A 144,179-nucleotide genomic window follows, 5' to 3' on the forward strand; every position below is an offset into this window, starting at 1 on the left:
CACCCTCTACCCTCTTTACCGCTGCTGCCTCCAGTGAGGTTCTGATCCACCGCCGGAGGTCATCATTATGAACCCGGTTCAAACGCTGCCAGGAAGCCAGCGAGCAACCACCCTGCATGTCTATTTATCATGGTCATCTATCTCTCTCTGTACTGCTCTCTCTCTATCTCACTCTCTCTTAGTCTCTCTCCCTCACTGTAAACAGATTCCCTAGTTGCTGACGAGACTATGAGTGAGCATCACATCTGTGCACTGAACATCAAAGCGCACTTGTGATATGTAAATAGTGCAGAACTAAACGTCAGAAGTATTGTTGAATTATTTATTTCATCCATAGGTCTCCCTGAAGATGAGTGTGTATGGATCAAATGGGAACATAAATTACAGCCGATAAACATACTGTCATGTAAATTACTATTATAATAATGCACAGCCTGCTCCTTTATGCAACTTACCACCAACACCTTTAATAACTCTTTGAAGGAACAAAGTGGGGTATTAGTGCGCTGGACACACACACAGTATGTCCAAGGTTTACATGCGAGCTGGTGTCTGTTGTGGCTGATGAAGCGTGCTGAATTAGTGTACTCGCATCATCTTTGAGACTGACACACACTGACTCACTCGGGAAATGAGCACTGGAATGGCTTCTCAAGGGTGTGCCTTCAGCCCCTCAGCTCTGTGATCAAGTATAGTCCCGCTCACAGTCCCCATGGCTCCCTTTTAAAAAGATTGTGTACACACACACACACACACACACACACACACACACACACACACACACACACAGAGTATCTAAAACACACAATAATATGAAACGCAGTATCATGAGGGGCAGCAGTGGCTCGTGGGTTTACGTACCCACATCCATACATGCAGTCAGAGCTGACCCTAGCCTTCTAGGAGCCCTAAGTTAAACATTTTATTGGTCCCCCTCTTGACAGCAGAGAGAAAACACTTACATTTTAGAGTTCATTTCCTGCAATTCTACACATTTTGCCATGGGGCATAGAGAATATGTTGCAGTTTAAAAACAACTTTTCTGCAATTCTATACATTTGGCCATGGGACAGAGAGAAGATTTAGCTATTTAATTGGGGCTAGGGGGCAGTATTTTCACGGCCGGATGAAAAACGTACCCAATTTAAACAGGTTACTACTCCGGCCCAGAAAATAGAATATGCATATTATTAGTAGATTTGGATAGAAAACACACTGAAGTTTCTAAAGCGGTTTGAATGGTGTCTCTAAGTATAACAGAACACATATAGCAGGCAAAAACCTGAGAAAAAATACAAGCAGGAAATGAAAATTTTGTGGCTGTACTATTTTCAAGTCTTTGCCAAGAAAACACACAGTGACAAAGGATTAATTTTCCACTAGATCTCAACAATCTTTATAAAGTTGTTTGAAGCGTCTTTGATGAACAGAGACCGGATGAGAAGGAAGGGAAGTTGATGTCGTCACTTCATTATTGTGCGCACATGCGCGTTCATGTGAGGTGAGACCTTTTTCAAAACGTCTTTCAAGACACAGGAGAGGTCCGGTTGAAATATTACTGATGTTTCACGTTAAAAATGGCCCAAAAGATTGACGCTAAACAACGTTTGACATGTTTGAACGAACGTAAATAGATTTTTTTTTTTACTTTTCGTCGTGACTTTTCCCTCCCGCGCCCTACATTTTGAGTAGCCTACCGAACGCGCTAACAACACGGAACAACATGGAGTTATTTGGACATAAATTAGGAACTTCATAAAAAAAAAAAACATTTGTTGTGGACCTGAGATTCCTGGAAGTGCCTTCTGATGAAGATTATTAAAGGTAAGGGAATATTTCTAATGTTGTTTATGATTTTAGATGATTCCAACATAGCAGCTATCTGTATTGCGTAGTGTATTTTTCTGACCAGAGTACTCAGATTATTGCAAAGTATACTTTCCCAGTAAAGTTATTTTGAAATCTGTCAATGCGGTTGCATTCAGGAGATGTTAATCTATAATTCTTTGAATAACAGTTTAATACTTTAACCACGTTTTATAATGAGTGTTTTTTGTAAATTCACTGGCAGTTTTGGGGGAGACACATTTTCTCAACGACACACGCCGATGTTAAATGCTGTTTTTGGATATAAATATGAACTTGATAGAACGAAAATGCATGTATTGTCTAACATAATGTCCTAGGAGTGTCATCTGATGAAGATTGTCAAAGGTTAGTGCATAATTTTAGCTGGTTTTCTGCTTTTGGTGACGCCTGTCCTTGAATTGAAAATGGATGTGTGTACTTTTTTGGCTATGTACTCTCCTAACATAATCTAACTTTATGCTTTCGCCGTAAAGCCTCTTTGAAATTGGACAATGTGGTTCGATTAACCTGTTGGGTGTAGGGGGCAGTATTGACACGGCCGGATAAAAAACGTACCCGATTTAATCTGGTTACTACTCCTGCCCAGTAACTAGAATATGCATATAATTATTGGCTTTGGATAGAAAACACCCTAAAGTTTCTAAAACTGTTTGAATGGTGTCTGTGAGTATAACAGAACTCATATGGCAGGCAAAAACCTGAGAGGATTCTATATGGGAAGTGGCCTGTCTGACAAGTTGTTGTTTATCTTGGCTCTTTTTATTGAAGACTGAGGATCTTTGCTCTAACGTGACACTTCCTATGGCTCCCATAGGCTCTCAGAGCCCGGGAAAAAGCTGAACGATATCGAGGCAGCCTCTGGCTGAAACACATTATCGCTTTTGGCAAGTGGCCGATCAGAGTACTATGGGCTTAGGCGCGTGCCCGAGTCGACCCCATGCTTTATTTTCTTTCGTCTGTTTACCTAAATGCAGATTCCCGGTCGGAATATTATCGCTTTTTTACGAGAAAAATGGCATAAAAATGGATTTTAAACAGCGGTTGACATGCTTCGAAGTACGGTAATGGAATATTTAGAAATCTTTTGTCACGAAATGGGCCATGCTCGTAACCCTTATTTACCCTTTCGGATAGTGTCTTGAACGCACAAACAAAACGCCGCTATTTGGATATAACTATGGATTATTTGGGACCAAACCAACATTTGTTATTGAAGTAGAAGTCCTGGGAGTGCATTCTGACGAAGAACACCAAAGGTAATAACATTTTTCTTATAGTAAATCTGACTTTGGTGAGTGCTAAACTTGCTGGGTGTCTAAATAGCTAGCCCTGTGATGCCGGGCTATCTACTTAGAATATTGCAAAATGTGCTTTCACCGGACATATCGAGTGCATAGAGGAGTTCTGTATCTATAATTCTTAAAATAATTGTTATGCTTTTTGTGAACGTTTATCGTGAGTAATTTAGTAAATTCACCGGAAGTTCGCTAGTTCTGAACGTCACATGCTAATGTAAAAAGCAGTTTTTTGATATAAATATGAACTTGATTGAACAAAACATGCATGTATTGTATAACATAATGTCCTAGGTGTGTCATCTGATGAAGATCATCAAGGTTAGTGCTGCATTTAGCTGTCTTCTGGGTTTTTGTGACATTATATGCTAGCTTGAAAAATGGGTGTCTGATTATTTCTGGCTGGGTACTCTGCTGACATAATCTAATGTTTTGCTTTCATTGTAAAGCCTTTTTTAAATCGGACAGTGTGGTTAGATTAACGAGAGTCTTGTCTTTAAAATGGTGTAAAATAGTCAAGTAATAGCATTTCTAAGGTATTTGAATAACGCGCCACAGGATTCCACTGGCTGTTACGTAGGTGGGACGATTTCGTCCCGCCGGCCCTAGAGAAGTTAAGGAGATGTTTATCTTTTAAATGGTGTAAAATAGTTGATTGTTTGAGAAATTGAAATTATTAGATTTTTGATGTTTTGAATTTCCCGCCATGCTAGCAATCCCGTCAGTGGGATTAGGTTAACCTCTATCCCCAAGAGGTTTTAACAAATGTCATCCAATTCTAATCATTTTTCCATAAAGTGGAGAGAAATCTTAGTAGTTTTTGATCTGATATCTGAGTGAGAGTGACTAACAAAATCAAAGGGGCCACCCGGTCGGTAATTCGACCATGAAGGCTAAATTTAGATAGCTGGCTAGATTAATTTACCAATCTAAAAAATGTTAGCTGACATGGGCTAATTGTGTGTCTGTCAGTGACTGACACACCAGCGAAAAACTGCTGATGCACAACCAAATGTATTAATTGCACCTTGTGTATTCTACTGTTCTAACTCTCAACAGTAAATTGAGACCGCAACAGGGGGGCAGGATTGTATACACACCACACACACAACACACCATAACACAAACAACACAGCCTGCAGGCACACACACACACACAGAGGTGCCTGAGAGCACACACAGACAGCCACCCCCACTGTTCACAGTGCTACACTGACTAGCTGACTGCTCCTTTGTGTGACTCAATGTAAAATCAGAGAGATTAGACTGTTTAAAAAATGTCCAAGCACTGAGGCATGCAGGAGCCAAACCCCAGAGCTTCACAAAAGCTCTCACACAAATATAAATACACACACAAGCATAACATTTTCATTCTTCGACATCTGTGTCGAATCTCCTGCCGCCAGGAGTGATGAAAGCGCTGCCTATAATAACGCAACAATCAAACAGTCTCAGATTGAATGAGGCTACAGAATGAGGTGTTGAATTCCATTTCATCTCACCTGACAGAAAACATACCCCCATCCCTCCCTCCCCATCGCTACCATCCTCCCTATATCCTTCCTCCTCCCCCATTCCATACACCTGTCCTTACTCACTACACTTCCACATTTTGTACCGTCTCTTCTTGCATCTTTCAACCCACCCCATGCTTAGTCGTACCTTTCATTTCAGTAGTCTCTCCTTGGTCTTCCTTCCCAGTCTTTCTCCTTGGATTCCCATGTCCCTCTAGTGTACAGGCTCTGGGAATTGAGCTGCTCTTCCTGCTATTGAAAATCAAATAGCCTGAGATCACTTTTGTCAGATCATATAGAAAGGAAAGAGGAGAATTCCCCCACCAGGGATTCCAGGGACCTACAACTGTTTCCATTGATCATCCTTGATCCTTGATCATCCATTGATCATCCTATTTTTGCTTTGTCATTATGGGGTATTGTGTGTAGATTGATGAAGAAAAAATTAACTGAATACATTTTAGAATAAGGCTGTAACGTAACAAAATGTGGAAAAAGTAAAGTGGCCTGAACACTTTCCGAATGCGCAGTATACCCTTTTCATACATAGGACGCTGCTACAGTACAACAAAAATGAATAACCTTTCTATAAGGACAAAAGGTGAGACCCAAATGCAGACACAGGAAGCAGATGGTTGAGCGCCGATATTTATTAATCCAAGGGGTAGGCAAAAGGTAGGTTGGGGACAGGCAAGATTTTATAAACCCAGGACAGAGTCCAAAACAGTACCAGACGAAGGGCAGTCTCGAGGTCAGGCCAGGCAGGGGTTCAGTAACCAGATCCAAGTCCAAACAGTACAAGGGATAGGCAGACTTGAAGACAGAACAGGCAGAGTGGTCAGGCAGGCGGGTTCGGAGTCAGGACAGGCAAGGGTCGAAACCAGGAGGACTAGAACTAAAAGAGACTGTGAAAAAAATAGGAGCAAGGAAAACCACTGGTTGACTTGGCAAACAAGGCGAACTGGCACAGAGAGACAGGAAACACAGGGATATATACACCGGGGATAATAAGCGACACCTGGAGGGGGTGGAGACAATCACAAGGACAGGTGAAACTGATCAGAGTGTGACACTTTCAGACAATTTAAAAAAGTGCCGCATCAGAAGCGTCTGTACCCTTTTCAGACAGTAGAATTGTGCTCCGGCATAGATTTTTTGGTATTGTTTCCCTGACAACAATAAACGTTGCTGATTGATGTGCTGTTGTGGTTTTTTTACGCTGTTTTTTATGGTAGGGTAGGTAGATGTTTCTACTAAATGTATTGGTAAGTCATTGTATTTAACAAACTTCAAAGTATTTTAGTTTGGAGTGAGTGGTCTGTGCGCAGACAGCAGGTAGGCAGGCTGCGTGCAGGCAGCTTGAGATCATTTGATTGACAGTTCTGGTTGCCTAGTGATGGACGCTAGTCCCGCTTCAGAAGCGGCATTCCTTTACAGACAAGTTAAATGCCCGTTCAGTGGCGCTTCGAAACTATCTCCAGAGGTTTACGTGGCGGCATTTAAAATAAACATAGTGTACCCTTTCAGACAAACAAATATGCCGTTGTCCAAGCGCTTTCAAGGTGTCATATGTTTGAAAGGGGTAATAGACTGACCAGGTGAATCCAGGTGAAAGCTATGATCCCTTATTGATGTCTCTTGTTAAATCCACTTCAATCAGTTTAGATGAAGAGGAGGAGACAGATTAAAGAAGGATTTTTAAGCCTTGAGACAATTGAGACATGGATTGTGTATGTGTACCATTCAGAGGGTGAATGGGCAAGACAAAAATATTGAAATGCCTTTGAATGGTACTAGGTGCCAGGCGCACTGATTTATGTGTCAAGTATTGCCACACCGCTGGGTTTTTCACACTTAACAGTTTCCTGTGTGTATCAAGAATGTCCCACCACCCAAAGGACATCCAGCCAACTTTACACAACTGTGGGAAGCATAGGAGTCAACATGGGCCAGAATCCCCGTGGAATGATTTGGACACCTTGTAGAGTCCATGCCCCAACGAATTGAGACTGTTCTGAGGGCAAAAGGCGGTGTAACTCAATATTAGGAAGGTGTTCCTAATGCTTTGTACACTCAGTGTAGACCCTAAAGTTAACTTACAAGACAAAGCATCAGTAGCGTTGTGTGGGTAAAATTACCGGGGAAGCCAATCCAGAAACAAAAAACTATATTACGCCCTATGTGTTGTGATAACTGCGTTGTTTGCTCAATAACCTGTTAGTTCATATGCCTTGACACCGTGGTACATAGGCCTAAGGCCGAGACATTAAGAGGACACAGTGGCAGAATAAATGCAACCACACATTTGTTTCATTACAAAACCGGAGAGCAACCTCTGTCCGGTGAAGTCCACAAAACATAGAGTGTAACCTACTGCATGGTCAATCAAAGTAAGGTTTCCAACTTATTCGAACTATTAAACAACTATTGATTTAGAAACACGGAGAGGTACCGCAAGTCGCAAAGAAAACATGAGCCTCACTCCACTACCTTTTTTTACGCAAACAAAGCTGCACATTTTTGCATATTCAAACTGACCCCATTTCATAAGAAAGAAACAAGCAGTCATTAAGATTAAGTTTGGCCAATTAGTGTGCACGGCCAACACACCTGAACACACTTAATTAACAAGATAGAGGATAGAGAGTTTTTTGATACTGGAACGTATGCGTTTCAAAAATACATTCTTAGAATGTTTTCTGAATGTTACGAAAGTGTTCTTGTGATTTTTATGGATGATTTTCTTATAGTTCTGACAACGGAATAAGATTCTTAGAATGTTCTCTGAACATTACTAAAGTTTTGTGGGTTTTTTATGGAATGTTTTCTTAACATTCTCTGAATAATTTGAGAACATGACTTCAAATAAAAACTTGAGCAAACCTGTCGGACACATTATGCTGAAGTAAAGAAATTCTAACAGAAGAATGTTGTTTCTTAAACGTTCTCTGAACTATTTGAGAACATTCCCAATGTCAAACCAGTGGGAGAGCTTTCCTAGAACATTGGCAAAATTAAAATTAAACGTAACCATGTTTGAATTTTTAGGAAACTTTCTGTTAAAGTAATGAAATACCAAGAAAATTGAGTTTTTTTTGTCAAGTTCCTTAAATATGCTGAGAATGTTCCAAAGCCAAGCAATGCAAAATATGCAAAATAAGCATGGGAGAACCACGCTCTCACCAAGCTCTAATAAGAATATGGTTCTCAGAACATTATGTGCTACTGTAGCTGGGTACTGTAGCATTTACTAAAGTTTTTGGTGGGGGGGATAATACAGCAGTATTTAATGTAGTATTCTACAGTATACTACATCATATAGTATGTACTACACATGATCGAAGGACACCACACTGTGTGATATAGTATTCTACAGTTTACTACAGTTTACTATAGAATTCTATAGTAAGTACTGTACTATTCTATAGTAAACTGTACTATTTGTTCATGTGGGGCACTAGGCCTTTACTGTATGATGTGGTCCATTCTGGTCTTATTGAACAAAAATACATTTTTACTTTATAAAATGAATCACACAGCTTCCTTTACTTAGATGAAAGCTACTGTATCTCTGCCATTTAAACTGTAACCTACTTCTCAATCTCTGGTCAAAGACACATCTACCTTGCTTTGGTGAAGATTACTTGCCTTACAAGAAGATGAGTAACCAATCACACAAATAAATGAAACTGAGGAGAATTACTAGCTCATCAGAACGACAATCCCTTGATCATTCACCCAATAAAGTGAGCCCACGGTGGGAGGGAATGGACTTTATAGGAGAGTGGTGTATCAGGCTAGAAGGTACTGCAGTATTGCTGTGATCTTGGCTATATGAAGGAAGGGTGAGGGGGTGTTGCTGCTATAGATTGGGGTCTCTGACTCAGTGTGAGAGGGTAATGATTGCCTAATAATTCAGCATCGACTTCAAAAGCCTGTATCAGATGAAGTGTTTCAATCTATGGATACCAGGCGTCACTATGCCATAAAAGTTCCACCCGTGAAGAGTAAGTAATCCAGGATTCAAAGTAATGGATGAATTACCCCAGTATTAAGCACAACATTGTGTCAAAGGAAACATGTCTGATATCGGTTTCCGAAGGCCACGCTTTCTACTTCATAGATATTATTCTCTCTCCTCTGTCAGATTCCTTCCCATTTTACTAACGTTCTCATCTCAAATAGGTAACAGCCCTTTGTTTGATTAATCACCTTTATGATTAATATTATCAAATGAGAGAACATGATTGTACAGACCCTCATTAATTGTGAATGTGACCCCATTAGAAGTAGAGAGGCAGCATCCAACAAGGGCTGAAGAGATTAACTTTGGGTCTGAGATGGGGCTGCACTCTTTTGAACAGAATGATTAATAAAGAGTTGAAAAGTGGGACTCCAGATGTTTCTCTTGTTCCAATGCCTTCTGGCTCCATCTTCCAAGGGCTGGAATCTATTCAATTATATTCATAAATATAATATAATCTCACAGTTGACAAATATAGAATGGATTTGTATTATTTAAATGCAACCTGGGAGAAATGTGTTGAATAAAATTACAGCGAGAATAGGCAAATTGGCTAAGAAGATTAAAAAGATCAGCAGAGGCTGCTGTAAAGTGGCATAGAGGGCTTTACACCAAAGAGAGTAGGAGGAGAGGAAGAGGAAACGAGAGGGATGAGGTGGGTGGAGCAAAATAAGGCAATCAGGTGAGAGCAGGGAGAAAACGAGGAGAAAAAGAATGAGAGGAGAAAAAAGGATGAAGGGGAGGAAAGAGAATAGGAGCGGGATTATTGTTTCAGGCTGGGGAAAGAAAGAGTATAAGAATGATAAGACTGTAAAGGGGTTATGATGCTGATTTCATCTCTGGCTCCATTGTCCACACTTCAACTAAACTTAATGAGGTCTTACCAAGTTGAACTTTCTCCCAATTAATTGTAATTAATCACAAGCTCGAGAAACAATGATACATAAAACATAGCAAACTGTCAGTGAAAACATGCCTAATTCTCTAATCAACTTCTCAATATCACTTCACTATTTCAAAAAAAAATGTGTGGCCATTTGAGGCTAATAAATATACATTTTTCATGGCAACTGTTAATAAAGTTCCCTATCTTGTCTGAGCATGGCTTCTCATTACCGTAGTAACAATTATCCTAGCAGTCTGCTCCCTATCAGAGTGACAGATCGGATGGGATGAGATCTGTTCAAAGCTTTCCCCAAAACAGAAAAATAACAGACGATGAGGCAAAGGGTGAAAATGAAAAAAATATTTATAAAAAAGACCAGCTATGATATTTAAAACGAGTTTTCAAAGCTTAACAGTTGCTATCACAACTATCACAAATATGGGATATTTTACTGAGATTTCCATAAAATGGTTGATTATAGAGTTGTTTGGGTGCCCTTAAACTTTGTCTAAGTTAAGTGTTCAGAGACTTGAGGTGCAGTTTAAATGCAGAGACATATCCTCCATTAACTTTAGGTTAAGGAAATTATACTTTGAAGGCGTTTCGGTAACGCTTAATGGTAAGGAGCCCTTGTGACAGTACAATTACATGTGTAATTACACTGTAACAAGCATTGTAGTTAATTCTAATAATTCAGTTACATTGTAATAACATGTAACTGGTGGTAATTGCAATCTGTAATTACAGATGTGTAACAATAACCATGTTTGTTACAAATGGGCAAGTTTCCACTAAATTCACCAATTTAGTGTTTTGTTTCTTCTCAGCTGCATCCGATTCAGTAATAACTATCACAAGGTTGTAATAATGGCGCCGGAGGAGATGGCTTCCGTTTTACGGTCCGCTAACCAATTGTGCTATTGTATGTGTTTTTTTCGTGCTATTTGTAACTTATTTTGTACATAATGTTTCTGCCACCATCTCTTATGACCATGACCAAAAAGAGCTTGTAGATATCAGAACAGCGATTACTCACCCCGCACTGGAAGATTTTTTTCTTTAACGGGTCGAACGTGAAGTATTTACTCCATTCACCCGACAAGGCCCTCATCCCCATCATTCGCAGGAGAAAGAGACTGAGATATCGGGGACGTAGGTCTGGGTGCCTTGTAAGGATTTGACTGTGAGTGGGTAATCTGCCTTTACCATCGGGTCCTATTAGCCAATGTACAATCATTGGATAATAAAATAGACGAACTATGAGCACGTATATCCTACCAACGGGACATTAAAAACTGTAATATCTTGTGTTTCACCAAGTCGTGGCTGAACGACGACATGAATAACATACAAATGGCGGGTTTTACGCTTTTTTGGCAGGATAGAAGAGCAGCCTCGGGTAAGACAAGGGGTGGCGGTCTATGTATATTTGTAAACAACAGCTGGTGCACGAAATCTAAGGAAGTCTCGAGATTTTGCTCACCTGAGATAGAATATCTCATTATAAGCTGTAGACCACACTATTTATCAAGAGAGTTTTCATCTATATTCTTCATAGCTGTTTATTTACTACTACAAACCGATACTGGCGCTAAGACCGTACTCAATGAGCTGTATACGGCCATAAGCAAACTGGAAAACGTTCATCCAGAGGCTGCGCTCCTAGTGGCCGGAGACTAACGCAGGGAAATTTTGTTCCGTTTTAACTAATTTCTACCAGCATGTTAAATGTGCAACCAGAGGGGGGGGAAAACAACTTCTAGACCACCTTTACTCCACACACAGAGACAAAGCTCCACATACAAAGCTCTCCATCGCCCTCCATTTGGCAAATCTGACCAAATGATACCCCAACCAGAAGCCATGGATTACAGGCAACATCCGCACTGAGCTAAAGGGTAGAGCTGCCGCTTTCAAGGAGCAGGACTCTAACCCGGAAGTTTCTATGAAATCCCGCTATGCCCTCCGACAAACCATCAAATAGGCAAAGCTTCAATACAGGACTAAGATTGAATCGTACTACAATGGCTCCAACGCTCGTTGGATATGACTGGGCTTGCAAACTATTACAGACTACAAAGGGAAGCACAGCCGAGAGCTGCCCAGTGACACGAGCCTACCAGACGAGCTAAATTATTCTATGCTCGCTTTGAGGCAAATAACACTGAAACAGCATCAGCTGTTCCGGATAACTGTGATCACGCTCTCTGTAGCCAATATGAGTAGGACCTTTAAACAGGTCAACATTCACAAGGCCAGATGGATTACCAGGACGTGTACTCCGAGCATGTGCTGACCAATTGTCCCTGACTGAGTCTGTAATACCAACATGTTTCAAGCAGACCACCATAGTCCCTGTACCCAAGAAAACTCAGGTAACCTGCCTAAATGTCTACCAACCCGTAGCACTCACCTGTAGCCAAGAAGTGCTTTGAAAGTCTGGTCATGGCTCACATCAACACCATTATTCCAGAAACCCTAGACCCACTCCAATTTGCATACCGCCACAACAGATCCATAAGGGATGCAATCTCTATTGCACTCCACGCCACCCTTTCCCACCTGGACAAAAGGAACACCTATGTGAGAATATTATTCATTGACTACAGCCCAGCGTTCAACAGCATAGTGCCTTTAAAGCTCATCACTAAGCTAAGGACCCTGGGACTAAACACCTCCCTCTGCAACTGGATCCTGGACTTCCTGACGGGCTGCCCCCAGGTGGTAAGGGTAGGTAACAACACATCCGCTAGGCTAATCCTCAACATGGGGACCCCTCAGGGGTGTGTGCTCAGTCCCCTCCTGTACTCCCTGTTCACTCATGACTGCTTGGCCAGGCACGACTCAAACACCATCATTGAGTTTGCTGATGACACAACAGTGGTAGACCTGATCACCGACAAGAATGAGACAGCCTGTAGGGAGGAGTTCAAAGACCAGGACAACAACCTCTCCCTCAACGTGATCAAGACAAAGGAGATGATTGTGGACTGCAGGAAAAATAGATGTGGTAAAAAAAAATGTTGCATGTGGCAAATAAAATTGTATCTGTTGTGGACAGATGCGCTGGGTGTCCCAAGATTACATTGGCTCTAATTACCTACCCGTGAAGGCACACTTCAACATTTCCATATCAATGTTGTTGCTAGCACTTTCCCCACAAAAAGATACCATCTGGGATAAGTTGATTGAGATAAGATGTAGGTCAACCTCACTGACTGGGGTCTACCGTACGGGTGTCGCCCGCAAGTGGGTGTCATCCTCAAGTGGGAGGTACACCCTAGAGTTACATGTAAAATCTGCATAAGTATAATGTAATTACCAGGTATTACACAGGATTTAGCTAGGTCAAATTATGTGTCTCTTGAGGGGTACATACGTGTAATTAAAGTGTACTCATGTAGTACATTGCCCATCCTGACAACCTGGCCCTAATTGTAAAGCTTCTAGAAGCACCATCCAAGTCAGACAATAAACACGCTAGTACACCAGAGTACATGTAATATCTGCATACGCACGTTGTAATTACTAGGTGTTACACAGGATTTAGCTAGTTAAAATGAAGCGTATCTTGAGGGGTAGTTACTTGTTATTGTTGTGTACCTACAAAGTATGTTACCCATCCTGACAATCTAATAGTCAGCTTCTGAAAGCGCCATTCAAGTGAGAAAATAAACACACTAATACACCACAGAGTACTTATATGTAATATCTGCATAAGTACAAGGTAGTCGCTAGTTGTAACACAGGATTTAGCTATTTAAAGTCAGGTGTAACTATAAGGTAACCTGATTAATTTCTATATAAGTACTTGCTACTCATTACCAAGTGAAAATACCTACAAACAAAAGATGAGATTCTCCCGTCCCAATATTTCCAAACGTTTGATTTTATCGGTACAAAATCTGCACTGCTCGTAGTGTGAGATGTGCAACGATAAGTTTTGAGAACGGTGATCAGCAATAGCCAATGAGAGCTTGCCAGAGAAGAAGCTAGTGAGATAATGGAGTTGTTTCGCATCACCCAGAAAGTGTAGACTCTCCAGCAGGAGCCATGACTCCTACTAGTATTATAGTGATTTTTTTTGTGCAAACTTTGTTATGCACATGAGCTGTATGAGCCTTAAAACATGTACATTTCCACTGTCTGTTTCGCCCATGTAAGAAGAAGACAGTGTTTTTCCTCTTGTTTCTGAGAAACTTGGTCACGCGGCCAAAGACAAACAGCCTCAGTGTGACCACAGTTTTTGGTCCATCCTGTTCTTTTCGTATCATTCAATGGCACAGCTGTGGGAAGATATGAAGAGAACAGAGGCTAGCTTGAGAAGCAGCTTCAATTCTATCAGCAGAAAGGAATAACAAAACTGGCGTTATTCGTTGTTTGTGCGCTATGTTCCCACCATGATCTCACACACCTACTAAACTGCCATGCAGACAGAGGTTGTATTTTCCTATAAAGGCTGAGATCCATATTGTTTGTTGGGCTCATAACTCTTCACTGTTGTTGAGTGGATTGTTAACCAGCTCCAGATATGCAAATCAAATAATAAAAAGTTGTTGTTTTTAAGAATCTGCAGTCTCTCTTCCTTTTGATTTGAATTTCCACAACAGTATGCATTTGTACTTGCTTTTAACCAAAGCGTCAAATCGTTGCAGCTCTGAAGTTTACAAGCTTTGAATGTTACTGAATGTTTTCCAATCCAAAATGTTGGCTAGATATTTTAACTCTCTATAGCAAGTGTGAACATCTGTCTGAAAACATTTACGAGGCTGCTTTGAACCACTGCTCGTTCTTGCTACGTTAACAATCTAGACATCATCACATCATTGTTTTCACGAGACAGCGTGGTATCAACAATCCTCATGACCAAGTTAAGACTCTTGTAGTGTGTGACCCCGTCTGTGCCAGATGGTTTAGCGTGCTCACCACTACGTTGGTAAGACAGGAAAAAGCTACAGGAAAGACGGTCGTTTAAGGCTCAGCAAGGTTAGGATTTTGAAAGTCGTGTAGTGTACACCCGGCCTTAGTCAACTTTATTGCAACATGTAAAAATACCTAATATTTTTTACAAAATTACAAGGATTTTTAGTATTAGAATAATAATTGGATTAATTTGATTCAACAAATATACAGGCCAACTCAATAACAGAAAATAACTATTCTAGTGGTGGTGGGTAGTCATCAACAGTTGAAGTCGGAAGTTTACATACACCTTAGCCAAATCCCAATCCTGACATTTAATCCAGTTAGGATCACCACTTTATTTTAAGAATGTGAAATGTAGAGAGATGTCACGTCCTGACCATAGAAAGATGTTATTTTCTATGTTAGAGTAGGTCAGGGCGTGACAGGTTATTTTTTTTCCTTCTGTTTAGGTTCTAGTTTTCTATTTCTATGTTGGGGTTTTGTTTGGGATGATCTCCAATTAGAGGCAGCTGGTCCTCGTTGTCTCAAATTGGAGATCATACTTAAGTAGGGGTTTTTCCCACCTGGGTTTTGTGGGTGATTAATTTTGAGTTGTGTATGTGTTCATCGCTGTGTCATGGTTTGTTGTTTTTTTATTTCAGTGTATTTATATATTGCATAGTTTCACAGTATAAATAAAAATGTGGAACGACACACACGCTGCACTTTGGTCCGCTCCTCTCTACGACAGCCGTGACAAGAGAAAGATTTATTTCAGCTTTTATTTCTTTCATCACATTCTCAGTGGGTCAGAAGTTTACATACACTCAATTAGTATTTGGTAGCATTGCCTTTAAATTGTTTAACTTGGGTCAAATGTCTCGGTTAGCCTTCCACAAGCTTCCCACAATAAGTTGGGTGAATTTTGGCCCATTCCTCCTGACAGAGCTGATGGAACTGAGTCAGGTTTGTAGGCCTCCTTGCTCGCACACACTTTTTCAGTTCTGCCCACACATTTTCTATAGGATTGAGGTCAGGGCTTTGTGATGGCCACTCCAATACCTTGACTTTGTTGTCCTTAAGCCATTTTCCACAACTTTGAAAGTATGCTTGGGGTCATTGTCCATTTGGAAGACCCATTTGCGATCAAGCTTTAACTTCCTGACTAATGTCTTCAGATGTTCCTTCCTCATGATAGCAGCACCCACCTGTAGCTTGCGCTCCAGCAGGTATATCTCTCTGGTCACCCCCAAAGCCAATTCCTCCTTTGGCCATCTCTCCTTCCAGTTCTCTGCTGCCAATGACTGGAACAAACTACAAAAATCTCTGAAACTCGAAACACTTATCTCCCTCACTAGCTTTAAGCACCAGCTGTCAGAGCAGCTCACAGATCACTGCACCTGTACATAGCCCATATATAATTTAACCCATACAACTACCTCTCCTCCTACTGTATTTATTTATTTAGCTCCTATGCACCCCATTATTTCTATTTCTACTTTGCACTTTCTTCCACTACAAATCTACCATTCCAGTGTTTTACTTGCTATATTGTATTTACTTTGCCACCATGGCCTTTTTTTGCCTTTCCCCCCCTTATCTCACCTCATTTGCTCACATTGTATATAGACTTATTTTTCTACTGTATTATTGACTAAGTTTGTTTTACTCTGTGTGTAACTCTGTGTTGTTGTATGTGTCTAACTGCTTTGCTTTATCTTGGCCAGGTCGCAATTGTAAATGAGAACTTGTTCTCAACTTGCCTACCTGGTTAAATAAATGTGAAATAAATAAATAAATAGATGCCATCTATTTTGTGAAGTGCACCAGTCCCTCCTGCAGCAAATCACCCCCACAACATGATGCTGCCCCCCCGTGCTTCACGGTTGGGATGGTGTTCTTCGGCTTGCAAGCCTCCCCTTCTCCCCCAAACATAACGATGGTCATTATGGCCAAACAGTTCTATTCTCGTTTCATCAGACCAGAGGACATTTCTCCAAAAAAGTATGATCTTTGTCCTCATGTGCAGTTGCAAACCGTAATCTGGCTTTTTTATGGCGGTTTTGGAGCAGTGGCTTCTACCTTGCTGAGCGGCCTTTATGGTTATTTCGATATAGGACTCGTTTTACTGTGGATATAGATACTTTTGTACCCGTTTCCTCCAGCATCTTCACAAGGTCCTTTGCTGTTGTTCTGGGATTGATTTGCACTTTTCGCTACAAAGTACATTCATCTCTAGGAGACAAAATGCGTCTCCTTCCTGAGCGGTATGAAGGCTCTGTGGTCCCATGGTGTTTATACTTGCGTACTATTGTTTGTACAGATGAACGTGGTACCTTCAGGCATTTGGAAATTGCTCCCAAGGATGAACCAGACTTGTGGAGATCTACAATTTATTTTCTGAGGTCTTGGCTGATTTCTTTTGATTTTCCCATGATGCCAAGCAAAGAGGCACTGCGTTTGAAGGTAGGTCTTGAAATACATCCACAGGTACCTCCAATTTACGTCAATTAGCCTATCAGAAGCTTCTAAAGCCATGACATAATTTTCTGGAATTTTCCAATCTGTTTAAAAGGCACAGTCAACATAGTGTATGTAAACTTCTGACCCACTGGAATTGTGATAGTGAAATAATCTGTAAACAATTGCTGGAAAAATGACTTGTGTCATGTACAAAGTAGATGCACAAAATATATGTCCAAACAAACTATAGTTTGTTAACAAGAAATTTGTGGAGTGGTTGAAAAATTTAAGTTTTAATGACTCCAACCTAAGTGTATGTAAACTTCCGACTTCAAATTGTACAGTAGATTGATAGCTCCCTTTTTAACATTACAATTAAAAAGGAAATCGAAAACTGTCTCTGCCTTCATCTGTTTCTTAGCATTTTCCCATCCTGGAGTCTGAAACCTTGTGGGAATCTGTGGTAGGGTAGAATGTAGCTATGACAATTGACATTACTGTAACGGTCGTCGTACATAGTGGACCAAGGCGCAGCGGGTTGAGTGCTCATTTTAACTTTTATTTGAACACTTAAACAACAAAACAAGAAAACGAACGCACAGTAATGCAGGCTAAACACAGCAGTGCAAAAACAACTTCCCACAAGGGACAGGTGAAAACAGGGCTACCTAAGTATGACTCTCAATCAGCAACAACGATGTACAGCTGTTCCTGATTGAGAGCCATACCAGGCCAACAAAGAAATACACAACATAGAGCATAGAAATACACAACATAGAACATAACCAAAACCCCGGAATACTCTAAACAAACACCCCTCTACATGAACACATATATCAACAAACCCCGAACCACATAAAACAAACACCCCCCTGACGTGACAATTACCCTATACTAGTTATCATCAGGGTTTTTGTTAGTCAGCAATTTCCGGCTTTTGGCCGATAATTTTTTTTATGAAAAGCCCGGAAAATAAAACTGTTGCTGGCCAAAATGCCTGGGAGAAAAAACATATTCAAAGAAATTATGCTTTTTAATCATTGATAGAAATACCAGTTGATGGAAATACATTTGACTGTCATGCTTATTGGGCTATATATTAATTTGCATAAATTAATGGGATTAAATTGGCCTGTGTGTATTTTCGTTAGTCATCATGTACCTTATTTATCCAACTGTCACACGCGCACAGCATACAGAGCCTATTTTGAGCGGGATTACTCCTGCAGCTCCTCAGCTGGTTGCTGCTGGAGTAAAACGTGCGTTTATAAGCCCGTTTATAAGCCCCTTCATTGCGCAACAATTTTAAATGTCTTCCCAATTCTAAAATGTCTTTCAATGGTCGTTTTAGTGTTATTAGTGCTTTTACAAAACCATGAAATACTTCGTCATTTTATCTCAAGTCTGTAATTGGAGTCGCCAACTTTCACACTTCTGAGACTGAAAAACGACACATAATTGCAGTGCACACAACTTAAATATAAATCCAATTAGGCACGTTACCTACTTGAAAAGTAAACCGTGTCCAAATAAAACACTTCTTACTTACACTGACAGAAAACAAGTCTTGGATAAGATAAGAGGCTAATTAATTCAGTTTTTCATTATGTTCTCCCAGAAAACCAGAACTAAAAGAATGATAGGTCCCATCCTTCTGCCAGACAAAAGGTCAGCCTCTGTAGTCAAGTGGCTTGGCAGTCCTTTCTCCAGTTTGGATAGATAGTGGAAAAAGTAACGTCACTCCAGCAACATCCTACATTCCTCAAGAGGGCAATGAGAGCCCAATGGCCTCAGTCTCCCAGCATTCACTGGTGCCTTGTGAAAACTTTGCTCATCCAATAAGAGGTCTCCCACTGCTCCGTCAGCTTTAGAGAGGCTGAGGCCTCAGATCCGCTCATCTCATAATCGGACTGTAACAGCGGCTGTGGCTACACTCAACCACTAACCCCAAGGCTAGGTTATAGAGCAGAACAACACGCACAGACTGAGAGATCACTGCTGGTTGATCAGCTGCTCCCTTTCAGCATTGGCTCGGTGCTATTGACAGTGGGCTCTCCATGAGGGAGACGGCATAACATAGCCAACGTAGCATACTCTATGTGAAATCAATGTTTCAAGAAATATTAAAAGCCCATGTGTAGTCACTGCCAATATCCCTCCATTACCGTCTTCAATGCTGAACCAACCAAACAAAGAAACTAAGCACAGGAATGGAATATAAACAGGGAGAAAGTGGAAAAAGAAGAGTTAAAGAGGAATTTAATCTCATTAGTTGTATAATCTAATTAAAGGCGCTTGGGTGTCACATAACTGGGGTTTCTCTTCCTCATTGAGAGCTGAGAGGTGAGCTGCGCTAGCTGCATAGTGACCAGGGACACACGGTATGGTGTGGACAGGACAGGGAGGGAGTATTGATATGCAAATGATGCTCCTCATTAGCTGCAATTAATTAGAGGCAAGCTGCTGTGGGCCGCTGTGCTAGCAGTCAGACCAGCCAAGCTGTTTATCTGGAAACAAGAGATGCACATGAAACCATGTATACTGGAACTGATGAAGGGAGGGGAAGGAGAAAAAACACTGGAAACGAGACGGAATGAAAGGAAGCGAGACGGCAAAGAAAGAGAGCGAGATAGATACAGAGACAGAGAGCGCGAGAGAGAGACAGAGATGTGGATATGGATGGAAGGAATTGTGTAGCAAGGCGAGAAAGGGAGGATAAGGTTGAACACGAGTGTATTGCCTGTGGACAATAGGGAGAGGTGAGAAGAGAGATGTTTTGACTGCTCAGTCCTGAGGTGGTGGCAAGTCACACCTGAGAGATCTGACTAGCTGACAATGACTTCCTTCCAAGGCAATACTCTCGACAAGACGATGTGACAAGAGGTCAGAGTCACACGCACAGAGAGCAACTTGAAAAAGAATGTCCACCAGACACAGAGAAAGGGTATTATTGTGGACCACATAATTACAGTGACAAGCAGACGTTATGGTATATTCCTCTTATAGATTTCCAAAAGACACAAAACCGTTTTTTCCATTCCGAGCCTCACGACAGCTGCAGCCAGCAAAGCAGAGAGAGGAAGGTGATAAGCGCACTCATTTCTCTGTCTTCAGACTGGCAGCCGTAGCTTAGCACTGGGGGCTTCCTCCTCTGTCTGACTGAACACAACCTTTCTCTTCCTCTTTTCTCTCAACTTCCATCCGTATCTAAACCGGTCTACCTTTCACATACTAGCCTACATTCTATCCCTATATAATTCAGTCACTCTCCCTGTGATGCACAACCTATGTGCACAGTGTACACCATTTCTTCTTCCTATCCCCGTCTTCTCTTTTAGACTTTGAGTAAGATAAGGCGTATTGCTAGTTTCACGGTGAGCCAATATATTCCATTGTTTTGTATTAATATTTTAAAGACTTGCAGGGCAAACAGCCACCGATCTCTGCTAGCATGACAACTGTGTTGTGACAAACAGAAAAGGCAGAAAAGTGCCTGACATTTTTCTGTCATCTTTTTCGATTTCCACACTCAAGGTTTCCTTTCATGTCTCAACCTTGCTTTCTCTATCTTTTCTTCTTCAATAATGTATACATTTAAACATGAATTTATCCTGAACCATTCTAATAAGTCCCAATGCACCATGGCATTCTGTGGCCTTGTGGCTGGGCCAGTTGTTATACATATTATCAGGATGATAAAAGTGTGTCTGTGTGTGTGTCTCAAATGGGCTGAAATAAAGTGTTAATGGACAATGTGAGAGACATACCGTACAGACAAAACTGCCTTCTACATCAGAGAGACAGGCAGGCACTGAAAGAACTGACAATTTAGACAGCTTTGAGAGCCAAATGCTATTTAAGAGAAACTGGGAGTTTAATTATGCCTCATCATTCCATAGCCCTGTAGGGCAGGGTGTTATTATGAAGAGATGCTATATTGTTATGAAGAGATTCGATATCTGGTTTATGATCTTTTTAATGTCTGTCTGGAGCTCAGAGACATTATATGTAGCAACTGTGTGGAGAGGTTAGGTATGCCTATGCCTACAAGAGATCTGAACTATTATCTCAAGTAAGAAACTGTTGTTACTGCTCTGCACTTATGAGACATTGATCCAAAGTAGGAACACTATCCGTTGAAGTAAAAAAAAAAGCATTTCTCAACGTAGATGCCCTCCCAGTTGGCAATGTAGAATATGAATTAAGTTAATCAGAAGAACACCAGGGGCCTCATTTATAAAAAGGACTTATGAGCTATTTTGATCTTAAGTATGACTTATGCAGAAAACCACGTATAAGTAGTTATTTATTAAACCTTACTTTGACGTGGAAATGATCTTATCTCTACACAAAGTGTAGACTTGACGTAAGTGATTTTCCTGCTGGCTATGTAGGGGTATTGCAGTTTGGGACGCATCTGTGTCCAAGCCTGTGGTGAACTATGCATTAGCTTTATGAACAATTTGTTAGGAATTAATTGGCAGAAGCAAAGTGTTTTGAATTAAAAACAGAATGCAATGTTCTATAGTGTGTCAAATTAGAAAGGAACGTAACCACGGCTGTTCTTAGACATGGAAAACCGTGCTTTGAGAAGGGAGAGTTTTCAGAGACCGGAATTACTTTTTTTGCGCATGATGATCCAGGGCTTATAAATCGCTATCGTCTCCCAAGAAATGTTTTGTTAGATTTGTGCGCAGATTTAGCCCCTAATCTGGAAAGGAAGACACGCTGTAATCAGGTATATCATTCAGCCGCATCCCGCCACAAGTGATCGAGCCGATTCTACAAGTATTGTCCACGAGATACATTAGTTTCCCAATTTACAGCGTGCACGTAGCACGAGATACATTCGTTTCCCCATTTACAGCTGACGAACAGGCGCGTCAAAGCCGAGTTTGTCCACTCATTTAATTTCCCAGGGGTCATAGGTGAAGTTGACTACACGCACCGTCTGTAGATGAACATGTACAGTACAGTTCAAAAGTTTGGGGTCACTTAGAAATGTCCTTGTTTTTGAAAGAAAAAATATTTTTTGGTCCATTAAAATAACATCAAATTGATCAGAAATACAGTGTAGACATTGTTAATGTTCTAAATGACTGCTGTAGCTGGAAACGGCAGATTTTTTATGGAATATCTACATAGGCCCATGATCAGCAACCATCACTCCTGTGTTCCAACACCCTTTTGCAATTATGTTAGGACAGCTGAAAACTTGTGCTTATTAAAGAAGCAATAAAACTGGCCTTCTTTAGACTAATTGAGTATCTGGAGCGTCAACATTTGTGGGTTTGATTACAGGCTCAAAATGGCCAGAAACAAAGACTTTCTGAAACTCGTCAGTCTATTCTTGTTCTGAGAAATGAAGGCTATTCCATGCAAGAAATTGCCAAGAAACTGAAGATCTCGTACAACGCTGTGTACTACTCCCTTCACAGAACAGTGCAAACTGGCTCTAACCAGAATAGAAAGAGTGGGAGGCCTCGCTGCGCAACTGCGCAAGAGGAAAAGTACATTAGTGTCTAGTTTGAGAAACAGACCTCACAAGTCCTCAACTGGCAGCTTCATTAAATAGTACCCGCAAAACACCAGTCTCAACATCAACAGTGAAGAGCTGACTCTGGGATGCTGGCCTTTTCTAATAATCAATTAGCCTTTTAAAATTATAAACTTGGATTAGCTAACACATGCCATTGGAACACAGGAGAGATGGTTGCTGATAAAAGGGCCTATGTAGATATTCCATTAAAAAAAATCTGTTTCCAACAAGTCATTTCCAACATTAAATGTCTACACTATCTGATCAATTTGATAAAAATATGCTTCTCTTTCAAAAACATTTAATTGACCCCAAACTTTTGAACAGTATGTTAAGTGTTCAGATCTGTGATGCCCGTGTGCAACTACTCAATGCATGCTCCAAGTGGCCAGGGTCTACGCACGACTTGTTCATTCTGCGCCGCAGCAGAGTAAACCTCACAATTTGGCACACAGCAGAACAAGGTTGGTTGTGGTGCGCACCATCGGACTGCTGAATGGCAGGTGGCGTTGCCTTGATGCATCAGGTGGAAAACTCCTCTACAAGCCAGAAGGTAACTTTATTTAATAAAAATTGAAAACTTAAAATTAGTCAACTTGCAACATAACATTATTGAAATTGCACACCAAGGTTCTGGCCAAATAGTTTTTAATCTGGCCCTACAGTTACTGAGATGTCCCCTTGAAGCTTGTTCATTTTTGTAGCAATGCTAGTGTAATCGAATGGAATCAGCTGATTCCTATCATTTCCACTAACATTGCAATGAAATGTTAACAGATTAGGGGGACAGCTCAGTAACTGTAGTGTAAGTTTGTTCGACAAGAACATTGGGGTGTGCAATTTCAAACCTAAATATAAAATGTTGGCCTGTTTTATTAACGGTTTTACTCCCCAGTCAAAGGTGACACGCATAATACTGGCATGTGGTGTGAGCCACAACATAGCCCTAAGGCATGGAGATTAGAAGGGACACCTAAGAGCCTCATAACCCACCACCCAATGGAGCACCTGTCCCAGCTGATGCAGTGAGGTGATGGCAGCTCATACAGAGATTTGTGGTAAGAAACAATGCCAGACAATATACAAAGCATAGGTTTTTTTTATTCACGTAGTGGAAAACATAAAACAATGTAAATGTAGCAAAACCCTGTGTATTCTTCCGAGTTCAGTCACAATCTGCCCAACCAATGCGTTGAACACTTTCTGGGTTTGCAGGACTGAGGTGGTCAACACACGAACTGTAGATGTGGACAGACCCTCAACCCCTGTGGCCAAACATTCCCTCACTCATGGCATCTTTGGGTCTGCGATGATTGGGAACCGGCACACGGACGCAGACGGACCCTCGACACCTGTGGCCAAACATTCCCTCTCACTCCTGGCACCTGCTGATTTGGGAGCCTCATGCACTTTAACCCTGGGTGGAGGGCGGCCGGGCTGCAACGAAGCTTCACATGGTGGAGCGGCCACCCTCAACCGGCGCACGGGCTGCAACGCAGCTTCCTCCGTTTATGTGAATTAAAATAAAAATCAGTGTGTCTTGTATATAAAAGTTACTGACAACCACAGTTACAGTCTCTTAATTATTTACCATGATCCAGTGATGCTGTAATGAACAGGATGGGAGAGAGCTGGTTTCAAGCGCAGGGCGCAGCAGGTGTTTTTGTAAAGGACCACAGGAGGCGGCAGATAGCTGGGTCCAGGGGCAGGCAGAAGGTCATACACAGGGGGTCCAAAAAGGCAACAGTTCAGGCAGGGAAAAGGCTAGTAACATCGTCTGGGAGATCAGGCAACAGGTTGCTAACAGGAAATCCGAAAGTACAGGCAGGGACTAGGCAAAAGGCGTCGTTAGTTTTAGCCTGCTTCACTATCGTACTCGGGAGGCTTTAGATTACGGGAAAACCAGAGCTCCGAATAGACGTGTCACACAACAAACAATACCTCACAATGATGGGGTGCAAAGAACTGAACTAAATAGTGTGTGATAATGACATACAGGTGTGTGAACAGGTGATCAGAATTCAGGTGATCTGGAAAGTGAGCTGCGTTCAGGGGATCTACACGTTTGAGAGTTGGAAGCAGACAATGACATACAGGTAGGTGTGTGAACAGGTGATCGGAATTCAGGTGATCTGGAAAGTGAGCTGCGTTCAGGGGATCTACATGTTTGAGAGTTGGAAGCAGACAATGACATACAGGTGTGTGAACAGGTGATCGGAATTCAGGTGATCTGGAAAGTGAGCTGCGTTCAGGGGATCTACACGTTTGAGAGTTGGAAGCAGACATTACAAATGCAGTCGTGGGGGTTTCGCGTGCCGACTTCACCGTTTCCGATGTAAAAGTTGGGATTAAACCATATGAAAAAGCAGAAAAGCTAAAATAGAAGAAAAACCTCACTTTAAAAAACATTTACTGTCGCCGTCGGGGCATGTGCCAGTGTATGCGCTTTAACCAATGATTGCCCCGACGCACTGGTCCATTTGGGAGAGCTCCGGCGTGCCAGGCCCCCCTCCCGTTGCCTTAATGCTGCGGTTATGTATGGATATTTTCCCCCCCTTGCAGTTTAAGGTCAGACCATTTCTCTTTCACATCAGCCACAGTTCTGTCTTGCTGCCCCACCTAGTTCACTGCAGCGGCGACACACTCCCTAGATACCCGTTTGGCTTCGTCAACCCACTATTTAGTCCACCGAATAAGACGGGTTCACCGTCTTCATTCTCTACCACAGCCGTGATGTCGTCTTCCAAAAAGTTAGCTTTTCTCTTTTGGTCCATGGCGATTCCTTACTAAACCCTCATTGTGCTGGCATTCTATGAGGGGAAATCGCTGATTGTAAAGCACGTTCAGGTGCCATCCATTTTAAATTAATTTGAGATGTATAGATCACAGGTGCGTAAATTCCAAATGGCTTCTTAGAACCTGCGTAAGCAAGGTATTTTATGTTCACTATATTTTATGAATCGAATGTAAGCACACCGTCAAATGATCTTACGACAAAGTTCAAGTAGAAATCGAAGATTTTCTTTTATGAATGAGACCACAGAAGATTAAACAAAGTGTCTCGCCTGATCAGGTTTGGTTATGAAAGACAACTTGCAGGACGTGGGCTGTATTACTGACAGGCATGACATAATGCAACATTGATTTCATAACTCTGAATTGTTCTGCTAAATTGCTCAAATTGTGAACTTGTAGTAGGCTAGACGTAAGTTTGAAGTCTGGTAAAAAGCCTGTTATCGCGAACTTACTTTGAATGTAGTAGTAAAATATATATTTTTGACAACGCATCCCACCCTATACCCCACAATTACTACCCCTCTCATGGTCTTCAACTACAACACCGTAATACCTCATTCAATATCTCCACCGCCAGCTTGCTATTAGTGGAGCTCAACTTGTACCTTTAAACATTTAATTAGTTTCAACAAAACGGGAAGCAAAGAACAGCAGGAATGAAACCCCCTGCCTTACCCATACAGTCTCACTCAGGCGGAGGCCCCCCCCCAAGTCCCCATGAGTTTCAAAGTCAGGCGTTCTCAGCTTAATTGTGCCCCACTTATTTTTAATTAAAGTTTCCTTTGTGTGGTTTAAATGGTGGCTAGGGAGATGACATTAAGTAAAGGGGATTCGTCCTTGTTCTGTCAGTAGCTTAATGAAGACGGACTGGTTTTTCCATGTACTGACGTCACTAACTCATTGTGTGGAGTCTAGGGTGGGCTTCTGCATGATCTCCTAGCTGTAGCACTAGGGTGACATATAGGCCAAATAAACCAGACAGACCAACACTTCAGTATTCTGTCCCTCCGGTCATTCTGTTATTTCAAGCTACACTGAGCATCGTGTTGGCACAGGAGGCTAGACTTACTGCTGAAACTTAATTGAAGTTTTGGGTGCGATACACGCATCAATTGGCGCTACCGACAGACGTTCCCCCTCCTGGAATCAGAATCTGTCTTGCTGAGTTCCAAAGCATCCTCAGTGTTAAGTCCTAGCAGATCTCTAGCGCCCCCTGTCAACCAAACACGGAACAAACGCTTGGCTCTACCTATCGACGCTCAACCTCTAGTCTAACAAGTGAGAGCTGTTTATTCCGCTGAAACACATTTTTAAATGCCAAATGAAGGACTCGTCTCTCAAACCCGTGCACAGTTTAAGTACATTTTTATTAATACTGGAATCATCACAGTGCGTTTTGTTACATTAGCAGTGACTAAAGTTAACAAAATTAAAAGGATTAATATTACAAAAAGAAAAACTTGTCATCAGCAAAAGAGGCAAAACAGCCTTGGAGAAAAGGGCACCATAAATGAAAGACGAGAAGAAGAGAAATTAGAAGACAGAAAACAGCACCTGTAGCGTTACGTGACTCCGTTGGAGGGGGTTTTGTACAAAAAAACATATGCACACATCATATCTCTTCACAATACCGTAATGAAAATAATGACTTCATAAAAACTGTGGCAAGGGTCAAGTTCATAAATGCATTGGTTTAGCTTTAATATTGGATTGGGCTTTGGGAAGGGGAGGAGAGAAGCAATCACAGAGAATCCACAAGTGATAAGACATTCAGTTCTGTTACCATGGCACCTGGAAACGCGAGTCACCTCCCTGCCTGACTACATCTCAGGAGCTGACAGCGTTGAGTTAACGGATGGTGACATCGTTGTGGGGCGACTTTGTTGGGTCTTTTTAAATAGACGGGGACAGGCTGTGTGTGGGTGGGCGAGTGGGCGTGTAGCCACCTTGTGTCGAGGCAGTGTCTATGTTTCTCCATCAGTGTCAGAGATCCTCTACATACGTCAGGGGCAGACTTCATGAGCACGAAGACACACCAACGCAACACCTGTAGACAATGTAAACAAACTACTCCTAGACCACATACAGTATAACCTCCATACAGGACCTGCTACCCAGCTTGATTCAATCTTTGCCCTGACATATGCTTGAACGTATGAATTATAAGCTAGTTAAAGGAAGAAGGGCTTGGGCTATCTGGCTAGGTCACAGTACGGCTGTGTGTACTGGTCGGACACTAACACCAGCCTAGACTATAAAAGGCATACAGTGTTACGGTCTGTGTTGGCCAGAATGACTATAGTCCAGAGGTTTTCCTGACAGTCATCCACTTTCTAATGTTCTTACAGTCATAAGGCTGATTAACCAAGCTCTTATCCAGGATTAAGATTGGGAGGACAGGTTGACCTGTGTTACGCAATGCATCGTGGAGACCCAATGAGACCTATAGACCCCTGTCACGTATCCAGTATCCCACATTATGAATGAGTTCCATTGTTATTTCTATATAGTTTAGCGGGGGGGAGTATTACATCACACACAGTGAAACTCACAAGGCAATGAAAGCACATTTTCTCTATTATTGAAATTGTGAAAGAGATCTGCATAAGTGTATTCAAAAAGCTATTTAAATAAGTGGAATTTGCGACCGAGGCTGTATTGCAGAGAGACACGGAAGTGAAAAAGACGTCTCTACACAGCACTGTGCAAACCTCACTCAACATGAAGAGAAAAGTGTATTATGCTAAAACACTCCCATCAACCCATTTGCTCCATTCCCCTTGCAACAGCGCTAACACTATGGACACGCCATCCATGGCAAGCGCAGCAGGATACACAGACAAACAACTCACCCGATTTGAGAGAGAGAAGTCACATGGGCACTTATCGCAAATTAACACTCACTTAGAGTGAAGTTAAGGTTTAATTTAAATGATTTCATTAGCTATAATCCAGCCAGCATGAGACATGATATTATATTCTCATGGAAGTGTTGTTCCTCTAATGTGAGACTAGCATTTTATTGTGATGACACAGTTATTCCCTGTCCTTGCATTAGCCCCAGCGGGAAAGTGTTTCAGTCAAAGTCCTGTTGGGAGTTTGGGCTTGGCTCTGGTTTAAGAGCTGATGCAAGCTATGGAGTGAGCTGCTAGTAGGAGTTGGGGTTGTGGTGGATGGGTGGATAAGAGGTTGAAAAGAAACAAGTACATTTATTGAGAGTATAAGTGGGGGTAGCCCACCGGGCAAAATCTGGTTAAATCAACGTTGTTTCCACGTCATTTCAACCCCCCAAAAAACTATGTGATGACGTTGAATCAATTTGGAATATAATTGGATGTGCAAAAAGTCATCAACGCAAGGGCATTCCATCTTTTTCTCACCCAACTTTGAACATACATTTTTTGTTGTTGATTTAATGTTGAATTATTGTTACATGACAACTCAACCAAATGTAAATCAAAACTAGGCGTTAAACTGACATCTCTGCCCAGTGGGAGGATGGCGAGGAGCAAGTGACAGTGAGGAAAGAGGGAAAGAGAGTCTGGGACCCAGAGACAGCCCAGCTGTGGGCATGTGAGGGAGTGAGGTGACTGCTAGTCATCCACCATGGGGTCTTGGAGAGTGTCACCTCATCCCAGGCAGAGAGACAACCAGACTGACATCCCTGTAGTTCCCCTGTAGGGGTCCTCTCAGTCTCAGCCTAACACACACTAGCAAACAGCCCAGTCTCACTCGCTCTGTCTGTCTCTGTGCCACATCCTGTCGTTCTCTCGCTCTAATGCTCTGATAGAAGTGACGGTTACAGAGTTGGGGTCTCGGGAACGGTAAGGAGCATCACACACAATCAGAATGAAGCAGAGTAATTCAAGCATGACAAGACATTGGAACAGAATAATTGCCAAAGTTAAGTCTGCACAGTTAAAAAGACAGTAAACATGTTCACCTTTTTGTTAGACAAGAAGTTGTATTGTTAAATTGGCTAATAAACACACTCCCATATTGCTGTCACACACTGTAGAGTTGACATTTGCCTCTTTTTCTTCAGTAATGTGAAGTAACGTGAGTTAAACTCATTTTAAAACAATTCTAGCAATTTGACCTGTACAATTAGTGTTCAACTTCTTAAACAGTACATGTATGTATATATGTATATATAAATATACATCATTCTGACCTGTGCTTTGCAGACATTCTCTGGATGAGCATCCTCTGGTCCAGAATGCACTGTGCCAGGGGGAGGTCACATCCACCCTGGGCCACTCCCACCACACTGCTGGTCTCTCCCCTTCCTCCGCCGCCCGGCCCCACACCCTAACCACACATACCCTCTTACAGAGCCCCTTGCGGAAGTACTATTTCAGTACTCCAGCAGATGATCGACATTGTACAATACCAGGTGTTTCTCTCATCTTCTCAAAGCAGATCCTCGCTTTAAAACAGCCACAGGCATTTCTAAAACAGTGCTCGATTTAGGCAAAATAAATAAAAAACTTTTTTTTTTTTAAAACAAAATAAGCATTGAGATACATTTTGTAATGGTCATTGTAGTTAAGGTGAGGACATCAGCAGTCACAGCTAGGGAGCATTGGGCAGACATCCATGAAGTTCATCACTACCCTACAGTACAACGGTCAGAATAATGCTCTCTCTGCCTGCTCAGATCCTATGTCACTGTGATTCATTGTTCTCTGGAAATTATTTTTATTATTTTTTTCATTGACAAAAGTAAGACTACAGCATAACATTATTGCAAAAATATGGCAACATAATTTTATGAAAGGTTACTATATATTCATACAGTTTCTAGTCTTGACTTCCACCTGTGCGTCTGACTCTCGACTCGGGCTTACAGTATGAACAGGCAGTGAAATGCTCATTCCATCTCTCTCCGCTGCAGCAACTCTCTTCCAGCTAACTCTGTAAACATAAATACCCCGCTTCTTCTTCTGGCAACCCCTTACATTATCCTCACTGTTTCTACCTGGCTCTAGTCACTTTCATTCTAATGTCTTTAGCAAAGCCAGCTCCCGAGTAAGGCTGCACATGAGCTATGGATCTCATGTTTGAGACTCACAACAGGTGATGACTAGTACAGCAGCTTACCATCCCCCTCTTTACATAAATGTTATGATCTACATTATAAATCAGTTTTTTGGAATTCAACCTCTGCAGCACGGACCCATTGTACATAACCATGCCCCCAATCCCGTATCCTTCCGTTCCCATTTCCCACCTTTCTTTATCACTTCCTTTTTCGATCTTCCTATTCTCTCACCAATTGAACTGCTTCGCTCACTGGTCCGTGGCACGCACTCAGCACACCGCATGACAACCAACTGTCTCAATCCCCCCCTAGCACCCTCGTCTCATCACATAGCGTGACCACACTGACTCCTAGTGGTGACACTAGAAATTAACCTTCAAAGTGCTTCAGTTTTCTCTGATTTCTCTGTTTTTTTAACACACCAGGCAAGGACTTGAGAAAAGCCAATGGCCAAAGTTAGACAGCTACTGTCATATGTACTTGAGCATGCCTGATGATTGCCTGCAAGTTAAAAAAAGAGAACCTAAACCTAAGATAACAGCTTCTTTTTCCTCCTCCACTCCGCAAGCAGAAAACAAAACACATTTATTGTTCCATTTCTTATTAACATGTTCTCTCTGGATTTAGAAAATATATACGCCTGGCTCCATTTTGTCGTTTCTCATACAGTGGTAACAGGAAATGAAATGTCACAATAAAAACAGTCCACTGGGCACAGACGTCAATTCCACGTCGGTCCAACGTCATTTCCTTCAAATGATGTGGAAACAGCGTTGATTTAGCCGGTGTGTGCCCAGTGTGAGGGTAACAACAAACGACACAGAGGAGAGAAGCCCCACCCTCAAATACAACCAGCTGACCTGCAGCAGAACTCTGCCCACCTCTTACACACACACACACACACACACACACACACACACACACACACACACACACACACACGGTTAGCCATGGTTTAAAGCTAACAGTGCATTGTCAGAGCCATGTGGCCTGAGCTAAAGGGAGAGGGAGAGATGGAACCCCCTATTGACCCCACTTTTACTCTGTCTCTCCGCCACCTGCTTCCCTCTGTTTTACTCTAGAATGGGGGGGGTAAGAGGTTGGGTGAGGAGTGGGGGGTTGTGGGAGGAGGTGGAGAGGGTGGCTGGAAGTCCAGGTCCCTATAAACAGTCTCTCTCTCGGCAGTCAGTCCAGACAGAGTCTCTATATACAGTCTGGGGATCCCCTGGTGATGGTGGTGCTAATTAAACAAACATTCGCCCAGACACGATAGAGTTATAGTGGCCAGAGCCTGTCATTATTATTAATGATTTACTTTTTCATTATCAGCATTATTATTGTTATTTATCATTTACTTCTAATTAAAACCTATTTTTTTTGTAATCTTCTGTTGTCATATTCACGTATTTACTACAGATTAAGTACTGTATGTAGTGGTTGGGGCACCTTGGTAGGTGCAGGCTGTGCTCCCTCTGCTCCGCACCATCACAAAATCCTGGGCGCTGACCTGTCGTTGGAGACGGTCTTGCGGAGCCGCACACCCCTGCGGATGGACACCAGCACGTCGGTGCCTGACCCGTGGGCCTGGGGGTCGTGCTGGGGGGCCGGGCCAGGTGGGGGGTCATCAGGAAGGTTGGGGAAGGGGAACTGTCCCTCCCCAAGGGCATGGGCACTGGCTACCAGCTCTCCTATCTTCTCCACCAGGCTGTGGCGGTTAGCGGCTATCATCTGGTCCTCCTCAGAGCCGTGCTGGGCAGCCTGCTGGACATACACACTCATCTCCATCGCTCCCCCAGACCCCCACGCTGTGTTGGGCAGGCTCAGACGCTTGGGAGAGGCCTTCACATACTCCAACGTGTTGGGGGAGGAGTCATCCGCCACGTAGAACACGCACTCCTCACTGCCCACACGTACCGGAGGCCCGGGGTACCCCCCAGGAGCATCAGGCACCGTGGGTGTCTTCACTGGCACTATGGGGGGGCGGATGGGGATGGGGCCCGCGTTGGACAGGGTGCGCCTCACACCCGGCTTGGTGGATGGGGTTCGGCGGATGGTGGCAGTCCCAGGGGTCCCAATGCCCCCTCCCCCTCCAGGCACTCCACCCTGGGCCCCACTGGGCAGACCAGCGGTGCTGGCCGGCCTCTTGGTCTGGATCATACGGCGGTAGTTCTGGGCGATGTTGCTGTGGCGGGGGATGGTGGAGGACTTGTCAAAGTCAGTTGACGCCTCACCTTCGGCATCTCCATTCACAGAATAGCAGTCATAATCCGACCCTGGGGGAGAGAGAAAGAGAGGGATGTGGTGTGCTATTCAGAGTGTTGCATCTAGGTGGAGAGCTACCAAGTAAGGGGATGTGTATACTCTTAAGTTGTGAGTGGGTATAGTACATGTATGTTACCTTGAGAGAGGACAGTGAGTGCATTCTCTGTTGGTTAATGTAAGTGAGGTTGACTTCTGTATGTACTGGTGTTTACTCTACGAGAGAAGGAGTGTACTTGAGTGGTACCCTGAGAGGGAATAGTGTCCTCGGAGCAGGAGGGAGTGGTGGTCTGGGTACTGTAACCACTAGAGTACTGAAGGGAGTCCCTGTTGCTCTTCTGCTGCTCCATGCTGAGACCACGGGTCAGGACCATGGCCAGGTCACTGGCTGCTGGAGACACCTCTTCGCCGTGCTGGGAGGAAGCAACAACGCATTGTCATTTAGCAGACGCTCTTATCCAGAGCAACTTACCGAGAGTGAGTACTGCAGAGTACTTTTCTTCATACAGGTCCCCCGTGGGAATCGAACGCACAACCCTTCCGCTGAAAGCTTCGTGCTTTACAAACTGAGCTACACGAGACTAGTGGACTAACACATGATTAGGATGATAACTAAGTTCAAGGTTTCCAGAACCGTATCGCAATCAATCGCCTTAGAAAACACTTATCATACGGTAGGAGCACGGGACCACTACCAAGCACAACGGACAGACTATAACCACCAAGTCCAATTCGGGGTTAAAATACAACAGCTGTGTTATAGCAGAATGTGTCTTGTATTCACACCATTGTGAGGTAAATCTCTGTTACCTTGGCAGCGATGGTGGCGGCGGTCATTCGGGACCTCTGGACATCGTCTGGGTGAGCACCAGCATATCCCTGGGAGCCCGGGGATGCCTCGCTCTCCCTCAGCCTATCCAGTGGCTCCTTCCTCCGCTGAAGTGTGGCAGCCAATGGCTGCTCATAAGAACCTGCCTTAGACCAATCCTGAAGAGGTGGGGGTGGTTAATAAGAAGCAGTGAAAAGCAACAGAGTGAACTCTCTAATGAGAGAGACCCGTCCACTATCCAGCAGTTTGATGCCCTTCTTCTGGGTACAGTGTGGGGGTAGTGTGGGGGGGATTCCTTCTTCTGGGTACAGTGTGGGGGTAGTGTGGGGGGGATTCCTTATCGTGTGTGTGTTTGGTATTGGGCCAAGTTGATGAGTGGGTTTATTGGTTTGAAGCCTTTTGAGTTTGTGCGACTTTGAAAGGTGAAATGGGTGCCACCCATGGCCTGCTCAGTTTAGCAAATCACCACACAGGAGATTTGAAACCAGGGGGTGAGACTGTTGGCCAACGACAACACAAAAGGCACAGAGGTTAGGGAGCAAAGTAATGAAGTCATGAATGAGTTAAGCAAATGGTGAAATGAAAAGAAAAACCTGGTGAATAAGCGTTAACTCAAGAAGCACAAATTAAAATACAAACCAAAAAAAATTAAAAATAACCAAAAATTGCAAAGTAAAGTGTGCAGATGAAAACAAACCTTCCAGCAAGGAACCTTTGATGTGGGAGAGGTAGTGTTGGATCCAGGGGAGCAGTTATAGGGTGGGGACGCAGGAAGTATGACAGAGAGAGGCCTGATGGAGCCAGTGTGAGAGAGAGCAGGACGGAAGGTAGCGAAGGACGAGCCAAACTGCGGAACGGAGAGACAAGATCGTGATCGTCAGAGCGTCCATCAACGCCAAAGGCTTATGGGAGGAGCCTTTGTGATGTGACCTCTGGGTCATACCGTACATACATACACACACACACACGCACACAGGTGCATGCACGCAAGTACATGCATCTGCACTCCCAAACACAAAGTGTATGAGTAGCAGAAGAAAAGAGGGCAAAGACAAGAGATCAACGGTGGCAGAGCAGATGACCACAAGTTCACCTGGGCTGATGAACACATACTTAGGGAGAGAATCCTGCTGGTCAGTTTTACCAGCTTCTCTCATACACCGTATACAGCACAACATTACGGTACGCAAAACACAGGCAACTAAAATGAGCACGGCTATAGTGTATTCACATTCTTTTTCAAAGTCAGTTAATCGTGTGACTGACTGAAAGAAACGGGAGATCCACACATTAGGACAGGTGTGTGAGGGAGCTGTTGTACTCACCGTTGTGGGAGAGCTGCACTCACTGACTGACTGGCAGGTCTCGGATGCCTCTGAGGATGCGGAACTTGATGACTTCTGCAGAAAGGAAGAGAGGTCAAGAAGGAGAATGAACGCAAAACCAAGAGACGTCAGGCAGAAGAGTAGAGGAAATAAAACCAAGGAGGGGGCGGAGCTACGTTTCAGCACTGCAGCGACATCTGTGACGGCAATCATACCTGGCTGGTGATGTCAGAGGGCATGGGCGAGGGAGGCTTGGAGTAGACGTTGGCGTCCTGTGATATGAAGCCTGAGTCGTGGGAGGAGACGCTGCTGAGGCGGTGAGCGTTCCCTGGTGGCGGCTGGGCCAGGCTGCGGTAGCGATAGGACGAACTGGGTGAGTGAGTCTGAGAGCCTCCGGAGGAGCGGGAGGCACTACTGTGGGCGCTGTTCACACTGCTGCAGTGGGGTGGGGCCAGGGTGAGAGGGTGGTGAGGGGGCAGGGAAGAGGGTCAGGCAGGGTGAAGGGAAGTGTTTAAGGTAGGGGGTTATCATATAAACCACATTTATGAAGCAAGAGGTGGAGAAGGTAGGACATTTCATGATGATGTGTAGAGACGGATTTGGGGAGAGAGTGATGAAGTGAGATGGAAAGGGGAAAAGGAGGGAGATTGATGGTAGCGAGGTACGGTGAAGTATCGGCCAGAGGAACAGAGCAAGCAATGGGTAGAGTGCATATGAGAGAGACGGGTAGTTTATATGATGGGTAGTTTATATGATGGGTAGAGTTCATATGAGAGAGATGGGTAGTTTATATGATGGGTAGTTTATATGATGGGTAGAGTTCATATGAGAGAGACGGGTAGTTTATATGATGGGTAGAGTTCATATGAGAGAGACGGGTAGTTTATATGATGGGTAGTTCATATAAGAGAGACGGGTAGTTTGTATGATGGGTAGTTTATATGATGGGTAGTTCATATAAGAGAGACGGGTAGTTTATATGATGGGTAGTTTATATGATGGGTAGAGTTCATATGAGAGAAACGGGTAGTTTATATGATGGGAAGAGTTCATATGAGAGAGACGGGTAGTTTATATGATGGGTAGTTCATATAAGAGAGACGGGTAGTTTGTATGATGGGTAGTTTATATGATGGGTAGAGTTTATATGAGAGAGACGGGTAGTTTGTATGATGGGTAGTTTATATGATGGGTAGAGTTCATATGAGAGAAACGGGTAGTTTATATGATGGGTAGTTTATATGATGGGTAGTTCATATGAGAGAGACGGGTAGTTTATATGATGGGTAGAGTTCATATGAGAGAAACGGGTAGTTTATATGATGGGTAGTTTATATGATGGGTAGAGTTCATATGAGAGAAACGGGTAGTTTATATGATGGGTAGTTTATATGATGGGTAGAGTTCATATGAGAGAGATGGGTAGTTTATATGACGGGTAGAGTTCATATGAGAGAGACGGGTAGTTTATATGATGGGTAGAGTTCATATGAGAGAAACGAGTAGTTTATATGATGGGTAGTTCATATAAGAGAGATGGGTAGTTTGTATGATGGGTAGTTTATATGATGGGTAGAGTTCATATAAGAGAGACGGGTAGTTTGTATGATGGGTAGTTTATATGATGGGTAGAGTTCATATAAGAGAGACGGGTAGTTTGTATGATGGGTAGTTTATATGATGGGTAGAGTTCATATGAGAGAGACGGGTAGTTTATATGATGGGTAGTTTATATGATGGGTAGAGTTCATATAAGAGAGACGGGTAGTTTGTATGATGGGTAGTTTATATGATGGGTAGAGTTCATATGAGAGAGATGGGTAGTTTGTATGATGGATAGAGTTCATATAATAGAGACGGGTAGTTTATATGATGGGTAGTTTATATGATGGGTAGAGTTCATATGAGAGAGACGGGTAGTTTGTATGATGGGTAGTTTATATGATGGGTAGAGTTCATATGAGAGAGACGGGTAGTTTATATGATGGGTAGAGTTCATATGAGAGAAACGGGTAGTTTATATGATGGGTAGAGTTCATATGAGAGAAACGGGTAGTTTATATGATGGGTAGTTCATATAAGAGAGACGGGTAGTTTATATGATGGGTAGTTTATATGATGGGTAGAGTTCATATGAGAGAAACGGGTAGTTTATATGATGGGTAGTTTATATGATGGGTAGAGTTCATATAAGAGAGACGGGTAGTTTATATGATGGGTAGTTTATATGATGGGTAGTTCATATAAGAGCGACGGGTAGTTTATATGATGGGTAGTTTATATGATGGGTAAAGTTCATATGAGAGAGACAGGTAGTGTATATGATGGGTAAAGTTCATATAAGAGAGACAGGTAGTGTATATGATGGGTAAAGTTCATATAAGAGAGACAGGTAGTGTATATGATGGGTAGTTCATATAAGAGAGACGGGTAGTTTATATGATGGGTAGTTTATATGATGGGTAGAGTTCATATGAGAGAAACGGGTAGTTTATATGATGGGTAGTTTATATGATGGGTAGAGTTCATATAAGAGAGACGGGTAGTTTATATGATGGGTAGTTTATATGATGGGTAGTTCATATAAGAGCGACGGGTAGTTTATATGATGGGTAGTTTATATGATGGGTAGTTCATGTAAGAGAGACGGGTAGTTTATATGATGGGTAGTTCATGTAAGAGAGACGGGTAGTGTATATGATGGGTAAAGTTCATATAAGAGAGACAGGTAGTGTATATGATGGGTAGAGGTTAAGATGAGGACATTTCCAAGTTGGAGTTGAAAGTAGAGAGCAGCAGCAGTGAAATAGGGGAATCCAACCAGAATAGGGGGGAAGGAAGCACAGAGTGGAGATGCCAAACACATAGGAAGAGAAAGAGGCCGTGCAAATACAGAGGAATAGGAAGTGATCAAACCACAGGAAATAGAGAAGAGGCCAAACACACAGAACACCAAGGGTAAGTGTGAGTGCGGGGTGGAGAGATTGGGAGACACACACACATGCAGGGATGGGGATAGACATGTTGAGGGTGGAGGGGGGGGGGGGAGGGTCAGAAGTAGAGGGTTGGGAAGGGAGAGGAAGAGGAAACACGGAAAAGACAAGTTAAGACAGTGTGAGAACATGTGAGAACCAAGCATGGGTAGATTAGACACACAGGGTACAGGGCAGGGTTGCTGGCATGCCCAAAGACATGGCCTCCCAGACAGTGACACAAGCAACACCTCAGAGCACTACCGTGACAAGCCTGAGAGATACTTCTTCAGAATAGAGGACACCACTTCAGACCTAACAAGTGTCCTACCTCATCACACATGGAAACAGGGATTATTTTAGAAAAACACTCAATAACATTCTAATATAAATGTTATGTGCTATTTGTTATCATCAAACAAGTCTGTTTTAAGTTCAAATAAAGTTGTAATTTTCACCACTAAGAGAAAAAAAGACTTAGTGCTTTTTTTTTGTGCTCTGAGTGTTGCAGCCATAGGACACAGGAGGACACAACAGACACATGGACCAGCAGACAGACGCTCAGCAGACTCTCATACAGACAGACATGCGCAGACATATTTTTACTAAGACACGACATATCTGAACGCCACCTCTCCCTGACACACTGTCGCTGTCACCTTTTATTGTCAGACATACTGCATGTTCACGCTCACATAACCTACAACATATCATCCACACACCTTGGATCAAAACAAAACAAAGAACCCCCCCCCCCTTGTTGATCAAATCAAATGAATCCAGGTCAATACAAATGTCTGTATTTGTAGTCCATGTGTCCTGTCTCCCTCCGGTTCGTACCTGCACATGCTGCTCTTCCTGGATCCAGAACTGCTAGGGGAGGAGGGAGGGGTCTGGTAGGACCAGCTGTAGTCTGAACCCTTCAGGTCTTTAATCACCTGGGAGAGAGCGAGGACAAACCAGTTGGCACCATATAAGTGTTATACCCCTGAAAGGGGGGAAATATGAGAACGATTCACACGGACACGTAGCATTAGCGTAAGTTGTAATGCATGAGCTGGTAAACTGCATGGTTCCCCTATAGTAATTCCTAGGCATTACTACTCAAACTGTACAAACAGACATCAATAGAGCACACTGATCATATTATCACATTCAGATAAATGAATAGCATATTGCTTGCTGGTACACATTATGATGCTATTATTGTTATGGCACATTTCACTCTAAGCACTGTTCCACCTAGCATCTAATGACCTATGTGTAGACAGTGGGACTGAGAGATGGTGCATTATACTAAAATATTAGACTAAAAATAAATCTTAGAAGAGTCGGCACCTGCTCGCTGGCGGGGGGCAGCTTGTGGGGATCTGTGGTCAGCACAGTGAGGTCATCAATAATGGCCTGGAGGTGAGTGATCTCTCCCAGCATGGCAATCTCTCCATTCTGATCAAAACAACGAGACTCATTTCAGTCAGTTAGTGTTATTATATACTGCTCAAAAAAATAAAGGGAACACTTAAACAACACATCTTAGATCTGAATGAAAGAAATAATCTTATTAAATACTTTTTTCTTTACATAGTTGAATGTGCTGACAACAAAATCACACAAAAATAATCAATGGAAATCCAATTTATCAACCCATGGAGGTCTGGATTTGGAGTCACACTCAAAATTAAAGTGGAAAACCACACTACAGGCTGATCCAACTTTGATGTAATGTCATTAAAACAAGTCAAAATGAGGCTCAGTAGTGTGTGTGTGGCCTCCACGTGCCTGTATGACCTCCCTACAACGCCTGGGCATGCTCCTGATGAGGTGGCGGATGGTCTCCTGAGGGATCTCCTCCCAGACCTGGACTAAAGCATCCGCCAACTCCTGGACAGTCTGTGGTGCAACGTGGCGTTGGTGGATGGAGCGAGACATGATGTCCCAGATGTGCTCAATTGGATTCAGGTCTGGGGAACGGGCGGGCCAGTCCTTAGCATCAATGCCTTCCTCTTGCAGGAACTGCTGACACACTCCAGCCACATGAGGTCTAGCATTAGGAGGAACCCAGGGCCAACCGCACCAGCATATGGTCTCACAAGGGGTCTGAGGATCTCATCTCGGTACCTAATGGCAGTCAGGCTACCTCTGGCGAGCACATGGAGGGCTGTGCGGCCCCCCAAATAAATGCCACCCCACACCATTACATTTACATTTAAGTCATTTAGCAGACGCTCTTATCCAGAGCGACTTACAAATTGGTGCATTCACCTTATGATATCCAGTGGAACAACCACTTTACAATAGTGCATCTAAATCTTTTAAGGGGGGGGGGGGGGTTAGAAGGATTACTTTATCCTATCCTAGGTATTCCTTAAAGAGGTGGGGTTTCAGGTGTCTCCGGAAGGTGGTGATTGACTCCGCTGTCCTGGCATCGTGAGGGAGCTTGTTCCACCATTGGGGTGCCAGAGCAGCGAACAGTTTTGACTGGGCTGAGCGGGAACTGTGCTTCCTCAGAGGTAGGGGGGCCAGCAGGCCAGAGGTGGATGAACGCAGTGCCCTTGTTTGGGTGTAGGGCCTGATCAGAGCCTGAAGGTATGGAGGTGCCGTTCCCTTCACAGCTCCGTAGGCAATCACCATGGTCTTGTAGCGGATGCGAGCTTCAACTGGAAGCCAGTGGAGAGAGCGGAGGAGCGGGGTGACGTGAGAGAACTTGGGAAGGTTGAACACCAGACGGGCTGCGGCGTTCTGGATGAGTTGTAGGGGTTTAATGGCACAGGCAGGGAGCCCAGCCAACAGCGAGTTGCAGTATTCCAACCGGGAGATGACAAGTGCCTGGATTAGGACCTGCGCCGCTTCCTGTGTGAGGCAGGGTCGTACTCTGCGAATGTTGTAGAGCATGAACCTACAGGATCGGGTCACCGCCTTGATGTTAGTGGAGAACGACAGGGTGTTGTCCAGGATCACGCCAAGGTTCTTAGCACTTTGGGAGGAGGACACAAGGGAGTTGTCAACCGTGATGGCGAGATCATGGAACGGGCAGTCCTTCCCCGGGAGGAAGAGCAGCTCCGTCTTGCCGAGGTTCAGCTTGAGGTGGTGATCCGTCATCCACACTGATATGTCTGACAGACATGCAGAGATGCGATTCGCCGCCTGGTTATCAGAAGGGGGAAAGGAGAAGATTAATTGTGTGTCGTCTCCACCATGACTGACCCACCGCCAAACCGGTCATGCTGGAGGATGTTGCAGGCAGCAGAACGTTCTCCACGGCGTCTCCAGACTCTGTCACGTCTGTCACGTGCTCAGTGTGAACCTGCTTTCATCTGTGAAGAGCACAGGGCGCCAGTGGCGAATTTGCCAATCTTGGTGTTCTCTGGCAAATGCCAAACAGCCTGCACGGTGTTGGGCTGTAAGCACAACCCCCACCTGTGGACGTCGGGCCCTCATACCACCCTCATGGAGTCTGTTTCAGACCGTTTGAGCAGACACATGCACATTTGTGGCCTGCTGGAGGTCATTTTGCAGGGCTCTGGCAGGCCTTCTCCTGCTCCTCCTTGCACAAAGGCAGAGGTAGCGGTCCTGCTGCTGGGTTGTTGCCCTCCTACGGCCTCCTCCACGTCTCCTGATGTACTGGCCTGTCTCCTGGTAGCGCCTCCATGCTCTGGACACTACGCTGACAGACACAGCAAACCTTCTTGCCACAGCTCGCATTGATGTGCCATCCTGGATGAGCTGCACTACCTGAGCCACTTGTGTGGGTTGTAGACTCCGTCTCATGCTACCACTAGAGTGAAAGCACCGCCAGCATTCAAAAGTGACCAAAACATCAGCCAGGAAGCATAGGAACTGAGAAGTGGTCTGTGGTCCCCACCTCCCTAACCAATGCTTTATTGGGGGTGTCTTGCTAATTGCCTATAATTTCCACCTGTTGTCTATTCCATTTGCACAACAGCATGTGAAATGTATTGTCAATCAGTGTTGCTTTCTAAGTGGACAGTTTGATTTCACAGAAGTGTGATTGACTTGGAGTTACATTGTGTTGTTTAAGTGTTCCCTTTATTTTTTTGAGCAGTGTATATGGCAATAGCGCTGGCCTTATGTGAATGACTGCAACTGTTCGGCTTTGACTCAACACTAGAGGACAACGTCAAAGTATCTTAGCTGGTGGCTTATTGACTTTTCTCCCCCCAAGTTAGGTTTCAGCCCCTGATAAGTCTCCCCTGTTTCATCTTCACTCTGGCCCAATCCCAAATCGTCCCCTAAACACTTGATAGGATTTGATTGGTATGAGCAACCTGGTAAAAGCTCCACCTCACCCTCTGATAGGCTAGATGGAAGTTTTACCATATTGCTTACACCAATCAAAACCTCTCAGATCTCCACAAGTGCATAAAGCGTAGGGATGACGGGACGATTAGGGATTGGCCCTATGTCTCACCCCAGCTCCCTGGTGTTTCCCCTCCCCATACAGCCCCTGCCTCCCCTCCTCCAGTCTTACCACTACAGGCTGCAGGAAGCCAATGAAGGTGCAGAAGCGTCCCCTCTCCTCCACCAGAGCTCGGCGCACCGCCTGCTTCTCTGTCTCCTCCATCAGCAGGTACATGTCATTCACATCATGCATGGCACTATCCAGCTGGGGCTGCAGGTCCCCTCGGCCTGGGAAGCCAGGAGGAAGAGCACCGGGGACAGGGACAAGGAGCAGGAAAAGGGAAACAGAGGGCAGGGGCATAGTATACAGGGAGTGGGGGGGGGATTGGGAATGGAGAGAGAATACAGGGAGCGGGACAAGGAAGAGGACAGGGGATGGTAGAAGGACAAAAGGAGGAGAAGAGGGTAACGGAGAGGTCACAAGGAAAAACCAAAGTGTGACACACAAGAGAGAGGAGAAGGAGAGAAAGAAAAGATTACAAATGTGTGGTGTGTCTGGGCTTGAAGGGACAAATGTCACCCCTCCTCTTATCCCTCCCTTCTCGGTCCCCCAAGCCAATAACAGACACCATGGACACAGGACAGAATGATCTACAAATACTACACTGGTACGGTATCTACATGAGGTAAACAGAAATGCATACAGACACTAAACAGACTGACATCTACAGAAGTTAAACCAAATAATGAAAAAATGAACAAATTAAAGTATGTCTTCAAAATGTCTTGTAATGTTAAGTCATGCAGCAGGGAGTAGTGTCAGAGATGGCCATGGTAGAGAAGCGAGGGGGGGGGGGGTCTTAGTCAACAGCAACCAGTGCTGTGAGCAGAAAGAGCTTTAGAACAACAAGTCATGCAGGAGTCACAGAGGTCACAGGCCAGCTTTCCAGAGGGCTCAGAAAGAAGACGTTTAATGGTTACAGCTAGTAGGCCTAACTAGCTGAAGATGAGTGTATCAGGCCAAATGCATTCTAGTGATGTAAATCACGTAGCTATTTACCGTTTCCCAATAGTCATTTTTTGGTCATGGGAAAACCCCTCTACACAGAATAGATGAAAGAAGAAGCTGTAGCATAGCATAGCAGTGTTGTGGGACAAGAACAACATACTTACCCTGGATTTCTACAGAACGGAAATCAACCACAGACAGAGAGAGAGAGAGAGAGCGAGAGGGAGAGGAGGGGAGAGAAAAAGAGGAAGGGACAACAAAGATGGTTGAGAGGAGGATTTGGGGGACATATAGGGGGTCAGAGGGGTGACAGGGGTAAAGGAGAGAGAGCAGAGATCGTTGAGCTCATCGTTAGGGTTAGTACAAGGAAGCCATCACAGCTCAGTTCACGGCCAAAATGTGCACGGTTAGAGCAAAAACACTGTTGCAGCCAAATCAAAACCAATTCAACCCAAACATCAATGTCCACCGGTTTTCAGACTAAATACACCTCAGTTCATCATTTTAGATTCTTGCATCTGCCTGGCAACTGTCTAGAAACAGCCTTAAATAGACAACCGTATTTATTGGCTGCTGGATCAGAGTGAACTGCTTTATCGAATGAGGAAAGGCCTGTCATTATTATCCTCACCACCAGGGGAGAGTGTTGCTCTATAACCACATGGAGTGGAGCTATGTTCTCCCTCCCTCACTGCGGCTTCCCTCATTTCACCCCGTCTCTGTAGTGATTTGAGGCGATGTCCCTTTTAAAGACCAAACTGTAATCGTCAACAATCTACAAACACACGTCAGCTATGTCAAACGCTTAAAAATAGACATTGATATAGTCAGAATGCCTTGGCAAAGGATCTCACCTTGAGGATTTGACCTTGACATTTTCAGCACTACTACTAGTACTACTGTAATATCATGCTGAAGGGAAGACACAGCTGAGACCGTTACATAACAGAGAATGTCCGGGTTAACCTATAGTTATAGAGCCCAAACAAAATGCACTACCTGACCTGCTGGGATTTTAGAGCGCTGGATAGCCAGAGAGGGCAGTTTGGAGTGTTCAGCCATGCTAGCTGTCAGTCAGAGAGAGAGAAGAGGAGCAGCCTACCTTTCCGGGCCTTCTTCTGCAGTTTCATGGTGTCTGAGGACTTCTTCTTGATCTCATGACGAGATCTCTTGTACTCTGGAGGAGAGAGAGGGGACAGAATGTCATCCACTTTGGACACAGGAGACAGAGGGGAATATGATTGGCCAGAGGTACCCTGCCTGTGTCCCACCTCCATCATGAGGTTTTCATCATGGCCACCTAGTCATCCCTCTCATTCCTACTTGGCAGATATCACTCCTCACCTCTCCACCATGCTTGCTGATGTGTAGTGAGCGTTCTGGCACAACAATGGTTGCCGTGCATCACCCAGGTGGGTGCCACACATTGGTGGTGGATGAGGTGAGTTGCCCACTTACTATGTAAAGCGCTTTGGTAGAAAGGCACTATATAAATCCAATAATATTATTATTCACCTTTGGCATGGTCCTTGTCCAACTGGTTGGCTGTCTTCTTCCAATCCTCAATCCTGTCCTGGAGAGGAGTAATCAAGCTCTCCATCAGGGCACTGGGAGGACAGAGGGAAAGCGAAAGAGCGAGGTACAGGCTTTACTTGTATTATTATTTTTGGGTATTTTTACCCGCTTTTTCTCCCCAATTTCGTGATATCCAATTGTGATCCAATTACGATCTTGTCTCATCGCTGCAACTCCCTAACGGGCTCGGGATGCGGCGAAGGTCGAGTCACTGCCTTAGACCGCTGCGCCACTCGGGAGGCTATAATGATTTTCTGATCCATTCAAATCTAACAATTTGGCTTCATCTGGTACACATCATATGGAACACGTGGAGAATATGAGTCTTTGCCATGATGAACTCTTAAAATGATATGTTTTCTTATGAAACCATGGAAAATATGCGCTCTAAGGTATAAGATCTTTAGAAAGAGAAAGGGGTTATATAAATTCTCCTTTGTGGCTCGTCCCACTTCACTATTTCTGGTATGTGACACATCTGCACACCCCCGTCACTACAGGATGAGCTGGGAGTCCCATGGTGGAGTGTGGAAACTGCAGCCTCCCAGGTCGACCAATCACAGACTGACAGCACAGTGCTGATGTGGACTTCAGCCCTGATTATAGTGTGGCGCAATGTGAACGGGTTAGGAGACCGGTTTTGACGTGCCACCACAGGGTGAGGAAACTTTAGCTCCCAGAAATGCTTTGTTAGGAATGTAAACACACCCAACAAGACACCACCATCATCATCACCTTGGTCATCATCTTCCTCATCACCACAGACACCACCACCATCATGGTAATAGCTTCTGATTTGGAAAACTCATTAGAGACTGCAGACTAAATAGAGTGGATTCCTTTCTTTGAGATGTACTGTGGTCTAGAACAGAGTAGGCTGCTGCTGGTGGTTCCATTCATTTAGCCTACGTGTCTGAGAGAAGAGTCTACAGACGTCCTATAATGAGGTGCTTGGGATTTGGGGAGAGGGGAGGGAGGGAGAGAAGATGGAGGATGGGGAGATGGATGGTTTTAGTCCTCACATTCTGTTTTCTCTTCCCTCCGTCTCCTGTCTTTATCATACATTTTAGGGAGAGAGTGTTCCAGTCTAGATAGTGTGTGTGCTATTTCCACATTACCATAGACCCGACCCAAACACTGGGACAGACGTACATGGAAAACCCATGACCGGTAGCTCACTCAGTGGAGAATGACACGTGTGAATTCACTTTCCTACCGTGAAGAGAGTCTGGGCGGCAGGTAGCCTAGCAGTTAAGGGTGTTGCACCAGTCACCAAAAGGTCGCTGATTCGAATCACAGAGCCGACAAGGTGAAAAATCTGCCGATGTGCCCATGAGCAAGGCACAACCCTAATTGCTCCTGTAAGTCTCTCTGGATAAGAGTGTCTGCTAAATAACCTAAATGTACATTTAGACCTGCCACCTATTCTCATTTCCACACTGATGTAGCTTCTGAACGAAAAACAAGGGTCACAGTTTGTCCAAAGCTTACCACAGACTTTCAGAAGGTCAGCCAAGGAACATGGATGGGATGACGGCTACTACTCATTACTGTTGGCTACCATCGTCAAAGATACGGTTTACACAGAGCAGTGACTGACACTTCATGGGACCAATCCCCACTAACGGAGTGATAGCAGGGACAGAGCTAGGCCTATAGGAGGATGCCTGTGTAAGAGGGCGGGACTTACTTGGTGAAATGGCGCAGTTTGGCCTCGATGCTGCGATGCCGCATGCACATCCTGGTAAGAGCTGATCCAATGTCTCTGGTGGCGCCTGAAAGAGATCACAACACAGAGGTGGTTAGGGAAACGCTCGGAAAACGTTCCGTCAACGTCATGTATTCTGCAGACAGACCACCAAACAGACTGCTCACTGAGGTCTGTTTAATATTCACTCGTACGCAGTGTGTGTGTAGTGTACAGTATGTGTATAGTGAGCGTGAGACTGTGAGTGAGTAACCTGGAACTCTGATAAACATCAGGCTATTTTTAGCCGAGGAAGAACATTTGGAAAAAGCTGATCCCTGACTCTGAGCGGGCCACTTCACTTGCTTCCAAAGAAGCTGAGCCAAGCAACCCTGGAGTTTAAAAACCACCGGTGTTACTGGCTTAGAAAGAGCCTCAGAGTATACACTCCAGTGAAGAAACAAGATGCACTCCAATTCAAATCGCATTTTACTTGTCACGTGCTTCGTAAACAACAAGGTGTAGACCAACAGTGAAATGCTGACTTACGTTTTTTTCCCCCCAACAACACAGAATTAAAGACAGAAAAAATAGAAATAGTGACATGAAGAATAAATACAAAGTGAATAACGAATAAGGAGTAAAAATAACTTGGCTATATACAGGAGTACCCGTACTGAGTCGATGTGCAGGGGTACAAGGTAATTGAGGTAGCTATGTACATATAGTAGGGGTAAAGTGACTAGGCAACATGATAGATGATATGTTAATATGTGAGTAGGAAGAGTCACATCTGGAGTTCTAGTATCTAATACATGCAATCTCTTAGTCTCATAGCCTCTAACATCAGGGTTAAATCTCACCAGTGCTAACAGAGGTACGGCTCTAGAGAGCTGAACGGGATTTAACCCTCTTCTCCCTAACCCTGGTGCTACGGGGTTATCTGGGCAAACCCCACCCTAGCCACAACCCTCTCTCTCTCTACCTGGGGTTGGCTCGGACTACACCCCTGTCCCCACACGTGCCCCAGTGGGAGGGGTGGGATTGCCCCAACTCTGTCTGATTACTCGTGTTGGACAAGCAGACCCTTCCACCTCAGATAAGTGCAGAGACCTAAGTCATATCATCATATTACTCCTCCCTGTCTCCCAGTCGCTCATTGACACTGTGTGTGTGTGTGTGTGTGTGTGTGTGTGTGCGCACGCCATGAGAGTGACCTGGACTGAGAGACAGCAGGATCCAATCTGAGTCAATCCGAGCATCCTGCTCCCTGCCCCCGGGTCCACCCCATCCCTATCGGTACAGCCATCACCCTGACACATTTCATAATGAGAGATCTGGGGCTCCTGTGACCTTGGCCTCATCTGAGGTCATACCTATAAGACTGGTGAGAGAGATGGGCTCATAGTATTCACCTTGATTGGGTACTTGTTCATTTGTGACAGTCATTTTTGCCAAATGATGTTTAGAGATGAACCAAACTACTCATTGCTGGCACGGTAAGGACAGGACTTATTATTGACAATGCCGATAAAGCAATCAGCCTTCTGTATTGCTGGCCCCTCCTTCACTTGGATGCCTAAAGTCAAATCAGTGATTACTGCACAGTGAGTGAGTGAGTGAGTGAGTGAGTGAGTGAGTGAGTGAGTGAGTGAGTGAGAGTTAGAGAGTGAGAGTTAGAGAGTGAGAGAGTGAGAGAGTGAGAGAGTGAGAGAGAGACTAAAAAGGCCAGTCTCCGTGAACACACACTGTTAACAGAGAAGGTCTATTCATAATTATAAACTGGGCGGTTTGAGTCCTGAATTCTGATTGGCTGACAGCTGTTGTATACCACGGGTATGACAAAACAATTATTTTTACTGCTCTAATTACCTTGGTAACCAGTTTATAATAGCAATAAGGCACCTTGGGGGTTCGTGGTATATGGTCAATATACCACACCCCCTCGAGCCTTATTGCTTAGTTACCCAGCAACCATTTATTAATCCAGCCCAGGGCAACGCCCCCTACCCCTACACCACAGATACCCTCTACCCTCCTCCCACACACACCACAACACACAAACACATACGGAAGGGGTGGGGGAATTTTCTAACCTCACTTTCAAATATTGTCTAATGTCATGCCAATAAAGCACCTTGAAATTGAAAGTTAAAGTTGAGAGAGCGCAGGAGAGAGAAACAGAGTCTGGGGGAGAGAGGTTGATACCTAGTGACAAAAAGAGAGAGGAGAGAAAGCGAGAGAAAGAGGGAAACAGAGAAAGCGAGAGAGAGAGAGAGAGAGAGAGAGAGAGAGAGAGAGAGAGAGAGAGAGAGAGAGAGAGAGAGAGAGAGAGAGAGAGGCAGTGCTGAGAGGGATCTCCTCACACATTCTAAAGAGGTAACTGCTGGGGAGAGAATGTAACAGCCTGTGTGTGTGTGTGTGTGTGTGTGTGTGTGTGTGTGTGTGTGTGTGTGTGTGTGTGTTTTCGCTCCTTTTAATATATTCTCTTCCTGTTTTATATTCTTATTAACTCCTCTCTCATTCTCTCTCATAACAACATCCGCAAGAGATCAACAACAAGATGAGGGAGAAAAAACTCCAGGCTCACATCTGGGAAACAAAGGCCAGCGTGTGTCTAGCTATGTGTGTCTAGCTGTGTGTGTCTAGCTGTGTGTGTCTAGCTGTGCGTGTCTAGCTGTGCGTGTCTAGCTGTGTGTCTGTGTGTGTAGCTGTGTCTGTGTGTCTAGCTGTGTGTCTATCTATGTGTGTCTAGCTGTGTGTGTCTAGCTGTGTGTGTCTAGCTGTGTGTGTCTAGCTGTGTGTGTCTAGCTGTGTGTGTCTAGCTGTGTGTGTCTAGCTGTGTGTGTCTAGCTGTGTGTGTCTAGCTGTGCGTGTCTAGCTGTGCGTGTCTAGCTGTGTGTGTCTAGCTGTGTGTGTCTAGCTGTGTGTGTCTAGCTGTGTGTGTCTAGCTATGTGTGTCTAGCTGTGTGTGTCTAGCTGTGTGTGTCTAGCTGTGTGTGTCTAGCTGTGTGTGTCTAGCTGTGCGTGTCTAGCTGTGCGTGTCTAGCTGTGTGTCTGTGTGTGTAGCTGTGTCTGTGTGTCTAGCTATGTCTGTGTGTGTAGCTGTGTGTCTATCTATGTGTGTCTATCTATGTGTGTCTAGCTGTGTCTGTCTAGCTGTGTCTGTCTAGCTGTGTGTGTCTAGCTGTGTGTGTCTAGCTGTGTGTGTCTAGCTCTGTGTGTCTAGCTCTGTGTGTCTAGCTCTGTGTCTAGCTCTGTGTGTCTAGCTCTGTGTGTCTAGCTCTGTGTCTATCTATGTGTCTGTGTGTCTATCTATGTGTCTATGTGTGTCTAGCTATGTGTAGCTGTGTCTATCTATGTGTGTGTAGCTATGTGTTCTAGCTGTGTGTGTGTCTATCTATGTGTCTAGCTATGTGTGTCTAGCTGTGTGTTTCTAGCTGTGTGTGTGTAGCTGTGTGTGTAGATCTATGTGTGTCTAGCTGTGTGTGTCTATCTATGTGTGTCTAGCTATGTGTGTCTAGCTATGTGTCTATGTGTGTCTAGCTATGTGTGTCTATCTATGTGTCTATGTGTGTCTATCTATGTGTGTCTATCTATGTGTGTCTATCTATGTGTGTCTATCTATGTGTGTCTAACTATGTGTGTCTAGCTATGTGTGTCTAGCTATGTGTGTCTAGCTATGTGTGTCTATCTATGTGTCTATGTGTGTCTAGCTATGTGTGTCTAGCTATGTGTGTCTATCTATGTGTGTCTAGCTATGTGTGTCTAGCTATGTGTGTCTAGCTATGTGTGTCTAGCTATGTGTGTCTAGCTATGTGTGTCTAGCTATGTGTCTATGTGTGTCTAGCTATGTGTGTCTAGCTATGTGTCTATGTGTCTATGTGTGTCTAGCTATGTGTCTATGTGTCTATGTGTGTCTAGCTATGTGTGTCTATCTATGTGTCTATGTGTGTCTATCTATGTGTGTCTATCTATGTGTGTCTAGCTATGTGTCTATGTGTGTCTATCTATGTGTGTCTATCTATGTGTGTCTATCTATGTGTGTCTATCTATGTGTGTCTAGCTATGTGTGTCTAGCTATGTGTCTATGTGTGTCTAGCTATGTGTGTCTATCTATGTGTCTATGTGTGTCTAGCTATGTGTGTCTATCTATGTGTGTCTAGCTATGTGTGTCTATCTATGTGTGTCTATCTATGTGTGTCTATCTATGTGTGTCTATCTATGTGTGTCTAGCTATGTGTCTATGTGTGTCTATCTATGTGTGTCTATCTATGTGTGTCTAGCTATGTGTCTATGTGTGTCTATCTATGTGTGTCTATCTATGTGTGTCTATCTATGTGTGTCTATCTATGTGTCTATGTGTGTCTATCTATGTGTGTCTATCTATGTGTGTCTAGCTATGTGTCTATGTGTGTCTATCTATGTGTGTCTATCTATGTGTGTCTATCTATGTGTGTCTATCTATGTGTGTCTATCTATGTGTGTCTAGCTATGTGTGTCTATCTATGTGTGTCTATCTATGTGTGTCTAGCTATGTGCCTATGTGTGTCTAGCTATGTGTGTCTATCTATGTGTGTCTATCTACGTGTGTCTATCTACGTGTGTCTATCTACGTGTGTCTATCTACGTGTGTCTATCTACGTGTGTCTAGCTACGTGTGTCTAGCTACGTGTGTCTAGCTACGTGTGTCTAGCTACGTGTGTCTATCTACGTGTGTCTATCTACGTGTGTCTAGCTATGTGTGTCTAGCTATGTGTGTATCTATGTGTGTCTATCTATGTGTGTCTATCTATGTGTGTCTATCTATGTGTGTCTAGCTATGTGTGTCTAGCTATGTGTGTCTAGCTATGTGTCTAGCTGTGTGTGTCTAGCTGTGTGTGTCTAGCTGTGTGTGTCTAGCTGTGTGTGTCTAGCTGTGTGTGTCTAGCTGTGTGTGTGTAGCTGTGTGTGTGTAGCTGTGTGTGTGTATGTAGCTGTGTGTGTGTGTGTAGCTGTGTGTGTGTGTAGCTGTGTGTGTGTGTGTAGCTGTGTGTGTAGTTATGTGTCTATCTATGTGTGTGTAGCTGTGTGTGTATTTATGTGTCTATCTATGTGGGTATAGCTGTGAGTGTGTGTGTGTGTGTGTGTGTGTGTGTGTGTGTGTGTGTGTGTGTGTGTGTGTGTGTGTGTGATGTGTGTGTGTGTAGTTATGCGTCTATCTATGTGTGTAGCTGTGTGTGTGTGCATGTCTTAGAAAGGTGAGGAATGTGAGTAAAAGTAAGCATGTTTAAACTGCCAGTCTGTTTAAACCCCCCCCCCCCCCACACACAGTATTTATACAGTATGGGCAGCCAATAGCTCAGTCACTATACCTTGTTTAGCTATAGGTCAACCCCTGATAGAGACAGCTAGTGAACTAATCCTGAAAGGAGCTCCTCTCCTCTGTGTTGTTTTCTGTCATCCCCATCTGCTCCTACCCTCGCCCCAGCACAGCCAGCCTGTGTTTACTGTTAGCCTCCCTGCCTGTAACCCTCCTCCCTGCAACGCTCCCCTCCTGCAGTGAACCCACAGGGAGCCAGCACATATTGATTTTTCCCATGACATTTAGTCACAAACACCATGGTGAGGGAACAGGCTGATATGACAGAGAGAAAGGGGGAGGGAGAGAACGAGACAGCAAGGAGCGGGTGCATTTGGTGGATGTGAGAGGGAGTGGGAGACGAAGGCACAAGGAAAGAGCGATAGAGCGGGGCGACAGAGAAGGTAACGTGGAGAACGACAGGCAGGAACGGAGTGATCAGGCATCTTCCGCTGGCATTGCTGTTCCCTCCATCTCTTGCCCCCCCCCCTTACCTGATTTCCTCAACCACACATCCTGTCAGGCTGCAGACACCTTTAGGTTGCTAAATACAATTCAGCATGTCAGTCTACTACACGTCTCTCTCTCTCCTCTCCCCCAGTGAGGCTATCTAACGGTAGAAGTAGAGGATGTGACCTCTTTTCGTCTTTCCTGGTCTAAAGAGGGAAAGTCGGGGTCATTACAGCCTTGAGTATTTCCTTGCAGATAAGAGAGAATAAATATAAATGTAGAGAATAAGCCAAGTCTCCACTGGATGGGAGTGTGGAGTGGCAGCTGTTCAAACACACACAGTGGTGCTAACAGCTAACATCCACACGACCCTGCAGACACTGACCTATGGAATCAACACTCAGGCCTAAACAAACAGCAATAGGACTCAACGGATTCAGTACTACACAGACATCAGACGCCCAGCCACGTGTTCTCCGTAGCAGTAGCAAAGTGTGTGAATTTGAAATCCCAGTTGCTAATAGTACATCCTGATTCCTGATCCTGTCTTTTCATCTGTTCTGTGGGACAGCTGCTAGGGGTTCCCGAGATCTCCTCAAGTGTATTTCCTGGAGATAAGGCACGTGTGCCGACCGCAGAAGCAGAAAACCAACCCAGACACTGTTGCTAGTCTCTGCCCAACCCACTGCCCCAACAAACACAGACAGACCCCATATTCACAGCTCCATATTAATGTCCTGATGAATGGGTGGAGAGCAGTAGATCAAAACACACACACACACACACACACACACTACTTTTAATCTTTGGATGCATGTTAGGGTTTGCATATGAAATAGATGCAGTAGGAACTTAGTAGGCTGCATGCTTTATGGCAGTGGGATATGGACATGCTCAATTCGTGAATCATTCTCCACACTGCCACTCTGCCCTCTCTCTCCGTGTGTGTGTGTGTGCGCGCGCGGACAGTAAAGGTGTAATTAGTACAGCCCCTGCTGTGGGCACCCCACCCTCCTCCACCCTCCTCTTCTCTCTCCTGAAGGGAAAAGGAGCGTGGACTCCCTGTGGGATATCCCTCTATTCACTCTCATCCCTCGCTCTGCCTTTCCTGACATTGCTCTGCTTCCTTTCTGCCATTCTTCCACCCTGGGACACGGGAGGGTCACTGACCTGCCAGGGAGGCTGCATTATAGGTGGTGCCAGTTTTGTGTGAGTGTGCCCACTAGTAAAAACACCCTGACATGTTAGCTATAAACACTATCCTGTCCTCTGTGTGAAATGTTCCTATTCATCAGTCTTTGAGAGACGGTGAGTGAACAAGTGAAAAAGTGTAGAGAGAAGCTCATTTTCATTCCGTCTGCACTGTTGACGAACTTTAGGAAATAAGTGGATAAACTCGGGCAGTTGCCTGGCAAGACTCCAATACTGCTCACTAGCTTAAACCCAATTAGACCTCCGTGGAGGCACAGCAAGCCTTTCAAGCAGGTGGGTTCAGTTTGAGGACAGCAATGCAGGTAGGAGCGTGTGGTTAATGCACAAGAACACTGGTTTTTCCATTCCGCTCGTTGGAGAGACACAGTCAGAAGAAAACACACAGACACAGCCCCCTCGTTCCCTGCCTTTGTTCCCTATCCAAATCAAATCAGCACCCCTCAGACTGACAGTCCCGCTGGTTGCCGTGACAATGCAGAACTAGCACTCCTCGTGACTGTCGGTGGGGCTGTCTGTTGCTAAGGTCACTCTGGCAGAACATTCTTTAACTTCCACTCCTCTCTACCTAATATAATAGTACCTATCTAACACCAGTCACTCTAAAGAGTTACTGTATGAGGATAAGCCTACATTCACATCCGTATCATAGTATCAGTTTGGCAATGGATTATTAGACTGTTGCTTATCGGCTCTCTCTCTCTCCCTCCCCCTCTCTCTCTCCCCCCCCCCTCCTCCCTCTCGTTGCTCAGTCACAACCACTTCCAGCCATTTTCTGCTCTGTCACAAGGTGGGCGACTGTGGTTTCACATGCTATCCCATGACTCTTTATGGGGCTCCTGGAAATGTTCCACATTTTAGAAATGTTTGCTTTCAGTGCAGCAGTAGGCCCACAGCCCTTCACATGCAAGTCACAACACTCAGAGCATTTGATCAGAAAATAGCTTCAAGCTTTCCATTGGGAAAAGACATTGGGACTGTGGTGAGAAAAAAATAAAAACTTACTGAACATTCTAGTGCCTTAGCAGAGACTTAAATTGGAACTGGGAGTGGTCCCGTGTGGCTCAGTTGGTAGAGCAGGGTTGTGGGTTCGAATCCCACGGGGGAGCAGTACGGGATTTTTTTTAAAAAATTAAATGTATGCATGTAAGTCGCTCTGGATAAGAGCGTCTGCTAAATGACTAAAATGTAAACTGACAGCATTTTAACAACATGAATTATTATTAAAATCTGTTCATATACAGTGCATTCAAAAAGTATTCAGACCCCTTCACATTTTCCACACTTTAGAAATGTTAGCAAATTTATTACAAACAGAAGAAGAAAAAAATATCACAATTACATGTGTATTCAGTATTCAGACCGTTTATTCAGTACTGTGTTGAAGCACATTTGGCAGCGATTACAGCCTCAAGACTTCTTGGGGAGGATGCTACAAGCTTGGCACACCTGTATTTGGAGAGTTTCTCCCATTCTTCTCTGCAGATTCTCTCAAGCTCTGTCAGGTTGGATGGGGACCGTCACTGCACAGCTATTTTCAGGTCTCTCCAGAGATGTTCGATCGGTGTTCAAGTCCAGGCTCTGGCTGGGCCACTCAAGGACATTCAGAGACTTGTCCCGAAGCCACTTTTGCGTTGTCTTGGCTGTGTGTTTAGAGTCGTTGTCCTATTGGAAGGTGAACCTTCGCCCCAGTCCGAGGTCCTAAGCAGGTTTTCATCAAGGATCTCTCTGTACTTTGCTCCATTCATCTTTTCCTCGATCCTGACTAGTCTCCCAGTCCCTGCTGTTGAAACACCTCCCCACAGCATAATGCTGCCACCACCATGCTTCACCGTAGGGATGGTGCCAGGTTTCCTAAAGACGTGACGCTTGGCATTCAGACCAAACAGCTCAATCTTGGTTTCATCAGAACGGAGAATCTTGTTTCTCTGAGAGTCCTTTAGGTGCCTTTTGGGAAAACTCCAAGCGGGCTGCCATGTGCCTTTTACTGAGGAGTGGCTTCCGTCTGGCCACTCTACCCTAAAGGCCTGATTGGCGGAGTGCTGCAGAGATGGTTGTCCTTCTGGAAGGTCCTCCCATCTCCACAGAGGAACTCTGGAGCTCTGTCAGTGACCATCGGGTTCTTGGTCACCTCCGTGACCAGGGCTCAGTTTGGCCGGGTCGGCCAGCTCTAGGAAGAGTCTTGATGGTTCCAAACGTCTTCCATTTAAGAATGATGAGGCCACTGTGTTCTCAGGGTCCTTCAATGCTGCAGACATTTTTTGGTACCCTTCCCCAGATCTTTGCCTCGACACAATCCTGTCTCGGAGCTCTACGAACAATTCCTTTGACCTAATGGCTTGTTTTTTTCTGACATGCCCTGTCAACTGTGGGACCTTATATAGACAGGTGTGTGCCTTTCCAAATCATGTCCAATCAATTGAATTTATCACAGGTGGACTCCAATCAAGTTGTAGAAACATCTCCAGGATGATCAATGGAAACAGGATGAACCTGAGCTCAATTTCGAGTCTCATAGCAAAGGGTCTGAATACTTATTTAAATAAGGTATTTCTGTTTTCACTTTGTCATTATGGTGTATTGTGTGTCGGAAGAAATTACACTTTTAAAAAATTTTATGACAAGCGTGCACTTAGATACAGTCATTATCACGTTTTCATCAATTCTTAGAATGTTTGAAAATTACGTATACTAAGGCATTTGTGAAAATTCGATGGCAATATAGAGTGGGAAAGAGGCCGTGCATTTGGACAGTTAATAGACACTGCAGTAAATAAAACATCTGTCTCGCCCAGGACCGGAGTCTACGCAGACCGGTGCTCTATTGCCATTCAGAGCTAGAGTAGGCCCATACGCAAACAAGCCATTTGCCACAAGGGCCTGCCATCATTCACTTTGAACTGGACTGTGTGTTTACAGGCAGTTGCAACAGCGTAACGTTAGATAACTTGAACGCATTCGGCAAAAGCCACCAAATACACTTGATTGGATTGCTGCACATATGTAGACAAATACCACAGGAGTCCTCTTACATTTGGGAACTTTACAGTCCTATTGATCAAACAACCATAAAAAGGTAGGCCATCTTTCCCTATATGCACATCAACAACAAGATCAACAACTAATGATAGGCAGAGCAAACCTTTTTCAGGAAGGTGGCAGTCAAAATTGCAGTGGTAAATGATGGGGGAATAGCCTGCTCGTTCTTCTGCAGGTTGCATGCCAATGTATGCTTGTCCCTACCAAGCCCCGAAGCTAACTGGCTAAAGATGGCTAGCTTGCTAGCTACATCCAGCTGCATTTTCTCGCCCAGGCAGAACTGGTTAGGTCGTTGTCATGTTATATAGTGAGTTCATGACTAACCAACGTTTTGAGCCTACGTATACCGACACTGGTCATATTCAATGGGTGTTGTGCATTCGTAAATTCATCAGTTATTGTGCGCTCTGGCACAGTTAGACAAGAGTGGTCTAAAATCGGAGTAGATAGCTAGCCAGAGTGAATTTACGAACACAAGAAATGTACTAACTGCATAACAGTAGTTTAGCATAGCTAGCTAGCTAACAAGGCGATTCACATCTCTTGCTAGCTAACCAAATGACACCTGCATCTCTAGCTGAAAAAGTCAAGTCACCCACTAGCTAGCTATCTAGCTAACGGTAGGCTCTGTGTTTTTATCTTGCTACATAAATATGCTAGCATATTAGCCACGTTATGACTGACTTGTGACCATTGCCCTTGCTAGTTTGATTGTATTGACATTCCCAGCCAGTCCATTTTTGTCCAAAATCTGGAGTCATTGACACTGAAACAGTGCATCCCGAAAGGTGGCAGCAAACAAAGTACCAGGCCAGTGATTTACGACAGCAATATTTTTTGGACTTCTAAGAAATGTATTGGTGAATGATATTAATCATGCAATTAACTGCATCCATCTATTCAGCTAACAATGCGTCCGTGTACATCATGGAATGTTGAATCAAACATAACCTATTTTTAAAACCTCTTATAAAGTTGTTTTTGTAGCATAAACTGGGAATTCAATATTTTTGACTAATATTATGATTGTCTGTTTGCGTCATATCGGCAAAGTAGTTAAAATTCTGTCAGTTCCACTTTAAATCCATGGATCTGATACAGAGTCTTACTTGAGGCTCTATATTTATCCCATCAACGAGAAGTGTGTGTGACATATCCGATCAGGGAGGATGGCCCAGCCTGCCATTGTGACTGACCCTTCCCTTGCGTCAGCCCTCCTCTCCTCATTTGCACACTAACCCAATCAATGTCTGCACAGCTCTATAGAGACACACACACACACTGCTGCTGACAATACACCCCAATCAGCATTCTGTTATGAGAGATGGAGAAAATAGGTCACACACACAAATACATGCCATGCACATACACCAACATATAAACGTGCCTAACACACACAGACTGCATGAGCGCTCACTCACAGCACACTCTACTTGAGTGCTAATCACACATACAGCTTACACCCCCCCCCCACACACACACACACTCATGCCGTGACTGCGGCATACTGTATCATAAACTCAACATTCATAATTTAGTGATTACCGCATGGGCAGAAAATAGCTCTTTAGCACACACATTGGGCCAAACTCACTGACCCTAAGCATTTTTACTCAGCCCATCTCTCCCTCCACTGGGCTAAGACATCAGAGTAGGAAGGCTTCACACATACAGTCATGGGAGAGTTATACACAGCCTATTTCCCCTCCCATATAGTCCCATCAATTTACACTAGAGCTGTCCAGACGTGAAGGAGGGAGTGATGTGGTTTTAGGTGTTCATTTCGAGATTTACAGGGTTTGTTCTCTGATCGTTATGGTGAGCAGGTAAATAGGGTGAAAGGGGAGAGAAGGAATGGCTGATTTCCCCAGAATGAGGGGCTAATGCAGCGGGGGTGGAAAGCGGTGTGGACGTCCCATCACCCCCGAACAAACCCCTTCACTCAGAGAGAAGGAGAGAGAAAAAACAAGTGTTTGAGTGAGAGAGAGAGGGGCAGGCAGACAGACAGACTGACTGACTGACAGGGGATAGACAGAGCTCCTCTAGCAGGCCTGTTTACCACGAACACACCCAGCAAGGGCTGCTTTCCTTTCCCAGAGAATATCAATGAGCCTCTTTAGACTTTCTGCTCGGTAATAATAGTCCACCATCACCACTTCCTCTCTCTCTCTCTTTTCCTCTCTCTCTTTTTTCCCCCTCTCTCTCTCTCTCTCTCTCTCTCTCTCTCTCTTCCTCTCTCTCTGACTCACACAAGCATTCTCCTTTTCTCTGCGCCTCAGGCTTTGTGGCCTTCCCACCAGAGCATCTCCATGGCAACGGGGGGAGATGAAATCTGCAGAGGGATTCGTCAGCCCCTTTCCCTCTCTCGATTGCACCATTCACACACGTGCACACATAATTACAAAAAACATACACATGCTCAATACACACACACACACACACCTGTGATCTCCCCAGACGAATCAGCTGACAGACTCATCCACTGTACATCCTGTTACTTCCTGTATCTAAGGAGTGAGTGAGTGAGTGAGTGAGTGAGTGAGTGAGTGAGTGAGTGAGTGAGTGAGTGAGTGAGTGAGTGAGTGAGTGAGTGAGTGAGTGAGTGAGTGAGTGGCACGTACAAGTCGTTTGGTAAATACCATTTGGAGGGCATTAATGAATGAGAGAGTTGGGGCGCTCTGCTCTGGTACTAACTATACCCAGCCTGCCTCTGGAGGATTAGGAGACTTTTAATAGTCCTGTTTTATGATTTACAATCCTGCTGCGAGACACAGGATTACACTGGTACTGAGAGACCCTACACACACACACACACACACACACATACACACACACACACACACACACACACACACACACACACACACACACACACACAACACATTAGGCACTCTTGCTTATACACACTGACAGATATAGAACTTCAGAAGGACAGACAGCTGCCTCATGATGTAACCGTTCATTACTACATGCATTATGAATCTCCCAACCCTCAAAGTGGGAATAAGGGAAATCACAGGAATTATGACCCAGCAGTCAAGGTAATCTCAACCATCTCTGCACCTGCACCTTCACCTAGTTTGTGTGTAATCTCAGTCAGACAAAGTGTATCTCTGTCCCTTATGGTTGGATAGGCATGTCCCAGTGGAATCCTGGCTGCTCAGTCTGTCTGTCTGTCTGTCTAACAGTCTGGCCTAGTTCTCAGGCAGGCAGGCCCAGAATATCCCACAATACCCCTCTGAGGCCCACATGGCTTCACCAGGGCTTCACCAAGTCTCACGTCAGCCTTAACGCAAGTGACTGAGCATCCCGGGTGCCCTGCCAGCATAGCCTCAACACACACACCAAAACACACATTCAGAAGCACACAAGGACCAATACAGACACAGACACACACACACACACACACACACCATTACACCCACATGCATTGATGTGCATAGCCGCGCACTTACGCACTTTGACTTACGCACCAAACATTAGCACCAGGGCAGAGCAGAGAAAACTGGCCACTCTCTGTGTGAACAATCACAACGCCGACATGACTGGCCTTACGTACTAGAGCCAACTCACCGGCAAGGGGATAGTGAGCGCACATAAACACACACACACACACACACGTGCAGACGCACACTCATGTCTTGCAATATATAGACAGATACACTTTTCCATAAAACTGCTTACACATCCAATAGACTAAGCACTTTCCTCCCTACATCCACCGTACTGTACTGTACAGCCTTTAAATCCCTGGTCAATCTGAGCTAAGATGTACACACACATACACACAAACACACGCAGATCATGATATGTAATACCCACGATGGCACCAAGTATAAAAAGTCTGAGGCATTGGCCCAGATCTTTGAGATGGACAGATGAGATGTGTCAACATAGGATTAGAACCAAAAGTATATGCTCATTGAACATCTCATTCCAAAATCATGGGCATTAATATGGATCTCGACAAACCATTTCTGTATGGACCTCACTTTGTGCACTGGGGCATTGTCTTGCTGAAACAGGAAAGGGTCTTCCCCAAACTGTTGCCACAAAATCAGAAGCACAGAATCATGTAGGATGTCATTGTATGCTGTAGCGTCAAGATTTCCCTTCACTGGAACTAAGGGGTGTAGGCCGAACCCTGAAAAACAGCCCCAGACAGTTATTCCTCCTCCACCAAACTTTACAGTTGGCATTATGCATTCGGGCAGGTAGCATCCTCCTAGCATCCACCGAACCCAGATTTGTCCGTTGGACTGCCAGATGGTGAAGCGTGATTCATCACTCCAGAGAACACATTTCCACTGCTCCAGAGTCCAATTGCGGTGAGCTTTACACCACTCCAGCCGACACTTGTCAAAGCACATGGTGTGCGGCTGCTGGACCGTGGAAACCTATTTCATGAAGCTCCGAACGAACAGTTACTGTGCTGACGTTGCTTCCAGAGGTAGTTTGGAACTCGGTAGTGAGTGTTGCAACCGAGGACAGGAGATTTTTGCCGCACCACGCGCTTCAGCACTCGGCCGTCCCATAATGTGAGCTTGTGTTTCCTACCACTTCACAGCTGAGCCATTCTAGACATTTCCACTTCACAATAACAGCACTTAAAGTCGACCGGGGCAGCTCTAGCAGGGCAGAAATTTGACAAACCAACTTGTTAGAAAGGTGGCATCCTATGACGGTGCCACGTTGGAAGTCACTGAGCTCTTCAGTAAGGCCATTCTACTGCCAATGTTTGTCTATGGTGATTGCATGGCTGTGTGCTCGATTTTACACACCCGTCAGCAACTGGTGTGGCTGAAATAGGCGAATCCACTAATTTGAAGGGTTATCCACATACTTTTGTAGACATCGTGTATCTGTGCCATAGACCACACACTGCCTGCTCCTGGAGAAAATGCACTGCCTGTCCCTGGAGAGACAGGTCTCCTCACTTCCATACTACTCTAGCACAGCATTCCATGGGTCATGTTTCAAACGGGTACAGTGTTATTTAGTTTAGTCACTCCCATGGTAGAGATGACGGAGACACGGGCATGGCAAGTCTCGCTAGTGGCCGACCCTTGTGTGTAGTACATATGGACACGCCTCTCTCTCCCAGAACCCCATCCAGAGGCAGAGTGGGGCACAAAGGGCAATGAAGAAGATAGGAAAGGGGTGAGGGGAAGTGGAGGAGGAGGGGGAGACAGAGAGTAGGGACGACAGAGCTTTTGGGCTTGAGTGGGATAATGAGGAGAGGAGGGTGTCACCACGGCAGGTGTGACTTTGGTTGCCAGGGTTACAGCCGTCTGCGGCAGAGAAAGATCAGCCCACGACATCGCAACAATGTGAGAGGGATGAGAGAGAGGTGGAGGGGGGGGGGGGTAGACAGAGAAATAAATAGAGATAAAGTGCAAGAGACAGAGAGAACGAGAGAGAGTGAGATGGAGAGAGCAATACCGAAAAAGCGAGCAAGACAGCGAGGGAGAGAGAGACTGCTGCAGCAGCACATAAAACAGAATAATTCATCGAGGCCTGGATTCCTATCCCAGCATGTGTCCATGCCTGTGAGCCTCGGCCCCAAAACACAGCACCACCGTCATTACACACCAGACTGGATTCATGCTTATTGTGGCGCAAGATATTGAAACATGGATAACATGTTACTGTACTGCAGTAGATAGAATATAGCCTGAACCACACACAATGCAGAGGAAAATGGAGGATGGACAAAATGCAGAAATCACTCATAGCCCTGCAGCGTGGAAATAAAATGAATGACTGACACTGCAGCAGACCTTACACAACTTGCACAGGGAACACAGGCTCACTGCATACATGTAGTGGCCTTGAAGCCCAAAGAATAGAGTACGAATGCCATCAGTACAATGATGAGAGAGTTTCACAGTACCCAGCTAGCTCAAAACGTTCTGAGAACCATATGTTTCCACATGGTGAGAGCGTATTTGTCCCATCTCCACTACTTTTTGGGAATGATGCAGGATAGTTGCTTGGCTTTGGAACATTCTCAGCACATTAACCTGTTAGGGCTAGGGGGCAGTATTGACACGGCTGGATAAAAAAACATACCCGATTTAATCTGGTTACCACTCCTACCCAGTAACTATAATATGCATATACTTATTACATATGGATAGAAAACACCCTAAATTTTCTAAAACTGTTTGAATGGTGTCTGTGAGTATAACAGAACTCATTTGGCAGGAAAAACCCTGAGACATTTTCTGACAGGAAGTGGATACCTGATGTGTTGTATTGCCTTTAAACCTATCCCATTGAAAAACACAGGGGCTGAGGAATATTTTGGCACTTCCTATTGCTTCCACTAGATGTCACCAGCCTTTACAAAGTGTTTTGAGTCTTCTGGAGGGAGATCTGACCGAACAAGAGCCATGGAACGATGATGTCCCATTAGACACCTGGCGCGCGAGTTCATGTTGGGTACCCTCGTTCCAATACGTTATAAAAGAGTATGCATTCGTCCACCTTGAATATTATTCATGTTCTGGTTAAAAAAGGCCCTAATGATTTATGCTATACAACGTTTGACATGTTTGAACGAACGTAAATATATTTTTTCCCCTCGTTCATGACGAGAAGTCCGGCTGGCTTAGATCATGTGCTAACAAGACGGAGATTTTTGGACATAAATGATGAGCTTTTTTGAACAAAACTACATTCGTTATGGACCTGTGATACCTGGAAGTGACATCTGATGAAGAGAATCAAAGGTAATGGATTATTTACATAGTATTTTCGATTTTAGATCTCCCCAACATGACGTCTAGTCTGTATCGCAACGCGTATTTTTCTGGGCGCAGTGCTCAGATTATTGCAAAGTGTGATTTCCCAGTAAGGTTCTTTTTAAATCTGGCAAGTTGATTGCGTTCAAGAGATGTACATCTATAATTCTTTAAATGACAATATAATATTTTACCAATGTTTTCTAATTTTAATTATTTAATTTGTGACGCTGACTTGACTGCCGGTTATTGGAGGGAAACGATTTCCTCAACATCAATGCCATAGTAAAACGCTGTTTTTGGATATAAATATGAACTTGATAGAACTAAAAATGCATGCATTGTCTAACATAATGTCCTAGGAGTGTCATCTGATGGAGATTGTAAAAGGTTAGTGCATCATTTTAGCTGGTTTTATGGTTTTGGTGACCCTGTCTTTGAATTGACAAAACATTACACACAACTCTTGTAAATGTACTGTCCTAACATACTCTAAATGTATGCTTTCGCCGTAAAACCTTTTTGAAATCGTAAAACGTGGTTAGATTAAGGAGATGTTTATCTTTCAAAGGGTGTAAAATAGTTGTATGTTTGAAAAATTTGAATTTTGACATTTATTTGGATTCAAATTTGCCGCTCTTGAAATGCACCTGCTGTTGATGGAGTGCACCACGGGTGGCACGCTAGCGTCCCACCTAGCCCATAGAGGTTAAGGAACCTGACAATAAAAACATTATTTGTTGGCATTTCATTCCTTTTAACAGAATGTTTCCTAAAAGTTTTAACATGGCTACATTCAATTAAAATGTGCTCTAGGAATGTTCTCCAACTGGTTTGATATTGGGAATGTTCTCAAATTGTTCAGAGAACATTAAGAAACAACGTTCTTCTGTACTTTCAGTGCTTCAGCATAACGTCTAACTACACTGATAGAATGCGAGACCAAGAACGTCAAGTTAGATTGAATACACAGCACCAGTAGTGGACTACCAAGGCCAGGTCTGTCTGTGCTGAATAGCTGGCCAGCCAGTCCTACCCACTGATCTGGACTATTCAATTACTAAAAGCCAGGGGAGAGCTGGGAATGTGCACTCTATTTAAATGGAGATGGTATGGCATGGGCTGTATTCTAGGAATGGAGAGCAGGCTGAGAACGTAGTCAGGGCGACATGGGACACCCAGAACATTAAACCTCTGCTACTGAACCTAGGTCAATCAGTAGCTGAGGAATGAGCAGAGAACAGGAGGAGCCTCTGTCTTAGCATCTGGTCCTAGGTCAGTTCACACAGCCGTGACTGGTTACTCATGTAAATTTGAGTATATATAGACTGGCGTCTCCAAGGCTTCCTCCTGTATGTCAGGGTTCATTTTCCATTCTGGATGTACCGCGACAGTAGCTTGGCGGACTTCAAGTTAGGTGTCAGCCAGACTACCGTGACAGGACATCTCTGAGCCATGTAGAGGTCAACCAGTCACCCTATAACATTCTGACATGCGTTTTAAACTGTACACTAAAACCATATTCTTAGGTGTTATTCTATTCACCACTTTCATGAACTATGACCTTCCTTGTCATTCATAGCAGAAGCCGGTTTCCATTTTCCAGTTAAGCTTTGTTTACATTGGAGCCAGGAGATAGCTAGCTGTAGTAGCTAGCAGGTAAAAGTTCAGGTTAATTCGTACAAAAAAAATATTATTTAACAAGCAATGCCAACCATTTTGTGACAGAGCCGCATCCGTCTAAGCTAACAGAATGGGTAGATGACATGACAGCAATGGCCTGACGTTAGCCACATAACAATGTCTAACTACTTCGTTCTCTCCGAGGGTGTTGACGGCGAAGAACTAAGAAATTATAAAAGCACAGAAGCCTATGTAATAAAACCAGCAAAGCTTTGTGCAAGAGACATGAGACTTTCCTGAGAGCAGAGGTTGGTTGAGCCCAGTCAGAGCGTCAACAAACCAAAACAAACGGCTTGGGTAACAGAGAGAGGCAGAGGCATCATCGAAACAGTCGGTTGCTCGTGTATTGCAGGGTTAGGGAAGTTCTGTAGCCATGCAGCAGCTATCTTGTGAATGGTATTAGAGTGGCTAGCAATTTTATTTACAACCATAAAATCCATTTTGGAGACATTTTGCATGTGATGTTTTCTTGAACTTGTGTAATGTTATTTGTCCAGGCTTTTTATAATGTAAAGCTACCTTGAGTTTGAGATAAGGTGCTAGAATAAACATTATTAGTATGAGCAGGGACATCCAAGAACCTTGAGCCTAAATGTCTAAGTCAGATAAACGTCAGGCACTACAAGGCAGAGGATGAGTATGAGAGCAGTTCAAGGGCTGTTGGTAGTCCATCGCTTCCAAAAATACCACATCACCTGTCTCCCAAAGCCTTTAGAGTGTGGTCAAGGCTCCCACTAAACCCCTCTTTCTCCTCAAAAACACTTTACCGGAGAAGTGTTACAATGCCTCTCCATCAGAAGAACAACAGTTGATGGTAAGAACTCTCAGCCACATCAAAACCGTGATGATCTGAGTTATGAAAAATACAAGGCATTCTACCAGGATTACATTGAGGTTCATGGTGAACAAGCTGGCAAACTAGAATTGGAGACAAGGGAGGAAAATGCATCTGATTTCTGGCACAGTTCAAGGAAGATTAGAATTACAGTCAGCTCAGCAAAAAAAGGTGCCTGTACGTGCAGACACAAATAGAGGCAAATTCTTGTGTGAGCACCAACTATGCAAAATAAAAAGAGCTGACAGCCTGCAATCAACTCAAAGAGCAGGGAATAAACATTACACACAAGGGTACAGTCGTAAGTGTCCAAGAACCTTGGCTATCAGCCAGTCCAGATCGAATCATTGACTCTAGCGAGTTCCTAGATATACAGTTGAAGTTTACATACACTTAGGTTGGAGTCATTAAAACTCGTTTTTCAACTACTCCACAAATTTCTTGTTAACAAACTATAGTTTGTTAGGACATCTATTTTGTGCATCTACTTTGTGCATGACACAAGTCATTTTTCCAACAATTGTTTACAGAGAGATTATTTCACTTATAATTCAGTGTGGGTCAGAAGTTTACATACACTAAATTGACTGTGCCTTTAAACAGATTGGAAAATTCCAGAATATGATGTCATGGCTTTAGAAGCTTCCGATAGGCTAATTTACATCATTTGAGTCAATTGGAGGTATGTATTTCAAGGCCTACCTTCAAACCCAGTGCCTCTTTCTTGACATCATGGGAAAATCTAAATATATCAGCCAAGACCTTAGAAAGAAAATTGTAGACCTCCACAAGTCTGGTTCATCCTTGGGAGCAAATTCCAAACACCTGAAGTTACCACGTTCCTCTGTACAAACAATAGTATGCAAGTATAAACACCATGGGACTGTCATACCGCTCAGGAAGGAGACGCGTTCTGTCTCCTAGAGATGAACGTACTTTGGTGCGAAAAGTGCAAATCAATCCCAGAACAACAGCAAAGGACCTTCTGAAGATGCTGGAGGAAACAGGTACAAAAGTATCTATATCTACAGTAAAACGAGTCCTATATCGAAATAACCTAAAAGGCTGCTACAAAACGCCATAGAAAAGCCAGACTACAGTTTGCAACTGCACATGGGGACAAAGATCGTACTTTCTGGAGAAATGTCCTCTGGTCTGATGAAACAAAAATAGAACTGTTTGGCCATAATGACCATCGTTATGTTTGGAGGAAACGGGGGAGGCTTGCAAGCTGAAGAACATCCCAACCGTGAAGCATGGGGGTGGCAGCATCATGTTGTGGGGGTGCTTTGCTGCAGTAGGGATTGGTGCACTTCATAACATAGATGGCATCATGAGGCAGGAAAAGTATGTGGATATATTGAAGCAACATCTCAAGACATCAGTCAGGAAGTTAAAGCTTGGTCTCAAATGGGTCTTCCAAATGGACAAGTATGCTTGGGGTCCAAGCATACTTCCAAAGTTGTGGCATAATGGCTTAAGGACAACAAAGTCAAGGTATTGGAGTGGCCATCACAAAGCCCTGACCTCAATCCCATAGAAGATTTGTGGGCCGAACTGAAAAAGCGTGTGCCAGCAAGGATGCCAACAAACATGACTCAGTTACACCAGCTCTGTCAGAAGGAATGGGCCAAAATTCACCCAACTTACTGTGGGAAGCTTGTGGAAGGCTACCCGAAACATTTAACCTAGGTTAAACAATTTAAAGGCAATGCTACCAAATACTAATTGAGTGTATGTAAACTTCTGACCCACTGGGAATGTGATGAAAGAAATTAAAGCTGAAATAAAATCACTCTAACTATTATTCTGACATTTCACATTCTTAAAATAAAGTGGTGATCCTAACTGACCTAAAACAGGGAACTTTTACTTGGATTAAATGTCAGGAATTGTGAAAAACTGAGTTTAAATGTATTTGGCTAAGGTGTGTGTAATATTGTTCAAAGCTGTCGCCTGAATGGTTTCCCTAGGAAGCCATGGGATAAAGTCTCTTGTGACCTCCTCCAACTTGTCAATCCAGTATGAGATGATCTTACTGGCTATCTGATACACAGAATCAACTAAGATCATCTATTGTGAGGTTCAATTTGAACTTCATCAGTATCAAGACTATATGTGACTCGTTTCAGGAAACTAGGCGTATGCCACACGTCACTACTTCACAGGAGAAGCATTTGAATTTTTTTTAATTTTTTTTTTATCAATATACGTTTTTTTCACCAAAATGCCTTCAGGAAGATGTGAACTTTCATGTGCCTTAATAACAAACGTGTATGCCATCTGTAAAAATATTAAATTACGAGCCTAGTTGGTTTATCCACGGGCAAAGGCAGGAACCTTCCCACTAGCCATGATTTGCTAAGATAATGGATGGGCTGGACATGCCGAGAGATGAGTTCAGATTGGTCTGCCATGTAGCACGCTTCTGTTTATAACATGAGCTGGTAAGTATGTGTAGGTAATCCTTTCTAACATGGCTTTTTTGAAAGATACCACATAGTAGAACTGCAAAAGTATTGATCTCCACTTTCTGGAGGACCGAGTTTTGAAATCAGTGGAATTAGAGTATGATAGCTAAGGAAATGGAGATAATTCTGGCATTTGACTGCAAATATGCTGAGAGAGTCGAAAAGAAAAACACAGAAGATTGTTGTATAAAACACCTGTCTCATGATTACGTCTTCAAACTAAGGGCAACCATGGCATCAATGACGGCGAGGGAAAAGCTTTCATCCATTTATATGGGTTAGAGAGTCTAGCTAGCTACATTTTCAGATATGTGTCAGAAAGTTGTTTTCAATGCAAGTTAAAGCGTACTGTTACCTAGCGAGCTAATGTTAGCTGCCTGGCTCGCTAGCTAACATTACATGTATGATCTGTGTAGTAATATTATTCGTATCTCAGAGCCATTTGCATTGCTAGTTATAGCCTAATATTAGCTAGTTAGCTAACATTGAACCTGGTTGGTTAACCTGTTAGGGCTAGGGGGCAGTATTGACACGGCTGGATAAAAAACGTACCCGATTTAATCTGGTTACTACTCCTGCCTAGTAACTAGAATATGCATATAATTATTGGCTTTGGATAGAAAACACCCTAAAGTTTCTAAAACTGTTTGAATGGTGTCTGTGAGTATAACAGAACTCATATGGCAGGCCAAAACCTGAGAAGATTCCATGCAGGAAGTGGCCTGTCTGACAAGTTGTGTTTCATCTGGGCTCTTTTTATTGAAGATTTAGGATCTTTGCAATAACGTGACACTTCCTACGGCTCCCATAGGCTCTCAGAGCCCGGGAAAAAGCTGAAGGATATCGAGGCAGGCTCTGGCTGAAACACATTATCGCGTTTGGCAAGTGGCCGCTCAGAGTACTGTGGGCTTAGGCGCATGCCCGAGTCGACCGAATGCTTTATTTTCTTTCCTCTGTTTACCTAAATGCAGAAACAGCGGTTGACATGCTTCGAAGTACGGTAATGGAATATTTATTTTTTTTGTCACGAATTGCGCCATGCTCGTAACCCTTATTTACCCTTTCGGATAGTGTCTTGAACGCAAGAACAAAACGCCGCTGTTTGGATATAACGATGGATTATTTTGAACCAAACCAACATTTGTTATTGAAGTAGAAGTCCTGGGAGTGCATTCTGACGAAGACAGCAAAGGTAATAACATTTTTCTTATAGTAAATGTGACTTTTCTGAGTGCTAAACTTGCTGGGTGTCTAAATAGCTAGCCCTGTGATGCCGGGCTATCTACTGAGAATATTGCAAAATGTGCTTTCACCGAAAAGCTATTTTAAAATCGGACATATCGAGTGCATAGAGGAGTTCTGTATCTATAATTCTTAAAATAATTGTTATGCTTTTTGTGAACGTTTATCGTGAGTAATTTAGTAAATTCACCGGCAGTGTTCGGTGGGAATGCTAGTCACATGCTAGTCACATGCTAATGTAAAAAGCTGTTTTTTGATATAAATATGAACTTGATTGAACAAAACATGCATGTATTGTATAACATAATGTCCTAGGGTTGTCATCTGATGAAGATCATCAAAGGTTAGTGCTGCATTTAGCTGTGGTTTGGGTTTATGTGACATTATATGCTAGCTTGAAAAATGGGTGTCTGATTATTTCTGGCTGGGTACTCTGCTGACATAATCTAATGTTCTGCTTTCGTTGTAAAGCCTTTTTGAAATCGGACAGTGTGGTTAGATTAACGAGAGTCTTGTCTTTAAAATGGTGTAAAATAGTCATATGTTTGAAAAATTGAAGTTTTTGCATTTCTAAGGTTTTTGAATAACGCGCCACGGGATTACACTGGCTGTTACGTAGGTGGGACGATTTGGTGCCACCTATCCTAGAGAGGTTACATTAAGTTGCCTGGAGATTCATAGTAACATTATGAGTTGGGATTATGGTTCATTGTTGAGCTAGCTAGCGACATGTCTATACAAAAGACACTATGCAAGTAACCATTTCACTGTACTTTTTACACCTTCTGTATCCTGTGCATGTGACAAATAAACAGTGATTTTATTTGATATAGTATGTGTTTACCATTGATGGTAATGTGAAGAACAATATGACCTGCACCAAAGTCAAATTAGGATATAACGTTAGGCCTACGAAACAGTGTCCAAGTTCTAAAATTCTCCAGTAGAATGTCCTGCTTTTATTTCGTCACAACCAAAACCCTAAGGTATTTTCTGTAATTGGTTCGACATTAACTTGTAAATAGTGATTTTGTTGTGAATTTATTTTCCTGTAATAATGAATACAGATGAGCTAGTGAAGACGTTGTCAGCTATATCATACATTGTTTATAAAGTTGATTTTAGTAGCCTGGTTTTCTAAATTGAGATATACTAAATTAATTTTTAAATGGGTGGGTTTATTGGTGTTAACCTGTTTGGGCTAGGGGGCAGTATTGAGAATTTTGGAAAAAATCTGTGCCCATATTTAACTGCCTCCTACACCAACTCAGAAGCTAGAATATGCATATTATTGTTCAGGTTTGGATAGAAAACACCGTAAAGTTTCTAAAACTGTTTGAATGGTGTCTGTGAGTATAACAGAACTCCTATGGCAGGCAAAAACCTGACAAGGTTTCATGCAGGAAGTGGCCTGTCTGACAAGGAGTCGTGCGTCTTGCATCTGTTTATTGAAGAGTAAGGATCTTAGCTGTAACGTGACAATTCCCAGGGCTCCAATAGGCTCTCAGAACCCGGGAAAAACCTGAACGATGACGAGGCAGCCTCTGGCTGAAACAGATTATCGCCTTATCCAAGTGGCCGATCAGAGGACCATTGAATGAGGCGCGTGCACGATTCGCCCCCGTGGAGAAATTTCATTCGGCTGTTTAGCTTATTGCAGATTCCCGGTCGGAATATTATCGCTTTTCTACGAGATAAATGGCATAAAAATTGGTTTTAAACAGCGGTTGACATGCTTCGAAGTACGGTAATGGAATATTTAGACATTTTTTGTCACGCCATGCGCCATGCGTGCGACCGTTATTTACCATTCGTATAGTGTCTAGAACGCACGAACAAAACAGAGGATATTTGGATATAACGATGGATTATTTGGGACCAAACCTACATTTGTTATTTAAGTAGAAGTCCTGGGAGTGCATTCTGACGAAGAACAGGAAAGGTAAGAACATTTTTCTTATAGGAAATAGGATTTTGGTGAAGGCTAATCTTGCCGGGTGTCTAAATAGCTAGCCGTGATGGCTGGGCTATGTACTTAGAATATTGCAAAATGTGCTTCATCCGAAAAGCTATTTTAAAATCGGACATATCGAGTGCATAGAGGAGTAATGTATCTATAATTCTTAAAATAATTGTTATGCTTTTTGTGAACGTTTATCGTGAGTAATTTAGCAAACTGTTAGTAAATTCCCCGGAAGTTTGCGGGGGGGTATGCTTTTTCTGAACGTCACATGCTAATGTAAAAAGCTGTTTTTTGATATAAATATGAACTTGATTGACCAGACATGCATGTATTGTATAACATAATGTCCTAGGTGTGTCATCTGATGAAGATCATAAAAGGTTAGTGCTGCATTTAGCTGTGGTTTGGGTTTTTGTGACATTATATGCTAGCTTGAAAAATGGGTGTCTGATTATTTCTGGCTGGGTACTCTCCTGACATAATCTAATGTTTTGCTTTCGTTGTAAAGCCTTTTTGAAATCGGACAGTGTGGTTAGATTAAGGAGAGTCTTGTCTTTAAATAGCTGTAAAATAGTCATATGTTTGAGAAATTGAAGTAATAGTATTTCAAACGATTCATAAATCGCGCCACTGAATTCAGGTGTCTGTTACGTAGGTGGGACGAATTCGTCCCGCCTTGCCCATAGAGGTTAAAATACACCAATTATGCTATTTTGGACCACCAGGCTGAAGTTATCATGTAGGCTGTTGTTTTTGTGTTCATACTTTTCATAACGACAAGTTTGATGTCGGACGACAATAGAATGTTCATGATGTCACTGCGACAACTGTCTATAGATGTAGTATAAACCAGCCTTTAGTCTTGAAATCTTTGGCTGTTTAGTACATGGCCTCACATGTGAATCCTTAAAGAGTTGGGTAGGGCTATATCTTAAGAGGGTGTGAACGATGCTGAATGAGTGTAGACAAAGAAGAGCTCTCCAGTAGGTGTACCAAAACATTCAAGGGCCATTTTCTCAAAAGTTTATCAACTTTCAAAGCAGAATTCCTTTCCCATTATTCCTCAACTGTAGTGTATGATATACCATTTTCTAGCTCTGAGTCTTTACTTTTATTCAATGTAAAAAACACAATTTCAAATGTTGCTACATGAGACCGAATCAAGCCGGTCGGTCACATATCTGACAGAACCTGTATTGCTTGCAATGAGTGGAGGATCCAAGTGAGTCTGAAGGCTCGTGTCAGAGGAGGAAGGCGCCACACAGTAATCTATGTAAACAATGGAACAAACTGGGTAAATCCAGGATTATTATAGCAGGTAAGTAGGCCTATAGTAAGGTAACATTAGGCAAGTACAGGTACGTTTAGATAAAGTTACTTTGTACTACTACTATGGCTAAGTATAAGATCATACAAACAAAAGCAGCTGACCCCCCTAGCTAGCTAACATTAGCTAGAGACAACAAAAGTACACTTAGTACTAGTGGCTTGATAGACTATGCAAGGACAACAGCACTAAATACAGTATAGTTTTAAAAGCCTGTGCATAAACCTACAAGGCTTGTCGTCTTTGTTGTTGGGTTGCACGTTGTCGCTGTCGCTGTCAATAGCTGAGGTCATCTGAGTAACCCGGGCTAGCCTTCACCTTTTCTTTGGACGGGGTTGCTCATAACCGAGGGATAATTATGGATTATGGGTTGGGGTGCAACTTAGCAGTTTTTTAATCAATGAAATTTAAAGAAAAAACATAAACCCTCTTTGGTGGATATTTTAACAACAGTGCTGCGAGCCATGCTCTATTTGTCTCATCGTTCCTAAGCCTTGAATGTAAGGCGTAGGGTGCTGGACACGGACATGCATTTTGCGTCTGTTTGTGCTCCAATCAGGCTTCTTCTAAAAAACTCCTTCAGTTTTCTTGAGATGTTGCAACATCCCTGAACGGCACACGTTGAACCCGAAGGCATTATTATATAAAGAAATCACTCCACGACGGCTGTGTTGATTCGTTTGGAATTGGTCGTTTTTTCAGGAAAATTGTGAATTGAAAGCAGAAGCAGTGATACAGAGAAGTAGAGTCCCATATCTGAGTGCTGACTGGTTAGGTGCTATGTTCCTGCTGGGCTGTGAGGCTGTGAGGTCAGCCTTGGAGTCAGACGTGACTCATGAGTCACAACACCATCCACACTGCGTGGTGGCCGACTATGCCACGGACCCCACGCTAAGTCTGCTAAATGACTAAAATGTAAATGTAAACACAGAAGCCAAGGCTAGGGCAATGTCACTTCCAGCCACCAGTCAACACTGGTGACAGAACTCATCACAGCGTTCCCATGGAGACAGGGGCAGAGGGTGGACATTGGCTACCTGGGATCACATACTGTGTGTGAATGGTGGACGTAGGCAGTGGGTGAGAGTGTGTTTAGCTGAGCAGCAGCACATCGTTTTTTTCCTTCTTCTCATCCACTTGATTTATCATATGGAGATGACACGCTGACGTCACATATGCACACATACATGCATACTCACATGAATGCACAAGTATTAGGGATGTAACGGTTCACCAAACCCACGGTTCGGTACATATTGCGGTTTTGTGGTCACGGTTCGGTTACGGTACAGTGGGAAAATGAAATGCCAACAGTTACTTTAGTACATGTTTGTTTATCTGGCAAAAGACGCAACACTAAAAAGCACCCTATTTGTGACCCAAGTCCAGCTTCTGTGACAGCATTCACAATGTTCCTAGAATTGTCTGTTGTAACAAGGATTGTTATGTTGGGCCTCTCAAGTAGAGGTCTTCACGGTTCCTTCTGAAATGGACCTGGGGCTTTACCCAACCGAACACAATATGCATAAAATTATTTCTAAATATAGAGACCAGTTCCCGAACAGACCCAAGGACATCTACTCGTAATTTCCGGACTATTAAGCGCACCTGAATATAAGCCGCACCCACTGAATTAAAAAATATAGATTATTTTGAACATAAATAAGCCGCACATGTCTATAAGCCGCAGGTGCCTACCGGTACATTGAAACAAATGAACTTTACACAGGCTTTAACGAAACACGGCTTGTAACAAAAATAAATAGGCTTTAACGAAACACGGCTTGTAACAAAAATAAATAGGCTTTAACGAAACACGGCTTGTAACAAAAAATAAAACATTTGCAGTAAGCTTTAGTTGTCTTTTTGCACTGAGTCAATTCCTCACGCTGCTGTTTCCAACGTCTTATCATCGACTCATTAAGACCAAGCTCCCGTGCAGCAGCTCTATTTCCTTTTCCAACAGCCAGATCAATCGCCTTCAACTTGAAAGCTGCATCATATGCATTTCTCCGTGTCTTTGCCATGATGAGGGTGACAAAATGACTACCGTAATCAGAATGATGGGAAGTTTGAGAGCGCTCAATTTAATCTAAACAGTAAACAAAAAAGTTGTTTGACCTTAACCCGTTCGGCAATTTCATTGGTCTAATGAAAGCTTCATGCCGCCCCAAAAAAACTGAGCACGTCACAGAATGTGTTTTTTTGGAGAAAAAAAACTGAAAGCGGGAAAAATCCATATATTAGCCGCGTCATTGTTTAAGCCGCGAGGTTCAAAGCGTGGGAAAAAAGTTGCGGCTTATAGTCCGGAATTTACGGTAGACTAGTTCTGTATAGACCTGGTCGGATCCAGACCCGGCCCAATCCGAGTGAGGGAAGCAACAGAAAAGTCCATTTGTAAGCTACTTTATTAACCTTAGGTGATAAAGGGAGAGACATGCTGTGTGTGTGTACTGTGAGCGAGTGACACGGGGAGCAAGGAGGAGGGAGAGACAGACAGATAGCAACCAATCATCCAAGCCTACTCGCGCTAGTAGAGTAGCTTCTAGCTTGTCATACCTAGTAGCTAGGTTATTTATCATACAATATGATTACGTAGTACCTGTCTTGACTGCATCAAACAGAGAGAAGCTTGTTTTAGCTAAGCTAGCTATATTAACTAGCTCGCTAGGCTAATTGAGGCTGCATGCGGTTTCTCCCTGTCCTACAGTTACAAATAACGCCTCCATTCAGATTATTAAGTAGCAGCCTACCTGTTTGCTCTTGGTCGTTGTAACATATCTTTCTATTTGAACTATTAATTCCATCATTTTAATTTCATCTTCTATTGATTAGATAATCTCCTAACTTGCTTTGTCACACACGGAGGCTCTATGACTGTAGTACCGCGTTGATGACTTGTGATTGGCCGACAACAAGCTGCATTGGCTATTCTCGTTGAGCAGTGGCGACATACTGTTAATGTTTTCTCTGTCCGTCGCCATTGTAATCTACTGTGAAGACAAAATCTCCAGCCAAACTGGAGATGTAAACGATGATGGAGGATCCACCAATTCTGGTTTATCAACCCCACCACTCGCCATCGTACAGAACTAGTTCCCGGCTGCTCCTCACAAAAGGATCATATGAAAATGTGGCAGTTAAGATTCCAATTTTGATTACAACGTGGGCATAAGCTCTAGTTGTTTTAACGGAATAGCCTTAAATGTTTTACCAGCTCAGATTTACTCAAGAGGTAATGGCATACAACTCAGAGTGTACCATCACACCCCTATCTAATAGTCCCACGTCCCACACTGTGACCCTGCGTGATGAGGACAGTGGCCTAGATGCCTGTCCTGAGATCACTATCAATTGAAATGCTGGGCTCCAGCTATACCCACACAGCCCAATTACCAGGACACGGACCATCAGTTCCTCACAAAACAGACATCATTAACAGGACACGAATCTACAGTGGGGCTACAACACGTGTTGTTAACCCCCCACCCAGCTAGAGGACTCAGTAAGGGGGAAGAGGTAGAGTTACATCCCCTGTTGACCACCCACCCAAAGGGCCCCAAACCTTGGGATGAAATGGCTGCCAGGCCTGGCTGGAGAGAGCAGAGTCTATACCAGGGACCAGGCTGTAAGTGGGTCAGAGCCCTACTCTCTCTGAAGCACTGAGACAAAACCATCTCACACATGAAATATTGATGGTGCTTTTGATAGGTGACGGGGAAGAGAACAAGGCCCAGACATGGCCGACCCATACTACATCACTTCTTTTTATAAGAAACATTAACGTGTTGGAAATTCCAAATTGTTTGCATAGTCAACTTAAACACAGCTCGGACACACACACTTACCTCACCAAATATGGCCTCAGGGGTCTTTTCACAATCTCCAAATCCAGAAGAAATTCAAGAAAGCGTACAGTATTATATAGAGCCATTATTGCATGAAACGCCGTTCTATCTCATATTGATCAAATAAACAGTAAATCCGGTTTAAAACAAACAGATAAAGCAACACCTCACGACACAACGCCTCTCCCCTATTTTACCTAGATAGTTTGTGTGTATGCATTTACATTACATTTAAGTCATTTAGCAGACGCTCTTATCCAGAGCGACTTATGCATTGACATGTAGGCTACGTATGCCTTTAAAACATTTTTTTAATGTAGCTCTATCCTTGAGCCTGTCTTGTCTAGTAATGTTCTGTATTATGTAATGTTTCATGTTTTGTGTGGACCGCAGCAAGAGTAGCTGCTGCTAATAGCAACAGCTAATGGGGATCCTAATCAAATACCCAAATACATACAAGTCCAAGATGGGTTGACAGACATAGCCTGCTCACTAACAAAGTGATAAAGCCTACGCTCCACTATCAGTCTGCAAGTACTTGTGTATTCAGAGGTCCTAATTAGGACTCCTTATGGGAGGAAGTGTATTTCACTGTATTAATGTTCCAACATGAGATCGTTTCATTAGAGGGTCAGCTCAGAGTGAGGCCATTTCATTGGCAGGCCATTTCAGCGTGAGGCTATTTCATTGGCAGGCCATCTAAATGGAGGCCAGTTCATTGGAAGGCCATTTCAGTGGAGGCAAAACAAATGCTCCCCAAAAGCTAATCTCACCCAAAACAAACCGTGGGAGCTGAATGCTGATTAAAGCATGGTTCATCTAAGGAGAAAGCCTGTCTATGGCAAACAGGTTATAGTCACTGCAGAATCAGACCTGTGTTTCCTAACCAAGGTCTACCCTCTCCCTAAAGAGATTATTGCCTCAGTGTTTTTTATTTCTCTAGCTGACAGAGAGGAAGACACAGCATGATTGGCGCAGTGGGGTCTGGGGTTAAGGGTCAGACGGTGATCTGGTTACACAGCGTTTTAAGAAAGGCTGACTAATGGAGACACATCATTGGCTCCCTGACCAAACACGCTGTGTGAGTGGATGGCCATGTTCACACGTCCAGAGCAGCACAGTGTGTAAGAGAGGATACCTGCCGGGCAGCTGAACACACTAGGCATACGGAGGGCAGTGGAGGCCGCTTGGCTGGTGGCCATCACTTCAAAGAGCTAGCTTAAAACATAAAAAAAACAAGAGCAGAGGAAGTCCATTGGTGCATTCCCAACTTCCTTCGACCCGTGGACCAATCGGCAGGCGGATACTGAATAGTGCCGGGGCCATGGAGAAGAGTGGAATCAGCTGTGCCTGAGAAAGTATGACATTCTCTGGACTTGATTAAAGAGTATTTCAAGCGTCTCCTGGGTCTGCGGGAGGGTTGGGAGATGACTGGGCTAAAGTCCTCCCTCCATATTTACTCCAAAAAGGAAGTTCCTGGCAGGGGACAGTATTACTGCTAAAAATACCCCACCACTGCCAGACGGGTTACTCATTACAACCATTACAAGACAAAGGAAAAAGAAAAGAAAGCGAGAGGAAGGCTATCCCCTTACGGCCACTACAGAACGAGAAACAGGACTCTGCCTCACTAGCTCACTCCCTCTCTCACCGTCTCTCTCACGGATGGTTGCCAAGGTATTTATGGAAAGCCGCTGACTTCATGGCTAGAGTGGCGGAGGCTCTTTGCGTGTACAGTAGACTACGTAAACAAGGCCCACAGGATGTGATCTCACTATCTCCATCCCAAAGAAAGCGCCAAACTTACAGGCTCTGATCGTATCGCCTCCACAAATGCTGCTGAAATGTTTCCCAAACAATACTTCCCCTGGAACGCACCCACTCCCATGACAGGAGGGGGACTTTTATGTCAAAGAAATGATCAGATAAATACAGATTCATTTCAATCTCTCTTACCACAGCATACTTCTTTCTCCCCCTTTTATTCCCACTTTCCATCATTCCAAACTAGAAGATATTTCATTCCACATCAGTAAAGCACTCTTAAAAACGTTAAAAACCGTGTTTTCCCTGTAGCTAGCCCCTTTTAAACATCTCTGATGTCTGACATTAGTGAACACAGTTCAATGTGAGTGTTGGCCCCAGGACACTGTGTAATGATTTAACTGTACGCTCCGCTCTGGCTTCAAACACATGATCTCTAAGTAGCACTGAGACACTCACTGCCGTGACAAGTACGCCAAGTGATTCCCCAGTGTCTAATAGTGGTAAGATTATATAGCTTGTGTGTGGGCTAGATATGTGAGCAACTGCGTTTATACACTCCACTCTGAGTGTGTATATAGTTTGTGAATGTGTGTCACTGCCCTCCCTCGTACTCCTCTCTTCTCCTTTCCTCTCCCCTCTCCTCCTTTCCTCTCCCCTCTCCTCCATTTCCACTCCCCTCTCCTCCATTTCCACTCCCCTCTCCTCCATTTCCACTCCCCTCTCCTCCTTTTCTTCTCCTCTCCCCTCTCCTCCTTTCCTCTCCTCTCCCCTCTCCTCCATTTCCACTCCCCTCTCCTCCATTTCCACTCCCCTCTCCCTCCATTTCCAGCTCCCCTCTCCTCCTTTTCTTCTCCTCTCCCCTCTCCTCCTTTCCTCTCCTCTCCCCTCTCCTCTCCTCCTTTTTCCTCTCCCCTCTCCTCCTTTTCCTCTCCCCTCTCCTCCTTTTCCTCTCCCCTCTCCTCCTTTCCTCTCCCCTCTCCTCCTTTCCTCCTTTTCCTCTCCTATTTTCTCCTCTCCTGTCAAGGTCCCTGAGGTTGGGTGGGTGGGGAGAAAACCCTCCAACAGGAAAAGGGGGGCTGCTTTCCTGTCCTGTCGTCTCTCCAGATATCCAGGCCTTGAACTTGACTTCCACTAGGATTCCCAGGTTGCTGCTCAGGGGGACTGCTGGGGGGGGGGGGGGGGGGGGGGGGGGGGGGGGAGTGTGGAAACATCTGTTTGCAACCAGACCCACCTGGACAAGAGAAGTGCTGACCATGTGGAAAACCCACTGGCTCCATGAGAATGACTCTGTCCTAATCCCACTGGGAACAAACGTCAGTTCAACATCTAGTTTTGAATTACATTTGGTTGAGTTATCAACTGACCTGAAATTAACAAGGCATTTCACCCTGTCATTGGATTGAGGTTAAAAGTTGGGTGAAGAAAAATATTAAATGCCCTCATGCTGATAACTTTTTACAAATCCAATCAGTTTTCCACGTTGATTCAACATCATCACACAGCTTTGGGGGGTTTAAATGATGTGGAAACAATGCAGATTTAACCCGTTTTTGTCCAGTGGGTTGGTTCTGTGTGAGCTGAGCAGGGCAGAGCCAATCTGTGCCAATCCACCCTTATGAAGGACCTCAAATTGGCTAACTCACACTTAATAAAACATAAAGAACAAAGAGTGGTCCTTCACCCCCACCCAATAGGGAGATAACAGCTACATCACATAAACAGCCTGTATTGCTCCCGGTCCCTCCCCTGAGTGCTAACATGTGCTTCCAGGGTGATAATCTGCAGGCAAGTATGAAATATGTAAACCGTTTGTGGACAGGACTCAGGAGGCTGTGGGTCTCAAGAACGTTGATCAGCTGAGGACCAATAGAACCAGCTCGCAGTAGAGTGTCAAAACTGTTCTCTATGGCCCTTCACAGAGAGAGACACCAGCCTCTGGTAGTGCAAGAGGGAGAGAACACTTGTATTACATGGCTAATGCCACTCAATCAATACCTAACCTAGTCTGTGGTGTGAAGCCAGGGCAAGCTCTCTGTGTGCCACTCAATCAATACCTAACCTAGTCTGTGGTGTGAAGCCAGGGCTAGCTCTCTGTATGCCACTCAATCAATACCTAACCTAGTCTGTGGTGTGAAGCCAGGGCAAGCTCTCTGTATGCCACTCAATCAATACCTAACCTAGTCTGTGGTGTGAAGCCAGGGCTAGCTCTCTGTATGCCACTCAATCAATACCTAAGCTAGTCTGTGGTGTGAAGCCAGGGCTAGCTCTCTGTATGCCACTCAATCAATACCTAAGCTAGTCTGTGGTGTGAAGCCAGGGCTAGCTCTCTGTATGCCACTCAATCAATACCTAACCTAGTCTGTGGTGTGAAGCCAGGGCTAGCTCTCTGTATGCCACTCAATCAATACCTAAGCTAGTCTGTGGTGTGAAGCCAGGGCTAGCTCTCTGTATGCCACTCAATCAATACCTAACCTAGTCTGTGGTGTGAAGCCAGGGCTAGCTCTCTGTATGCCACTCAATCAATACCTAAGCTAGTCTGTGGTGTGAAGCCAGGGCTAGCTCTCTGTATGCCACTCAATCAATACCTAAGCTAGTCTGTGGTGTGAAGCCAGGGCTAGCTCTCTGTATGCCACTCAATCAATACCTAACCTAGTCTGTGGTGTGAAGCCAGGGCTAGCTCTCTGTATGCCACTCAATCAATACCTAAGCTAGTCTGTGGTGTGAAGCCAGGGCTAGCTCTCTGTATGCCACTCAATCAATACCTAAGCTAGTCTGTGGTGTGAAGCCAGGGCTAGCTCTCTGTATGCCACTCAATCAATACCTAAGCTAGTCTGTGGTGTGAAGCCAGGGCTAGCTCTCTGTATGCCACTCAATCAATACCTAAGCTAGTCTGTGGTGTGAAGCCAGGGCTAGCTCTCTGTCGGAGCAGAAAAAGGGCTGGGGACAAACTGCATATCACATGAGACCTCAGATCAGATCATGGACCGAAGTGCAAAACGTTTTAGCAATGTAACGTTGGGTGGGGAACCAAAAACAGACAGGCAGAAAGCTGTAGCCTAAAGCACGTTCCATAAGGGGAATAGCTCGCAAATGTTCACTAACGTTAGCTTGCGCTGGCGAACATAATTAAACGTTCGCACACATATGCCAACAGCCCCAAGAGGTAGTCCGCGGCGAACGGAAAATGGACTTCGCCGAGACGTTCAAGTAAGTCTATATCATTTAAATATGTATTGAATAACTAAACGTTATAGACATTATATGTGATGCCCCTAAGGGTGGAGCACTGTTCCCTAGCCTTAGCACTGCAACAGAACATGAAAACACAACATGAATGTACAGCAAGTCTCCCTAAAGCAGAAACCACACCACTACCACAACAACAGCAGCAGATCCAATGTATCTAGCTCTCTTTCGGTCTACCTCTCTGGTGTCATCATTCTGTGTTTCTCTCTCCTCCTTCCTCGTTCCCTCTCTCTCTCTCACACACACACAACACACACACACACACACACACACACACACACCACACACACACACACACACACACACACACACACACACACACACACACACACACACACACACACACACACACACACACACACACACACACACACACACACACCACACACACACCTCAGCTGATTGTTCATGACGGCACAATGGCCTCACGCTCTGCATGTTAAATACAGGTAGCGTGTTGTATTCATGGACGGTAGCACATACGTGTTCATCCACATCACATCCACATGCTTGCACACACACACACACACACACACACACACACACACACACACACACACACACACACACACACACACACACACATTACTACGCCCTGTACAGATGGTTCCTACGGTAACATGCCATCTGCCCAGCAGGAGGACTAGAGCAGCTTACAGGCATGATGCCCCGCCCTCTACACACACACACGTTTGTTTTACTATCCTTGTGGGGACCGAAAAACCCTACACCTTAACCTAACCCTAACCTTAACCCCAAACCCTAAAATTAAACCTAACCTTAACTCTTAACCATAACCTTAAATCTAACCCTAATTGTAACCCTAAACCCTAAGCCTAAAATAACCTTTTTCCTTGTGGGGACCATCCACATTTTCCTTGTTTTACTATCCCTGTGAGGACTTTTGGCCCCCACAAGGATAGTAAAACCAGACCACACACACACACACACACACACACACAGATCCGCGGCCACACAAGGAAACTCGGAAAGAGGATTACACACAAACAATACACACACACACACACACTCTTAACTACAACTACCACCCTAGCGCTATGGAAATCCCACCATTAACTCTCATAATCTGCCATAAACCTTGTGTAATCTTTCCATGACCCAAACAATACCTGAATGCCTCATGGACTCACACACACATGTTCATGACTGGTACACACAAACACACGTGCGCACGCACAATTTGACGCAGGGAGAGGCTGTACTGTAGGTGAGTGGGCTGACCCGGCCCAGGACCCAGACACTCTGCTGACTGCGATAACCCAGTAGTATAATACAGGATGTGAGCCAGGGACAGACTCAGCCGGAGCCTAAGGAAGCTCTTACACGGGGCACTGCGCCAAGGACCAATACTAACATTGTCGGTCCAACGTTCAATTCGTTTCCACACTCACTGGCACATCTTTGACACATCACTTCCACTGTAGACACACACAAGCCGCATCTCGTTTCACCATCACAGCATAAGGCTGGATAACAGAGCTTGAGACATCGTTGCACTTTTTCCTCCGTATCATAGAAACATGCAATGTCCTCTAATCCCATTTGGTCTGTTTTGCAGAGAGAGTGGGTAGGGAGGGGCTCACAGTGAATTATCAAAACAATCAAAAACTGGACTATCGTACACATAAGCAAAACACATAAACAAAGCTATGCTGTATCATCAACAGCAGAGCGAATAATTGCTAGCATCCTGGATAGTTTCTTCATCCTGTGTCCTCTGTGTATGTCTCTGTGGGCCCATGACCTCGCGACCCTTGGTGTCACCCCAGGCATCCAGCATGCGTTATACCAAACTTTGGCCAGGGCAATGGGGAATTTTGTGAAGATGAGAGACAGACAGAACGGACGTTTGGGTTAGGGACTCCATCACTCTTCCTGTCAGACATGGACAAGGAGCAGAGATAAGCTGTTCTTGGCAGAGCAGAGAAAGAGAGAACGGAATGATAAAATTAATTAGAAAATTGTAGACGAAGGAACTGTAAGTCAAGCAGGACCAGATCTCAGCTGACTCCCCTCAGAGAAAGAGAGAGAGAGAGAGAGGGGGCGCTTTAGTAACAGTTCTCACCAGAATATCCAGTAGTCAGAGACACAGGCCGAACAAGCAGAACAGAACCCTTAGCTCCGCCCCCTCACAGCTCCCCTGTGATAGGTCAGGGGGCCAGGGAGCGTCCCTGAGAACAGACCTGCTTAAAGCAGCCCCTGGCTGGCTGCCCTCCAGAGTCTTTCTACAGGCTGTGGGAAACAGCTTAGCACTCCAGACCAGTCTAATCATTTCATCAGGCCTAAAGAACAGCAGCTCCCTCTGACCTTTCGTGTTCTGCGTTTAAAGCACTGCGGGACAATGGCAACACACCAGGAGGGCCTTTCCAGGCCTCCTCACCCCCTGGAGGAGGAATCTGTATTGCCTCCCAACTCCTCTTCATCTCCACTTCAGGAGCTCCCTGACTCCGCTGAAGCCCTGAGGGTGTGAGAGGGGTGACCAACACTCTCCCTGACTCACTCCCCTCCACAGCTAAGTTCAAATCTCCCTCCCAAACAACCAGCACATATCAAAACAGTCCCCTGTAAGAGCAGAGCCCCCACACTGCGAGTCTGCTTCGCTCTCTTTCCACACAGACCAAAGAGGACAGACTGGACTAGAGCATGAAGGGCAGGAAGACTGTAATTAGCCCTCTGCAATGATGACTAAGGACTGGTATGCAGAGCTTAGAAAGGACAAGAGCGACAAGAGAACAAGACAGGCCTACTGCTGTATTTGGTTCATCCGTAAGAACAAAAAAAAAAAACGGTGACAAAAATCTGTCACAAAAAAGGAGCAAATTCATATTATGACAAATGCTGTGTCACAACTGGAAACAAAGGTTCCCAGAAAGACGTCAGAAAGACGTGAGAGGCAGAGTGTACCCAGCCACTACATCTGCATCATAAAATAAAGCCACGGTTGCTATGTCAACACACCCAGAGGAATAGCTACATAGATGTGAGCCCACACTAAGGGCTTTAAAAGGAGCAGGAGGGAGGAAGGAGGGGAGGTGAACGGAGAGAAGGGTGGATAAGAAAGGGAAACAGAGGGGAAGAACGATAGGGTGAAAATAGCAGGAATGGAGACCAAGATGATGGAGTGTTGGTTGACATAAAAAAAAGAAGGGGGAGCAGAGAAAAACAGACAGCCATTTAGGAGATCAAGCAGCTATAAATACTGTCCTTAGGGACAGAGAAGAGAGAGGGACGGAGACAGCGCTATAGAAGGACATATGGGTACCGCCTTTTACACACTGTCTAAACACTTTCATACTGTACCTACCAACTAATCCCTTCACTCCCCAAAATACAGCCCCCTTACAGAAACCATTTCCTCTCCCTGTGGCCACCTAAGAGAAACACCTGATGCCATCGCTCAGACTGTTTATAGTGTATTCAGACGTTTATGGACAGTGCTCTGTGCTGGTGTGGTCTGGTCCCCCTTCCCTTTCCCAGGGGCCTCAGGGACTGGCTGGGCTGAAGGATGATAGGCACAACTGGCCTTCGTCTCTAAATCTCCCTTTATGGGCAGAGAGGAGCGCCTCCGAACCAACACCCAGCCTCTGTGTGTAAAACATGGAGTAGAGAAATATGAGAGGGTGTAAACAGTGTATCTGTGTTACAGGCGTGGTTTATTGTCGAAGGAACAGGAAGTAAGGAGTGGGGAAGAAAGACAGAGGGAGAAAGGAGCGGAGTGAGTGTGACAGGCAGGCAGACAGACAGACAGACAGACAGACAGACAGACAGACAGACAGACAGACAGACAGACAGACAGACAGACAGACAGACAGACAGACAGACAGACAGACAGACAGACAGACAGACAGACAGACAGACAGACAGACAGACAGACAGACAGACAGACAGACAGACAGACAGACAGACAGACAGAATGCAGGCAACCAGAGAGAGCAGGGTTAATGAAATGAGTGATGATAGCACCAGCTGAGCCAGCAGTAGCAGCAGCAGTAGGGAGATCACGCCTGATTACTAACACTTAATACCCTGGATTACCCTGGTCCTGGCCTGGCCTGTCTGATCCTTCACACACACACACACACACTCTCTACCCCTTACTTCCACCCCCTGTCCAGCCAGCCACCACCATAACCTACTATCCATACACTGTCCTCACCCCCACCCCCTACCTCCACCCCCTGTCCAGCCAGCCACCATAGCCCACATAGGCTGGGAAGCTGCCGCTTGGCTGGCCTAGTCTGGTCTGGACTAGGCAGGGCTGGGCTGGAGATGGGACACTGGCCCACAGCACAGGCATAACTGAACACTTTATATTCCACTGATCAAGCTGATCTGGATTTAGGACAGATCGATAATGTCCATGCCTCACAAACACAATAGACAGTCTCTCTCTGCAATGACCACGTGACATCATTGGCTTGATCCGAAATACAATCCAAGTTTATTTTTCTTAGGATTGTGTTTATTGGCATTATTCAGCATTTGTTGACAGAAAACAACAATTAAATGATCTGGAACCTAAAAACAAGTGGTTGTCAATGAGGTTTAAAGAGGTCAAGATTGATAATAAACATGGCCTTAGTATCTTTGTGGCCTTTGACCCTTTCAGCCCTGTATTAACTGTGGATCTGAGAGGAGCTAACAACACCAACCATACAAAACCTGACGGGGTAACAACCTGCATCAACCAGGCCCAGCGGTGATCACAACTAATCATCCCTGGCCTAAAGGCGGCTCAACCTGGGTCACTTAGTCAGGGACAAGGGGCTGTGCTTTATAACACACACTGTCACACGGGGAGACAGCTGAAAACACACAGACCAGAACACAAAGCCTACTAGCTCACAGCAAGCAAAACAACCTCGCTCTATCCCTCTCTAACTCACCTCACACACACCTACTCTTCCTTTCTCTCTCGGTCTTCTCTTACTCCTCCTTCTAAGTAGGCCATCTCCACCTTCCTGAGATTGCCTTTTGTTTTGGAGAGAGTGGTACAAAAACAACATTATTGGCTTTAATTAAGCCACAGTCACAATGGTCATCTCTCCCTCCCTACCTCCCTCCCTCCCTCCCTCCCTCCCTCCGGCCACTCTGTGAGGACACTTCCTGGTGTCACAGTCCTCCTTTGTCCTTCAGGCGGCCAGCACAAGGCCAGCTATATGTAAGTGGGAAGCAGAGAACACTGAGCCTCCACGCCAAGTCTCCTCTTAATGAGAGAAGAGACGGCTGCTGGGAGAGAGAGAGAGGGAGAGGGAGGGAGAGAGGCAGAGAGCTGTTTGGGACATGCCACACATCCTCCTCCCACATCTCCCCTCACCAGCCCCCAGGCTTAGCCCCAGTCTGCCTTTCTCTTTCTTAGGCAATGGACAATCAGTAAAGGCACTAAACCAAAGCCAATGACTACAAGAGGGTGCTATAAGCAGGTTGTACACACTGAGGTTGGAGCCTTGCAGGTTACTATCCATAAACACCCAGTAATCAAGAACCCTGTATTCAGACCGACCATCCACAATCCCTATCTCATATTGCTTTAGAATTCTACATTTCACCACGGCCGACCCATAGATTCTAAAATACTGGATGTCATCTTTCAAATTACTCCTCTCACTTGGCAACACAGCTATTTTTCTGCCATCACTCTCTCGCTCTGTTGCTTGGCAACTGGGCCTGCGATCCACCTCTTCTCTGGTTGGTTGATTGAAAGCAGAGAGAGAGAGAGAGAGAGAGAGAGAGAGCGAGAGAGAGAGAGAAACTCCCATATCTATTAGGTGAAATAACAGTGTGCCATCACAGCAGCAAGATTTGTGACCTGTTACCACAAGAAAAGGGCAACCTGTGAAGAACAAACACCATTGTAAATACAACCAATATTTATGTTTATTTATTTTCCCTTTTGTACTTTAACCATTTGCACATCGTTACAACACTGAATATATACATAATGTGACATTTGAAATGTCTTTATTATTTTTTATTGTTTATTTCACTTTTGTATATTATCTACTTCACTTGCTTTGGCATATGTTTCCCATGCCAATAAAGCCCCTTGAATTGAATTGAATCGAGCGAGAAGAGACAGTAATCCACCAGATCTGTCACTTGGTAAAGGATTGGCATGTTTCAGTTGCCATTGACAAGTCCTTGCCCCGCCGCCCCCCATCCGACAGGGATTAATGTATTACAACAAGCATGCTGACCATATTGTGCTATCAAAATCGTTAGATAGAGAGGGAGGGAAACAGACAGTGAAGTAGATGAAGAGAGAGAAAGATGGGGAAAGAGACAGACAGAGAGATGGAGGGGTTGGTCAGAGAGAGAGAGAGAGAGAGAGAGAGAGAGAGAGAGAGAGAGAGAGAGAGAGAGAGAGAGAGATCCCACTGCTGCAACCACAATGCATGCTTGGCTTCCTTCCTGTCTCTATTATGTTTCTATGAGGAGCGTTGTCGGTTGAAATCCCACCAACCTCTGCAGACTGTTCCTCCATGGAGAAAGACCACTAAAACACACACAGTAAAGCCGGGTGTAGACTACACAACTTTTTTTACCTTGCTAAGCCTTAAACGACCGTCTTTCCTGTAGCTTTTTCCTGTCTTACCAACGTAGTGGTGAGCACGCTAAACCATCTGGCACAGACGGGGTCACACACTACAAGAGTCTTCACCATGCTGTCTCACGAAAACAACGATGTGATGTGATTAGATTGTTAAAAGTAGCTAGATCGATCTGTGGCTCAAACGCAGCCTCATAGCAGACATTCACGGTTGCCATACGGAGTTGAAATATCTAGCAAATACATTTTGAATTGAAACATAATATCAGGATCGGTGACCCTAAGACTGCGTCTCTGACCCGCTCACATTAAACGAGTGTCTTGCTCCCCGAGTAGGCAACGACATTGGGGATTTTGTCTCCAATATGAAAAAAACTTGTCTCGGACAGCTAAATCAGGGCCAAAAATTGTGTAGTGTACACCCATCTTAAAACACACGCACACGTTGTTCTCCCCCCACATTTAACACCCATCAGCACCCTTCACGGAAGCTACACCCTAACAAAAGCCAGGGACCACAGAGTCAATCAACCTATGGGGACAGGACAGTGGTCTTTCCTTAGAATCCTGTGATTCTTGCTAATTCCTTTACTGCCCTCTGCCATTTCCAGAGACTGGGGGGGGGGGGGGGGGGGGGTGCTGACGGTATGGAGGGGCAGCTAGCCCCCCAGGCAAGGCAACACCCACCCATGGCAGACAGACACAAGGCATTATGGGATTATGTGTTAGATCAAGGGCATGTCTGGTCTGACCCACGTGGAGTCAAAGGTCATCATGAGGTCATCATGACCTCTAAAGAATATCCACATCCTCTCCTCAACATGGCACTCACTATCCTCTGATAAGTTGCTAACCAGTGGCGGCTGCTGAGGGGAGGACGGCTCATAATAATAATGGCTGGAATGGAGTAAAAAGGCATTATGGAAACCATGTATTTGATACCGTTCCACCGATTAGAGTGCAAAGTATAGCTACAATGTGTCCAAAAAGAGTCAAATAACGAGCTGAAAGAAATGTGTTTTTGCATTGACAGCCATACTATACAGGGCACTAATACACTACCAATCTACGACAAAGGCTTATTTCGTCTGTATGAGAGAGCGGTCTCACCCACAGTGTACAATGTTGTTTCTTCTTTACCCGGGCGCTGTGACAATAAACCCTGGTGGGTCCGTGACAAGGTTGTGTTTAGTCTCCGTCTTAATTGTGCTGTGATAATAGGGTGAGCTGTCCAGGGCGATGCGTCAGACTGCTGATCCCAGCATCGACTCCCTCTCACAAGGGAGCAGGTGTTCCCTAGAGGGGGGTGCCACGGAGGAGCTGAGTCAGGACAACTGTGATCATGCCAGCGGTATTAACTGGTCTTAGTGTAGCCCACATGAAGAACAAACATCCACCCAGCACTCCACTGGCTAATGAGGGAGTGTTGAAGGAACAGGCCACCAGGGCTCTAACATGGCCTGATGACACACACACACACACACACACACACACACTCCATGCCATGTCCTGGTCAACACACACACAGGCTAACAACCTCCAGGGTCCCCTCTTGAACTTGACTCCAGCCAACAGAATGTTCTGTTCTTGTTCTCTCTCTCTCGCTCTTTCGCTCCAGAAACAATTTCACAACATCCTTCTCTGTCTTGATCTGAGCCAGCAACAGCAGCAGACAAATGCCTTCTCCCTTCAAAATCAAATTACACAGACCCAGTCTGTGCCTTTTGTAATCATCCCTTTCTTTGCCAATGAATGTGTTCTTCATTTTCACGTCAGTCTAAGTGTACTCCAGTCATAAAGTCGCTACTGAAAGATATAATGGTGTCTATCTACACCGGGTATCAGCTTTGGGCATTGAAATGTTAAGGGGGTAGAGATGTCTAACTGCTAAAGCAGACAGAAACACACCCCGTTCCGGTTTTATTTTTATGTGATGTCTTTGACTAGATGCTCACGAGTTGAGAGACTGTCCAATGTCAGCCTGTATTTAGCGCTGAAGACAATATTAATATGGAAAGAGACAAATAAAAACAAATTCAATTCTTTAGAGGTCACACACACACACACACCGTTTTGCTCCTCATTCCCTCCATTAGGCTCCACGCTACCATTTGCAGCCATGTATTTTCTGCATTCTAGAGGGAGTCATTTTGCCCCCTAGCGTATGAATCAGATTTATGATGTTCATTACAGGCCTTCCTATTCAACTCATGCAAGCAGGCCGTAAAACACCCAGATGAAGTCGTGTACGAGCTCATCTTGTGCAGAGCACATCTGAGTGGACTCTTTATGACCAGGCTACTTTGTGGGTAGCGAGGCTTTTGGGATAGCCCCAGGTTTTAATGCTTCTACTCTGGGGGCCAAGAATGGAGAGAGAAAGAGAGCCAGACAGACAGAGAGAGCGAGAGAGAGAGAGACAGACAAATACACTGACCCAAAATTAAGGAACGCTTTGACTATCTACAGACTCAGTGAGCATAGCCTTGCTATTGAGAGAGGCCGCAGTAGGCAGACCTGGCTCTCAAGAGAAGAGAGGCTATGTGCACACTGCCCACAAAATGAGGTGGAAACTGACATGCACTTCCTAACCTCCTGCCAAATGTATGACCATATTAGAGACACATATTTCCCTCAGATTACACAGACCCACAAAGAGTTAGAAAACAAATCACATTTTGATAAACTCCCATATCTGTGAAATACCACAGTGCGCAATCACAGCAGCAAGATTTGTGACCTGTTGCCACAAGAAAAGGGTAGCCAGTGAGGAACGAACACCATTGTAAATACAACCCATATTTATTTATTTTCCCTTCTGTACTTTAACTATTTGCATGTTGTTACAACACTGTATATAGCCGTAATATGACATTTGAAATGTCTCTATTCATTTGGAACTTTTGTGAGTGTTATGTTTACTGTTACATTTTTATTATCTATTTCAATTGCTTTGGCAATGTACGTTTCCCATGCCAATATAGCCCTTTGAATTGTGAGTGTGAGAGAGTGAGAGAGTGAGAGAGTGAGAGAGAGAGAGAGAGAGAACAGAATATGAGCCAAAAAAGCTTTTGTCATTTGTATTCTCTGAAATGAATTAGCTTTTTATCCGACAGAAAAAGGCTATCAGCTTCGAAAAGGGCCATACACACTGGTTCCAATGGCAGTGGTGGCCATCGATAATTCAGCCATTCAGTGGTCATGTCTCTCACCCTGCTACTTATTATAGCTCTCAATAAGTATCATTCCACGAGAGGGTTTGGCAAATGATATTTGTTCAGGAAAAGAAAGAGACTGTGCAGTCAAAATAATGAGTAACCCGTGTGTGTGTGAGGGAAAGAGAAAAGAACAGTGAATGTGTAACGGGAAAGCAGCTGGGTGGAGGAAGATGAGGAGTAAAAGGCTGCTCAATGAGAGGCAGAGGACAGATTATTAGAGACAGGAAGCATGCCCCCCCTTTACCCTACCCCAAACCACCAACCCCGGACCACAGCGGCCCCCCACCAGCAAGATGAAAGCCTGGTTTGTGTTGGTGTGTGTTTGTTTTGCTCCAGGGAAAGTGTGAGGTAGTGAGGGCAGAGGGGCACATCTCAAAAACACACACAAACTCCTCTCCTCAACTTTGCCCCTTGTCAGGGAGTTGACACACGGTTTCATTCACTCACAGTTCCCTCTCTCGCCTCATATCTCCGCTCTCTACTCTCAACATGCAGACATGCACCCCTCTGTCTCATTCCCTCTTTCACTCCTCCCCGCTCCATATCTCCCTCCCTCTCGGTCCTGTCATCGGTTCAGTCTAGCCTGTTTGATCCTGCAGTCTGTTAGCTGACAGTCAGTCTCCTCAGAGAAGAAGCCTACATAGGGCCTGTTAGCCCCTGCTCGCTCCAGCGCCAATTGGAGCGAGCAGGGGCTAACACAACTCTACAGAACACCTGTATGCATTCCAGCTGGATCTGAGCAGTTCCACACACACACACACACACACACACACACACACGATTCTACAGAACATCTAGATGTGTTACAGCTGGACCTGTGGGGATCCTAATCAGGTTTAGCAAAGCATCTGCCTCTACGCCACCAGCATGGCTATGGAGCAGGGAACTGGCCTCAGCAGCTCCACATGGACCCGAGGCTTGTTCTTTCCTTTGTTCTAGAACATAAAACCGCAGAACATCACCACTCCTTCAGAGAAGAGGCTGGTGTTCTGTAGCACGGAACTCAAACCAACTATTTCTATGTTCTGTACTGTATGTCTGAGAACAGAGCACGGGAGAGAGAGAGCGTCTTCGCCCTGTGGGGCTGAGACAGACAGAGCCTGTTACTGTAATGGCTCTCACACACACAGACACACACACACACACATACATACACACACACACATTCTAAATGGCCAGAAGTGACAATTACTTAAGAGAGACACCATTGATGAAGAAGGCCTATTAGAACACACGAAGCAGTCAGAGGGATAATTGTGCATTCGTATAGAGTCACTGCATTGAGAACGGTTAGTCTACTGTATGTTGTGGTAACCACACATCTCCTCCATCACCGGGAGAACGCGCAGTTCTCACGCAGCGTGTTGGACCGCGCGGCAGATAAACATACTGTACAGATGTGCCTGTCTGCTGATGCTGCGCACGTGTGTGTGTGTGTGTGGTCATGGATGAGCCATGTGGAGCCCACAGGTCTGTGACCTGCATTCGATGGGGCAGCAGTGCCCCCACGGTCCCCGCCACAAATCTCCAATAACCACAGCTAGCATCTGCCACAGTCACGGCCACAACTGACCAGCCATGCAGACATGACCACAAAGGAATAACGGACACACACACTCACTGGAGAGTTCTAAACTCTATACATTAGTGCTGAATCCTCACACTCTTCTACTACAACAAAAAAAGGACATTATCTTCCATCTCCTTCCTCTCCCGTCTCTCACATAATACCTTGTTCCATCTTGTTGTGTCCTTGAAGAACCTCCCATCTCTCTCTCTCTCCTTTCCTACAGCTCCTCTCCTACACTATAGTGTACTTCCTCCCTCTGTCCCCGGCTGTGTGTGTCTGTGTGTGTGTCCTGCCCCTGTGGGCCCCTGTGGTCTCTGGAGGATGTAGGATCATTAGGATGTGCCCCTCACTGCTTTTACAGGCCAGACAGGAAGCACCCAACCCTGTCAGCTCATTAAAAATGCCAAAGCCTGGTGGGGTCACACACACACACACAAATGCACACGCAGGGGGCCAAAACACACATGCACACACTGTACACACATACAGTACAAGAGCCACACCCAATAAGGCCCAGTATTCCGTATTCCAAGGCTGAGTGTTTCCCCTAGTAAGTCTTCTGAAAGGAGCTCAGCACAGTCTCCAAACACTGCCCCGAGCCCCCAGCCAAAAAGAACCCTGCTGCCCAGACTCTTGCCACATCTTCTCTCTCTTGTATCATAAACCAAGCCTTTGTTCTCCGCTCCTCACATTATCCGGTGGGATGATGCTCCATTCATCTCCGTCTCTGCTCCCTAAACACAGCTAATTCGGGGATGAAAACTCTTCAAAGTTCATAGAGAATGTAACGTTAGGCACGGTATCAAACTCAACTTTTTTTTTATCAGTAAATAAATGGATTAAAGCTGATAACATCTTATCAAGTGACTGTTAATAAAATGGCATCCCTACTGGCACGGAATATCACTTAAGAGGATCTGTTCCCTTAACTCATATCCAAGTATACCGGATGTTATTCTCTCACATAAAGGAACGAACACACACACACACACACACACACACACACACTTCTGTGGATTCTTTAACTAGATGCACGACAATCTGTCCACACAACAACAGAAGGAGTGATCCCCTAATCACAAATCTGTATCTCTATCCTCTGGAAAGGCTGCCCTCCAAAGATGAACCCAAATCATCTGGGATACCCTCATCCCCACACTCACAGACACATGCAAAACGTACATTACTCTACACACACACATACCAGCTCCCGTATCCTCAGAGCGAGCTCGCTCACACACACACACACATCTGGAAGCTCACGTACCTCTGGTGTTGGTGGCCATGTCCGCCACCTTCTGAAAGGCATCCAGGAAGGCCACTGCTGCCAGCACTGTGGTCCTGAGAGCAGAGCAGAGCGGGACAGAGCAGACAGGACAGACACATGATTGGCACCAGTTCACAACCACAGCCATTTTCAACATAAACAGACATAGTCAGCAGATCTGGCGCCTCAGAACAGACAGCGGGGGATTACATTGTTGTCAATGGCACTGGCTGGGATACTCATTGATGGGCACTGCTCTAGTACACACAGGACGATGGCTGGGGCTTACCGGAGCTGGGAGTGCAGTTTGGTGGCCTTGGCACTGAAGTCCTCCCACACGGGGTATGAACACTGGGAATAAATAAATAAATAAATAAATAAATAAATAAATAAAATAGGACACGTTAGAATCTATATTTTAGGACATTATGCAATACAACTAGTGCATTGTCTGTACAAATATCTGACAGGTCTGACCTTTGTGTTTTCACTCACAACACCAGTCAACATTACATGCTATCTAGAACCTAAAAGGGTTCTTCAGCTGTCCCCATAGGAGAACCCTTTGAAGAACCCGTTTTGGTTAAAAAGGTCTACCTCGAACCAAAATGGGTTCTAGCTAGAACCAAAAAGAGTTCTTCTATGAGGACAGCCGAAAAACCCCTTTGGTACCCTTTTTTCAAAGAGCGTAATATAAAATGAGCACTTCACGTGTAGCATTGCACCTCCCACGAGGAGCAGAATATTCTGGGTAAAATAATGTTACGGTGAACAGGCAGGAAGACAAAAATGTCTGCCATGTTCCCTGGTCTGAGTCATCACTGTCTGTGATTGGGTAACGCATCCTCTGTTTCCATCAGCCCCCGGCACCGGCAGATATCAAAGGAAGCAATGAATGGCAACACAAATCAAACACTATATTTGTACCCCAAAATGACCTTGTGAAGTTCTCTTCTTTCCCCCCCCCCCTATATAGGTGTCCTTTCTCTTTGTTCACACCCATTATCACAAGCAAATGATCCACAAGGTAAATAGTAGTAAATGTAGTGGAGGCCGCTGAGGGGAGGACGGCTCATAATAATGGCTGGAACAGAGCTAATGGAATGGAAACCATGTGTTTGATGTATTTGATACCATTCCACCTATTCCGCTCCAGCCATTACCACGAGCCCGTCCTCCACAACGGTGCCACCAACCTCCTGTGAGTACATGGTGTTACAAGTTGACTTGAACATCTCTTCTACCTGCAGGGCAGAGTGTGTGTCCAGCACTCCATACCTCTCTCTGCCTTTGTTATCAGACGCTACGCCCTTGAGAGCAGCAGATCATACGGCTGTGTGCCCAAGGCTGAATTAAGCCTCACTCCACAGCACAGCTGGGGGTTAGAGATCTCCAGAAGCAAGTACCCCCCGAGTCCCCCCGCCATCTCCAAACTCCCAGCATGCAGGGAGAGAGAGGGGGAGAGGGGATAAGAACCGAGGAGATCGTGGGAGGAAAAGACAAGACAGACCAGAGAAAAAGGGAAAGGGGGATATGGTGGAAAGGGAAAGAGAATGGGAGGCAGGAAAGAGAGAGGATGAAGAGGAGCGTTTAAGGGACAGGACCCAACTGAAGGAGCAGGGATGTCACGGGGGCTACAGTGGGCGACAGAGGGCGTCTCGCCCTTTGATCTGACGTCTTATTCCTGGTGTTTGATGTCAGTTAATTTGGTCTGAAATCAGAGCAGCATTTCCCTGCGGTCCTCATTTCTGTGTTTGAAGTGCTCTAATCTTGCAATTTTGCAAGCCTGACGTCGATCAGGAGAGGCCTTGTGGATGGGAGATAAGGAGCGGGCGACGCCTCCTCTCCATTACAACCACACCGGCCCATCCCTCATTACCATATTAGGGTATTTTAATCCAATAGAGGGGATCCTGGCGGTGCCCGATTGGGTAACGATTGTTTATTAGGTTCATTGTAGGCCTGGGGATATTTTATTTCCCATCCTCCTCAATGAATCGCTCACTCACTCCTACTCGACTTGCAACATGACCCACAAACAATGAGATAAGTACCTCTCTCAATCCATCCATCCGCCTGGATTGTTCCCAGGTAAAGACAGCAGGCTATTTTCCCTTTAGCTTAACCAAGTGGAACAACAGAGCCATTAAAAGGTGTATTACAGTCAGAGAAAATAAAACCCAGAGGCAGAATGATAATGCAGAGTAAAGACAACAAAAAGAAAAGGCATAGCATTTTTTTTTTCTTCTAGGCAAGTCAGTTAAGAACAAATTCTTATTTACAATGATGGCCTACACTTGCCAAACCCTCACCTAACACGGGCGACGCTGGGCAAATTGTGCACCGCCATATTGGACTCGCGATCACGGCTGGTTGTGATACAACCCGGGTCTGTAGTGACACCTCTAGCACTGCGATGCAGTGCCTTAGACCGCTGTGCCACTCAGGATCCACATTGCATGACATTACAGCATTACAGCATTGACATTGCATTGACAATGGATTGCTGTTTGGTCCCTGGAGGTCAAGGCGTACAAACAGTAGCATGACCTGTAGCTCAGTTGGTAGAGCATTGTGTTTGCAACGCCAGGGTTGTGGGTTCGATTCCCACGGGGGGCCAGCACAGAAGAAAAAAAATGTATGAAATGTATGCATTCACTACTGTAAGTCGCTCTGGATAAGAGTGTCTGCTAAATGACTAACTAAATGACATAACTGGCTGCCATAGTGCAGGTCAATCAATCAATCAAATTTATTTATAAAGCCCTTCTTACATAATCTGATGTCACAAAGTGCTGTACAGAAACCCAGCCTAAAACCCCAAACAGCAAGCAATGCAGGTGTAGAAGCACGGTGGCTAGGAAAAACTCCCTAGAAAGGCCAGAACCTCAGAAGAAACCTATAGAGGAACCAGGCTATGAGGGGTGGCCAGTCCTCTTCTGGCTGTGCCGGGTGCAGATTATAACAGAACATGGCAAAGATGTTCAAATGTTCATAGATGACCAGCAGGGTCAAATAATAATCTGGAGCTGGAGGTCTGGAGCGGTGTTCTCCTCAAAGGCCACTCAGCTACTGATAACATGCTATTGTATCACCACTTCCTCTTCTGCACATAAAGACATCCTCACAGTAGTGACAGCACACCGAAAACTCCATAGTAACACATCTCATGCCTGACTACCCCTAGACATGCAGCGCATCATCTTTCCCTTCTACCATCTCTCGCTAACCCCTCAAAAGGTTAAAGGTTATCGGTTACATGATGGGCTAGCTAGACTCTGTGGAACTCTCCAGGGAGTTTACAGTCCATTGGCCTATATCTGTGCTCAGCGGACTAGAATTCTGTTCTGTTGTTTCGCGAACCAAACATGTTTACTCGATTGAATGAAAAGCTCACAGCTTCATCACTTTGTTCCTTTGTTCTCTGGAGGATGACATGAACCACAGATTCAAGAGTGGATTAGCCCAATTTCAGCTCTTTAAAATCGGGCCAATTCAGACTTTTAAAGAGATATTAAACATCCACGCAATAGAGGCTAATTTCACGGTTCTTTAAGCTAAAATTATAGCTCCCATTTTGGATGTGCTGCAAAGGATACTGTATACATTCCCTCTATAGCAACTGTATGAGACAAGGAACCAATGGTGGGCCTCTAGCTTATTAAGAAGCCCCTTTACAGGCTGTCGGAACAAGGACAGGGCACAGACAGGCAAGGACAAAGGGTTAATAGATGCATACGCCTAAGCTTAATTAAGTAATTGGAAGCAGAGCTACACGTACAAACGTGAGTACCCACAAAGTCTACTACATCGCGTTGCATAATCTCCAGATCAGGGGAGCTCCTGCTACTTAGATCCAGGAAAGTAGACTCCTCCAAGGGCTTTACTGTATCAGTAGACCAAATGTGTTCAGCTGGAGTGCTGGACGCAGGCAATGCGCATGACAAGTTTGATTGAACGGAAATGTTCACTAAGTCACAGGAGGTTGGTGGCACCTTAACTGGGGAGGACGGGCTCGTGGTAACGGCTGGAGCGGAATCAGTGGAATGGTATCAAACAAATCAAACACGTGGGTCCCATGTGTTTGATTCCATTCCATTAGCTCCTTTCCAGACATTATTATGAGTCGTCCTCCCCTCAGTAGCCTCCACTGCACCAAGTGTTATGTCTAGTTTCAGGACAAAATATAAAGTCTCCACTACTGATATGAACAGCAAACACTGGATTGGAGAAAGTTCTCAGTAACTTTAACATTACCTGAGGATAGATGCTGTGACGAATCTCAAAGTGCCTGTGAGCTGTTCTTATGTGACTCATGTTAGACATGAGAAATTGTTTACCTTCTGTAAGTTTAAGAAACATTACCTTGTGCCATGTTATTCTGTTACCAAAACCCCATTTATGTTGAAGATATTTTCTAATTTCTCTCCCTCAGGAGGAGGAGGATAATTCAGTTTAAGTAAAGGTAGACATACAAATTAGTTAGTGTGTTCAGCTCATAACTGTGTTTTTCCCCCCTCTTTCTGTCGTCTGGTTGTCAAAGCAAAACTGTGAAAACAGTCTGGACAACCCCTCCCTCTCATTTTCACTGTCTCGCTCTCTCTCTTTTCTCTCTTTTCCAGCTAATGTCACCTCTCCCAGCTCTTACTGACACCTACCATGACACCTACTACCACCTGCCCTCTTTCCAGTTACTGTAACAAGCATCCTCACCCACTGAACACTGACTGACACCGGACATCCATGGACGTTGAAAACTAGTTGAACTTTAGACAGTCCGCCCTGGCCGGACCAAATCTGAACCAGTCATAAATGTCTATGTTTCACAAGTTTGGAGAGTACAGTGGCAGCAGAACAGTACAGTACATAAAAGTACAGTACAGTAGAGTTCAGTATAGTAGAGCACACTAAGGTAGAGTACAGTATAATGTACTCTATTGTACTGTATTGTACTGAACATATCCACTTTACTGTACAGAACTCTACTGTAGTGTGATGTCCAAAATTGTGGAACATAGACGTCTATGATTGGTTCAGATTTGGTCTGGTCCGGACCAACCAAATGTGGTCTTGTTTGGGGGCGGAGCTCATTACAATAATAGCTAGTGTGTAGAATAATATCCAAATTTGCGAAAGAAGGATATTGCATATTTCTACCTTTCCATACCTATTCAGGATACATCACCATGAAGCGAATGCTATTCATATCCATAATTATGCATTTGTGTTTAGTACACATCGGGGACCCATGATGTAATTGCGCTAAGATAATTATGTTACTGGATGCAAATCCACTTCACCTACTGTAGTTCAATAACTAAGGGGGTCATGTCATAGCTGACTGTAGTTCAATAACTGTCATGTCATAGCTGACACCTCATTCTTTCAGCTGCCATCTTTGAATCTTAATCTTTGAAAATGTAAAATGTCCAAAGCAAACTTTTTAATTTTTTATTATCTCATTATCAAATCACTTCTGGATAACAATTAAGTACCTTACTGTGATTGTTTTCAATAAAAATTGTCAAAAAGAAACAAAAATTGCTTCTTAGCAAAGACCAATTTCTCAAGAAAGAATTTAGCTAGGACTGTCTGGGAGTGGGGAGGGTAAAAATGAAAACTAGCTGTTATTGGCAGAGGTTCTGAACAATATTTCTTATTGGTCAATTAACAAATGTGCCACCTGGTGATGTCACCAGGTAGGCCATAACTCCATCCCACCAAAACAGAACATTACAGGTGTTTTTTTCAAACAGCTCTTACATTAATAGGGCATTATCATAATTTTCACAATATTATTGAAACCTCATAGTGTGGAATTATATGTTTTATATACCGTGGTTGCATAAAAAACTAAGGGTAAACTTTGCTTCTGCACAGTTCTACCAGTAAATATGTTTTTGTGAAATGTTCTGTGTACATTGTTCAAAGTAGTCCTTGTGCATAGAGTTGTGTGGTCTGTTAAACTTTGATATCGGTGTTTTTTGTTTGGCATACATTTTAAAGTCCAGTGTGCGCTCTGAACGCTCCGAGAGCAAAACGCTCTGAATTTACAAATGGACAATCTGACAAAACTCTGAGTTTAAGGACGGGGCTATAGCTTAAGAGGGTGTGAACGATGCTGAATGAGTGTAGACAAAGAAGAGCTCTCCAGTAGGTGTACCAAATTATTCAAAGGCCATTTTCTCAAAAGTGAGGTTACAAGTTTATCAGAATTCAAAGCAGAATTCCTTTCCCATTGTTCCTCAAATGTAGTGTTTGATATACCATTTTCTAGCTCGGAGTCTACTTTTATCCAATGTAAAAAACACAATTTCAAATTTTGATACATAAGACCGAATCGAGCCGGTCGGTCACAAATAACCTCTGGATCCAGTCTTCTCCATCTCCTGCACTGTGCGTGAATACTACCAACTCTGTCTCCACCGTTGCTGCTCCACACCAACTAAGCAGACTTCTGGGTTCTCTACAGATACACATTATATGAGGATTGATACACAAATATACACCATCGGTTCCTTTTACATCAAGTTGGCAAATCATTGCTCTCAAATGACATTAGGATACAGGCAGCAAGTTGTTGTCAGACGAAACAGAAAGACTGTGTGTTGCATAATTTATGAGGAAGAGGATCTTACTAATCTAAACATAGTAATAAAAACGAAACTATCCAACCCTGCCTTTCTGCCATGGGACAAGGTTAATCAAAGACTCTGTTGATGTCTTTAGAATTTTTAAATATGTGAAAACATTTGCTAAATTTTCCTGAACTTGACTTTACCTTATCTGTTTGTGATGTCTGGGAAGTGTAACACCCAATGCTCTCACTCATTTCTAGTTCCTTTTTGTTTCTTCAGCCATGAAAAAAAACAGGGGGATGAGGATAGAGGGGAGTTAAGGTACCCAGAGAGATGGAGGGATGGCCGGTGGAGGTTGATGCCTATAGGTGTCTGACTGGCTGGGGCCTGGGCTGCTCTATGTGTCTAGGTAGTGTCAAGCCCTTCCAAGAGCTTGATAAAAATAGCAGGTTTGGTTCAATCTCATATCCCCATCCATGCAGTACATCTCACTCACTGGTGTGAATGAATGATGGAGGGGGGAAATAATCTCCCTCTTCACCATTTACCAGAGCAGCCTGAAGCCTTGCAGAAATGAATAATGGAAATCACTTAATATGAGAGGCACAGCTTCTTCCTCCATGTCTGTCTCTCTCTCTCCATCCCTGTCTGTCTCTCAATATATCTGTCTGTCTCTCTCACTGTGTGCCTTTCATTCTGTCTCATATGCTCTCTCAATCTTTCTCACTATCATCTCCCTTATTTGTTCTAGTCATCCATCTTAGCTCTCTAACTCACTGTCTCGCTCTCCATCCCTGGTCCAGTTGTCCCAGGTCTCAACAGTTGTATTTGTGTTGTGGCCGTGGTTGCACCACTCAGCCTAATTGAATGGGAGTCTTCACTGAGGTTCTCTGTGTGACTGACTGCCACCACTCTGAGATACTGTATATAGTGGCATTAAAATACATGGCAGGTCTGTGATTGAAAAGCAGGTAGTATTTTGTAGCACTCTCATTGGTGGGGATGGTCGCCGACGGCTGTCCATCATGCAGAGACAGTGAGGAATGCAGATGTGTCTTGTTGGAGGTCGTGGGTAAGCATCAGCCTCCTTTTTTGCTTGGACCCAAACCAAACATTGTCAGTAAGCCCCATAGTAAAATCTAGGGGTCTAGTGAATGGAAAACCATACTAAATACTTCTGCATGAGAGAACAGTGAACAGTGGATTTTGTTCCTCCAGTAGCCAGATTTCCTTTTACGGTACAAAAATATTGATTTGACACCATTTCTTTCCCCCATTCATAATTATCAATGCGCTGAGTGGTTTTACAGTCAAGAAATGACTGTGATGAGATGAGTTTGACAGGCCCGACAAAGCCTGCACTGAGAACTACTGGCACTGTCCCAATGTGATTTCTCAATCTGAAACCAGTCGATTCATCTCTAACGAGCCTAACGAGAGACAAGAGAACACATGCTCATTTAGAGACCCAGGGCCCTGCATATTGTCATGGCATCAATGGCCCCTACAAAGGGATGATAATTTGGGCGAGCACGGACACATGAGTCACGAGGATGGATGCCCTCTCTGGTCCTCTGCCTCTCAGCCCAAAGGCAGTGTCCGGAAATGGGTCACAAGTGCAGCTGTTAACACGCCCTCTGAGCAATGCTGTGGGATATTGTGCCTGTATGGGGTTGTGTCAATGCTCTAAGTCAAAGGAAGAAACTGTCAAGACTATGCATGTCTTTTGGAAAGCACAAGCTTTGTGGTTCATCCCACAATCATCTGTTCGTTTAAGGAGCCAACCCTTTTTTTCAATTTTCGCCTAAAATGACATACCCATATATAACTACCTGTAGCTCAGGACCTGAAGCAAGGATATGCATATTCTTGATACCATTTGAAAATAAACACTTTCAAGTTTGTAGAAACGTGAAAATAAACACTTTCAAGTTTGTAGAAACGTGAAATTAATGTAGGAGAAAATGACACATTAGATCTGGTAAAAGACAATACAAAAAATAAATAAAACTCATGTTTTTTTCTTTGTACCATCATCTTTGAAATGCAAGAGAAAGGCCATAATGTATTATTCCAGCCCATACGCAATTTATATTTCGGCCACTAGATGACAGCAGTGTACTGTATGTGCAAAGTTTTAGACTGATCCAATGAAAAATGTATCAAGACTGCCCAAAATGTTTTGTATCAAGACTGCCCAAATTTGCCTAATTGGTTTATTAATACATTTTGAAGTTCATAATTGTGCACTCTCCTCAAACAATAGCATGGTATTCTTTCACTGTAATAGTTACTGTAAATTGGACAGTGCAGTTAGATTAACAATAATTTAAGCTTTCTGCCCATATCAGATATGTCTATGTTTTGTTTTTTTTACTTACAACCTCATGCTAATCACATTAGCCTACGTTAGCTCAACCGTCCTGCAGGCGTAATCTACGCTGAGTCCAGCTGGCAAACAGACCACGTCATGGACTTCTCCTGCCTCCTGTCTTCACTCTAGTCCAAGTTACCCCTGACTCCGTGTCGGTCTCTATTGGCACTGCACTGAGCATGTGGTCAGCACACACAGGGCCAGCCTATAGGGAGACAAGCTGACCAAGAATGTGACCCCCTGTGCTTTCAAATCAAATCACCTCCATCCTTGCTCTGTCACATAAAAACCACGTAATAACAAGACATAGCCCTGAGGGATGTAGCCTACACTGCCAGACAGCCCACCCCCCTTCTTGTGTATGTAAGTCACACACACACTCATATATTCCCGTCTGTGTCTCCTTAAAGGGGGATTACACCCCCCCCCCCCCCCCATACATTCTCTCTTACACATTATACCATACGGTGGGGGGGGGGGGCTCTCTCTGGAGATCAGAGGGGGAGACGGGGGTCTCTTTCATGTCATTGTGGTTGTAATGTACATTCCTTTCAGTGAAACATCTGACTCATGTACTGTATGCTAATTTCAGAGGCCCCCAGCCTCGCTCATCATGGGACTGTGCTGTATTGCACTGTACCATACAATTCAGAGGTGGACTGACTACATATAGTCGACTGTCTCTTTAGCGCAGTTGTGTTGCCAGCTATTGTACTGGGCATGTCTACTGCAGTGTGAACAAAGAGAAAGCCTGGTAGACCGAGCCAGTGATTCCAGGAGAGGAGACACATATGAGAAGTGACTGTGCATGCCCTATGGGGGTGTCAATCCCCCTGCAACAAAGGGATAGTGAGGCAGAGAGGGAGGGGGAAAACATCCTCCAGTTGAAACACTTTACTAGGACATGGATCAATTGCATGGATATGTAAAAGTAACCTGTCACACATGACAAGGAATTGCATTCCTCGATGAGTTAAGTCTATAGTGCATCATTCAACATATTTGCATTTCATTGCTCAGTGAAGAGATGTTTTGTCTTCAGCCGTCATGGGGGGCACATATCAGCTGGAGAGGATCATCCTTGTTCAGAGATAGCATGACAGCACTGAATGTACTGTTAACTACTGTGGCAGCATCACTAAAACACTGGTATGTCTAGTGTAAATAACATCTTCAGTATAGCCAGCCATAAAGACACAAATAGCTGAGGCCCTGCTCGCATGTCAATCTCTGTCCAACAACAGGGCATCCTAGGGTCTCCATTCGTGTCTGTGTGTGTGTGTGTTTCCTCTCTTCTGCCACCAACAACATCAGTCCTTTGAGAGGTGGGTCATTAGTGACAACATGAGGTTGTCATGAGGTTGTCTGGGGTTACGTGAGAGCACAGCAGTCAGCCAATGGCATCTCACTCTGCTGCGGGGACACCCACTGAAGACTATTGGGGCGGCAGGTAGCCTAGTGGTTAGAGCATTGGGCCAGTAACCGAAAGGTTGCTGGATGGAATCCCCGAGCTGACAAGGTACAAATCTGTCGTTCTGCCCATGAACAAGGCAGTTAACCCACTGTTACCTGGTAGGCCGTCATTGTAAATAAGAATTTGTTCTTAACTGGCTTGTCTGGTTAAATAAAAGGTTCATTGTTTTTAGATATTTTTTAAAAGACAACTAGAATGGCCAACCTGAGACTGCAAGTAACTTCGGATGCTGCCGAAGTTACTATTTGCCCATATTTTATTATCCTCCATCATGGAGTAAGAGATCAGATGAAGACCATGGGAAATGCGTCTTAGATAATTAATGAGACGAGTGTGTCCAGGAGAGAGAGAGAGAGAGAGAGAGAGAGAGAGAGAGAGAGAGGGCGATGGGGGATGTGGGGGAGAGAAAGAACAAGAGAGATGTAACCATGAGGGGGGGGGGGTGTCACAGGTTCTTAGTTTAGGATGTTGTTAATCCGAGGTTGCAGTCTGACGTGTCCCTGGCTCCTTCAAAACCCTGTGATGTTCACACAGATAGATGGTCCATGCAGAAATAATAACCATGCAGAACACCAGCTTTGCTTCAATCCTATTCACATGAGACTGGGACTCGGATGACATAGAAATCCCTTGATTTCTCACAAAGTGGAAAGAAAGGCACAGATGATGAGATGGAAACAACGGTAGTCATGTTACTGGTCCCAAGTCAGCGCTATGATTTCCTGTTCAAAGAGTAAGACTGTCCACATACTAAGTATGCCAAATAATCTGTTGGTTAGTCACAGTGGGTGTAGCTAGGAGTCTGGCTCGCTGTCTTCTCATCTGGACCGTCGCTGCTCAAATAGCATCTTGATGTGAAGCCAGTAGACTACCCAGAGAAGAAGGCCAGACCATACAGCAGGCTAGGTCTACACCATGGGCCATTCAGACAGACACAGTGGTGTGCACTGCTGGACGCATGATGGCTGTGGAGGTTCTCATGCTTGACTCACACGGTCTCTTTAAAAAAATCAGCTTGGCAGAAAATCAATGGTGCTGCTTTCTACAAGAGGGAGAACATCGGCTATCTTTCTCACACAGCCTATAACAGCTGTTTTTCATCTACAGCACGCAAAGAAAAATCATGGGTCTTGTGAAAATGGCGTGGTTAAATCTGACAGTTTAACATACATTTATTTTGTGTTAATAAAAGCTGAATATATCTACATTTTTTCAGTCATAAATGATCCATATGGTTATAATCCATATCGTGTTTCGAATGCACATGCTTACCCTAACACACACAGATGGATTCATAGCCTACATGATGACTAGGTTTAACTTGATCTATGCAGAGTAAACCAACGCTCTGACACACACAAATCACATGCAATGGTGATCGAGCAATTGGATTCAATTATAGTAGATGTCAAAGCAACATTTCCAAAGCAATGACGCGACAAATGCGCAAGCTTTGCTGGGGAAAGTCACTATCTAGTAGGTGCTGGCTGGGTAGGTAGCCTATCGCCGCACTGTGACAGAATAACGGTCCCATGTCCTCGAGGGTGAAAACAAGCAGATCACAAATGCAGGCAAATCATCCCCTTTTGTAAACAATGGATACATGTTACGAGCAATAATGATGCCCGACCTACCTTCATATCATTGACAATCGCCTGGAATAGTCCACCTAACGCTCCGCACTCCTTCTCCACCGTCTCCATGTTCACTAAATCCAGGGTTCACCAAATACGGACAGGGCACAAAACCCGACCAAATATATTTCCACGGTAGAAATAGCGATGGGGAGCCTTGTTCTTCTCTCCTTCCCTATCTGTGCCCAGCGTGAAAGACAGGATGAGGAAGTTTGTTTAAAAGAGAAAGGATACACAAATACCGTACAATTATTGTCGTCGACTGTCGGCTCGCTCCCCGTGTCCTTGGAACACCAAGCGAGTGATGATGAGAGAAAAGAGAGGTTGCTCCCTCTCCCGTCCCAGCTGCGGGTCTAGAGCCCGAGTTAGGAGGTAAAGCATGCAGAGGGCACCGCGATGGACACTCTCATCTTCGGATAGCAAGGAAAAATCGAGTTGTGTTGATGCGCGTTTATAGCTCGGGAGTGATGTATCAAAATGTGAGACAGTAGGTTGGTGAGTAGGCCTACCAGGGGAGCGCAAGGCTGCCGGTGATTGGAGCAGGGGCAGTGGGCTGCGCTGCGGAGTGAACAGAGCCAGTAATTCGATCTATGGGAATTGAAAGGGGCCGGACAACTCTCTTGTCACATGGAGGTGGTGTTTGGTAGGGAGGGGTTATGCGTGCGGGGGAACGCACGCGCGCACACACACACACACGCACACAGACAGACAGAGACACACTAGCATATCAAATATTTCAGTGCGATAGGGGAGAAACGTCAAATAGATGTATCTACCAGCAAACAATGGCATGGGGACGCATGCCTACCACAATGTCAATGAATGAGGCACAGGGAATGAGCAAACATTATTTCTAATACAGAGGAGGATTGACTGTGTGCATACTGTATGACATGATAATGTTCTCTATCCAAGAATGGATGAGATGATTATAATATAGTTATGCAGTGGTATGAATATTAATTCAGATATTACACTGTAGTCTAATTAATGGCGGTCTAACGACCAGGTTTGTCACGGATAACATAGTTTTGTTTGTTTAGTTTTAATAATCCAAAAAGCTTTTCAAGGCCCCATTGTTCGTTTTTTAAATTGATCCACAACAACTGAGCCATCACAAAGCCTTTCCCCGGCACACAAAGACTTTGTGATGGCTCAGTTGTTGTGGATCAATTCATTAGAGCGTTTCACACAATATGGCTATTACGCAACACTACAGGATCAACAAATATGCTTTCTAATGCGTTTGATTAAAAATATATATAAAAAATACATTTTTAAAAAAACAACTTGGTGATTAGACCGTGATGGGGCGGCAGGTAGCCTAGTGGTTAGAGCATTGTAACCGAAAGGTTGCAAGATTGAGTCCCTGAGCTGACAAGGTACAAATCTGTCGTTCTGCCCCTGAACAAGGTAGTTAACCCACTGTTCCTAGGCCGTCATTGAAAATTAGATTTTGTTCTTAACTGACTTGCCTAGTTCAATAAAGGTTAAATAAAATACAAATTAATTAGACTACAGTGTAATATCTGAATTAATATTCATACCACTGCATAACTATATTATAATCATCTCATCCATTCTTGGATAGAGAACATTATCATGTCATAGAGTATGCACACAGTCAATCCTCCTCTGTATTAGAAATAATGTTTGCTCATTCCCTGTGTCTCATTCATTGACATTGTGGTAAAGGCTTTGTTCTCTAGCCTACCTTTATGATATTTAAAATCAAATACAACAATGCAGTTTCATTTTTTTAAGTAAAACAATTTTGCCAGTAAAAAAATTCAATAATAAACTAAAGTAAAAAAATTAAAGAAGTTACACCATAAAATAACAAGGAGGCTATATACAGGGGGTACCTGTACCAAGTCAATGTGTGGGGGTAATTTAGGTAATATGTACATGTAGGTACTGTAGGGGTAAAGTGACTTTGCATAGATAATAAACAGTGAGTAGCAGCAGTGTAAAAATGGGAACAATGCAAATAGCCATTTGATTAACTGTTTAGCAGTATTATGGCTTGGGGGTAGAAGCTGTTAAAACCTCTCTGGGCTTGGTGGGACGTTTGCGTCCCACCCTAGTCAACAGCCAGTGGAATCGCGTGGCGCGATATTCAAATACCAAAAAAATGCTATATCTTCAATTTCTCAAACATATGACTATTTTACACCATTTTAAAGACAAGACTCTCGTTAATCTAACCACATTGTCCGATTTCAAAAAGGCTTTACAGCGAAAGCAAAACATTAGATTATGTCAGGAGAGTACTCTGCCAAAAATAATCACACAGCCATTTTCAAAGCAAGCATGTATGTCACAAAAACCAAAACCACAGCTAAATGCAGCACTAACCTTTGATGATCTTCATCAGATTACATTCCTAGGACATTATGTTATACAATACATGCATGTTTTGTTCAATCAAGTTCATATTTATATAAAAAACCAGCTTTTTAAATTAGCATGTGATGTTCAGAACTGGCATACACACCGAAAACGTCCGGTGAATTTACTAAATTACTCATGATAAATGTTGTCAAAATACATAACAATTATTTAAAGAATTATAGATACAGAACTCCTTTATGCAAACGCTATGTCAGATTTTAAAATAGCTTTTTGGCGAAAGCACATTTTGCAATATTCTGAGTACATAACTCGGCCATCACGACTAGCTATTTTGACACCCACCAAGTTTGGGGCTCACTAAACTCAGAATTACTATTAGAAAAATTAGATTACCTTTGCTGTTCTTCGTCAGAATGCACTCCCAGGACTTCTACTTCAACAACAAATGTTGTTTTGGTTCCAAATAATCCATAGTTATATCCAAATACCTCCATTTTGTTCGTGCGTTCAGGTCACTATCTGAAGGGTAAAGCACGAGCGCATTTCGTGACAAAAAAATGCAAAATATTCCATTACCGTACTTAGAAGCATGTCAAACGCTGTTTAAAATCAATTTTTATGCTATTTTTCTCGTAAAATAGTGATAATATTCCAACCGGGCAACGTTGTATTCATTCAAAGGCTGAAAGAAAAAAATGGAGAAGTCTCGTGACTCACGATAAACGTTCACAAAAAGCATAACAATTATTTTAAGAATTATAGATACAGAACTCCTCTATGCACTCGATATGTCCGATTTTAAAATAGCTTTTCGGTGAAAGCACATTTTGCAATATTCTCAGTAGATAGCCCGGCATCACAGGGCTAGCTATTTAGACACCCAGCAAATGTAGCACTCACCAAAGTCAGATTTACTATAAGAAAAATGTTATTACCTTTGCTGTCTTCGTCAGAATGCACTCCCAGGACTTCTACTTCAATAACAAATGTTGGTTTGGTTCAAAATAATCCATAGTTATATCCAAACAGCGGCCTTTTGTTCGTGCGTTCAAGACACTATCCGAAAGGGTAAATAAGGGTGACGAGCATGGCGCAATTCGTAACAAAAAATGTCTAAATATTCCATTACCGTACTTCGAAGCATGTCAACCGCTGTTTAAAATCAATTTTTATGCAATTTTTCTCATAAAAAAGCGATAATATTCCGACCGGGAATCTGCGTTTAGGTAAACAGACGAAAGAAAATAAAGCATTCGGTCGACTCGGGCACGCACCTAAGCCCATAGTACTCTGATCGGCCACTTGCCAAAAGCGATAATGTGTTTCAGCCAGAGGCTGCCTCGATATCGTTCAGCTTTTTCCCGGGCTCTGAGAGCCTATGGGAGCCGTAGGAAGTGTCACGTTAGAGCAAAGATCCTCAGTCTTCAATAAAAAGAGCCAAGATGAAACACAACTTCTCAGACAGGCCACTTCCTGCATGGAATCGTCTCAGGTTTTGGCCTGCCATTTGAGTTCTGTTATACTCACAGACACCATTCAAACAGTTTTAGAAACTTTAGGGTGTTTTCTATCCAAAGCCAATAATTATATGCATATTCTAGTTACTGGGCAGGAGTAGTAACCAGATTAAATCGGGTACGTTTTTTATCCGGCCGTGTCAATACTGCCCCCTAGCCCTAACAGGTTAATTGTTTTCCCAATTAAATGAATCATGTAACAATTAACTCATTAGGATCTGGGGCACGATGAGAGTAGTTATTTAAAGAGTTACTATCTCCCGAATTAAACTCTAAAAGGTATTTACCTATCACATCTATAAACAGTCAACTTATTAATTATAACCTCGTATCATATCATCATTCTAAACAGTCGTAACCTCCTTGCATCTGCAAAAACTCGAGCCTTACTTATGTTTCAGTACTACACAAATTGATTTAATTATTTATTTACTAGCTTATTAAATGGGAACACAGGACAAACATACACACTTAATATTGCTTGTTACAAAAGAGATAGAAAGAAGGACAGAGACCCTTAACATTGGTACTTTAAGAAACTACTCTCACTTACAGTAACCATATACTTTGCACACAAACCGCCACCCGCTTTGAGTAAGAAATCATGTATGTATTTACGTGAAATGCCTTGGTTCGCCGGATCTCTCTAGGGGGGCAGGAAATGGATTTGGGCATGCTTATAAGGCTCTGATTGTCCAAAAGGGTTCCAACAAGTCTTCTACTGTTGTTCTTCTCTGTAGTTGTCCAGTATCCAGTGACTTGTCGTGTAGTCCTGAACAGAACTACAATGTTTATTTTCCTTCCATTCACTCTTGAAGATGGTTCTTTGAAGATAGGCTAGACAGCCATATCGATGGTTCCCAGTTGGGTGATGAGAGTCGCTTAATATGATGGTTTGAGCAGGTCCTACTTAAATTCTCTTTTGAAGATACTTTACTTAGGACAGCTAATCAGCCATACCAGTGATTGTCCAGGAGGTGAGTTTATCGTCTCTACCTCGTGATGTTATTCAAAGTTCAAACCACTTTAAACGTGCAGCTGCAACTTGACGCTTTTCTGGTCTAGTATGTTCATTTTTTGACTCATAATTTATACAGTTTGTTCGAAAGGGCGGATCCGTCAGGCTGACATGCTCTCTGACCTCACTCGGGGGCGTGACTTGTCACTTCTACAAAGTGATGAAAAACAATTATCTCTTATAGTTTCTCAAATCACATCCCTCTCTTAACAGAAACACTTTCATAATTGTTCATATTACATGCACAACGCATAGTATGGAAACGTTGTACATGTAGTGGGTATACATATATACAAGTTATAGTATTTCCTTCATCATTTTTTTAATGACATCACAAAATAACAAACAAAATTACATTCGTGTTCTATAGATCCCCTCTGACCAGTCCCCACGTTCTATGTTATAAATATTAGTCCAGTATTCGCTTTTGAACATGTTAGAGTTTTGGCGGGAAACATCTCTTGAAACAAAGGACATTCCTTTGATGATTATTGGTGAGGGAGACATGAATCGTCTCCCCTTAATTTACAACAGGACGTGAGTTGTTAACCCTGTCTAGTCCCCCCCCCCCCCCCCCCCGTCAGTGAGAGGGGGTCTGATTGAAGTTGTTAATTACAAACCTAATCTGACCTATTTGGATTCTCGTGTACAGTCATGACAGCCAGTAAGACAGATGGTAAAGACATATTATCCACTGCTGACGAATTCTCACCAAGCACCCGTATCTGCACCCTATATCAGCGCCTCCTCTTCATACGAATGACGGGGATTTGGGCCTGGTCTGGGAGGAGCCGTAAATCTTTCGCCTCCGATTCATTAACAAAAAAAAGTGTCCTGTCCGAGGTGAGTAATTGCTTTTCTGATGTCCAGAAACTCTTTTCAGTCATAAAAGACTGTACTAGAAACATTATGTACAAAAAAAGTTACAAACAATGGGAAAAAATACATGGAATAGCACAGTTGGTTAGGAGCCCTTAAAACGGAAGCCATCCCCTCCGGCACCATTATATTAAAATGTATTGGTGTGATAAAATGGATGTAATAACATACATTTTAAATACATGATAGTTAAGCACTCATTTTGCTATTGAATTGAACAGTAAATATTCGTTTAGTGGTATAGTAAGTTGTCGAAGGGGATAGCCTTTTAAACAACACAACACAAAGCTATAACAGTTCCATGAATTCAGAGTTACTCCTATGTCTATGACCCATATACAGTTGAAGTCGGAAGTTTACATACACTTAGGTTGGAGTCATTAAAACTTGTTTTTCAACCACACCACAAATTTCTTGTTAAACTATAGTTTTGACAAGTCGGTTAGGACATCTACTTTGTGCATGACACAAGTAATTTTTCCAACAATTGTTACAGACAGATTATTTCACTTATAATTCACTGTATCACAGTTCCAGTGGGTCAGAAGTTTACATACATTAAGTTGACTGTGCCTTTACACAGGTTGGAATATTCCAGAAAAGGATGTCATGGCTTTAGAAGCTTCTGTTAGGCTAATTTACATCATTTGAGTCAATTGGAGGTGTATCTGTGGATGTATTTCAAGGCCTAGCTTCAAACTCAGTGCCTCTTTGCTTGACATCATGGGAAAATCTAAAGCAATCAGCCAAGACCTCAGAAAAACTACGCAAGTATAAACACCATGGGACCACGTAGCCGTCATACCGCTCAGGAAGGAGACGCCTTCTGTCTCCTAGAGATGAACGTACTTTGGTGCGAAAAGTGCAAATCAATCCCAGAACAACAGCAAAGGACCTTGTGAAGATGCTGGAGGAAACAGGTACAAAAGTATCTATATCCACAGTAAAATGAGTCCTATATCAACATAACCTGAAAGGCCGCTCAGCAAGGAAGAAGCCACTGCTCCAAAACCGCCATAAAAAAGCCAGACTACAGTTTGCAACTGCACATGGGGACAAAGATCGTACTTTTTGGAGAAATGTCCTCTGGTCTGATGAAACAAAAATAGATGCACTATTGTAAAGTGGTTGTTCCACTGGATATTATAAGGTGAATGCACCAATTTGTAAGTCGCTCTGGATAAGAGCGTCTGCTAAATGACTTAAATGTAAATGTAAATGTAGAACTGTTTGGCCATAATGACCATTGTTATGTTTGGAGGAAAAAGGGGGATGCTTGCAAGCCAAAGAACACCATCCCAACCGTGAAGAACAGGAGTGGCAGCATCATGTTGTGGGGGTGCTTTGCTTGCGGAGGGACTGGTGCATCACGAGGCAGGAAAATTATGTGGATATATTGAAGCAACATCTCAAGACATAAGTCAGGAAGTTAAAGCTTGGTCTGTCACGCCCTGACCTGAGAGAGCCTTTATGTCTCTATTTAGGTTTGGTCATGGTGTGATTTGGGTGGGCATTCTATGTCCCTTTTTCTATGCGTTTGCATTTCTTTGTTTTGGCCGGGTGTGGTTCTCAATCAGGGACAGCTGTCTATCGTTGTCTCTGATTGGGAGCCATACTTAGGCAGCCTGTTTTTCCATTGGGGTTTGTGGGTAGTTATTTTCCTATTTAGTTCTTGATAACCTGACAGAACTGTTGCTAGTCATTTTTTGTTTATTTTGTAAAGTGTTCATTCTTTCTATTAAAAGTCAAGATGAATACATTCTCCGCTGCACCTTGGTCCCATCCTTTCAACGGCTGTTACATGGTCGCAAATGGGTCTTCCAAGTGGACAATGACCGCAAGCATACTTCCAAAGTTGTGGCAAAATGGCTTAAGGACAACAAAGTCAAGGTATTGGAGTGGCCTTCACAAAGCCCTGACCTCAAGCCTATAGAAAATGTGTCTGCAGAAATGAAAAAGCGTGTGTGAGCAAGGAGGCCAACAAACCTGACTCAGTTACACCAGCTCTGTCAGGAGGAATGGGCCAAAATTAACCAAACTTATTGTGGGTGTCACGTCCTGACCAGTAAAAGGGGTTGTTTGTTATTGTACTTGGTCAGGGCGTGGCAGGGGGTGTTTGTTTAGCTTGTTTTGGTTTATGTTCTATGTTTTCTATTTCTATGTGGGTTTTCTAGTTTTTCTCTATCTATGTTAGTTTTGGGAGCGACCTTCAATTAGAGGCAGCTGGTTGTTGTTGCTTCTTATTGGAGGCCATATTTAAGTGGGTTTATTTTCTCTTGTGTTTGTGGGTGGTTGTTTCTTTGTATAGTCTGAGCACCTTACGGGACTGTTATCGTCATTTGTTTTTGTGTAAGTGTTTTGTTTTTCTTCAATAAAAGGAAGATGAGCATTCACATACCCGCTGCGTTTTGGTCTACATACAACGACGCTTGTGACAGTGGGAAGCTTGTGGAAGGCTACCCAAAACGTTTGACCCAAGTTAAACAATTTAAAGGCAATGCTACCAAATACTAATTGAGTGTATGTAAACTTCTGACCCACTGGGAATGTGATGAAAGAAATAAAAGCTGAAATAAATCATTTTCTCTACTATTATTCTGACATTTCACATTCTTAAAATAAAGTGGTGATCCTAACTGACCTAAGACAGGGAATTTTGAAAAACTGAGTTTAAATGTATTTGGCTAAGGTGTATATAAACTTCCGACTTCAACTGTATTTAATTTCAGTGCCAAAATTGTAATGAGATACGCCATTATGAGCTCTGGCCATGACCGGTCAAGCTGTAAAGCCATGGTATGCAGAAGCTGGGGCCCCTGATACAGTGTTAAAGGACAGGGTCATGACTACTGAGTGCCCTCACTCTGAATGACAGACAGGAGTCAGGGATGGTGAGGCAGTCCTGATGTCCACTGAGAGCCAACAGACTTCCCTTCTCCCCTGAGCTGGCAGGTCTCTCTCTCTCTGCCTCCTGCTCTCTCTCCTCTCTCTGCCACATTACTCAGCATGCCCTAAAAACACAGGCTTCAGCATCCAACGTCCACATCTCCATACAGCAGCTCAAGCATGGCTCGGCCTGTTTCATGTCCTTACTTCACTTCTTATTGTTTTTATTTAGTCTCTTATGAATTTGTCCCTTCGCTTTATTCTCTTCTCTCCATGTCTAGTTTTCTGTCACGTTCCTCAAAATGAGCGGACCAAGGCGTAGCGTGCTCTGAGTTCCACATAATTTATTTAGTGAAACTTACAAAACAAAATGAAACAAACAACTAACCGTTACATAAGAGTTGCTACATGCACTAACTCAAAACAAGATCCCATAAAAAACAGTGGCGAAATGGCTGCCTAAATATGATCCCCAATCAGAGACAACGATAAACGGCTGCCTCTGATTGGGAACCATACCAGGCCAACATAGAAATAAAACAACCTATATTACCCACCCTAGTCACACCCCGACCTAACCAACATAGAGAATAAAAGGCTCTCTATGGTCAGGGCGTGACATTTTCTCTACAGTCTTCCATTGTGCTTCTCCTCTCCTCCTTTCGGGTCCACCCTGTATGGTTATGGCGAGCAGATGGACAGAGGGAAAGAAACAGGGCCAGGGAGGAGGGTAAAGTGATAACATATTCTGCACACTCTATTGAAGTTTCTAACAGATAACAAACCAGGGACCCATGACAGTCAAAAAGACAGACAGAGAGCGAGAGAGAGAGAGAGGAAGTGACAATTATGAGTAAAGACTTGTCACAGGCCGCCTGTGCACAGTCTGTTGTAAGTATGAGGAGACTGTCTCCTAAAATGAAAGAGATTCTCCAATACATTTGTATACTTTTAGCCAGTAGTTCTGAAAGTAGCACTCATGAGCCAAAAGTGGTCCCTGAAAATTGCTACTATAACATATGTGCAGATATGTACACCGCATCATTGCTCTCTCGCTCTGCTGTGTATGCATCTTGCTAGCTGTCACTCAAAGACAGCGAGGGGCTGAAGCTCATTGGCTAGAACTCAAATTGCTAGGAGTCTGGCCTCATGGGGGGAAATGTAGGGAAAATGGCGCAGTACAGCTTTCAGAAAAGCTAGGAATTTTGTGGCTAATTGAGGTAAAACAGTAATTCTGCTCATAGATTATGCATATATGAACTCCACATTGACACATCCAGCCCAAAGTGGGAGGTTTAAAAAATACTTAGTAGTCGCCAAAGTTCCGGAGCATGTCTTTAAGGAGAAGTAGGAAGATAGGTAAATCAGATTAATCTATGTCAGTTACAGGTTCATAGTGTAATTACAGTATATACACATTCATTTGTGGCATGTACAATGGTGATACCTGCAGGTAAACATGTTTAAACTTAAATCAATGATTGTAGAGCAAAGAGTAACAAATTATATTGAACTAAAGAGAGATAGAGGAGTCCAACAGAGCAGCTGGTGAATTGCACCGGAAAGGAGAGTGTTCCTGTGATATCATGCAGTGTCACAGTAAACCTTGAGTTAGAGGGCGCGTCCTTCCTCATGTCTGTTCCTTTGAGCAGATGATGACACGAGCAAAGGAGCATTACACAGTCAGGACCGGGACTAACACGAGCACACTTCGACAAAACTGTCACATCCTCCAAATAGAGACTTCAGGGGATTCAGAGGGAGAATAGTTGTAACTTACGCCTGTCTGAAAATCGAATCAAAATGTATTGGTCGTTTACACAGATTTGCTGATGTTATCGCTGGTGCAGCGAAATGCTTACGTTTGTAACCAACAGTACAGTAATATCTAGCAATACAATAACAATACACACATAATGCACTCTCAAATGTTGTTTTTTGCTATAATTGTCAGCCGGCCACACACACACATTTATTAAACATATGAATGAGTGTGAGTTTTTGTTACAACCCTGCTCGTGGGAAGTGACAAAGAGCTCTTATGTGACCAGGGCTCAAATAATAACATAATAATAATCAATAATTTTGGTCTTGATTTAGTCATCTTAAATATAAAACCTTATTTGTTCATCGAAAATGCTGAATAATGAGAGGTTAATGAGAAGGGTGTGTTTGAAAGAATGCACATAACTCTGCAATGTTGGGTTGTGTTGGAGAGACTCTCAGTCTTAAATCATTTTCCACACACAGTCTGTGCCTGTATTTTGTTTTCATGCTAGTGAGGGCCGAGAATCTACTCTCACATAGGTACGTAAATGCAAATGGCATCAGTGTCTTAACAGCAAGATTTGCCAAGGCAGGATACTCTGAGTGCAGCCCAATCCAGAAATCTGGCAGTGGCTTCTGATTAAATTACATTTTCACAGAACTGCTTGTTGCAATTTTAATGAGGCTCTCTTGTTCAGATATTGTTAAGTGGACTGGAGGCAGGGCATGAAAGGGATAATGAATTCAGTTCTTTGTGTCATCCGTTTCGGGAAAGTACCTGCGTAATTGCGCACCCAACTCCCTCAGGTGCTTCGCTATATCACCTTTTACATTGTCCGTAAGCTTGAGTTCATTTGCACACAAAAAATCATACAATGATGGAAAGACCTGTGTTGTCCTTGTTAATGCAGACAGATAAGAGCTGCAACTTCTTAATCATAGCCTCAATTTTGTCCCTGACATTGAAAATAGTTGCGGAGAGTCCCTGTAATCCTAGATTCAGATCATTTTGGTGAGAAAAAACATCACCCAGATAGGCCAGACGTGTGAGAAACTCGTCATCGTGCAAGCGGTCAGACAAGTGAAAATGATGGTCAGTAAAGAAAACTTTAAGCTCGTCTCAAGTCAAAAAAACATGTCAATACTTTGCCCCTTGATAACCAGCGCACTTCTGTATGTTGTAAAAGCGTTACATGGTTGCTGCCCATATCATTGCATAGTGCAGAATACACAAGAGTTCAGGGGCCTTGATTTAACAAACTTAACCATTTTCACTGTAGTGTCCATAACATCTTTCAAGCTGTCAGGCATTCCCTTGGCTAGAGCCTCTAAGTGGATGCTGCAGTGTACCCAAGTGGCGTCGGGAGCAACTGCTTTCACGCGCGTTACGTCTCCACTATGTCTCCCTGTCATGGCTTTTGCGCCATCAGTACAGATACCAACATGAGCAGTAGCTACGTTTGTCTACATACGGACCGTTAGTGGAATTCCTGCGAGAGAGTTACGGTTAATGTGATCGGATGTTAATTATTTGACTAGGCTACCCGTATTTGACATTGTGTCGTTATTTCACTGAACACTAGATGGTTGAATTTTATTTTTTAGGCTACTCAGGCAAGAAAAAAACCTCACCCAAATGTATAGCCCTGTTGGAAAATATAAATGGACTGTTTGAAAATGCGAAGAAAAACACACACCCCAGTTTGGGAAACCTGGTTTATACCATTTGGAAGTTGATGGAATCAGAGTGAGCTTCTCTTCTCCTTTCGCTTCAATCATGCAATGCCGGAAGCATGTAGCCTACCTACAGTATATAGCCAGATTAGAGTTGTGTCTCCAGCACTAGCTTAGGCTACTTTCATTCCGGTAAAACACAATTTTCAAAAGATTTTTTATAAAAATTACCTAGCAAATTAAATTGGTTGCCACTCAACTAATAAAGCTTAATATTGCGCAAGCCATTTTACAAACATTTGAATTCTGAAGGTAACACGCCGATGTGCCAGATCAGGAATAGGAATAGCTGCACACAACGCATAGTATGACTAGGCTACTGATATTGCATGCAAAATTAACATAATTACATGCTTACATGAGGGGTATTTTCGGAAAGTAGAAAGAAAGTAATTTGAGCAAAATACATTTGTGAACCTATGATTCATAACGTTTTGATCAATTTTCTGACCATTCATTGATGCACCTGTACTGTGTCTGCCTTCTAGATGGTAGCGGGGTGACCAGGCCGTGGCTCGGGTGGTTGGGGTCCTATCTTTTTGGCCTTCCTGTGACATTGGGTGCTTTATGTGTCCTGGAGGGCAGGCAGTGTGCCCCCAGAGATTCGTTGGAACTTGAAGCTTTTATCACCGCCTGGTACTCTCGATGGTGCATCTATAGAAGTTTATGAGGGTCTTATGGGCCAAGCCGAATTTCTTCAGCCTCCTGAGGTTTTTCACCACATTGTCAGTGTGGAGGGACCATTTCAGGTCTTCAATGATGTGCACGTCACGGAACATGAAGCTTTTAACCCTCTCCACTGTGGCCCCGTCAATGTGGATGGGGGCGTGCACTCTCAGCTGTCTCCAGTAGTCTCTGGTATCTCCTGTAGCCCACGATCAGCTCCTTGGTTTTGTTGATGTTGAGGTAGAGTTTATTTTCTTGGCACCACTCCGCCAGGGCAATGTGCAGTGTAATGGGGATTGCGTCATCTGTGGATCTGTTAGGGCGGTATGCAGATTATATTGAGTCTAGGGTGTCGGGTAAGGTGGCGGTGATATGATCCTTAACTACCCTCTCAAATCACTTCATGATGACATAAGTGTGTGCTATGGGGCAATAGTAATTTAGTTCGGTTACATTCCCTTTCTTGGGTACAGGAACAATGGTCGACATCTTTGGACACTGTGTTATTAACTAACCTCAAGACGAGCTTCAATGCCATTACAACTCTCCTTCTGTGGCCTCCAACTGCTCTCTCTTGGCTAGGTGGGACGTTTGCATCCCACCCTAGTCAACAGCCAGTGGAATCCCGTGGCGCGATATTCAAATACCTTAGAAATGCTATTACTTCAATTTCTCAAACATATGACTATTTTACACCATTTTAAAGACAAGACTCTCGTTAACCCCTGTGCGGCCGACATCCAGCGAAAAATCATATCGCCATTAGCATAACAAAATGTAATAATTAAAAAAATAATAATAATAATAATTATATCGTTTTATAGATACACCTCTCCTGAATCAAACCACGTTGTCCGATTTCAAAAAGGCTTTACAGCAAAAGCAAAACATTAGATTATGTTAGAGGAGTATATCGTAAAAGTAGCCACATAGCCATTTTCCGACCAACCACATGCATCACAAATAACCAAAAAACAGCTAAATGCAGCACTAACCTTTGACAATCTTCATCAGATGACACACCTAGGACATCATGTTACACAATACATGCATTCTTTTGTTCGATAAAGTTCATATTTATATATAAAAACAGCATTTTACATCGGTGCGTAACGTTGACTAACTATTTTCCCTCAAATGCATCCGATGAAACAGAGCTACAATTTACTAAATTACTATTCGAAAACATTTTTAAAATGTAATATTGTTATTCTAAGATTTATAGATGAATATCTCTTGAAAGCACCTGTAATGCCAGATTTAAAATTAACTTTACTGGGTAATCATACTTTGCGATGAAAGGGGATGCGATACTCTGAAAAATAGGCTAACGTTACAGTTCAGCGCCATCTTGGAACAATCGCATATCACATCTAGTCTTGTATACTATTGTCAATAATCCCTTACCTTTGGTTGTCTTCATCAGAAAGCACTTCCAGGAATCCCAGGTCCACAACAAATGTATTTTCGTTCGAAAAAAATACTCCTTTATGTTCCAAGAGCTTGTTCTTGTTAGCGCGTCTGAAGGCTGCTCCAAAACTTCCGTCGGCCACGGGACAACCATTTCGAGAAAATGCATTTTTTCCCCATTTAGGTTCGTTCAAACATGTCAAACGTTGTATAACATAAATCTTCAGGGCGTTTTTCAACAAGAGAGCCAATAAGATTCGAGGGGGACGATTGCATTGTGTTTCAAAACGTTTCGAAAGGGGAGGGTAGCCAGGGGCGCCGGCGTCATAATGGTGATGGCCCTCTCCGTGTGACCACGTTCCACAGCGTCTCATTCATTCAATATTAACAGTAGAAGGCTCAAACCAATTTGTGAAGACTGGGGACATCTAGTGGAAGCAATAGGAAGTGCTCATTGAACCATAGCTCACGGTGTGATTAATAGGCAACGTGATGAAGTTGAGTTCGCAATTCAGAATTCCACTTCCTGTTTCCATCTGTCTCGGGGTTTTGACTGCCATATGAGTTCTGTTATACTCACAGACACCATTCAAACAGTTTTAGAAACTTTAGTGTGTTTTCTATCCACAAGTATTAATTATATGCATATCCTAGCTTCTGAGTTTGAGTAGGAGGCCGTTTAAAATGGGCACAAATTTTTTTCTAAAATCGCTTTAGCGCCCCCTATCCTAGGGGAACGCCAAGAGGTCTAACCACACTGTCCGATTTCAAAAAGGCTTTACAACGAAAGCAAAACATTAGATTATGTCAGCAGAGTACCCAGCCAGAAATAATCAGACACCCATTTTTCAAGCTAGCATATAATGTCACAAAAACCAAAACCACAGCTAAATGCTGCACTAACCTTTGATGATCTTCATCAGATAACACTCCTAGGACATTATGTTATACAATACATGCATGTTTTGTTCAATCAAGTTCATATTTATATAAAAAAACAGCTTTTTACATTAGCATGTGACTAGCATGTGACTAGCATTCCCACCGAACACTTCCGGTGAATTTACTAAATTACTCACGATAAACGTTCACAAAAAACATAACAATTATTTTAAGAATTATAGATACAGAACTCCTTTATGCAATCGCGGTGTCCGATTTTAAAATAGCTTTTCGGTGAAAGCACATTTTGCAATATTCTGAGTAGATAGCCCGGCCATCACAGGCTAGCTATTTTGACACCCACCAAGTTTGGTACTCACCAAACTCAGATTTACTATAAGAAAAATTGGATTACCTTTGCTGTTCTTCGTCAGAATGCACTCCCAGGACTTCTACTTAAACAACAAATGTTGGTTTGGTTCCAAATAATCCATAGTTATATCCAAATAGCGGCGTTTTGTTTGTGCGTTCAAGACACTATCCGAAGGGTGACGCGCCGGCGCATATCGTGACAAAAATTTCAAAATATTCCATTACCGTACTTCGAAGCATGTCAAACGCTGTTTAAAATCAATTTTTATGCGATTTTTCTCGTAAAATTGCGATAATATTCCGACCGGGAGAAGTTGTTTTCGTTCAAAGACTCAAAGAAGAAAATGGACTCTTCACGTGCATGCGCACACCCGTCTCATTGTTCTCAGATCGACCACTTACCAAATGCGCTACTGTTTTTCAGCCAGTAACTGCAGAGTCATCATTCAACGTTCTGGCGCCTTCTGAGAGCCTATGGGAGCCTTAGAAAGTGTCACGTTACAGCAGAGATCCTTTGTTTTGGATAGAGATGACAAAGAAGGCCAAGAAATGGTCAGAGAGGGCGCTTCCTGTTTGGAATCTTCTCAGGTTTTGGCCTTCCATATGAGTTCTGTTATACTCACAGACACCATTCAAACAGTTTTAGAAACTTTAGGGTGTTTTCTATCAAAATCAAACAATTATATGCATATTCTAGTTACTGGGCAGGAGTAGTAACCAGATTAAATCGGGTACGTTTTTTATCCGGCCGTGCAAATACTGCCCCCTATCCCCAACAGGTTAAATGCTAGTAAAACTAAATGCATGCTCTTCAACTGATCGCTGCCCGCATCTGCCCGCCCGTCGAGCATCACTACTCTGGACGGTTCTGACTTAGAATATGTGGACAACTACAAATACCTAGGTATCTGGCTAGACTGTAAACTCTCCTTCCAGACTCACATTAAGCATCCCCAATCCAAAATTATATCTAGAATTGGCTTCCTATTTTGCAACAAAGCATCCTTCACTCATGCTGCCAAACATACCCTCGTAAAACTGACCATCCTACCGATCCTCGACTTCGGCGATGTCATCTACAAAATAGCCTCCAACACTCTACTCAACAAATTGGATGCAGTCTATCACAGTGCCATCCGTTTTGTCACCAAAGCCCCATATACTACCCACCATTGTGACCTGTACGCTCTCGTTGGCTGGCCCTCGCTTCATACTCGTTGCCAAACCCACTGGCTCCAGGTCATATATAAGTCTTTGCTAGGTAAAGCAATCTCAGCTCACTGGTCACCATAGCAGCACCCACCCCTTAGCACGCGCTCCAGCAGGTATATCTCACTGATCGCCCCCAAAGCCAATTCCTCCTTTCCTTCCAGTTCTCTGCTGCCAATGATTGGAACGAACTGCAAAAATCACTGAAGCTGGAGACTCATATTTCCCTCACTAGCTTTAAGCACCAGCTGTCAGAGCAGCTCACAGATCATTGCACCTGTACATAGCCCATCTGTAAATAGCCCATCCAACTACCTCATCCCCATATTGTATTTATTTATCTTGCTCCTTTGCATCCCAGTATCTCTACTTGCACATTCATCTTCTGCACATCTATCACTCCAGTGTTTAATTGGTATATTGTAATTACTTCACCACCATGGCCTATTTATTGCCTTACCTCCCTTATCTTACCTCATTTGCACACACTGTATATAGACTTTTCTACTGTATTGTTGACTATGTTTGTTTATTTTATGTGTAACTCTGTGTTGTTGTAGGTGTCGAACTGCTTTGCTTTATCTTGGCCAGGTCGCAGTTGTAAATGAGAACTTGTTCTCAACTAGCCTACCTGGTAAAATAAAGGTGAAATAAATAAAATAAATAAATAAACATCTTAAAGCAAGTGGGGACATCATACAAGATATTAGGATAGGGAAAGATTGAATATGTCCGTAAACACTCCAGCCAGCTGGTATGAATATGTCTTGAAGATGATAGGTGGAAATGACCAGCAACACACATCATCTGGAATCTTTTCATCTGAATGTAACACCAGCACTTTGAGGGTTAAAGTAGACTTCAGGTACCACACTCAATATCCCACCTTGATAAATCAATATTCACAGGTCTCTCTGAATTCTGTTACGGTGAATTGGCTTCTTCGAGGGGACATTTTAAAAGGCTGAGTTCCTGGAAGGCCAGTTCCTCTCAGCTCTGAGTGAATATGAGAGCACTTGACTAATGAATTTGGACTAGATGTTAAATGGATGTTTAATCAAGTGGTAGAAATATGTTGGAATGTGCTGGAACAGGCAGGAACTGACACCTAACCTTTATATCAATAGTGAAATATTGTGAATATGGATCACTTGCTAATTAGGTTTAAGAAGGGAAAATACATTAGAACAAAGCAACAGTGTGCTGTATAATGTTTTTCCTCCATCAAATGATCATAGTTTTACTAATATTGTCAGCATGAAAACGGTCGATTTAAAATGCTTTTTGAACATGGTTTAGCCAAACATTTCTGGAGTCTTAAATAGAGATCCCCTAATTTAGATATGTCTAGAATATCAAAGGTCAGAAGTCAGTCTTAGGTTTCAGACTTAAACTTTCTGTATATGTTTGACCACATTATCTCATTAAAAGCTGTGTGTGTATGTGCGTGTGTGTGTGTATGCGTGTGTGTGTGTGTGTGTGTGTATGTGTGACAATTTTCCAGAGCAGTGTTTTTAAATCCTGGTCCTGGGGACCCAAAGGGGTGCACATTTTTGATGTTGCCTTAGCACTACACACCTGATTCAAATAATCAAAGCTTAATGCAGAGACGGAAGTTGAAGCCAGACATCTCACTTGCTCTTTTTTTCAGGTGGAAAAATAACTAAGCAGACCAGACCCAGCTTCTATCACATTGGTGCCTATGGGTGAGCCACAACTTAACTTTGTCACACCCTGATCAGTTTCACCTGTCCTCGTTATTGTCTCCACCCCCTCCAGGTGTCGCTTGTTTTCCTCAGTGTATTTATCCCTGTGTTTCCTGTCTCTCTGTGCCAGTTCGTCTTGTATGCTTCCAAGTCAACCAGTGGTTTTCCCGTACTCCTGCTTTTTGAATTCTCCTTTTTCTAGTCCTCCTGGTTTTGATCTTTGCTTGTTTCTGGACTTTGTACCTGCCTGCCTCACCATTCTGCCTGCCTTGACCATGAGCCTCTGCCACTCTGTAACTCCTGGACTCTGATCTGGTTTTGACCTTTTTGCCTGTCCACGACCATTCTCTTGCCTACCCCTTGGGATTAATAAATATTGTAAGACTCCAATCTTCTGCATTTGGGTCTCAACTTGTGCCTTGATACAGTTAAACGGTGTAAGGGGGACATCTTCATTTATCCACCATCTTTGCTTGATGATGAGTTCATTTAAATCAGCTGTCTAGTGCTAGGTAAAAAAGAACAAATGTGCACCCCTTTGAATCCCTGGGACCAGGATAAAGAAACATTGATCTATAGACTGCTTGAAGCGTCTTCCCAAGAATCTATAAACGAATCAATCACTACATGAAATCTACTTATCTAGTTAAATCCCATGAACTCATCTCTTTTTCATACACCGATCACACGTTCACTTACACACAAACACATTTTTGCATAGTTGAGTCAGATCAATTCTGACTGCAAAAAAAAACATCTACAGAACTCCCATGTCCCTAACCTGTTAAAAGACTGTATTAAATGGATGGGGAAAAGTAATAAAAAAAACTATTTAATATGTCAAGAATTTCTGGGAAATGGTTCAATGTGTGTGAGCCAAAGCAAACCTCAGTCTCATTTTGAGGGTTGTTACCACAGTCTGTGTGACACTACACTGACAGGTCACTGACTGGCCTCTAGCAATCAGACTGTTTATGGAATATGATATCACACAAGCTATGCTTAATCTCTCTTTATTTCCCAGCAACACTTACAGTGCATTTGGAAAGTATTCAGACCCTGTCACGTCCTGGCCAGTATAAGGGTTAATTGTTATTGTAGTTTGGTCAGGACGTGGCAGAGGGTATTTGTTTTATGTGGTTCGGGGTGGTGTGTTGGTAAAAGGGCGTTTGATTTATTATTTCCGGGTTTTTGGTTTATGGTCTATGTTTATGTATTTCTCTGTGTAGTCTGGTTAATGTATTTCTATGTTAGGTTGATTGGGGTTTGGGACTCTCAATTGGAGGCAGGTGCTTCCTCGTTGCCTCTGATTGAGAGTCCTATATATGGGTAATTGTTTGGTGTAGGTTTTGGTGGGAGATTGTTTCTTGTCTAGCGTGTATGGGCCTGAGAAGACTGTTTGGTGATCGTGAGTTTGTTTTGGTGTTCATTTTGAGTTTAATAAATGTTCAAGATGAACAAACACAGTCCTGCTGCATTTTGGTCCTCCTTCACCAATGGTAACCGTGACAGACCCTTTGACTTTTTCCACAGTTTGTTACGTTACAGCCTTTTTCTAAAATTGATTTAAAAAATATTTTCCTCATCAATCTACACACAATACCCCATAATCACAAAGCAAAACAGGTTTTCAGATTTTTTTTGCAAAAAAAGATCACATTTACCTAAGTATTCAGACCCTTTACTCAATACTTTGTTGAAGCACATTTGGCAGCGATTACAGCCTCAAGTCTTCTTGGGTATGACGCTACAAGCTTGGGACACCTGTATTTTGAGAGTTAATCCCATTCGTCTCTGCAGATCCTCTCAAGCTCTGTTAGGTTGGATGGGGAGCGTCAATGCACAACAATTTTCAGGTCTCTCCAAAGATGTTTGATCGGGTTCAAGTCCAGGCTCTGGCTGGGGTACTCAAGGGCATTTAGAGACTTGTCCCGAAGCCACTCCTGCGTCCTCTTGGCTGTGTGCTTAGGGTCGTTGTCCTGTTGGAAGGTGAACCTTCGCCCCAGTCTGAGGTCCTGAGCGCTCCGGAACAGGTTTTCATCAAGGATCTCACTGGACTTTGCTCCGTTCATTTTTCCTTTAATCCTGACTAGTCTCCCAGTCCCTGCCGCTGAAAAACATCCCCACAGCATGATGCTGCCACCACCATGTTTCACCGTAAGGATGGTGCCAGATTTCCTCCAGAAGTGATGCTTGGTATTCAGGCCTTGGTTTCATCAGACCAGATAATCTTGTTTCTCATGGTCTGAGTCCTGTAGGTGCCTTTTGGCAATCTCCAAGTGGGCGGTCATGTGCCTTTTACTGAGGAGTAGCATCCGTCTGGTCACTCTACCATAAAAGCCTGTCAGAGTGACCATCGGGTTCTTGGTCACCTCCCTGACCAAGGCCCTTCTCCCCAATTGCTCAGTTTGACTGAGCAAAGTTTTCTTCCATTTAAGAATGATGGAGGCCACTTTGTTCTTGGGGGCCTTCAATGCTGCAGAAATGTTTTGATACACTGCCAAAGGTCTGTGCTTCGACACATTCCTTTCTTGGAGCTTTACGGACAACTCCTTCTACCTCATGTCTTGGTTTTTGTTCTGACATGCGCTGTCAACTGTTGGACCTTACATAGGCAGATGTGTGCCTTTCGAAATCATGTCGAATCAATTGAATTTACCACAGGTGGACTCCAATCAAGTTGTAGAAACATCTCAAGGATGATCAATGGAAACAGGATGCTACTGAGCTCAATTTCGATTTCTCATAGCAAAGGGTCTGAATATTTATATAAATAAGGTATTACTGTTTTTTAATTTTATAAATTTGCAAACATTTCTAAAAACGTGTTTTTGCTTTGTTATTGTGGGGTATTGTGTTTAGATTGATGATGATTTTTTTTTTATTTGATCCATTTTAGAATAAGGCTGTAACATAACAAAATGTGGAAAAGTCAAAGGGCCTGTATACTTTCAGAATGCACTGTATTATATTATTATTGTCCTCATAAGGCAGTTTGTGTTATAATGTAATGGTTTTTGCTCCCTGGTTTTACCACAACCCTATTAGTGGTTCTGGACGAGTGAAGAGAGCAGTAAGATGGCACTTTGACAGGGTCTTTGCTCTGCTCTTGCTTCCATGTCTCTCAACTGTTTACATTTGAATTCCTATTGTTGGGAGGCGAAGATACAGGCTGATTCAGCAAGGGGCCTCAAGGAACTTTAAGAATGCTTCAGATATACACTGACATACAGTATCATATGCAAAACCAATGGTAAGTAGGTAAGGCTTCAAATTCGAACCATTCACCCATTTACAAGAAAATGGTTGTAAAAGAATATGGTTGTGAGTCAGTTGCACCTCAAAATGTGTACTTTTGAAGGGTGGAAATTCCTTTTCCTTCTTTCGTCATGAGTAGGAAACAGGCTATATTACCATTTTCAGCATTATCCCAGCTTACCCACCTCACTGTGTTAAGTGGGTCAGGATGAGTCACCCAACCAGCCCTCTCCTCTCCCATCTCCTTTCCTCTCTCTAAGGCTTGGTGGTTCCCTGGAGGAGGCAGCATTAGAGAGCCAGCCAGACAACACATACCAATCCACAGGCCCCAGACTCAGAGTGGCAAGTACAACCCACAACAGAGGGACCACTTTATTGTGACAGTCCCAATGTCTAATGGAATCTATCAGAAAAATGCATAAAGTATAGTGTCTTAGGTATACATATAAATCAGCTGGGGATGCTCAACCTCGTGTAAATTATATGGTTCCAAATAAGTGATTACAATAGTGTTATTACTATTTCACTACTGCATCCATATTACTTTACTCCTAACACCCAAATTCCAACAATTGCAGTACATTAGCCATTCCAAACTCAGACCTGTATGGCCTCAGAACCCTGTTTGATGGTGGTGGTAGTGATGGTGGGGGTTAAAACAGGAGCAATACAGAAAGCCATCACCAGAAATGCAGATTAACAGTCTGTACACCAAATGTTTATATCTCACTAGACCAAAGCCCATGACCCACAACCAGTGGTTTCCTATTCCTCAACACTAGGTAGCTATGGAAAAACATCCATGAAATAAAGACAACTACTTATTCTAACAACTCAGTCAGTCACTCAACCAGCATGTCTCAGCTGCACAGTACGCATCAGAAGGTGCAGGCCTATGAAATGGTACAATACGTCAAAGGCTCCTTATGTAATTGTTTGAGTATATATTTTAATTTATTTTGTGTGTTATAACACCGTGTGAGATGTACTATATCTGTTTCAACATGTACCACTGCTAGTCCCACAGAGTGAACGATAAAAGGCACTAAAAGGATTAAGTCTTTCTGCGAAATGGGAGCAAAACATGTTTTGTGAAAATATAGACCCTCACTTCCCCTCTGCCAGCCAGGAACCCTGAATTATTTAGTTAATTTTTTATTTTGGATAAGTAAGCACTTTAGATTTCCTTTATGAAGACACAGGCTCTTTACTTTGTTAACATGCTGTTGTCAACAAAATGTGATCCGATTCAGGAAACTAGGCGTATGTCGCAAGTCACAACTTCACAGGAGAGCCGTTTGAACGTAAAACATTTTTAAAAATCAAAATGTGTTTTTTGGGCAGAAATGCCTTCTCGAACATGTGAACTTTCATGTGCCTTAATAACAAACTTGTATGCCACCTGTAAATACGAATACAATTGTTAAATTACGAGCCTTGTTGGTTAAGCCACAGAAAAATACTTTCCCACTAGCCATGATTGGCTGAGATAATGAGTGGGCTGGACATGCAGTGAGAGGAGTTTGGATTGGTCTGCCATATAGATAGGTTCTGTCTATTTGAGCTGGTCAGTCTGTGTTGGTAATCCTGTCAACGCGGCTTTTTTGAAAAATGTACTGTGTAGTGGAGCTGCATAAGTGTCGATCTCCACTTTCTGGAGGATCAAGTTTTAAAATCAGTGGAATTAGAGTATGATAGCTAGAGACGGAGAAAACACCTGTCTCCGGACTACATCTTCAAACTAAGGGCAACCGTGGCACTCGTGACAGGGAGACGCGTCCATCAGGCATGATGATGTATACAGGTAAGATAGTCTAGTGTTAGCCAGCTACATTTTCTGCTATTACACGTTTCTAATTTTGACAGAAAGTGGTTTCATTTCAAGCTAAAGTGTACTGTTAGCTAGTAAGCTAACATTAGCTGGCTGGCTCCCTAGCTGACGTTATTATTCGTATCCCAGAGACGTTTGCTTTTCTAGTTAGAGCCTAATGTTAGCTAGCTAACATTGAACCTGGTTGGTTAGAGCCCAGCATATTCATGCAGGGTAGTAATGACTTGATTTTGCACTGTGTTCATTGTTGTTTAACTAGCTAATGTTAGCTAGCTGGCTCGTTAGCTTATGTGACGTGTGTGATCTTACATGTTGTTTACCTAGCTAGGTTCATTGTTTACCTAGCGAGCTACATGTCTTAAGCTAAAGTGTACAACACCCGTTGAATATGGCCGGTGTCAGTAAACATCTACAAAAAAGCGTAATGAAATTGTTGCCAGCAGAGCTGCTTAGGCTGTTTTCATGTTATCCAGAAGTAAACAAATAATCGGCCAGAGTGTCAAGTGTGCTCTCTAAACTCTCCAAGAGCGAAACTAGCTGGGTGGGGCTAAAGCTTAAGAGGGTGTTAACGATGCTGAATGGTGTAGACAAAGAAGAGCTCTTCACTAGATACCAAAACATTCAAAGGCCATTTTCTCAAAAGTGAGTTTACAAGTTTATCAACTTTCAAAGCAGAATTACTTTCCCATTGTTTCTCAAAAAAGCTGTGTATGATATACCATTTTGTAGCTCTGAGTCTGTTCTTTTATCCAATATAAAAAACACAATTCCAAATTTTGCTACAGTGAGTCACGAATGCATTCTTCAGAAATGTCCATGTAATAAACATGATGGATTTGAGATCACGGTCAGGTTCAAAAGCTCTTCAAACGATCTGTCTGTACCAGAAGATTATGAAAGTGATTGTCATTCATTATATTTGGACCTGAAATATACAAAATCAGACAAGCAACAAAACCCCTCATTGACCTTGACTGACCTTGAAGGGCACCTACTTGGCCAGTTAGAGTAATTCACCACCTTTGGCACTTTGATCTCGATACTAACTCTCTGACCTCTAACCCAGTGTTGACATCTGTAACTCACATCAGAGTCACATTATAGGGCGAGACAAACAGCAAGTGAGGATACTGGGAGTGAAAGGTGAGGCCAGCTGACCACAAAACCCATGACTTAACAATTCCTCTGAGGGGAAGATATCACATGATTTGACACATCTAAAAGTGATGGGAGTGGTACTCTAAACACACCAAGAGGGGCTGTAGTAAGATATTATGGCTGACCATCTGTCCATCTGACCTCTAAGATAACATGTGATAAGCTCTGGCAGGAAGTGACATCACTGGAGGAGAGGTGGCGCTATGGGTTCCATCCTGTCGTGGGCTGGGTTGGGACTCACAAGGAGAGGAGTACAAGGAAGAATGAACAGACTTGCTCAGCCCAGGGGGTGACAGACACAACACCTGCTACAGGACAGGAGGCAGAGTCACCTTCATACTGCTATACCCCTGGGACAACGGGACAGACAAACTCTCTCCTTCTTTGCTCATTTCTTATTACACATTTTTCTTTGTATCAACTACACCGTTTAGCTGTTGTTCTCTGAGTCTGAAATACCTACACCCTTTCCTGTTTGTCCTAATCTTTAATGCGTAGGCTACATCTGTGAGTCATAGTCCTGTTTATCAATTCTGAGAATAGAAATGGACAGGGGCGCAAGTTTCACTGGGGACGGAGGGTACATGTCCCCCCCACATTCTTAAATTGCATTTTTGTCCCCCCCAGTGTTATCATTGGAATGTGATACAAAACGAGGCAACGGTATGCTTTAGGACCATGCGTACACCTCCGAGCGTCGGGTAGGCTGTTTGGAGTGTTTATCCGTCTGGATAAAAAAATATATATATATTCATTTATTATGTCCCCCCCCCCCACTTCTAGAACCAAAGTTGCTCCCCTGGAAATGGAGGAGTACTGCCAATCTGTCTGGTATGAGATGCAAAGATAGGTTTGTCTGTGTCCCCTGTGATTGACATAAGAGTGCATCTTTCTCTCTCTCATTCTCCTCGCTCTGTCTCTCTGTCTCCCTCTCGCTGCCTGCTGAGTAAGTCCCTCAACCCCTTGGACAGTCAGCCAGACAGTGTGTGGAGGAGTGGAAAAGAGGTAGGAAACACTCTCTCTGCCCCCTCTCTCCATCTCCACTCCCTCCCGCCATCCCTCTGCAGAATGTAGGTCTGTGCTCGCCTACAGCCATAAGCAGCAATCAGTTCTGCCCCAGTTACTGACGTATCACAGAGACCAAACAAACGCGCACACACACACACACACACACACACACACACACACACACACACACACACACACACACACACACACATACATACATACAGAGACAAGCAGCAGACACAAATATATAATCATTTAACATCCTGTGCACACATCTAAACTCATTCATATATCACACATTTACCAGCACATGAAGTCTCATAGACACACACATAGACCCAACACAATCACTCACACACAAGGAAACAGACGATGCTCGGTCAGACAAAACAAATGTGTCAGAGACAATAGCGCGTGTTCATGTGGACGATATATACATATTTTGCCATAAATGGTCAAACATACAACAGTGCAGGCAGCTCCTTAACTGAGCAGCTGTACTAGAAACACAGATAGCAGTTTAACTGTGATGGAAAGAGACAGGCAAACCAGGAGTTTTCACATAGCAATACATAGCAATACACCTCAGGCAGATGCATTGACACTCAGCTATACAACATAATATGTTACTGTTTAGGATGTATCCCTGCAGGTCACTGTCCTGGTTTGGCCCTTTGTGTGACTGTCTGGGTTGGTCCAGTCCAGGTACCAAAACATGGACCATGTATTTTTGACCAGTCTGGGGAAGAAGTCATGGGGTTATGATCCATGACCCCTTAATGTGTCCCCCTCGGTCAGAAAATGTACGTTTCTTTCACTTCCAGGTCACTGATGATTGGACTGGGTAAAGGGTCAGCCCATGTGATCACGACTCTCCAAACATGACAGAATTATTCTCAGGCGCATTGACGCAGGGCTTACTCAGAGTAGTAGATTAATCATTCTAAAGTATAATATAACCTATAATATAACCATCTGCCTAGGCTTTAGGCAACAAGAACATACTGGAGAATATGCACTCTTTTCCCCAAAAGTACAGAATATTCTATAATGGTGCTGAATCAATATCTGTGATTCAGCACCATTATTTAAGCAAATCACCCACACATTTCTTTGAATGCTACAGAATGCGTCACTATCTCCGAGGCTTTGCTCACTGCAAAACACATCACTGACTGTTGTTGAAGAGAAAGAACTGTTGTTGAGCCTCCATGTCCGAGCCAGGAACCAGACAGTATTTACTAACATTAGCTCTATACAGCCACCTCATAGGGAGTGTGAGTGCGCTTGAGTCAGAGAGACAGACAGCAGTTTGGGGGGGATCAGTGGACGTAGAGACAACACAGATAGGGGGGAGAAGAGGAGGAGGAGCATTGCAGAGAAACTGCACTCATTAATCTTTCACTTTCATTCACTCTGAATTATTTAACAACCCCCAGTCAGTTGTTTTATGTTGCAGTGCAATCTGGGCTCCTTTCTTTGATAAAGCAGCCCCATCCAGCCCTAATCTGGATGGGCCACTCCTGAGGTATCTCTCCCGGGATTCATCCCTCTCAGATGGGATATGCTGCCTGCCAACCCCCTCCCCCAACCCGCTCTCCCTGCGCCCCCATCTCAGATTAAAGGGTAAGAGGTGTCAAAGCTGCTACACTGCACCCCACCCACCCCCGCAATTCTGACACATTGTTATATTTTGAGATGGTTATTCTCTCTGTTAAATAATATATTTGATGGTTCATACACAGCAGAGCTGCACACAAGTCATATCATGTTAACGTGAAGCTCCCAGAACGATTACGTCTAATGACATTCTACTCAAGTTTCACATTATTAGACGTACATACTAAATGTGTCGTTCACATGCCCAAAAAAACCCATTCACTAATGCCAGGAAAATTCTGTCAGTTCTGCGGTATCGTTGATAGATTTTCCACATGTCTACCAGTACTATATGTTGACTCAACATCCTGTAGACCTGTCAATGGAGGCAACGTGTTAAGGTGTTATGACCTGTGACCTATTCAGATCGCCGTTGGTGGCTTGTCCTGACGTCACGCTCTGACTTCATACAGTCCTTACAGTGAGTTATACTAGTGGAGACCCCTACTGTACCAACCTCACAACTCATCTTACACATGTACACACACCACACACACACACACACACACACACACACACACACACACACACACACACACACACACACACACACACACACACACACACACACACACACACACACACACAACACACAAGAATATTAGAATACATAAAAGGAGAGGAGCATACAGACGGGTTGGTTGTTTAGTAACAAAACTGACGCGTGAGCAACTATGGGGCAAAACAGACCTGGTTGGCTTAGATTGTTGACAACATGTCAACTATATGTTGTCTCCAGCGTTTATTGAAAACATAGATACATTTGCACAATAAGCACTTGTTGTCTCTCAAATGCGTTGTTACAGTTGTTGGTGAGCTAGATAGCGAATTTTAGCCACATAGCGTTGACATGAAATCAGTCAAAATACCTCAAAACAAGACAGGGTATCAAGATCAAGCTGAAACAAGCCACTGACGATTCACCACACGTTGCTAGCTATCTGGCCATCTAGTATCACGACACACAGACTTCTGGGTGCATTGTTTTTGTGACATTGTCATCTAATCCATCTCTGAGACAGGAGGAATAGGATGGATAGAAGTGGAGTGGTTACAGGAGTAGCGATCAAGGACAGAGAGAATAAGATGGTGATGAGAGAGGATGAGAGGGTAACTGACGGACAAACGCCCACTGCTTCGTAGGCATTTGAACAATACTGCCTCCCATAGCGTCATATCTCTTTTGACATATTCATTTCAACCAATCCACAGTATTGTACATAGAAGAGTTAAGAAAGCTAACATTGTATAACAGCCTTCTTTTCTTTTTTTACCGTCCCCAGCACCATTTTGGGATAGTGTGTGGTTTGTGATGCAGAAACGTGTAAAGTTCCAAGAAGGCTGTAGAATTAAAAGCAAAAACACCTTGTTCAGATGTCTGCAGCGTGGCCTAGATACATCTCTGCTTCTTGATATCAATTGGGAGCATGGGATCTGATCAAAGTGTTCTGAGAGAGAGAGAGGAAAGGAGAGAGCACGCAAAGAACTAGAGGGAGAAAGAAATTAAAAGTAGACAGAAATTGAAAGAGGCAGGGAACATCTTAAGAGTGAGAGAGAGGGAGAGAGAAATGGGAGAGCAACGGGGAGATATAGAGAACAACAGGCAAAAGTGTAAAGAGGACACTTCACAGTCCCTGAGCATAACTTAAAAGGAGCTCTCAACTATGGAACAAAGCGTTCAGAGAAAAAGGAGAGTGTTTCAATTGTTTCCCACCTCCATCTCTCAGTCCATCACAGCCATGTTAATGAGGCCAGCTTGACGGCCTGTGACCTTCCTCCTTGTTCAGTCAACTAAGAAATTATATGCATCTTAACGCAGCAAACCTCCAACCTTGGGCTATCCTCTTCAGTCTCCCTCTCTCTCTCTCTCTTAGTGTGAGAAAACCTAGAGCATCTTTAAGTGTCCACTCAGGAGAGGAAACTCTATTTAACTTCCTGAGGGCTGGAAGAGGAGGCAGCTCTAAGTAGGTCCACAGAGAGAACGTTATTCTGTCGGTGTATCCCAGAGAGGAGACTAGAGTGAAAGACCCTGTCACTGAATGGAATACACAGGGAAAAAACAGTTCAGTTCGTGGAACACATCTATTTCAGAGTAGAACCAGATTATCCCAGTTCTGACTCAAAGCCAAGAAAGATCTGGAGTGGGTCCTCTTTTCCCCTATTTTCTTTTAATTTACCAGTATTGTTGTATTCTCATTGCCTTCTAATATGGAATGTATAAATCAGGGATCCTCAACTAGATTCAGCCGGAGGCCGATTTTTTCTTGAGCGGATGGTCGGGGGTCTGGAACATAAGTACAAATCATTTGTAGTCTGCAAATTGACCGCAGGAAGGCCAGACACATTTAATATCTGACTAAAATATAATAATTTCAAACCTTGCTTACATCTGTATATGATCACGTGTCTCTCTATTATGCGTGGGAATACTTGGGACCAGATTTCCCAGATTAAAATCACTTGGAGATTATTTCCTGGTGTTTTTACAGTCTTTTATGTCCACAAAATGTTAGTTTTTTTTACGTGGTCTGCCAGTTGGGGAACCCTGGTATAAATGACTAACAGGGAATGACTGCAGTAGGTCACTTATATCCATCGTTATCCAACTGAATGCCTGAATTAAAAGAGAAACCTACAAACCCACAGTGCTGAGTAGCATGTGCCAGCACTAATGTAGTAGCCCAGATCCAGAGAGGCACCATCTGCCAGTCAAGAGTCCCCGTGTCCCTGAGTGACAATAACGTCCTCCATCTCACTGCCATCAGAAGCTCAGTCTGGAGCAGCACGACACGGCTAAGACACACAGCTGTACAGATAGAGATGGGGACATTATGTACCTGGATATAGAGCTTAGTGAAAACCTTCAGAATTGAATGTAAAAAAATTAAAATCTCATGTCACCACCAAATAAAACATGCCTAATATGTATTCTTTCTTTAGTACTATGTAATTCCTGGTACACATTTATATGACATTTTCCACTGAAAAGGCATAGGTGAGCCCTATTTCATCTTGAAGTATTTTATCCATCATCTTGATTGATTTGCTTATAGAGCCCACATACCAGGGAAGGCTCAGTGATGGACCTTTGGCTTCTCCAGGGTCCTGGTGTTATGCAGGTGAGGAGCAGGTTATGTGACAGCATCAACTATCTCCTCCTGGATCCACTCAGGGTCAAACTCAAGTCAACATGATTTTTAGTAAGACAGCATCCAGCATGATGTCCCTCCAAACACACAATCCAGAAATGCACCCTCCACGCTAAGGAGTGACTGAAGGTTCCTAACCCTAAGCAGAAAACATGGAAAATAAGTTACACAGACAAGGACTGAGGAGGCGTTGGCCTGGGACTTAACTAACCTGGCTGCTAGAGCAACTCTCTATGCAAGCCTAGAGGACATGGAAGGACCCCTGGAGAAATAGATTAAATGAACTTTAGTTTCTAATAGCAAAAACGTCTAATTAAAGGACTCATTGGGAGTTGGAGTCTCTTATTGCACAGTAGAACCTTGAAGCATAACCTTGGCAGCAGCCGCAAGCTTTATTTAACTGAGAGAGGTGTTGTCTGCTGGCTGTCAGCGGGTGGAGGAGCTTAAGAATGTATCCTGCGCTTTCCGGTCTCGTCACTATCTCGTTCATCACATTAGTATTTGGTTCTATGGAAAGAACCAGGAGTTAGGATAAAGTAGGGTATGCTCAGGGAAAGAAAGTTTAAAGCCTGTATTTGGCTACATTCACTGTGGAAATGGAGAAAAATAAAATACTAGAAACCATGAGTGAAAAAAGCCACTAAATACCATTTAAGAATAAGGACTTCAATAAACTAACCAAACTCTCTATCAGATCCAAAGCCTCCACTAGGAAGAGGGAAAATATGTCCTTAATCAAGTGTTCACATTTCGAGACATGCGGTTTTCCTGTTTACCCGTACCCCCGTCTCCTATTTCTGCTCAAAGTCACACTGACCTCAGAGTCCAAATATTTAGCAGGAGTGAGACCAGTTTACTGCACTTTGCACCGCAGACAATGTAGAGGGGTGTTAAAAACTGTCTACAAAAGGGATGATCATCCCCAAATGAAACCTGAGAGATGCATCTCATGGAGATACAGGCCAATTCAGACAGCGACAGGCTGAAAACAACTGCCTGCAGAGAAGAGCAGTGTACTGTCAAAGAACAGGCAGCCTCATCTGGGGATGTCCCTCATATTGTAGTCAGGCTACAAATATGATTCTGGAGAAAGAGAGAAAGAGAGAGCGAGAGAGTGAGAGAGCAAGAGGTCTGCAGGAACAACATAACATTATTTGGGAATACAGCATCAACTGGGCAATCAACATCAACTTTCAGAAAACCATTGTCGTGATCTCACAGAAAAAGGTCAGGAATCAGACCAGCAGACACTTCTTCAAATTAGGAAATACCATGGTTGAACATGTCCAAACTATCTGGGACTAAAAAAAACATGTGCCTCTGGTGAGTTTGGTCTGGCAGTAAATGTAGTAAAGAAAAACGCTGCAAAGCATTTTACTCCATAAAAAGAAAATTCTCAAAAATAAATATTCCTATCCAAATCTGGTGCAAAATATTCAATAGTGCTCTATATGGAAGCAAGGTTTGGGATCCAACCTGTAATTGCGATTATAAGCAATGGAAGAAAAACCCAATTGAAAATCTACATGCAAAATTCGGCAGAATGATCCTAAATATCTAAAAGACAGTACCAAATAATGCATCCTTATAATTCGAATCACTGTAAACCAAAGAGCTGAACCCTGAAAAGAGTCCCTTATGTCAGCTGTTAAAAACACGAAACAACCATATTATTCAAACACAAAAGGAAATCAATCAAATTGTTACAAAAATGAAAATCTCCTGTTTGACAAACTGGGAAAATGAAACAAAAACACAGAATAAACAAAATGTCTATTTTGCCCTCAAAAGAGAATACAAATTGGCATAATATCTTTACTCAGTCAGAGATCTAAAACAGAGACAGATCCTGACCAAATAGCTCAGTGACCACCAATTGGCTGTAGAAAAAGGGAGATACAAAAAGACCTTGCTACCCAAAGAGGAGCGTTTATGTGGTCACTGTACCACACGGGAGGTAGAGACATAAATGCACTTTTTCCTCTACTGTGAGAAATACTCCCAAATAAGATCATATTTTTTCAATAAAATATCTCAGTCAATTCCCAACTTCTGTGCATTTACTAATGACATAAAGCTGGGAATTATTCTGGTTGAGGGAGAAACGGCAAATATTACTGCCAGATATGCATATGATTGCCATAGCCTGAGGGACATCCCATGACCATTAATTCCTTAAAGTGTTTACATTGTATATAACTTACAAGTAATACATGTACATTTTTGGAGTTTATTTGCAAGTTATTTTTTCTTTTTATAATATTTTTCTTTCATTAAATGTATCGACTGATACAACAGTGGTAGTGTTGTACCTATATACATGATTATATGTACTATTATTATTATTATTACTACTACTGAAAACTGTATTTCATTAACTTCATTGCATTGTACTGTATATACTGTACTGTATAGACTAGTTTGGGTTCCATGTAGAAGTTTCTACATGGAACTCAAAAGGGTTCTACCTGGAACCAAAAAGGGTTCTCCTATGGGGACAGCTGAAAAACCCTTTTAGGTTCTAGATAGCACCTTTTTTCTATGAGTGTATACTGCTTTGGCAATATTACAAATTGTATTTCATGCCAATAAAGCAATCTGAATTAGAGCGAGAGAGAGAGAGAAATAGAGACTGTTGTCAGACCCGCTCCATGTGGACAAAGAGACAGAACATGGCTCTCGGGAGATCCACGGTGAAAGTTCAATGCATATGTAATAATGATTCACAGATATTTTGAGTTTCCTGTGCTAACATGGCCGTGATGTTTTAATAAGTCCCCTGCATTTCGTGGTAACGTTTCTCTTTATTGGATAGTTAATATTTCTCACATTTTGCTGGGAAGGCACGCGCACACACACACACACACACCTCCTAGAGGTGAACGTGACAAACGACATATAGCCTCTACTAACCGACAGGAAGAGAGGTGGAGGCCAACCAGCTTTATGCTGAAGCCAGGATTTCCTTTCAACCCCAGCTACATCTGCCTCTCTCATCCCCTCCTTCTCCTCTCATCTCCCTTTCATTCACTTCCTTCCCTTCACACTCTCTCTCTGTCTCTGTATCAGCTCAGAAAGGATGGTGAAGGATGTGACTTCTTTCATAAGAACACCAACACTCGTCTGCACCATGAAAGACCAGAAACACTGCTGCTCAGTGCTCAGTTTAACATTCCAACCAGCAGACCCTCGTAGAACAAACACAGTGTCTCTCATGCGGCCAAGCACTTCCTCTCACCCTGACACACACACACATCCTACGGCATGCAGATAGGCCAAGGAGGCAGTGCAGTGTCGTCATGACAACTGGCAAGAATGTGGAGGCCATCATCAGCATGCGTGTCCACATTTCTGTCTCTATATTTCTCTCCCTCTCTCTGCCTCTTGGATCCCTCCTAGCGCTACTCAGCTTTTAAGAGCTTAATGACAGGTCTGTTGGATGAGGACTGAATATTGCTTGCGATGTGTCTGTGTGTTTAGACATGTGCACTGAAGTGAATTTGAGTGTCCATTATTGCCCATTAGTGAATGAGTCTCTCTCTCTGTCTGTGTGTGTGTGTGTGTGTGTGTGTGTGTGTGTGTGTGTGTGTGTGTGTGTGTGTGTGTGTGTGTGTGTGTGTGTGTGTGTGTGTGTGTGTGTGTGTGTGTGTGTGTGTGTGTGTGTGTGTGTGTGTGTGTGTGCTCCTGAAAAGAGAATACTGGGACTGCTGAGTGAGCCTCACCACACCCCGGGGCCACCTCCATGCAACAGGAGACAGCAGCCCAGCACTGCAGAGACAAGGAGAGGCTAGTCCACTGTCAGGGTGGAAACAGCAGACTATTAAGGGTCCTGACATGGTTTCCCTTGCTGCTGTGACAATGAAACAATTCAACCTGAGGAACTTCACCCTTATGTTAAACAGCAAACCTGGACCCGCGAGTCGTTTCACTAGGTACTATCACCTGCAGATGTATAAGTGGCAATAGTGAAAATATTTGTCACCTGTAGCCCTATACTGTGCGTTCTGACCAGCAGTTCTGGTATCTGTTATCTGTCTAGACTAGAGGGATGACCGAAGGCCACAGAGGGGATGGTCAGGGCCAACAGGTAAGGACTAGGGGTAAGGGAAGGGTGTTATTCTTAAAACTGGACTCTATCTGTGGGTTCAATAGGTCCACTCTGAAAGTCCTCTGACGACACTTGGGGAAACGCGAGCACAGAGTAGACAGATACCGGCCTGCTAAACACAGTCATACATCAGATGAGAGAGAGAGAGAGGGGGGGGGGAGGGGGGGGGAGTGCAGGGAGAGAGAGCAGAGCTCCCACCACAGTCCTTTGTAGAGCTTCCCTGTCCTGTCCTGTCCAGTGTGCAGAGCCAGAGCCCCCCACCACCGGCCCCCTTATTCCCACGATCATTTAACGGACGCTTTTCTCAACTGAAGTGAGACACTAGTGAACTCTGATCCCTTTAGCCCACCGCTTCCTACCAGAGCAGAAGTTTACAAACAGTTGAGGGGCCGGGATAAGGGCAATTCACTTCAAACACTCATTATTCCTAGAGAAGATGGTGTAGGCGGGGTAAAAATACAGTAGTTTGTGTATTTATTTAAAGTGAAACAACATGGCAGTGTACACTATGTATATAGAATAGGCCTGTACTACTAAGACACGTTTGTTAGTCACACCACACAGAGGTCAAAAGTAAACTGACCAAAATAAGTTAAACTTGATTTAAGTTGTCAGTAAATTCAATTCCACAAGGGAATCCAATCAGTAGCATTGTTGTTTATCTTGTTTGAATGCAGGTTTGGTCATGCTAGTCGTCATGCTGACACTCCCTATGCACTTGCATTGACACACCACTAGAGGGTAATGCTAGCTAACACTGGAATAGTTTCTTCCTTTACAGTTTCTGCTTCCTATCTCAACAGACACCACTAGTCAAATTTCTCTCTCTTGACTTCACAGTCTGCACCTAAAGACCTCACATGTCAAGTGGAAAGTGGTGGAGACGTGGAGAAAGCAGAGATGTAGAGACTAAACAGTCATAGCCGTGTCACTCATTTGAAAAGGATATGCAGTGAGAATCAGCAAATCTGGTGAATCAACCACTCCACAAATTTCTTGTTAACAAACTATAGTTTTGGCAAGTCGGTTAGGACATCTACTTTGTGCATGACACAAGTAATTTTTCCAACAATTGTTTACAGACAGATTATTTCACTGTATCATAATTCCAGTGGGTCAGAAGTTTACATACACTGAGTTGACTGTGCCTTTAAAAAGCTTGGGAAATTCCAGAAAATGATGTCATGCCTTTAGAAGCTTCCGATAGGCTAATTGACATCATTGGAGTCCATTGGAGGTGTACCTGTGGATGTATTTCAAGGCCTACCTTCAAACTCAGTGCCTCTATGCTTAACATCATGGGAAAATCAAAAGACCAAGACCTCAGAAACAAATTGCAGACCTCCACAAGCCTGGTTCATCCTTGGGAGCAATTTCCAAACACCTGAAGGTACCACGTTCATCTGTACAAACAATAGTACGCAAGTATAAACACCATGGGACCACGCAGCTGTCATACTGCTCAGGAAGGAGACGTGTTTTGTCTCCAAAGGATGAACGTACTTTGGTGTGAAAAGTGCAAATCAATCTCAGAACAACAGCAAAGGACCTTGTGAAGATGCTGGAGGGAACAGGTACAAAAGTATCTATATCCACAGTGAAACGAGTCCTATATCAACATAACCTGAAAGGCTGCTCAGCAAGGAAGAAGCCAGTGCTCCAAAACCACCATAAAAAAGCCAGACTACGGTTTGCAACTGCACATGGGGACAACAATCCTACTTTTTGGAGAAATGTCCTCTGGTCTTATGAAATGAAAATAGAACTGTTTGGCAATAATGACCATCGTTATGTTTGGAGGAAAAAGGGGGAGGCTTGCAAGCTGAAGAACACAATCCCAACTGTGAAGCACGGGGGTGGCAGCATCATGTTGTGGGGGTGCTTTGCTGCAGGAGGGACTGGTGCACTTCACAAAATAGATGGCATTAGAAAGACAGTTATGTGGATATATTGAAGCAACATCTCAAGACATCAGTCAGGAAGTTAAAGCTTGGTCGCAAATGGGTCTTCTCTTATGGACAATGACCCCAAGCATATTTCCAAAGTTATGGCAAAATGGCTTAAGGACAACAAATATAAGGTACTGGAGTGGCCATCACAAAGCCCTGACCTCAATCCTATACAACATTTCTGGGCAGAACTGAAAAAGCGTGTGCGAGCAAGGAGGCCTACAAACCTGACTCAGTTACACCAGCTCTGTCAGGAGGAATGGGCCAAAATTCACCCAACTTATTGTAGGAAGCTTGTGGAAGGCTACCCAAAATGTTTGACCCAAATTAAAGGCAATGCTACCAAATACTAATTGAGTGTATGTAAACTTCTGACCCACTGGTAATGTGATGAAAGAAATAAAGGCTGAAATAAATCCTTCTCTCTACTATTATTCTGACATTTCACATTCTTAAAATAAAGTGGTGATCCTTACTGACCTAAGACAGGGAATTTTTACTTGGATTAAATGTCAGGAATTGTGAAAAACTGAGTTTAAATGTATTTGGCTAAGGGGTAAACTTCCGACTTCAACTGTATATATTGTTTAGATGAACGATATTTTTTTTTACCTTGATTAGATAAGTCTCTAAGAGCTCTGCATACCTAGATTTTTGTAAATGATTATTTTCCACAGTAAATTGTTCAAGCTCTTCAACTGTATCTACAGAGAGGAGCTAACGCTAACACTAACCCCTCATCTCTCTCTCTCTCTCTCGCTCTCTTAATGCATGCTGGGAGTGTTTGGTAGTTGAGAGGCTGTTTTCTTGAATTCTTTCTTGGTGTTTTCTTAACTTTTTTTATTTTCTATGGTGGAGGGTTAACACACTGTTAGTTTAGTTGTACCTACTGTTTTTTTTTCAAAGTTAGGGAGGAAGAGTACAGAGTTTTAGTTTCCTGGGATTTGGAAGTTGTGGTGTGCGTGATGGCTTCGCAGCCTAGTGCAGAGGAGATGCTGTCGTTACGGCATGGATTCAGGTGTGTTTCTGAGAATGGAGTTAAGGTGGAAGAGGTTCTGCTCGCGGTCGGCAAACAGGCAGGAGCGGAATTTATACATTCCGCATCTAGAATGAACAAAGCTGTGGTTGTGTTTATGAAAAGAGTGAATTTGGTGGGTAGGCTGAATGCTAGCAGAATATTTGTAAGGAATGTGTTGGTGCCGATTTCTCCCCTGTCGAGTCCTTTAACTAGAGTGGTAGTTGCTAATTTGCCTCCGTTTATTACAGATTATCAAATCCGAAAAGAACTGAGTCGGTTTGGTAAGTTTGTTTTGGTTTTGATGTACTGTCGTCAGGTTTTCAGGCAGTTGCCATTAAGCATGTTTCTGAATAACAATGAGCATCAATTAAATGTGCATTTTAAAGTGAGGCATGGGGATGGGCTCTAAGCAGGGTTTGCCAGCACAGTGCTCTGAGTGT

The 144,179-nt window shown here is 43.6% G+C and overlaps 1 protein-coding gene across 4 annotated transcripts; it reads right to left on the reverse strand.

Annotated features, from left to right (window-relative positions):
* Positions 1 to 26,639: 26,639 nt before the first annotated feature.
* On the reverse strand, positions 26,640 to 106,753 carry mtss1lb (MTSS I-BAR domain containing 2b). Of its 4 annotated transcripts, none has more exons than XM_014126577.3 (15): positions 106,201 to 106,753; positions 94,430 to 94,491; positions 94,141 to 94,214; positions 46,354 to 46,438; positions 44,604 to 44,695; positions 44,191 to 44,265; positions 42,210 to 42,367; positions 39,059 to 39,166; positions 38,561 to 38,658; positions 34,964 to 35,096; positions 34,749 to 34,823; positions 34,121 to 34,270; positions 33,405 to 33,581; positions 32,842 to 33,007; positions 26,640 to 32,608 (listed from the first exon to the last, which is right to left on the reverse strand). In XM_014126577.3, the coding sequence occupies exons 1-15, from the start codon at positions 106,267 to 106,269 to the stop codon at positions 31,821 to 31,823; spliced, it is 2,310 nt and encodes a 769-aa protein (XP_013982052.1). In that variant the 5' UTR covers positions 106,270 to 106,753; the 3' UTR covers positions 26,640 to 31,820. The 4 variants fall into 4 exon arrangements, with proteins under 4 accessions (XP_013982052.1, XP_013982050.1, XP_013982054.1 ...); XM_014126575.3 differs by having other exon boundaries at positions 34,964 to 35,183; positions 106,201 to 106,752; XM_014126579.3 differs by lacking the exon at positions 34,121 to 34,270 and having other exon boundaries at positions 106,201 to 106,752.
* Between the last annotated feature and the right edge of the window lie 37,426 nt (positions 106,754 to 144,179).

This window comes from Salmo salar, chromosome 11 (genome assembly GCF_965601325.2).
Source record: "Salmo salar chromosome 11, fSalSal1, whole genome shotgun sequence".
Classification (NCBI taxonomy): domain Eukaryota; kingdom Metazoa; phylum Chordata; class Actinopteri; order Salmoniformes; family Salmonidae; genus Salmo; species Salmo salar.

What these genes read in the sequence shown, in the direction of transcription:
- mtss1lb (XM_014126575.3), bottom strand. Translation starts at nt 106,269, where the DNA reads ATGGAGACGGTGGAGAAGGAGTGCGGAGCGTTAGGTGGACTATTCCAG. An exon ending in AAACTGCGCCATTTCACCAA is followed by an intron (nt 44,696 to 46,353) that starts GTAAGTCCCGCC and finishes CTGTCCTCCCAG; the next exon opens with TGCCCTGATGGAGAGCTTGA. An exon ending in CCTCTGACATCACCAGCCAG is followed by an intron (nt 34,824 to 34,963) that starts GTATGATTGCCG and finishes TCCTTTCTGCAG; the next exon opens with AAGTCATCAAGTTCCGCATC.